The sequence below is a fragment of the Magallana gigas genome, chromosome 8, assembly GCF_963853765.1.
Source record: "Magallana gigas chromosome 8, xbMagGiga1.1, whole genome shotgun sequence".
Classification (NCBI taxonomy): domain Eukaryota; kingdom Metazoa; phylum Mollusca; class Bivalvia; order Ostreida; family Ostreidae; genus Magallana; species Magallana gigas.
The window spans coordinates 18,820,660-18,964,838 of record NC_088860.1 but is presented as its reverse complement, the minus strand read 5'-3'; the positions used below and the strand labels follow the sequence as shown (position 1 = coordinate 18,964,838).

The window sequence follows — 144,179 nt, the reverse complement described above, 5'->3', positions numbered from 1 at the left end:
TAGTAAATTTCGGCTTAAGTTTCTACATAGTTTGGCGGATTACTTGTCAATTAATCTCATTTCAAAAGTTTCTTTTGTCAAAAACTTTTGGGGGGTATTTGTTTTGGATATGCTAGCATTAGATACCTCAAACTCGGTTAAGTCTTCATTTGCTAAAAATAAATGTTACGACAGGTTGATCAAAGCTACACTATAACAACCAGCTCCCCACAAACGAACCGTCACCACCTGTTTAACAATAGGGATTCCATGCTTTAAGATCTTTACGAATCCACACTGTATTCTAAAATACATAGCTATCTGAATTGTGCGGACATGGGAAAATCAGAAAAGAAACGAAGAATCGGTGGGCGGCACCAAGTGTTAGAAGTCACACCCTAGCCTACCATATACAGAGCAGGCTCGTAATTGCTGGCCAATCAAAAGTCTGGGATGACGTCACTTAGTTATATATTCTTGGACCTATCTCTATATCGACAATTGTCTCACGAAACACAGATTCAGTGACCACGTGTACTCAAGAGCAGTTTTGCTTCATTCTTTAATATATAACCCGTACAGGAATTATATAGTTATATTTCAGTGCTTTGAAACTTTCTGTGGAACTAATTTTTTTGTTTTTTAAGAAATTCTAATTTGGTAAGTTTTGAAATAGTATTTATTTTAATTTGATGAGCATAACTGAAATTAATTTTGATCAAGTATTTTATTTTTATTCTCAAGATTGTTTTTTGAATGATTCTTAATTTTTTTCAGTGTCTAAGGAATGGGTTTTCTACTCAAACAAATCACAGTTTTCCTCGCCTTTCAATTGTCCATCTCTTTCTCTTGGGCTAGAGTATTGGTAAGTTTCCATTGTAATAAAATAAAAAATGTTTAACAATTTTTAAACTTTAAACAAAATAATAATAATAATTATATATATATACCAAAACATTTTGTGTTGAAACATTTTTGGTATTTTATTTTAATTTTGTTCCGGGAATCGAGTATCCGTGACACTCCCTCTTCAAAATTCAGCATGATGCAATCAAATAACCAAAAGCGTGTTATTGAAAGACCAAAGCATTCGATTATTGCTCCTCTGTGTAAAATTGTAAAACTCACGTGCATGTTTAACGATTTTTTTCTCTCTCTCCGAATGCTATTATTTGTACAGGCAGTGACCTGATTTTTCTTCTGGTATAGTGGCCTATTGGGCACGTTGCCAAATAGTACACGCACCTAGATGACACATTGAAAAATTCGGTGTGCGCATTTCAGGAAGATAATAACGCAGGTGATTTTCTTTTGTGAATTGCAGAGACTACCACCAACAGAGGAAAAGGACTTATTTTTCAGAGGAACTCTTCCAGATATCACCACAGCTAACAGACACGACAGTGTAGTATTGCACTGCAAGGTCGGAGGAAGAGAACCCACTATTCATTGGTTAAAAGACGGGGTCAGAATTCAACAGGTAAGAGATATAGAATTAATCTGGGCGCAACATTCAGGGTGGAAATTTAGTTTAAAAAGCAACTTTATATTTTAAAAAAAATTATTTTTTTATTTTAATTTTCTCTGTGTATTGTCAGTTTTGAAATAAATATATTTTAAAAAAATATCATTTTATCATTTTCAGGGTGAAAGCAGAGACTACAGAAATGACCAGGCGCAATATGAGGACACTGCGGCTGTGACGGGAAAGTCCTTTACGGCATCCAAGTTATATTTAGACTGCGTGGACGAGGCCTCGGAGGGTGTTTACACCTGTATCGGGGAAACGCCCACTGAAAGAATCACACAGTCCACAAATCTCGTCCTAAGTAAGTTTAAAATCGATTTAAATTATTCTGATTTCTATTTTTTTTTTATTAATTTCATACATGTGATAAATAAAACAAATAAATTATAAATTTTGTCTTTTCTTTTAGAACGTCCAAATGCTGACTTTTTAGATTTACCCGAAGCGGCAGCAGAGTTTTCTCACAGAACCTGTTTGGAGAAAAGATCAGTAGGAAGTAAGTATCAAAATAACCCTTTCTCATACCTCAATCACATGACAAAAAACGTTATGTTTGAACAAATTTTAAATTTTGATCTACCTCACTTTTAGACACCGCCGCCAGAATTTTCCTCTGGACCAGTCTGCGTTTGGAGCTGATGGGCGAAGCTGTCCAATTGTTCTGCCGATCTGAGGGATCCCCATCTCCCCAGGTCGAGTGGTTTGATAATAATAGAGAAAAAATCCTACCAACGTCGTCAGAATTCAGCGATTATGAGGTACTAAATTATGATCGATTGATGCGCGAAACCAACTCAATATTACAATGAATTAGTTTGTTACGTGGGCCAAACTTCAGAGATTTTAATCAACAGTTTCTTTCTTCTATGTAGATTTTAGAAAATGGAGATCTTCTGATCAAACGACTTCAGTGGAAACACATGGGGCAGTTCAAGTGTAGTGCATCCAACGGTGAGGGTTCCGATACCCAAGGCATCTTTATCTACCCAATGAACGTAAGTATTACAACCTTTAAGGTTTATTAAGACAAAAGTCACTAATTACCATTTTGTGTGCAACTTCACAACGTATAACTAATATTCTTCATTATTTTTTTTACTACAGAATCCTCAAAACTAGACTCAGCATTTTCCCAAGGAACCAAAAAAAAAAAGACCGGAATTTCTGTCTCGTTTTTTTCTTCTCCCTATTCCAATACTCGTTGTGGCTTCATATAGGAGTTGAGACTTTGACAGGGTATATGAATTTTTTTCCCTCCTGCATCGATGATGCAAAAAAAGGAAGATTTGTTCCATTTGCTTTACGACTACACGTATTTGGCTGGTAGGGACCATTTCGAGACGAGCCCGTTGTGTGATAAGGACGGTACTCATCGTTTGAATCCATATCACACGCAGGAAAGCTTTTTAACGTCTTTGTGTACAACGTTTTACTTGACTTTCCTTTTGAGCATGCCATATCATTTCTAAGGGAAAAATGGAAGTCGACGAGCCCACGAAGGCTCGTGTTTTAACTGCCAAGTGAATGCCCTATTTGTGAACAACAAAAAAACTTATTTATTATTTATTATTTTTTTTCTTTGTTTATTTTTGAAATACTTTGTGCAATTTCTTGTTGTTATTATTGTTATGTAATATTGTTATTTTCATCATTTCATAAAGTCCACATTGCATGAAGTTGGGTATGAAAGGATTTCAAATGCCAGGTGCTGATATGTTCTGAAGGCATTTAAGTGACGAATGCGGGTTTATGAGTGATTTTGAAAATCTCAATATTTGAAACTACAATACTGAATTTGACACAAAAAAATGTCAGTTTGTTATACAAATGTTGTATAAAGGACCAAAGATGAAATCATTCTGAACAAGAAATCACCAGAATGTATGCGTGTGTCATGGCGATTCTTAATTCATCTATTTATTATCATTCTCTCATCGATCATGTGCCAGTCTCACTTCATTATATGTAAGATATTATATTTTGTTTTATTTTATTGATTATTTATTTTTGCAGAAATGCAATTTGTGCTCAAATTGAAAAATGAAAAGTTTGTGGTTAATAAAGACACCATGATACTTAACATATGTGTTACATTTCATTGATTTAATTTAGACTTGGAGAAGAAATGGAGAGAAAAAAATACAATAGAATACATTATACCTAATCGAATCTCAAGGGAAAAAAATATTCATGCAAAATTTTGGAAACGTTATAAATTAAGCGGACTAAAAAGGTTAGCAACATTACATGAACTTTCAATAGCGTTATAATCTTATAGACAGAAATAATTTTTCTCCTCTTTAACGCATACCGTTTGCATAATTGGTAAAAGAACTGTAATGAAGGTTTATTTACACACTAACGCAGTCTTCGTCGCTATTATATATTCTATTTTCATCACTGCCCTAAAATTTGCACAACATATCAACCAACGGACACAAATGGCGCAAAATTTAATCTTTGCAATGGACTTGGAATTATCATCCACCCACCACTGCGGCGAAAAGCAGCAGAACTTGCTTGACAATAATCAACAAATTTGGCTTTAATACATATCTCCTTGTTACCAATTCAGAAGAGTACATATTGATTACTAGAAATAAAATGCTGACAATACTCGTGCCTTTTAACCCAACACGAAATTCGTCTAATCTCCACGGTACATAAGGAGAAAGCCCGTTAGCAAAATCCAGGCACGTACGTGTCCAAAAGCAGCTAAAGCGACGGAGCCGGGCGAAACCAAATATTGGAATTGTCAGTCAATTTATCAATGAGCAATACATTATATATAACTCGGTGTCTATTAAATCATCTACGCACAAATATCCGATTGATTAAACTAGTTGCTCTGCCAATCCCTAGCTCATAACTGATATCTTCTCTTATAAGCTTCACGCATCTCATGTCTGCCTTGTAAGGAGAGGACTTCGTTCATCCAAATATATCGTGCAACTTGGGATACAAAACAGTAAAAAGAAAACATCGTGAAAGGTCAACATCATTACTTGTCGTCCAGAAAAAAAATATCCAGTAAAAATGAATTTTCAATTTATGAAAATATGAAATTGTTTATTCACTGTTGGTGTACAGATAAATTATTTTAATATCATATTACTGAGAATCGGTATATTGTGTGTTAAGACTAGGAGAGGACAGAGGAGGCGCAATATAAGAATAAAAAAACCTGTTCAGTTATAATATTTGAATATGCTGTAATTAGTTTTTATTCAATTTTCTAGAAAACGTAAGTACATTTGAAGTTTATGGCTACGCAGTAAATAAACATTATAAATGAAATGAGGCAATATTGACTTCTCTAATATATTTTATTGGTGATTTCTGTCATTATAAAAAAAAAACAGCCGGAAAAATTGAAATTATTCGACTGAAAATTCGGAAAAGAACGGCTACCAATTCGAGTGGTAAAGGGGAGGTTAAAATATCATTTTCGGCAAAACGAGACTTTTCTTTATCTAAAGTGCATAAACATTCGTTTGAAGTATCAATAATACGCCACACAATATACCAATATCAATATTATTTGATAATTAATACAGTCGTGAGGTACAGATGTGGGTTTTTTGTCTTTATAGATATAACGCTCCGAAAAAAGGGACCAGTCGTTATTATGAAGGACTTTCTTTCATATTAAGATCAAAAGTCATACACTTTTTACCTCTAAAGGTGAAAAAAGTCAACAGGTATAAAAATTTTGATTATTAGTTTTTTATTCTGAGGTTCGAATATTTTTCATCGAAAGATATAGTTACGTTGATTTTTTACACCAGGAACTTCTCCCTCAAAACCGTAAATATAAAGATTTAAGGTGGTATGGAACATCTCCATTTTTTGAAGTACTACCTATCAAAATAAACAATAAAATCAATTATCATATGAATGATTAATTCCTAGCTCTCTGATTGGCTCATATCCAACAATCTCGAAAAAAACAGAACGTTTTATTCACCTGCACATGACCTAGGAGGTCAATATAACATTTGATTTTCTCTACATTGGGCTAAAAATAGATCGTCCAATGAAACATCGCGTTTTTCTATTTGTTCGGCTATGGCTTCAAACTAAAACGTTGCTTGATAATACTCAATTTAATATATATGTCTGTATCAATTCCTCGCTGAATCACATAATAAAATAATTATTGCTGTTTTTTCAATCAATACGATGATTTAGCTACCCTCGAAGTATAATATTCATTATTGTACTTCTCGGGTAGCTAAATCATCGTATTGATTGAAAACCCCCCAGCAATAATTGTGTGGTATAATTGCATGATTTTTTTCTTTTGCAAAATTGTTACCTTACAGCGTACGGCAAGGATTAAAGCGTTACTTGTAATTAGTAACCTGTAGGTTATGAGTTCGAATTCCGCTGGAGCTTTTATATATTTTACCTTTCAAACACAACTTTAAACATATCCTTTGGCTATAAATTATGAAAATTAAAAATTCTAAACCGGTGAAAGTATTTTGATTAATGTATAATGTACCTTTATCAATATTAATATGGATAGGTTTACCTTACCACCTTAATTTCATATGACTAGTTTAAAAAGTCTGGTTTTCGGACTCCAATAGTTTGGTTTCACGTGCTAATTTTTTGTCATTTCCTATACATGCATATACATTAAAGTTATTCGAAAACCATTTCGCTGTGAAATACATGATTGAGACATAGTTCTCCAGTATTCCGAGAAATTCATCGCACCCAATTTCTCATTTATCCCTATTGTGCTGCACTTTCAGATTCATGACCTCTAAAGATCATAACTTGATGAAGATCGACACAGAAACATTGCTATGAAAGTAGTTTATAAATGGGCAAAGCGGTAAAGAGCTCTTCCAAGAAGCTTCTAGATCTGTTTAGTCTTCTTTAACTGGTCTTCTCAACAGGGACTGATATTTTCAACAAGTTTCCTAAAGGGAAATTCATTTATTTTATTGGTATATCACGAAACCGACATTGTAACGGACAAATTTAATATTAAATTCCAACTACGGGGAGCGTCCAATATGTTTCTAATGCTGTATAATCACCACAATGCAAGACGGAGTGAGTTCGATAAGCGAGTGTTCGTTCAGATCCGATAGATATGTATTCGTCCAGATTATCAAGGGACCCTGTCTCCTCAACAAGTCAACGTAATTAGTGTATAAAGTGCGGAGGGCAATTATTGTTGATTACTGAGACTAAAACACAGTTTTCCACTCGACAAGGAGAGAGAGAGAGAGAGAGAGAGAGAGAGAGAGAGAGAGAGAGAGAGAGAGAGAGAGAGAGAGAGAGAGAGAGAGAGAGAGAGAGAGAGAGCAAAAAGCAATCTAAAGAGTTTTGATTTGAATTGAGCGAAACATACATGCATGCAACGAATGTTAAAAGAGAGTTTGGAGAATCTAGAACTCTTCTTTTAAATCTTTTTTAATATTTTAGGGATGAGACTTTGTCTTGGCCAATTTGATAAATGATACGTGGATGTGTTGTTTGCGTTAATGATACAAGCATCCTTGAATTGTACGATCATCCGAAAGACGGGGGACGCGCGTCTGTTGAACAAGATAGATACATGTAATGAAAGTCAGAGACTTTTCACAACAAGGTTCTGTCTAATTAAGACGACATAGAAAGAAATGGTAAAAGGTAACTTGAAGTTTAAGCGGTCAGAGTTATGTTAAAAGTGTCAAGTTTTAAATAAGAAATCGTGTCAGTGAAGAAGAAAACGAAGTTCAAGAGTCTTGAATGCCCGACCTTGAAATCAGGGAGAACGGATGTTCACGTACAAATGTCTTGTCTGGATTTGATGCTTGTATATTCACATGTAGCTGATAATCTAAAACACGAAAGATACTGATACCTAAGTGCATGCAAACGGCATCAGAAATTTAGATAATTTCAAAAGTATTTGCGGTATCATTTGCAAGGGAGACATTCTGGATATGCAAAAAAAAATAATTTCTATTCAGGCCGTTTTAAGCCCCATCGGCTTCGGACGTTTCAATCAGATCATTGAATAAACCCGGTTCCAATCTTTCTCATTAAATTGTATTCTTCTGTAAATTTATGTAAGCTGGATGCTCAACAAATTGTCCATCCTATCTACCTATTTTACTGTATGATTCAGTTAATGAAAATATCCGAATAGTTTAGGTTTAATGATGAAATTTGATATTTTCCTATGTATTCATACAAAACTCTCTGTATTGAAAAGATAAAAATAGTCAAAAAATGGCCAAGACTATCCAGCCCTCTTAATTAGAATATACGCTTCAGATCTAGAATCAAAGTACTGATATTATTGGATGCGTTTACAAAATATTTGTATGAGCTTTTAATTTGCTTAAAAATGAATGTTACATTGATCATTTGAAGGAAAGCGCAATTCATCAAAATCATATGAAGAAACCAAGATTCGTTTTTTTCTTTTCTTCTTCATTGGTTTATGTTTGTGTAAAATTGCGAATTGTGGACAATATACATGTAAAAATGGTGAATTGTAGACAATATACATTTAAAAATGGCACCAAGAATCTTTTCGTGCTATATATTCTATACTCGAGTCCATAATATCCATATTGTCTTTTACTAATTAACAATTTTTAATTGCCAATGAGTCCATGACTAATTATGATTAGTCATGGACTCAATGGCAATTAAAAATTGTTAATTAGTAAAAGACAATATTAACAAGTACTGGTCAATACAACCTGTATGCAACAGAGACTCGGAGTCAATGAAACTGTTGTCGTAAATATCAAGCGAAAAAATCCATTATCACAGATTTCAAGGAAACATAATCGTCTTAGGATTCAAAAAAATTGATCGGAAATACAAATTTAGTATGATATGTAGTTTCTGAAACGGTATCGGTGTTGGTAAATTTAAATTCATAAACCAGTAAAGTCAATAGTATCCGTAATAACAAATTTGAGATGATCGATGGCGAGAAAAACAATTCTTAATGAATGAATGAACATGGCAATAAACTGGTAGCAATAAATTTTTGACAATGAAACTGATAACAGAAGATTCAAGTTAATGGAACTCTCCAACGGAGTCAATAAAACACTATTTGATACACAGATATTGGCTTAATTTGATTGAAAAATTGAAGGAAAAAAATAATGCTTGAAGCAACAGCTTTGAGTCAGTAACATCGATAACGAATCACTACGCATTTTATTAATAAACCAGACTAAGCGTTTATAGATCTATCGGTCACTCAATCAAATGCATGCATAAAATGAAGATCCATTCCTTTATGGTACTTTGAAAGATAATATATGGGGTGACATTTCCCGCTGAATTGGTTCGATTTCTCTATATGAGCTTGGCGTGACATTTCATCATTATTAAGCGCGTGACGTATTGATATGAATAAACCAAAGTAAGCCGTAAAACTTCCCGTAATTCACAAAAAGGTTTCAACACAAATCTGTTGCCATAAAGAAGAACATTACAGCGTATTCGTGATTCATGTTTTAAACAAAATATCGTTTTTTATGAGTGAATTTTGATAGATTTTATATTATACTTCAGCTTGTGGTTGTCAGAAATCATAACCAACAAGTTTACAATGAAAATTAATGATTCAAGTTCGCCTAATATAACAATTCTTTAGCACTATTTTGCTGATTATCCTGACGTTTTTAACGACAAGGGACTTAAAACGGCAATCAATAACTTATCCACAGCGTATAGTCAGTTTGCACATTTTCTCGTAAATTTTGCCCATGCATTCTCTCGCAATCGCTATATATTGTATGTGCCATTTCCTATACATTATACAGTATATTATATCATTTTAAATAATAAAATATGATTCGACAGAAGGCAAAGCCGGGTTTTTTGTCCTCTATCCTCTATTCATTGCTTAGAAGGTGTCTTGCTATGGTGCTTGTCACAATTTATGACCAGACTGTGTCTTAATGCATCGAACACTTTAAGGACCATGCAAACGGTCACTGACCAGAAGTGTAAAATTGTAATGTGTCGATAAATTGTCGAAGAAATACCAAAACGTGATGAGGATATGTATAGGCAATGCCTACTATCCCATCCGTTTATGTGATATATTGCATTTAAAATATTGTTTAAATTAAATTAAAACGTGACGAAAATGTAGATGGCTTGAATCAATTTAACCTAAAACCTTCAAAATCGGATAGAAACCATAGTTAACGTAATTTTTAGTCCAGTCTAATTGAATTTCAGACCACTAGATAACCAATCAAAGTTGAAATGTTAGTTATTACTAAGTGTAAACTGCCCTAGGCCTGGTTATAAAAGTATTTCTATTTAACGATCTGTTGTCTAAAAATTGGCTATTTCTTGCTTATTTTTTTTAGCAAAAGTCCCAAAATTACTCACGTATCAATCTATACGTTACTTTAATTGTTCTTTATGTGCAGAAACCATAGATTTTTAATTGGGTTTTCCAAAGGAAAAATCCGGTTATTGAAATGGTCAAAATGGCGGGCGGGTGGTTGCTAAAGGGATAACCCTATTGTACAGATAACTCTTCCCACAGTTTTTCGAGTAAAAGGTGGTGTTTTGCAAATCAATTGTACATATATTAGAGATGTGCATATTACTTGGATTTTGATTTTTGACAATTTATGAAAAAAATACCAGCTGTTTAACTTTTCATGCAAATTTGTGCATATAGGGTATCTCATTTTCTTGATAGGTAGTGATTATTAGTCCCCTACCGGTTTTCACCGGAGGGGACTATAGCTTTCCTCTGCGTCCGTCAGTCCGTCCGTCCGTCCGTCTGTCCGTCCGTCCGTCTGTCTGTCCCACTTCAGTTTTCCACACTTTTTTTCTTTATGCGTTTGAGGAATAATATGAAATTTGCTGAACAGCTTCAAAATGTCAAACTACAGATCAAGTTTACACTTTTGTAGCGTCTGTTTGACATATTTTCGAGAAAATTAATTTTTTATATTCCAATTTTTTAATGTTCGGGTTCGATATTCTGCATAACAGTACATTGTTTTCACAATTTCCACAAACCGGTAGGGGACGTGTATTGCTTATGCAATACTCTCAGAATGCTTGTTAATTCAGGGTTGACAAATGGATTATTGATACTGTAAATGTTTATACTGTTAATAAAATGTTATAGCCCATATCAGAGTTGTCACAGATTTTTTTTCTCCATCGGATTTAAGCTACATATCATTGATCAGGAGGGCGATGTGACCCAGGGGTATGTTGTACTTTAACATTTTTGTTGTAATAGCTGCAAAGTTAATACGGTAAATGAAACGCTGGTCACTTGGATAAGGTTTGTTATCTCCTAAATGTAGGACGTTTACCACTGTTTCAGTATTCATCTACTAGGCACAATCCCAATCTATAATTGATTGTAAATGGTAACTTCTCTTTTCTTTTCTGATTTCTATTTTATCTTAAGATCAGTTAAATATACATCAAAGAACACAGACTATTGACCATATAAAAAAAGAATTTATTTTTATAAATCTTAATATTTGTTGTTTGATTGCCGTATTTGTCAGCGTATACAATTGTGGTTAACGAAACTTTAGATTTACTTCATGATTTAGTTCACTTGTTCTAAAAACTTAAATAAAGGTCAAAAAGAAGTCCTAAGTCGTGCGCAAGTACTATTCACCTCCAAAGATAACTTACTGCTAAGGGGATAAGAGGCTTTTCCCAAATAATAAAACGTGTAATGTATCGTGAGAGATTTTGAAATGCTCCGACGTATCAAGGATCAACTTACACAACGCTGATTTTAAAAGTGTCTCCTTGCTTATTTTACATGTTCATGTACTTATGTAGCATGTACTGTACAAGAAACATTTGAATTTTTGAACGTACATTACGTTTCAAACAACTTTGGTTTTAGGTTCTAATTTTAAGATATGTTTGAGAATGTATGAAAAATGAAGAAAAAATGCTTCAATTAAAAAGCTTAAATACATCGAATATTTTTTACAAATTAATATTTTGTAGAAAAAAAAATCTTATTTGGAATTTTAAGATACATTTTACGGTTAATTGGTTAACCACTCAGCAATTTTAAATGTCTTAAATGGTCATTCTTGAAGAATTAAAACACTTCGCTGGAATTTCAAAATTTCGGCAAGAGTACTAGCTGACGATTAGTACTAGCAATAGTGACATTAATATGGCAGGACATGTGAATAGAACAAATTGGTACCTGTCATGATCTCTGTTTTGCCGGGACCCTTCTCTCCACCCCCCCCCCCCACCAATTTGCTTTAAAAGAACCCACATAAACCCATATAAGCGTTAATTGAGTCGTATGTCAACTGTTTTAAATATGTATTGAAATTTAATTTGAACATAGATAAAAAAAGTTTAAGGCACCGTACTTTGTTACAATATTTCTTGTTTTTAAGGTTTACATCAAAGAATCTTATGCTAGCCAGCACTAAGTTTATTAATGCGCAATGATATCGTTTTTCACATCCGTTATCTTCCCCTCGGTTATCTGCCATTAGGATAGATATGTCCATCGAAGGCAGAAATACTACAAATGCAAACAAACAAATATTCGAGAATACAGAGAATGTAATAATTATATAATAGATGAATAATAGCACAATTATGTCATTTTTGTATAAGCTGTCAAAAGATAAATGTCTTTTTCGTTCGTGATCATTTTGATTTTTTATGAGTTAATTGAATATAATATACTGCATGGTAAATTCGATGATTAATTTTCAATTGTCCTCAAAGTAAAATAAATTGATTCCAAGAGAGATTAACTTCAAGGGTTGCATAATCATCTACTGAACAAAAAACCAATTCATATTGTCTTACTTTATGATTTTGTGACAAAGGAAATTCAGTCAACATCAGCAACGTTTGAAGTCTTGGGCGAACGCAGCGAGAAGTGCGACGAGTGATTTTGTTAAATGATAAGAATAACAATATATCAATGACTTGAAAATCCCCGATTTATTATGAGTCAATTGCAAAATAAATAAATTGTTTTATTTAGCTATATTCGAAGTACAAGTGCAAGTATACTAAAAGAACTCCCTCTTTGTATTACACAAATCAGACGTCATATCTCTTTCAACTGGCAGATGATTTGGAAGCACAGTCCGTTCAGCCGGATGAAAATTGACAAGAAGAAAAAAAAGTAGACACTGGGTTGAGTGACACAAAATTGGCCTCATTTACAACAATTCTTTGTTGTGAGAACGGAAAGACGTCAATATGTACGTGTACATTCTTTCTGTAGAGCTACAATTCTTTCTAGAATGTTTTCGCCCTTAGCACACATATTAAAATGATTAAACTCCACCTTTCGGAAAGTTCTACATATTTCTGGTATATTAAGTATTGATGTCAAGATCAATGCCTGAATATAAATCTTTCGGTCATCAGGAAGTGAAATACCAGTTATAATTCGAATCATAGTTCGTGATGGATCATTCGAATTTGATGTCATAAATTTAATTACAAACCATTTCAGTACTCTCAATACTTTGATCTTTAACTACAATTTTACACATTTTTGAAATTCTCTTCTTTTATTTAAGGAATACCGTAAAAAAATTTTTCTGTTTTAAGCAATTTCTTGCCGATATACTGATTGTTTGTTTGCATTACGTTTTTGTGTTTTTATTGCAAATCTTCTTAATTTGAGAACTGTGTAATTTGTGAATATACGAGTACCTCCATTTCCTTCCAAGAGAACAACGTTTTAGGTTATTAATCACAAGTCAACTTTTGAACAATTTAGTATATTTAGTTTGATTTCTTCATTTAGTCGTAAGTTCTGAGCTTTTCATTTGATATGCAAAGAGAATATGAATATAGTCCAGTTCAGTGGGACAAGAAAGAAGAAAACTAGGTCAACATCGCATGATCAAACCGAACATGGCGCGATGAACCGGATGGCACTCGATCGACAGATGTCTGTCGTATACTTTGATTGTAAAATAAAGCCACGTGAACGCGCGGGAATAACAGGGAATGACATTCATCGGCTTATTCGTACACGTATCAATATTCAATAACCAAAAGTATGTTTTCTCGCTTATTCAGTTTATGCCTCGGCGATTTGTATGCACGCTATTCTACGTGATTCTTCTGGCAACGACAAACGATGTTATTTATTCAATTATTATAACAGTGTCTCGTCAATGATAATAAACTAGTTGTAAAGAGACCCTCATAATCAAATGACAATCTCATGTCCTGCTTGTTGCAGGGACATATGGAAATAAACTACAATTAACATTTGGTCTTCATCGAGGGGAATAGACAAGGACAGTACAAAATCACTTGTTCTCGAATATTCTGTTTCTGTAGCATTTACGTCAGGCATTTGCATTGGTGTGGGCACCAATAGTCACCTTGGAAAAATACACAGTTAAAACGATTTATATTTTTTATTAATTTTAGGGGAAAATTAAGTAAATATTTAGGTATACATGATACATGTATATTGATTGGAATGGGTATTCTGCATGATCAAGTTTGAAAGACATTACATAGCCTCTAATAGCAGATGATTCATTAGACTCTATATCAATTTAATTGATTTCGGATTTCTTTATGAACGTTGTTTCTTTTCAATTATACATAATGTGAACGTGTTTCTGACGTTGAAATAATATGGAAGAGAGGCAACGAAGGGGAAAATAAAGGAAAAAAAATCAATGATTTTAAGAATCAGAAACTAGCCTAATTAATAAATAACAGCTGACTTACGAAAGGAGGAGCAGAGCAGTCGTCTGCAGCGCGCGGTCACTTAGCGGCAATAATGAAGCCGTCAGTAAGTGTAACTCTACAATATTTTCATACATCACGACCGCGGTGCAATATGTTTTTCTTTGCTGCGGGCAACTTACGGCTAAATACATCGATTTTAAGAAATACACCGAGCTCTTCAGATAAGATACATCAGTTATATAATTATTTGAAAGATAATTAAACTATTAGTAGGTGCTCTTTATGAATTACATGTAACAAATAATTGAGTTAATTCAACAGCATGCAAAGCAGTTGTGACGTTTATTGGCTTGATTAACTAATTTTCATTGTAGTAAATCAGCCTTGCCTTCTGCCGTCCCCTAATCTTTAATGAACAAATGTGTCCAAGGAAGACATTCTATACTGATTGCATTGTATATATCAAAAATAGTTGAATTCAGTTTTTAGGACGCTATTCGCTACTGAATCTCATTGACTGGATAGGATAAAAGTCTAGTAAACATGACGGATCTATTCAAATTGAGGTGTTGTCATCCAAATAGACTATATAGATATTTTAAGTATCCGTATATGTGCGGTACGACTCAAAATATTTCGAATTCGTGTAAGAAATGACAATTATATTTTATTCATGACTTAAGCCAAATATGTTGCGGACGTGAATCAATCAACCACCTGCAACATTACGAGGATTCTTATAAGTAAAAGAACTCACAACTCTATCATCCCCGGAACCCAAAATAAAAATGGTGGAAGGGTACACGATTGAAGCTTGTGATCACCGAGTGAATATTTAGAGAAATCTTTAAAAAAATTTATTAACAGTTGCCAGAAAAGCTCATTGAGCTCATTTTCGATGTTTAAAAAAAACAGCGCGAAACTTTCGCGATTAAACGCGTAACTTTCGCGATTTAAAGCGCGAATTAACAGTTTTATCAGATATCATTGTAAAATTAAAAGGGCGTAATTATTCAAAACGTTGTACACACGATATTGAGATAACGTGTTGTCATCTTCTAAATTTATCACAGATACGTAATATATGCCGCTTAAAATCAGTACCAAGGTTTTGAAGATGTCCTAGGCTTAAATTTGTAAAATTATTTAAGAAAAAGAGATGTTAAATGAATGCCTGTTCGAACACAGGGTCGGCGAAAAAAATTGATGGTCTACCTCATCATTGACTTTGAACAGTTTTACACTATAAAAATATTTATATGAAGTTTTATCATATTTAAAATAGATATTATATTTGATTAACTTATCCAAATTTATAAGTAAATCAACGTGAAACTGAAAATATTACATCTAGTTTTTTAAAAAACTAAAATGTATTCATTTTTACTTATTGTCCTTAATAAGGGTTTTTTGGGTTTTTTTTTTTTTTTTTATAAAATAACATTAATTTTCATTAAAGTTTTGCATTTATTCGCAAAAGTAAAGTGTATATTGGCAAAAGTTTAGCGTTTATTCGCGAGAGATTCGCGTTAACTTGCAAAATTTATGCGTTTATTCGCTAAAGTTTCGAGCTTTTTAGTTCGGGAGAAATTCGCAAAAGTTGGGCATTTATCAGCAAAATTTACGATTTCACTCTCGAAAAAAAGTATGCTCAATGGGCCTTAGTAAGTTGCGATCGTAGGAACTCGAAAGTCTGTTTGTCGCAGGTTCGGTCTTTCAAGAACATTCCAATTTTTTCTGGATGAATCCGTTTGCAAATGTGCAACTTTATGCAGAACTTAAAAGAAAATCCCCTCTCAGTAACAACAAATCCGAATAAAGGTTTCATTCCTTTACTTGCTTTTGTAGGGTCAAAAGCCATCAAAGAAATATCAGTATTTTTCTTTTTACTGTTTAATCACATTTCCTTTCGATCCTTGATATCATTAAAACATTACATATATATTTCTTTGTTTGGCAATGAAGAAGAGAAAGGTAATGATGAAGTTCCCCTTTAAGGAAGCTGGGTGGTCAACAATTTAACCGTCAGATCTTCCGAAACTTTTTAGATATGACGTTTTTAGCTGTAAACTTTACTTTTAAGAAGAAATCCATATTACAAATTTTATATTTTAGCTTTAAAATTTCAATTATATGTTATAATATAAATTACGCTTAGCTCTTCTTTCAAAGGAGACTTTTATAGTTTAAAAATGGCCACGACCATCCAGTTCTCTTAAATCATCATAAAATATACCAGTTATATAAAATTAAACCCAAGAACATCGTTAGTTCAGCTGGACCCCACAACTGATGAAAAAGCCTTGAACCCTATAATTAGAGTTCGTTGGTCGGTTTTGTTTACTCTCACTATGACTAAAATTCATCATTTAGTGATGTGTGTCTTTAGGGGAAATTATGATGTGCTTCATGTTTGAATAGGTCCCTGATTTCATTGATAATTTCTATCTGCGGTCATTACATTTTCAAGTAATTTACTAGTAATTTCATAATGATAATGACTGGCAATAATTCTCACAATAGATGGTAATTGTGTGTCCTTAGGCTCGCTTATTGCTTCATATTTATCACCGGTTCATTAATTAGTTTTGTTTATTAGTATTAAGACGGAAAAAATCAGACTTCATAGAGGGTGTGAAAAATGAAAAATAAATAAAATAAAAGACCAAAAAAACAAAAACAAAACCCCGACAGATTGTTTTTTTAAGTCATTAAATCCAGTGTTCATTTGGTGTGTGTGTGTGTGTGTGTATATATATATATATATATATATATATATATATATATATATATATATATATATATATATATATATATATATATATATATATATATATATATATAAGTAAGTAAGTAATTTATTTATTTATAGTGACATGTGTATACATTTCCAAGTGTTATATTAACAACAGTCAGCACAGATTAAACACCCGGCCCGTCGGGCCTATATGCCACTTTGAACACATAATACATGAAAAAAGAAAAGAAAATAACACAGCATCAAGCGGTAAACAAAGATATGATTGAAAATATACATGTATGAGTATAAAAATTTCTTCAGAATCTTGAGTTTGCATAGTTTATATAATACATTGTATGTTTATTTTCTGAACAATAAAGATTGTCTACGTGTAAAAGAATGATATAAGTATTTGGCAACCTGCCGAAGATAATTTGAAATAAGAACAATTAATGCATCTGTATCTGACAAATCTAGTAATTGATTAAACCCAGTATTTTCGAAAAGGATTCTTCTATAGTCGTTATATAAAGGACAATGTAATAAAAAGTGAACTTCGTTTTCTATACTATTTTTACAACAAAAAGTACAAATTCGCTCTTCAACAGGTTCACCGTGGTATCTACCGGTCTCAATTCTCAATGGTAAAATCCCACATCTAAACTATATATATGTGTGTGTGTAAGTGGGTGGGTGGGTCGGTGGGTGTGGGTGTGTGTGTGTGTGTTAGTATTTTTCATACATAATATGTGTAAATACACGTAAATATAACAATGTTCTTTAATTTACTGTTAACCTTTGAAAACCTTGACCAGAATTAAACGAACCCTCGTTTTAAAGGAGCAGGGCCGGACCCTGAAATTTTAAATTATCCTCAAATAACACTCTGTCACATTCTTTAGTAATTTTCCATTAATTCATTTAATTAATATCAAATGTAACCATGCCATGATAAAACACTTACGTAAATGTAATTAAAATGGAAAAGGGCAAAGGTCAACCAACACCCCCTCAATTATATTTTGTTGTTTTGAATCAAGGTCATTTCTACAACTCACAGGGACATAAAAAGACCTTCAGCTTTAAATTAAAATTAGATTACTTTCAGGCTGACGGCTCAAGGGTTTTATTAATGTATTTAATCTTAAGATAGCATGTACAGCTCACAGAATTTAAAATCACGAATTACTCAATATTTAACAATATTGTCAGGATTTATTTCAATATTGTAACTTTAAAAGCAACTAGACATGTATCAATTATCAGAAGGTAACAAGCTAAAGTAATGACTTGAAAACCTACTGATGGTGAAATAAAACGTCATTTCCCCTTATCATTAACCCCGTTTAAAATCTTTTTCTTCTTGATTAGTTTTGGAACCTATGCAATTCAATACAGAATGTGCTAGGTAAGAAAAACATCTTTCGTTTTCAATAAACTGAGATCATATGTGTTGTTTCCTTATACTTCCTTTCTTTTTTAGGAACTTCTAACAGAAATGATATAAGATATGCACTATATCAAAATAGTAAAGTATTTCATATTATATGTGAAACGAGTGATGTAACTTTACATGGCTTCTTAATGAATAAACAGGACATTGTCCTTGGTTATCAATGTCATGTTGGGTGTTAAACTAGAAGTTGGTTAATTGATTATGCAAGGTCAATGACAACAAGACCACTACTTCATAAAGAATTTGACAGTTGCAAACTTATTTTAATACTTAAAAGAGAAATCGGTCATATGTTAAACTCATTTAAATTTTATCAAAGACCCCAGACCGACCTTTCCTAGAAACATTTTGATAAATGTGGATGAACGTACATTAATCAGAGTGTAATGTTTAAATGGACAAAAAGTGTGCTAGTGTTGTATATTTACATATGCAAAGTAACTTAAGAAAACAGATTGGCATTCAAAATTGAACAAACCCGGATTGAACCAGTTTGCTTTACACAAATTCTAACTGCAGTTAGCTCGCAAATGAACAACAGACCGCGAAACACCATCACTGACGCAGTGACGGTCACAGTGGTTATATTTTTTAGGCCAGTCTGTGTTGAGGTCACAAACTCTTTAAATATTTTTCTTTACGTTTTTATCTTCGTTAACTTCTGATAGTTTCCGTAAATTCGACTGGTTTTCGCGCTCGGTATAAACAGTTTTACCGGAGAGTGTTTGATTAATGTGGCGTTCGTTACATAGCGTTACAGGTTGTTGAGTCGTTGGCTTTTCCCACCTGCCCAGCCCAAAACTTTTTTTTTATATTTATTAACGTTGAACTGTTTTGGGGTTTTTTTTGGTTTATTTGTAAGTTGACTAAATATGTAATGCCATTTTAAAAACCCACCAATCCTAAACTCTGATTTAATTTTTAATAAATAAGTCAAGAAAATATTTATTCTTGCAGGAGTGAAACGAGGGAGAAAATAAATGGATTCATATGTACTGCACACCGCAGCAGATAAATACACAATGAACAGCAAATGCAGGTTGTTATAGATTAGAAAGACTGAAAAGGTTTTAAACAAGCTGATATTCATGAAAAAAGAGGATTTGGGGGGATTTGCTAATCTCTCTCTCTCTCTGTGAGAATTTTAAAGCGTTTTGTTATACATTTAAGGGTCATTCTATCTATCAAAGGGATGAACAGCGCTCTTGGAGAATCCAATACAGTCTCCTCAGATATGGAATCCCTTGTTTATAACAAATGCATAATCATTTACCATAACAATAATATATACTTAATGATGGGGCAGGCACTTCATTGGATGCCTAGGCTAAAAGTAGAAAACAGAGGTGACATTGGTTGTATTTTTATCATGCATTGTTATATCCTGGTGCTGTAATTGTCTGTAGACACATACGATGAAACTAAGGCATCATGAACACTAAGTTTTCTTCTCTATTGACATGTTGTTCTGACGACCAAAAAAGATTTGGTTCTTCTCAAATCCAAATGAGACATTGTTTTATTGGGGTTTTTTTCTTCAAAATGCCAATTTTAATGTTAAAAAGGCTCGATGGCCATGACTATTTTTACCCTTTATATTGATCTCCTTTAAAAGTAGACGTCTCTATAAAAATATAAGAAAATATCCAGATTTAAAAGGTAAAATTTAAGGCTTTTTGTAATAAAAATCTTTTATAGCTAAACAGATCACTTAAAAAAAATAATTAGGCAGATCTAATGTTTAATTTGTTGACCATTCAGCCTCCATAAAGGCCCTTAACGATGCAGATACTAATAGCAATACAAGAAGCAAAAGAACAGATTGTAATGGTACTTTGAGAGGATACCAATATTTCTGTTCTTCTCTGCTACTTTCTGGACATGATAATTTACTAAAGCGGGACGTAAATAAAATCAGAAGGCAGGCTTTGGGTTATTTGAAGAACAAATATACATATCAATGTAGACATTTGTCATCTGATCTAGGTGCAACACCCTTATAAGTTGTAACATGACTTGGAAGCTCTCAGAAATTCGCAAATGCTGCAATAAGAATATCAAAAGCATCAACTTAATTCAATGAATACTATAATTTTGTTAGATATTTGCTTCTAACGAAAACATTTAGAAGTCTGACTTAAAAATCATAAGATGTCTCTATGGAGGTGTGTTAAATAAAGGATCAGGTGTTTGGCTCCAAAGTAAACGAATAGTCTGTAACTGTTCAAGTCTAAAGCATTCCACCTTCTGTATATGCAACTGTTACATGCTTATTCATAACATCGGTATTGGGTAAAAAGTAAGATGATGTATTCTTGCGAATTTGGACTGTATTTATTTATCATCGCAATCCATTACCAATATATACGATATTCTCCCATTAGTCGAATTCACAGTTCATTAAAGTATTGACCAATAAGAGTATACACAGTTTACTCAACAAACTGTATTTACATAGTTGACGCAACAATTGCCATTCGTCACGCTTTCGTTTGTTTTCATTGGTTAAAGAAGACGTCACGTGCAAGGTGTGAATATTCAAGATTTCGATAATTTATGTGTTCAAGCGGCCCCAACTGAAAGAGAGCTATGCGAACTTAAGCCCGCGGCTTGAACTATTACCAAGTATTATCAGCATTGGGTCTTACAGCATCTAGTCCTTGTACACGATCCAATACAGATGATAATCTATCACAACACAACATGCAACTTCTAGCACATTTCAATTTAAAACTCCCCGTAATCTCTCAACGATATTGGACTGATCGTGGGGCTGTGAGCGACTTTTTGTTGTTTTATGAGTCCTTCATGTAGATATTTCCACAGACATTGAAACAAGCCCTGCAGACTACAACTGACCTTCAGTTGAACCCGGCCACGGTGACATGAGACGAGTTGGTTTATTCCAGTCCAAAGTAGTACTCATGGGATACCGATCAGATTTGGATGCGCACATGATGGGAATGATAACAGTTGAAAAAGATGTCTGTAACGCGATGACAAATGCATAAAGCATGTTGGCTGGTTATGAAACAGTCATCTGCATATTGAAAAGTGTGCTTATTTATGAAGGCAAAAATCCAATATCTACAGGGCTGCCCATTTAAGAACCCTTTCTTCAGTGAAGGACAACCAGGAAGAAACTTGTTTGTATCCAGTCTACTCATACATTGCTAAACGAACGTCTGAATACGGAAGTACCTTGGTTTGTCCACTCTGTTCTCATTCCTAACACGCTTCTGACTGGTGTCTGATAATCGTTGTCTGATTGACATAAATGTCAGAATGATGTCTTTAGGAGAACAGTCGGTCTTTTATTGGACACCTCTGTGGATGATTGGTCTCTATAAACAGGCTTGTGGTCAAGATTACACTGCATCTTGTTCGTCAAATGAGCTATAATTATTATAGAATGACAAATGAGCAAATATATTTGTCATCGAAATATGAACATAACAGGTTGTGATGACATATAGTTGTAAAATTTCTGTAAAGCACGTGCAACGTGTAAAAATATACCCCTAAACACATGTAATAGTTTTGTGTTGGTCTATTTAAAAATACGTATGAATTTTCTTTTTGTCCTTTTGGTTTTTTTTTTATGTTTACCTACTATAATTAAAATCTTTTTTAGGAGATTGATAATACTTTCTGCTTTTTTCACCTGAATTATATACCAGTATAAATGCTTTAATTACTTTTTAATGGTGTACATTTTGTCCAGTAAACAAAGAAAGGTGTCCTTGGGGAAATCGGTCGTCCCTTATTGGATACCTCTACGCCAAATATGGAACCGTTAATCTTATACACAGGCCAGGATTACTCTAATTAATTGAATACCAACACCACAGTATTCCCAAAACATAAAAATATCGGTCAGAATGAGGATTTGTAAAATTGCCAATTGCGGTCTGGAATTTGTCGGCAAACTATACATGTACTGCTAATTGTGTATAGTTATATTTGTAGATTCTAGGCTGAGGTCTAAGAAGATAATAGATCTTAAGGAGGTCAGTAAGGTATTGGCGGCGATCTAGTGTTTACAAACATACCCTATTTCCCCGCTGCGTAACCGGGTCAAGTTTGTTTACATTCAGTTTAGTTCTTCCTTGATTTAAACTGGAAATCCCACTTAGTTTAAGATATTAAGAACAATGTATCGGTATTTCTACAAGCAAATAAAAAATGGATAAAAGTACGCTGTTCATGAATAACGATTGAGTAAAATATTTAACAATTTCATTACCAACCAAGATAATTTAGCTATAGCAGGATTGAGACGATGAACCCTTTGGTGCATATACATTTATCTGATTAGCAGCCATGGTTATCTCAAAGTATCCTGGGTTCCCACATGTCAACAATCACGTGACGTCTCCATTCACATCAAACCTCACGCGGAGGCTTATCACCAGTTCATACACTTCCAAATATAGAGAAGATACGAAGACTAGGGCCTTATCTGTCTTACCATTGATCAAATCCTGAGCTAAAAATATATAATTATATGGTATTCCTTTGTCAATGTGCCACGAGGGTGACCAGCTAGTTGGAAAATACGAATTCTTGATTTATGGCTATCAGTTGGAGCGAATATATATCTACTAGAGGTCTGCCTTTTGACCTTAATTAGGGAGGCTGTGTGATCAAGAAATATCCGATCTTCCTTAAATTTTTAGGCATGAATTTTTAAGATATAAACTTACTTCAATTTATTGAAACAACCCATATATTTTAGATTTGAAATTCTAGCATTTTTATATCAGTGCTCTTCTTTTTTAGAAGCTCAATATGCTTTTAAAAGGGACCGCGACCTCCAGCTCTCTTAAATTCGCCGTTTGTTGGAATATACAGAAGCATTTGTATATTCGGAATAAGTTCTCTTATCGTCTGCTTCTCAATAGTGTTTGTTTTATGGGATTATATCTAGATCACTAGGTCAGTCACAGGAGGAATTTTCTAAAGAATATACACGTGGTCCAAAACAGCGTGCATGAATACCTGAAAAAGGTGCATTTGTACTTTGATATATATATATATATATATATATATATATATATATATATATATATATATATATATATATATATGTGTGTGTGTGTGTGTGTGTGTGTGTGTGTGTGTGTGTGTGTGTGAGTGTGTCCCCTAGCCAATGTGCACATTGCTTGACAACCAATCAAACAAAACTTTAAACAAATTAAGGTTAGACTTTCATCTTCAATTATCGGGAACATAGTCAATGCCTAGCATTACCTTTTTTTATACTTAGCTCAATTTCTGGATTCTTTATAACTAGTTGTGCATTCTTGCGTAGCTAGAATTCCTTGATATTTTTATAATCTGAATGGCTTTTTAACTGTTGCAACTAAAATCTAACTAGATAAGAATTACTTCTAAGAAACAAAACGGCCATTGACGTCCCGACTTTGAATGCTTATATTAATATACTTTTTCTTTTTAAAACATTGTGCTTTTTGTTCGTTCATGTATTATGATAATGTTTTCCAAAACTTTAATTTTCAAAAACTTTTACGGTTTTATAGCAATGTATAATGTAAATGTGCATTCAATTATGTGAAGTCGTAATGAAGGATTCGTTTGAATTTTTGAATAAGACTACAATGCATCATTAGAAATTATATCCAAATTTTTCAATCCTTTTACTGATCTTTCGTGTGATACTTACTGCCCAATCAGAACCATGCATAAGTCACCTGTAATATCACGTGGCGTAACACTTGTATAACCGACCTGTATTCTTAGGGTGCAAAAAAAAAAAAACAGAGAGAATAAAATATACATGAAGAGATTGATCATTTTTTGTACTTGAGTCTTATTTTAGACAAACACAGATTTTCAGTTGTTTTATTTCATTGCAAATGAACTTGGGCTCATTGGAAGATTTTTGATTCAGTTACTTGTATTGGGTAAATGACTTGTAGCAACAAAGCTCAAAGTTGGGCAAAATTGATAAACTGTTCCTCTTGGAAATGCTTATGTATTATATTTATGGAAAAATTTGGTTGAGAAAAACACAGATTTTCAACAAGATGATGTACGTATACCCTATATACACATTGTATGCCGTTCTGTACGATGAAAAATGTAACGCAGCAATAAACACTGCAAAATACTCTAAATATGCGCAAGTGTTGATATTTAAGGATATCAAATTTGTCGGTTTAAGCACATTACAAGTAAAAAAAAAATGAGAATAGTCTATTGATTGGTATCAAAATAGCGCTTTCACATGAAAAAGCACTTTGACAAAGATTGGTTTGCATTTTTACACTAAATTTACTCGTCTACATACAGTAGTAGCTTAAAGCAAACAACTTTGAAATAAATTCAAATCAAAACCGAATCTGTTTAAAAAACACAAATTTAATTTTTTGTTCATAGTTTAGAAAACTCCATATCAATTATGGTTGATATATTTATGAATCAGAAAAAACTATTTGACATTTTTTTTTTTCAAATCTGAAGAAACTCAATAATTAATTGGTCAGCGTCCATTTCTTGATCATTTTAATGACAGGTACTGAATTTTAAACTCCACTTTTAGATTCTAATGTACAATGTCAGTAAATTATTCATCAGAAGGTAAAACAATGCATTTTAAATGGTCAGTTCAGACCGCACCTCTTTTGGAATGTTTGCAAACATCGCCAGGGTCCCATGTTATGACAACGTCACAAGGAACTTGCAATGCAAACATATGGCCAGAGATAAGAAAAGATAAATATGCGATTGTAGCCCATTACAATGCTACAAAAACTATGAGACGGTAGTAAATCAGTTGGGTACACGCACTCGAAACCCTGGTTTGCCTTGATCTCCGATAAACGGAACCTTTAAAAAAAAAATTGGTATTGCATCACCCCTATTCGAAGTTTGGTATTGCATCACCCCTATTAGAATTTTGCGACTGGAGAGTACTGGATGAACCCACCAAGAAATATACAATGTATGTTTTATTTTTAGCAAAATTAGGGTACAATTTTATAAAATGCCTGTCACTGAGGTCCATATTAAAAGAAATCTGTGTTGTTGGGTTTTGTTTTTTTTTGGGGGGGGGGGGGGGGTGGTGTTTTTTTGGTTGTTATTATTATCATTTTTTGTTGCTTTTTTTAAATTGTCACTAAATCACTTGTTGAAAATAAACCATTGTTTGAACTATACTTAAACCATAATTGTCTTAGCATTTTAGAGACCTTACAAATAAAGGAAAACGATTATATATCATATTTTTTCATACATAAATATATTTTATTAAATGGAATAACTTGAATGATTTTTTGTTAAATGGATATCCGCGTTTTCTTAGTTTCGCATTGACCGAGTTACATATTTGATGAAAGGTACAATGAGTATGAGCGACAAGCAGAACTGATAACTTCTTCTTTGCGAGATCGAATACTGATTGCAGAGGAGATATAAAAAGTCGACATCATGTGTCTCGCAGTGTTGGTGGTACGGTACAGAACCTTGTCTATGAAAGTCTTTGTCAATTGTGTCGCATTAGCTAGCACATCCGAAACTCAACAAGGAAGCCACGGCACCAGAGAAATGAAACGAATGTAAATTACCAAGCCACATATCAAAATTGTCAACGTTTCTTAATCCTCGTTCACAACTTAATGGCAAGACATGATTTTATTCCGCAGCGCTAAATTACTGGTACAAATCACTTTTTCAGTCACACTGTTGTAAATAATTTAGTTTCAATTAAACAACAATCCCACCTATATTGGAGAAAAAATCTTAAAATTACAGTTAAGTGAGCATCCTCTGATAAGTGACTTTATAAAAAACAATTTCAAATGAGCAGAAACACGGGCAAAGTCTCACTGTGACAAGATTGTCGTGGGATGACGACTGTTATAAAACAAAATCCCTAAATAGAACGAGAAATGAATAACCCTTGTCCTTTGTGGCTTATTAAACACCCTGGCACGAAATAGTTTTTATTACTGTTTGTCAGATGGCAAAGTTGATACTAAAGTCATATGTTGACTAATTTTTTTTAATAAACATATACTATGCAGACCATATCAAAGTACAAAACAACTTGACCTGCGATAGCAAAACGAACTTCTCAACACTCAATAAAATTGTTCTTACATGGAACCTGGGAGCAGTAAATTATCACTAGCCCGATTATTTCGACAATGAATATCGCAATGACTCTTCTATATTTGGCAATCAGACGAGGATGAATTCCCCATTGACCGAAATCATCATAAGTGTCTTAAAGATTCTAGGGAGGATGGATTATGAATGACAGGTTAATTAAGACTCGTCATCCCACGTCAGGGAGTCCATTAGCGGAGAGGTGTTCACCAACGCAAGCTCGTCATCAGATAGAAGTTGCAATAGGTCCACGGCTTGTAAATCTTTTAATGACGCCATACTAAGTACTTAATAGTCAATTACCACAGTGCCATCTACCGGTGTGAAGGTTTTAACGGTGCTAATGAAAGGCTCGTACAGCGATCTGGAACAAGTAAAATAGGTACTACTCTTTTTAGGAAGACCGGTGACGTCATTCGAGGTTATTGCATATGAAGGGTATTTCAAAAGATTTGTTCCTGAAGACCCGGTTTAACTTTAATTTGAATGTAGAATAATTATTATATCAATATCACAAAATATGTCAAATTATTATCTATTTATCATTTTATTCATCGATCTAATTTTGAATAAAAGAGAAAAAAACGTAACTTTGTGAAAAAAAGTTATTCTTTTCTTGGCCAACAAAAAAGTTAATCAAGATCTATAAACTCTGGTTTAAACTTTATATGTAGAAATAAACTCATGGAATCATGTTTTCCTATTTTGCTTATCAACACTTACTTTCATTGAACAACTAAAATGTATATGCCATTTCTACCACTCTGAAAAAAAAATCCCCTTTATTATTCTCCTCCCCTGTAAGTTTTAGGGAAGTTTGAAATTGAACTTGTTTTACGTATGTTGACTTGCTATAGGCAATGAATCATCGTTGTGAAAAACAACCCTTTGATATGCTTTCATTAGAAAATGTTAACCCCTCTTATAGTATAATTACTGGAGTTAAAATGATCAGAAAACATTTTTAACAATTTGGAAAGTAAATAAAACAGATCAGACAATTAAGCAGCACATTAATTCATCCCATATTCTGATTGAGCTACAAACAAAATCCCAGCCAATGGGCCATAACAGGAAACCAAACCGGAAGCGCGGTTATCACGTGGCTAAGATGTGGAAAAAATGATGCCATTTTTGTTGGTGCACCCTTTGCGAAATCATTACACTGTTCAATTTTTCAAGTCTTTTTAGCTAATATTTTTAGATAAAGGTGGGCCACATAGTAACTAAGGGACTGCTAGAGTACACACAATAATAGTCTGTGATTGTACTTAAGCATTGATAATGCCAACATAATAATTAGTTGCGCAATAACGGTGTTGGGGTCCCTTTCTAGTCTCGAGCCTTTCTAATAATTGTTTCACAAATTACTTAGGATCAGACTGAAATATTTTTGCTTGACAAAGGTTAATCCAATATTCTTCATTCTTTCTTTCTTTATTTCCTCCTCGCGGAGATTTCATACAAAGATTATTATCAAAGTCATCCAGGGTTATTGGGCAATATTGGCAGTGCATCGAAGTTAAAGAATTTATCGTTCAAATTTTGCTTTATGATCAAAGTATCATCGTATAAATAGTGATCGCATCAGTAAACAGACAGGTGCAATTAACAGACAGTAATAAACTTCAACTATATGAGTACTATATAATATTTAGCCTTTATGGATGTTATGATATTAAGAACAAATTGCATTCACTTCGGAATTATGACCTTCTGCGTAATATGCGTATCATTACAGTATAGACCAATGTATTAAGGTAAGCATGTGTGGTAATAGACCACTATTCCGATTATTTCTAATTATGCAAGAACCTCGTTAATGAGGCTGTCCATTGGAAAAAATAAACAGAATCTTGCTAATTATTTTCATGGAATCATAAAATAATATCATATACTAGTACTATCTAATATAAGTTACTTATATATATATATTGTTATTTTGTCTCTTTTCAATCTTTCATGAAATGTTATATACATATTTCATTGTTACAAAATACAAATCTTCACCAAAACATTTTCATAAAACAATATTCGTTCAATGAAATGGTTATTATAACAGCAATAGTTTGTAACAGTAATAGCGCGATTAAAGTGCCAATGTACTACAAGTATATTAACACAGTACGCAGTTGTACGATTTATGAAACTGAATCTGTCAGTTTATCTATATGGGCATTAAAATACTTTCTCTGCATACAATGTGCATGCATATTTGTTTACTCTCTCTCTCTCTCTCTCTCTCTCTCTCTCTCTCTCTCTCTCTCTCTCCATTTGAGGGGAAATATGAGGAAATTGTGGTCTTTATCAGTAAAAAAAATATTTCATAAAACAACCGGCATATGATATACGAATAAACGACAAAATCGCATGCTGTAAAACTTATATAAAAATTGTTAATAGTAGATCAAAAATTATCATTCGATAACAATGTCATCCCTTTAACAATCATCTCACCGTCGTTAGCTTGTTCCCCAGAACAACTGCTTGTCATGAGTATTGGAATATATATGTATAGCTACTAGAAATATCGTCTTTTTGATCGTATGAACAACTTTGCGACTTTGTAATCGCTTAGTAACGAATTTTAAAAGTCTTATACACATGTACAACTTTTTATTACATTAAAATTCTTAGCTATTAAGTCAACTATATATCTCGTAAATAAATATCGACTTTTATCTCGATTTTAGTACATGTTAAAGTAGTAAGATTGACTTTTTATCTTGAAATAATGACATTTTTCAAACACTTTCTTTAAAACCTCGACAGTCACATCGTAAGTAACATCCTAAATTTATGGAATTGATTTTTCTTTATTATTTTCAAATGTATAAGAGATGTAAGAAAATAAAAAGTTCATCGTTGACAAGTTAGTTGAAAATTGCTCCGTACGATTTGACCAGGGCCATTGGTCAATAACAGCCATAAATTTACACTTATCGATGACCGATAACGTACACAGAGTTTTGGCTGACTGGTCATTCCTCTCCACAAATCCTGCCCTTGTACTACAAAATATGCAAGGTCTGTTTTCAAACTTTAATATTATATCATTCCACCCACAGGACCCCACATTGTTATTGTAGAACAAAATTACCCCCTTAAGAATTATGACTCTTGATGCATGCACATAAAAATAGATGGTAGTGTTCATAATTACATGCTTGAGAAGAAATTACCCCCGAATGAGTTGAGAGTATCCAATCTAAATGCCATTGTTTTACAGGGCGCCGGAATCACAACTGTCATCAAGATTTTTAACCGCCATCTCAGAATTAACGAGAGATCTGGAGAGTATCTTCCAATTATTGTAAACAATTGCATTAACAATAGGTCGTGTCCCTCAAGAAACATAACTGCAGCTATACCCTTGACTTTTTGACTTTGAAGTTTTTTTGGCCCCTTAAAAACATTGTGGTGACAATTAAGTTACGACTAGTAAGCAACCCATCTTTTGATCAATCGGTGGTCTGATATATATATGTTATTGTTGTTCTTGTAATTGCTGCAATCTATATTTCATTGTCTTAAGGCTGACATGAAATTAAAAATCTCTTTATCTCCCACTACCGACAATTAATATCTGCTGTCCTACGCTGATCGCTAAACACTTGCTATAGATGGCTGAGAATTATATTAGACGCAAAATAACGATATTTTGAAAAAAAAAAAGATATGACAGCTTGTGCATTAGTGGAAATAGTAAGACACCAAACAAAACGACTGATAAATCATTAAAATAAAATGATTTCAGAGCGTTCGTTTATTAGCACTGGGTATATCTTTGCGCATGCGCAATACAAGTACATGAACATAGTAGGTCGGCGCAGTGACTGTAATACCATGCACGGACTTTAGAAAACGTAGTGTTCACTTGAAGAATGAAAAAATACCACTTGGATTTATTATCGTGTTTTAGTTATAATGGATTCCATGGCATGGTCTACTTTAAGTTGCAAAATGATAATGTTATGTTGTGCACGCGTTTGATGTGTTTGCGAAGTACGTTAACTGTACATGTCAGACAAAACAGACCCGATTAAAACTTACACTTAAAAGGCCGTAGTACGTTTATAATTCATTAGACTTTTCCAAAATAAATCCAGCCGCATTTTTCGTTAGCTGCAGGTCAGTGGTTCTCTGTCCATCAGAGAGTTTTTTTCTGGCTGGGAGATTCAGACATTTATAGCTAATTCTTTATATAAAGCCCTCTTTTGATTTTAAACATTGTAGCTAAAGAATATAAATAAACCCTCTTCCAAAAGCCTTTTTTACACACGTAACTATGTTTGATATTGGAAGTGCCTACTATATACATTGCTAAGCAACATCGATATTGGATCGCAAGACTTCGAAGCGGGAACCCAAATCGCAACCTATTGGTCCATGAGTTCGAAAAAAAAATACATGAATGTTTAAATTGTCATGATCAGACACAAACTATCGCCTACTATTAGATAGAGGGTTGTGGTAAAATGCAGAACGAAAAAACGAACGTAAAGAAGACCTAGAATATAATGACAAGCTACATGTATTTGATTGGTGTATAATAATAAAGGTCACCATATCAGACTTCTTATACAAGATACTTACCGAGGGATAGGTCCATTGAACTATGTCACTTGAATTTCTTTGCCTTCATTAATCTGTTGAAAAATATGGGTGGTGGAAAGGGTAAAAAAAAACTCGTCATCGCAAAACGAAGAACTGATCTTTTTTTTTCAAATGCTAAAATACGACACAGACCAGCTCAAAACAAAATCAACAGCCTCTTTTGCAAAATGAACAGACACTGGTGCTAACAACCAGCGTTGATACAAAACTAACATGATGCACTGAATTAACGCTAAATGTATCGAGAGAAATCGTACCCTGGAGAAAACGTAGCCCGGAGAAAACATACCAACAACAAATTAGGGAGCGTTTTCTCCGAGAGAAACGTACCTTGGAAAGAGTGTAATAGAAATTGAAATAGTATAAAAACTGTTATATTGCAATGAATTAATTTATTCAATAAACATTTGTATTATTTTTGCTTGGCACGTACATGTAACATCGTTTTAGGAGGGGGGGGGGCAGGATTATGTGTTTACATATACCTAATACTTCAACTCCACTGTTAATTTCATTGTTTTTGCTTTCAGTGATTACATGCTCCGAAAAAAGTTGGGGTGGGACTCCTTGAAGAATTGGTTTTTTATGTAAATTTAAGTAAAATATTTGCTGCGAGAACCCACCCCTCTCCAACGGAACCCCTCTTGCTACGTGCCTGCAATAATTGTGTTTACACTAAAAAAAAGCGTTGCCTTGGCACTTAAACTACACGGCAATAAATCAATCGATACACTATGACTGAAATCGTTAAAAAAAATAATAGTTTTGATTGCATTATAATTGAAGAATTAAAAGATTTAATACCAGAACTAATTTCTTAAAGTGACTAAAAATTGGACACGATTTGAGACAAAAAAGATTGAAATATTATTTTCCAAATTTATCTGTCAAGAATGGTAAGTTGAAGCTTTTTAATGCTTAATCAAATTTTGAAAGTCAAAAGTCAAGATATAAACGAAATAAAGAGGTTAAAGGTCTTTGCTATGAAGAAAAGCTTAAGTTCTACCCCCGCCCCTAAAATAATAAAATTTCTTAAATTTACATTGTAAAATACCGAAATTATGCCTCGGACCCCCCCCCCCCCCATCACCACCACCACAACCCACATTACCCCTTGCAAACCAAAATATATAATGGAAACCCCTCATCTCCCTTAAAAAAATCTGGAAACGTTCCCTATTAGTCAATGGTACGTTTTTTTCAGGTTACGATTTCTCCAGGGTACGCTTTTTCCTGATACCTCTTTGCTCGCCATGTAGCGTTAATTCAGTGCATGGCAGTTTGTTTGCGTCGATGATCGTTTGTTTTGCATTTGGGTTTTTTTAATTTTGCAGGAGAAGCTTTTGATAATGTTTTAAGCTGGTCTGTATTTAAGTATGTTTTTTAAATTTGAACTTTTTACCCTTTCCGCCGCCCATAGAAAAACATATATTAACATTTCCAAGTGTCTTTGTGATAACACTATAAAACGAATAATCAAATCTGATAAAACCCATGGGGTTTTATGATAGATTTTATCACGACCGACCGTATTTGATCATATCATAATATTTAAAAAAATTATTCCTTATTACTTATACGTGTATTTTCACCATTTTTAGTAATTTAAATATTAAAAATTAAAATTTTCATTGAAGAAATGTATTGGACTACACTTTACAAAATCGATTCATGGTTTTTATCAGACAAAATACTAAAATATCAAATAAATACAACTTGTTATAAGGAAGCTGTCACCTAAATTAACCATCAGATCCTGTATGTATGGTTAATGTGTAATTTTTGCCCTTCTTTAATTGTAAAATGTTTCTTTTCGTCTTGCATTCGCTCAGAAAAGTTGTATTTAAAGGTATATGATTTGAAATTTATCCAGTCTTCAATTCGCCCACTGACAACGAGGCGAAAGGGGCGAAAATAAGACGGGGGCGAATATTTCCCTGTATACAGTATTCCTTAAAGCTGAACACCGCTCGTAAATATGCACCGCCACACAGGTACCTGGTATATAAACCCTTCGATTTCGTAACACCCGATTGCACATATGAAACTCGTGGCCGACGTGTAGCGTTCCTTTTGTTGTCTTGGATTTTTCTGCAATTAATTCTTATTTTGTGTGAAAATTATGTTTGTAAATAACGCATTGACATTTAATGTTATTACTGGTTTTAAAAATTGCGTAAAACTTGATAATTTCATCGCTACCGACTAACACGGCGAGGCAAGATGTACGTCCACACAGGTGAAACCTCTACAGCGAAATACTTTGAACTGCTAAGAGGTCTGTGGCTTATATAGGGGTTGTAGGGAGAGCGGTGCTGAAAGAGAAATATGGCGGACAGTGCCTGTTTACGAGCGGGGTTCAGCTTTACCTGCTCAGATATGATTGGTTTAGCTATAAACTATTATTTAGTAAAGAAATAACCTACATACGTTGGCTTTTAAATCTAAACGTTTTTTCATATCTTTAACAGAACTCTTCTTCTTAAGGAGATTAGTAAAGTATAAAAAATGGCTTCGACCATCCAACCCTCATAAAACATAGTTCTCTTGTGAATTGTCTGAGGAACAGAACGAAAAAAATTTAATGTATGATAGGAATTAGTTTACTTGAGGTCTTTCTGATCTATACGAATGACTGATGTATGTTCCTGATAAACAGTATCTACTTTATACTCAGTAAACGTAAACGAATAAAAGTTGGATTGCAGTAAACTTCACTTTTTTATGAAAAAAAAAGTTATTCACAAGGTTTTTTTAGACACGACAGAGACTGGGTATTTTTTAGAACACTTATCAAAATCAAGGTACACAAAACATCCAAGATTTATAGTGATTTACCTAATTGTCTATTTGTGTTCACTTATTAGAGGCTTGATGTACACCACATCGTTTGTTAGGATCAACAATAAGAAGTCGTCAAGTACATTTCGATTTGTTATTTCATGAATTAATGTCCATGTACATTGTCAAGTCAACCTTTTTTTAATGAATAATGAATAACTCAGTATTAATAAATATATGACGAAATAATGACAAAATTTTATCAATAGCAAATTAGAGATATAGATTTATTAGTTATAGCAAAGTAGTACTGGAGAGGATATGATGATTTATACTTTAAAACAAGTTTAAAAAGGTTTTATCTGGAAATAATTTTTTAATAGTTTTATAACCTTAACATTCGTTAGTAGCATCATATCTAATTTAGATATCGATCGGAAACTAAAGTGTTAATGCACTCAAGGCCAAAATAGAAATTTATGACCATGACCTTTGGACTTCAAAATAAATAGGGGTCTTTGATACTTAAATTTATTGTAAAAGCTTAAACGCTTTTTGGGACATCTTTTAAAAAGCAAAAAATTACAGTCAGATTACAGACAGATCCAAACTAATATTCCCCACTTTTCGTACAATTGTGTAAAGAGACTACATCAATCGAGAACGGATCGGACTGGAAGGGAATCCATACATATCTGAAAATATTATCACCACATAAGAGCAAGAGTCTCACAGGCATTGACGGTCACCTGAGTACCGTAGCCTTTTTAATTTTTAAAAGTTAGGGTTTTTTTTGTACATCTGCACCGCCTATGAGTCCCCGGGGGTGGTAAAGCCATGAATTTTATTTCACAATTTGAGATGCTTTAAACCAAAAGTGGTTACAATTGACCTGTTAGTTTTCAAGAAGTTTAAAATTGTTAACGCACGACGACGGACGAAGGCCGACAGCAATAGGTTACCTGAGTGGACTCAGGTGACCTAAAATTGGAAGGGTAAAGGTGTCCATATCTCAGGTGCCTGATGTAACATTTAAGAATTGATTTGAAATCTCTTAATGCCATAAACACCAGGATTTTTCTCAGGACTGTATATGTTTTGTATCATGCTAAGTCGAGCTATAGTTCGGAATCTTGCAATCTTACATCATCGGGAATTTTCTAAATTACATGCACTTGGCGTAATCCTATCTGGTACAAAGAGGTAACAGCTATATAACTGAACAGATTAAAACAAGTGTCAAATGGGTATCGATTTCATTTGATAGCATATACATAATATTTTTTGAATGTGGACTCACATAAAAAGGTGAATGGAACTTATCTTTATTACACAAGAGACAAATTTAGTTGAATCTTTTAAAAAAGATTAAATAGTCAGGACTGAGAAAAACCCACGCTTTTTCTCCAGTATATTCCTCCTTTGGTAAAGGAATTTCTATAAACGTGCAATTTTACAGATTACTGTCATTTAATGATATAACTAATGAAATTTTTTCTCTTACTATATTTGCAATGGGATTAGGTTTATGCATTGTCTTCTATCTCGCAGCAATGTAGATCATTATTGTCATCTCCATCCTAAACAAATCTTTTGACGCAATTTACATTCCCTATACAAAAAAATGAATAATAAAATCAATATGATGGATAATATTCACCTACCCAATATATATACTGCCATTTACTAACTAAATAGTTGTTTTCTCTTCTGTAACAAAATGAACTGTAGTTATCACGGATTGAGTGCTTGATCTGCTATTTCAATTAATATTGGTTATCACATAAAAGTTACCTCCAGAAAGTTGTAATAAATATTTAGAGAAATCCACTACTTGCCCAAGCATGCATTTTGAGGTCAGGCAGGTCGGCTTATAAATGCCTTGCTGGATAAAAGCTTTCTCCTCCTTTATTCATGTTTCAAGCAAATTCTACTCAATTTCTGAAACAAAATTATTTCGGTTAACCTGTGCATTGTAATTCTGAAATTTGAGTATCAAATCGAATATAAAAAAAAGTTGGCGGACACATTAAAGTATTAGTATTTAGGCCTAAGCCTGATTACGTGTGAAAATCGTTTAGTGCACATATGTCATTGCAATATATTTTGAACTTGCTTAATTAGAATGCCGTTGAAATTGTAAAGCTATTGACTTATATATGTGACTTGAAATTTATCGTGTTAAAAATATGCACAAAAAGATTATTTTGGAGGATTATTTAACAAAAGCATTATGAAGTGTATGAATACGTTTACTATCAGTAATAGAACTAGAGACGAGCTCGTTGCAAGCAACGATTAGGTCTTCCGTCGTAGCTGCGTCATACTTGTGACGTAATATAAAAATTGATACCTGACCATGGTGCAATATTAGATGTATAAACACTGTGTAAAAGAAACAAAGTACATGTATATAAGCAAATACAGATCTTTAAAAGTTGTCTGAAGTTTGATTCGCCGCATGTTGTTTTTTTGCATGTGCATTTTATTTTGAGAAACTTATCGAATCATCATAATTGACTCAATATACACAAAATATGGACGACGATTATAATCACACAGTGGGTATGCCCGGTATGAACGTAAAAAGACTAAACATTTTACTCGCATTTTTTATCGAAAGCAAGGGCCAATGAATCTTTTAGAATGTATGCGGAGATCCTGGAAATTTTACAGGGGGTTCTGAAGAATAATTTTGTTTTTTGAGGGGAGGGGAGGGGGCATGCGCAGATAAGAAAAATTTTCCTGGGGTGGGGGTTGAGTGTCTGACGGTTATTTGAGTTTGCCTGGGGATGTCCGAGGCATATTTTTGTAATTTTATATTGTACATGTAATAGAAAGAAATTTTGCGGGGGTTGGGGTGGGATCTGGAACCCTCACCCTACTCTTCTTGATTCGCGCATGGGGAAGGCCGATGCCGGTAATTTGACGGTAATTTTAACCATTTTTATTTAATTAATCATTTTCAAAATTATCGGAATTCCAATATTACCTTTAAACGCAGTTAAAACTTAAAATACGAACCATTTAGTCTTGGTGAGTATTCGGCCAACATGCGTCCGCGTACGAAAGAAATGGCAATATTCAAGAAATTTGGATGGACGATCTGGGTCCTAGGTCGTCCATCCGATACTTTTTCAGACTAAGAGCTACAGAACTGCACTTAGAGAATATCAAACTGATTATGTTTATTTATTTTGTCTCAAAGAATCAGTTTTTTAAAATAAAGTTTTATCTTAAAAAAAAGAAATCGGGCACAATTTTCAATGTTAGCATTTTACAATTTAAAGGTCTAATCAAATTTTGAATGAAGTTTCAAGATACTACTCTTCGTTGTTTTATACGAAATATTGCGTGGAAAAAAGATTTACATCGCATATATATTATAGAACTAATTTCTTCTCTTTTTTATTTACATCAAAATAAATCCAAGAAAAAATCTAAATATTTTTTTTTCCTTTATATGTGTTAATGAAAACGTTGATCAGCAAGGGCCGGTTCTATGTCGTGCAAGCACCTACTTAATAGATTGTTACACGGATCTACCACGATGACAAGTATCGAAAAGGCAATATTGTGGGTGAAGGATGAAAGTGTAGTTTGTTTTTTAGGTTTATTTTTGATAATTTATTTATCTGGATCAATTTGGTCTGTTGGTTTGTTTTGTTTATTGAAAAGGGGAATAAAGAAAATGAGTAATTTCCGATATGAAGTCAAGCATATATTTTCATATTATCATTGACTTAAAACATGTTGGAAAAAAGAAATATTGCATCAAGCAGTTAGTTATTATGCGCAGATTATGCATTCCTCTATGGTTTTCACAATTGCATGTATCAGTTACTACACGTATTTGCTTACGGAGAAATAAATCTCCAAAGAGATGATATAGTTATCAGTTAAGTTCCAGATTGTCTTCTGCACATGCAAGCACGTGTGTAATCCTGATTTAAAAATAGGTATAATGTCCGGGGAGGGGGGGGGGTCATCGCAACAAAACTGTGTATAAGCGTACTAGAGTGTACATTGTTAATTAATAATTGATGTTGAATTGTTATTAACAAACAAAATCATAAATTTATAATAACAAACACTAAAATGCCAGGGAGTTCTGCTGGACGCGATTTCATTTGTCTTCAATTAATAGGGTGTAGGGATGCCCGCCTACTTAATACATATGCTCACGCGTCAACAGATTAAAAATGACTGTATTTTGGATTTATAAATCGCTCTAAAACATTCGATCTGATATATCGTTGTTAACAATTCAAAACTTTGAACGATTAAATTTGTTTTTATACCTAGTACCCCGACCCTCACGGAAAAATCCATTCAGATCAATGGAAATTTCATTTACAAGACTCCGCGCCAGAATCAGGATGTCTCATTCATTAATTTTTTCGTAGTTATAGTGGACGAGTCCAAAATAGGAATTTTGAGACACATCATACAATGTGAACATATGCCATGAATGCAGTTTACTTTGAGTCCTTTTTATCATGTTTATCATGGCTTGAAAATGACGGAAGGCCCTTGAATGTTGTTATCTTTATGCAGGCACGTAGCATCCTTTTTGAAAGTGTGGGGGGGGGGGGGGGGCAGACTCATCCAAAAAATCTTGACAAGCAAAAAAAAAAAAAAAACTCCCAATTTCAATCCTAATTTCCTTATTTTTATATAAATTTTTTACATCCTTGATAATTCAATTTTTTATAAGCAAATTTTAAAAAAATTAGTTGCTGTGAGAAAAAGTGGGGGGGGGGGGGACCCACAAGCTTGAATTAATAATTGCCTGAGGATGCATCTTTAATGTGTCAACATTTATATTCATAATTGATGAAAACGCTATATGGGATGTAATAAGCACAATGAGCAAGAGTGTTCAATTAAAAGGGCATTTCACATTGCACGTGTGTAATCCTGATCTAAAAATTGATTGCCATATTTGAAAGGTCAAAAAAAAAAAAAAAGAGGGAGGTGTCATCGCAAGATGATACACATTGTCTAAGTAGTACAATGTAAGTAATAGTTGGTGTTGGATTATCATCATTAACAAAGAATCATCAGTTTGGATTAATTAAAACAAATATAAATTCATATAATTGGAATATTTACTGGAGGGGCTACGTACAAGTAATTCGCCGAAGTGGGGTACGTGTGACCCGATTTTCGATCAATTGGGCGATTTCATTCATCTGGAAAAGGGTTTCACTCGCGTGTACAAATGTAAATGTACATCTAACAATTGCTAGTCAATTAAGTGTGTATGTTAATTCGATAGATTTCTTCTAAAACATTCAATCCAAAGTATAATATATGTAGTTATTAGTTGACACCCTCCCAGTGGATCTATGCCGATGGATCTATCTGAGATCTCAGCTGTTGCGTGAATGGTAAAGAAAGACTTCGCGCCATAATACGTCTCATTCATAATTTTGGCTCGCCGATTAGTGGGCGAGTCCAAGTTAGGCCAGAGCACATGATGTGTAGATGGTCTTACCCGCTCTATTTTCTTAACTGGTCATATAATAAATAGAGATATCATGGATCGTTCACTTTTGTCGGAGCATGTAATAAATGGAACCAAAAAATAAAGTAATTCTAATTGAATTAAATTGAAGTTAAAATGTAAATACCCCCTCCCACCTACGGATTAGGATTTTCAAAATTCCCCATTTTTTAAATTCCTTGTCAAGATTTTTTTTTGATGAAGCTGCCCACCTAACCCCCCACACACACTTTCAAATAACGATGCTACATGTACGTGTTTGAATATCCTTTCCTATATGGTTAGAAATAACAAAATGTCTTTGATTTTGCATCTAATATATAACAAATTCAATTTTCAATTTGGCTGTTTGAGATTATTCGATACATGTACATTCCTAAAATGATTTAAAATAATGAAATGATTTAATTTCCAGTGATATACAGGTACATGCACTCGATCGAAGAAAAAGATTGAAATTGCTTCTAAACTCTGCACGTTCAGTTTAATAATTTATGATCCGCAGCGAAAATTAAATTTCATTTCTTATAAGATAGTCTAATTGATACATGCATGCTTCCATTGAATAAATTTGGGTAGTCAGGCAAGCTTTTTGGAAAGCTATTGCTATGAAAAATTTCGGATGGTACTCAATTTTTCCAGAAGGAGAGCTACATATATGCAGCTAAGGTAACTAATAATGCTTCCGATGAAATACTTTGTTTAGTAATGCAAGGTTTTAAGAGAGCAATACTTATTTGTTTAAAAAATAACACCCTAATACTTCGCATTTCATTCGCTGTTTGTAGAACAAGCAGAACCAGTATCAGTTCGGTCCCTATCGTATGTACATTGTTCGAATTTAATAGCCCTTGCATTGGATTGCTTTGCATGTACAAAATATCTTTTAAAAATTCAACACTGAAAGTGTTTATCTATATGGCTATTAATCTATATGTACATGTACACATAGCGTACACATGTGATTCAAAATTCCCCAAACGGAAAAATTAACTTATTGAGTCTACATTTTATAGAATTTGCAAAAAATACATTGCGTGTCTGAATGTTTGTTAATGTGTCAATCTATCAATATACAGTTTGTTAATTATTTTCGATTGCTAAGGCTACATCGTTTTTGATGAACATTGAACAACATTTTTTCCATGCCATTATTTCCACGGAAGATAGCGAGTACAATTATAAAGCACAATTTATTGAATTATCTCTTTAATATTGTGTACTAGTATGTAATAAATTATTTATGAATTGCTGCCGAAGGTTGTTTGGTATTTTCGTTTGTAGATGCATTGCAAGTAAAAAACGTGAAACGCAGGGCAAGTCATAATTAATACATGTATCCCTAATAACCGTTACTTAAAAATAGCGGCTTTGGATTCAAATATTATCGTATACGAATATTAAGATCACTTTTTAAAATCATCTCCACGATGATAATATTATATCCATCGGAAATCAGTATTTTGTTTTGCTTTAAAAGAAATGTTCTATCGGGAGCAATCCCGCGTTCGTTTAAATTGCCAGCGTACATTTGTCATGTCAGTAATACACATTGTGCTTTATATGACGGCCGTGTATACGTACTGTAGAAAAGTTGAGTTTAATTACCATGCATTCGAACCATTTAATTAACACATCTCCCAGTACTGAAACAATTCAAAATGTCTCTGTTACAGTAACACAGTGGGGCGTTAAACGTGTACGTCCAGCTCTACAAGCATATGCACTGTCGTCAAGGCGACGGCCTGAATACAGCTAGCGACTCTTCTATCGATCGGTTACCTGAGTCTCGTAATGCATCTAAATATAGAAAGGGGCACAGTTATGAAACAAACAACAAAAATAAGGTCAAAGACGTTCATCTTTATGAAATGCATATGTACATATGAATAAAAACATTTGGGAATTTTATGTAGAATTATTTTTGCGCGCTGCATGTATCAGTTAGTGCATTACAAAAAGCCCTTTCATAATCTCCTAAACGTGCGCACCCCCACAAAAATGGACCGAACTGACAACAATTGTTTCTGCAAATACTGGCTATAAATTACGAAAACATTAAATTGAATACCACGGAAAGATTCAAAATTAATTTCTTTACAACTTTGCTTCAATAATGCATTAGAAATTTTTATTCCTTTACAAGTTATTGACAAGAAACTTTTGACGCATCTAACTCCTTAATTATAGGGGCCAGCCCCTTTTTCTGTATACCGAATGAAAGGTCTTGGTAAGACCAAGATATTTTAAAATACATGTTATAACAAATTTTTATCAGGTAGGAAACTAACACGGAAAATACGCGAATTTTTTTGAATTTTTTTCTTGCCTTTGTTTCAACATCTATACCACCCCTTTTATTTGCATTTAAATAATAAATAAAATATATCTCGCACAAATTCAATGTATTAGCTTCCAAACCAGCCCATCTTTGAGACTCTGCCAGCCATCGTTATAGCTAAACCCCCCTGGACAAAAGAAGTCGTTAAATTTTACTAAAAGGGGAATAACTCAAAACCGAATGGGGATTTTCCTCAACTAAAATATGCAACGACAACATCACGCGGCATGTTATCAGTCCTGAAAATTTCAAAACAATCGGTGAACAAACGAGCGAGATATTAAGGATCAAAGTTGGCGTCTAGAAGAAAAAAAAAAATAACTAGAGCAAAGCTCGTTGCAAAGCAACGAGTGGGTCTTCCGTTAATGTCGGAAGTAAAGCTGGAAGTTCCTGTAAGAAGCAGAGCTCTTAAACCAACAACAAGAGTGACGCAAATAAAAGGATGAAAAAATCGAATTATTCCTGGTACGACTTAACAAAATACGAATGATTTATAGTACGACTTAACAAAAAAATTTCCGATTTCAAGAACGACTTAACAAAAAAAATCCGAATGTGTTCAAGTACGACTTACCAATTATTTTTGGTACGAGTTAATTTTACTTTGAACATTACGCTATTTTTTAAACCAAGGAAGCGGAATCGAAATTTCCGGAAAAATCAATTTTTCAACCCCGATATCTCTGTAATGCATCGTCCGATTTTAAAACGGCTTTCAGTGTTAGACTCAGCTTAATAAGCTCTATAAAACACATATTCATTTTCGATTTGATCAGAAAATTCATTTTTTCGAAAAATTTGATACCCTTCCGGTTTCGACCGGAAGTGACAGATTTTCATTTCGAGCCTTATTACAGAGGTAAATCGATTAAATCATAACCATTGAAAATTTCAAGCCTCTATCTTAAAGCGTTTTTGAGAAACGCCGCGGACAAAATGACTTTTTGAAAATTTTAAAAATGACGTAACGTAAAAACGGAAGTGACGTTTTCAAAGAAACTTCACAAACTTTGAGGTATTATAGTTGCACACAACCTCTGAAAATTTCATTAAAATCGGTTGTAAACTTTTTGAGTTATAAAGCCGAAAAGGAGTCAGAAAAAAAAATAAAAAGAACTAGAGCAAAGCTCGTTGCAAAGCAACGAGTGGGTCTTCCGTTAATGTCGGAAGTAAAGCTGGAAGTTCCTGTAAGAAGCAGAGCTCTTAAACCAATAACAAGAGTACCTTAAATAAAAAGATGAAAAATCGAATTATTCCTGGTACGACTTAACAAAAACCGAATAATTTTACGTACGACTTAACAAAAACCTTTCCGATTTCAAGTACGACTTAACAAAAAAAATCCGAATGTGTTACAGTACGACTTAACAATTAATTTTTAGGTACAAGTTAATTTAACCAAGAACATGATACTAATTTCTTAACCAAAAACGCGGAATCAAAATTTCCGAAAAAATCATTTTTTGAACTCGTATATCTCTGTAATGCATCGTCCGATTTTAAAACGGCTTTCAGTGTTAGATTCAGCTTAATAAGCTCTATAAAACACATATTCATTTTTGATTTGATCTGAAAATTCATTTTTTCGAAAAATTTGTTTCACTTCCGGTTTCGACCGGAAGTGACAGATTTTCATTTCCAGCCTTATTACAGAAGTAAATCAACCAAATCATAACCATTGAAAATTTCAAGTCCCTATCTTAAAGCGTTTTTGAGAAAAGTCCGGGACAAAATGACTTTTTAAAATTTTTAAAAATAACGTCACGTCAATACGGAAATGACGTTCTCTTTAAAACTTTAACATTTTTGAGGGACGTCAACTTGCAAAAATGTCTGAAAATTTCATCAAAATCGGTTGAAAACCTTTTCAGTTATGAAGCAAAAAAGGAGTCAGAAGAAAAGAAAAAGAATAATAATAATAATAAAAAGAAACCGAAGAATAACAAGAGGGTCTTCCGTTGAAAACGGAAGACCCTAATAAGAAATTTGAAATTTTTTCAGAATAATAGTAAGGTCTTCCGTTGGAAACGGAAGACCTTAATGAAAGAAGATCCGACTTTCCCCTGTCTGACCCTAGGAGGGAAGGAAAGCGATCGTCAGCTGAGGCCAGACATAGATTGTGTAACAGTCTGTTATCAGAGTCCTCATACGTCACTCCTCACCATGTCACTGGTTTGTGGGGTTTGTTCCACCGATAATGCACCCAGGTGGAGTCAAATATCAAGGATGTCTAGATAAATATACAACATATGCAGATATACAGGAACTAACATTATTGGTGCTTTGTTACGCAGTAAGTTGATACCACCTACCCAGTTGCTGCGAACTATGCAAACATGGAATTGCATGATGTTATTTGATATGGTAACAATGAGCTATTGTAATATAAAATGATTTTCCTAAGAAGGCTTTACGTGCAAGTTTACAAACCTTTGAAAGATACGTCATTTTCTTCCCAGAAATTAGTTTTATATTACAGAAATCCCAGTAATGATAAAGTTCCTCGTTTGCTAATTGGTTCAAAACACGTCTATCAAGTTTAAATTAAATACGAGTTTGAATGCAGTCTAACCTGTTCTATTTTTGACTCTCTAAATATACCTCTAAGTGAAATGGTCAAACGTTGTCGGTCTGCAATGGTAACTCCGTAAGGGAGGGTTTTTTTCTGGTTTTCGACTTGTCAAACTTAGATTTGATTAATTGTTCGTTAAATCAAGAAAAAAGGAAATCAAAATACCATATTTTTCTTTCTTTTTTACCATCACATAACTTGGCATAAAAAAAATAATCAATGTTAGATTATTAGAGGAAATGCGAGATAAGCAATATCAATTTTAGTGCAAATATTCATTCCAATTAAGTAGTATAAGCTGATAGACATTCTGATATTCCATCATTTCATTGAAGAATAAAAACTTCATATCTTAATCAGATGTCTACATAACTGCAAATAACTACATTTATTTGTATCCTCCTTTAAGTTGAGGTAAAGGTAGTGACCTTACCTGACCTTTATTCAAAAACAAAGAGGTCAAATTTGATTAAACTGATGGAATCATTTGGTGATCTGATCTGATCTGATCTGTTTTACTGTGTCAAAACTAAAAATAAAATTCTTATTATAGATAGGATGTTTGATAACGAGGAGACTCATTCCTAAAGCTCAATACCATTTAAAAGGCTAGTTATTAAGTCTAACAGTTAATGTTGTTTAGGCTACTTCCTCTTCAATCTTTTAGGAAGATAACATGTTTAGAGTTTTGCTCATCAGATTTTATGTTTAAAAACCAATGTCAATATAGAAGTTACAGACAGAATAGAAAACAATGTCAGAGTTTTTCAACGTATTTAAATACACTGGTCTTTTTCAATGGGAATGTACGGTACAAATTAAACTGACACCGTAGGTCAAGAAGTAAATCCATCAAATTTGAATATTACTCTAGCTTTTCAAACCAAGTAAAAAGAATTATACAAATCCACTGATAGGGTCGTAGGTCTGACGATACTATTCTTGTAATTTGTACAGTTATAGAAGATCACAAACAAATATTGTGAGAAAGTCAAGATAAAATAGTGAAGTGTTAAAATTAGGTTTACGATGGTCCATATAAGGACAAATCAGGGATAGCAAATTACCCCGGTCATTTACTTACGTTTGAGGGTGGTGATCCATATCCTGATATGTTGGACATAAAATCACCCATAGATAATTCTGAATTAAAAACCTTTTTAAAGGGGCATGGTCACGATTTTAGTCAAATTTCATTTCTCGGCTTTTATCATTTACAATGCTTCAGGAATGCATTTCTAATGATCAAATAAAATTTGGGTGCCAGTCAATGAGTTTTAAGCAAGATACAGGGCTCACAATTCTTCGTCATGTAAACAAGGCTCGTACCCTGTTTTTGTTTACATAGGTTCAATATACCAGTAAAAATCTTTCTCAAGCTGATGTGTTTATCTTCTTATTCATTTTAAGCATAGATAAACAGTTCCTAACGATTTACACATTTATTTGAGGTCTTAAACTGGAATTTTCACTTCAACATTCAAAATGTAAACAAACGCTTTATTTACATAGCGAAGAATTGTAAGCTCTGTAACTCGCTTATAACTCAACAATGACACTCAATTTTGGTTGCCTATTAAAAATGCCTTACTGAACCATTGTAAACATTAAAATCGAAAAAAAAAAATGTTGACCAAAATCGTGACCATCCCCCTTTAAGTATGGTAACTAATTTAAACAAATTTGCCTCATGTTTTTATGAAATAACAAACCATCTTTGGATGCTACTTACAAAGGATAAAAGGTTTACTCGGATAACGACCAGATTAAAGAATTCGACAGGTTGTAAGTGTACGTCCGGAATAAGGCTTACATTGACTCCTATAAAGTCCCTGTAATACAGAATAAGTCATCGAAATAAACTATGGTCCTATGCGAGTTAATGCAAAAGGATTCGTCCAAGAGTCTCACATAATGTAGTATGAAGATACAGGAAACCAAGGTTTGTCAATTTCATTAATTGCAAACATTGAAATCAATGACATTAAGACATTTTTTGTTTTAGATGAAAGAGGGAAAAATCATGTACTGTTTGTCTTTTATTTCAAGAAAGCATTATTTTCTGCCCAGAGCACAATGCAACGAATATTTTTACGGTAACAAAACCATGATACCGTAGGCTATGTTCCTAGAATACTGACATGGATCTTTTTTATAGCGGTTGCCTTAAGGGGTTGTATGGTCAACTACCCACCAAGTCTACCTAAAAATTTTGAAATGATTTTGGCTGTAAAATTGTTATTTTTTAAAGAAAAAATTCCATATACTTTAGCTTTAAAATTTCAGTTTTGTTGTGTTTCTTTGTGTGATAAGCTTTCCTTATTAAGGACATTAAATTACCACAACCATCCTGCCCTGTAAATTTTGTAATCACTGATATTTCCTAAGAGCTTGGATGGTCATTTTTAGGCTGTATTAATATCCTAAACAAATGTTCGGTATAAAGTTATAGGAAAATATTACAATTTTCAGCTAAAATATTCGGAATTTTTTATACTTCATTTCTAAAAAGTCATATCAAAAATGTAACTGAAGGTAGATTTGATTGGTATTTTTGCTGACCAACCAGCCTCCTGAACTGTCACTGATGATTTAACTCACCATAAACGGCCTTTTTCGCACTTTATGCCCAATCATCATGTTATTCTTCCAATGGTAGTGTCTGACAAGGATCCCCAATGTTTCTTAAGAGAAATTCAACTTCGTCGAAATAATATAGCTTCATTTCTGGGTGGTAAATGAGAATAGCAAAATATTATAGATTGGTATCATTTTGCTAAAAAATCTAACAATAAAATTAGAAGTTAAAAGATGGCAGTTAATGACTAATAAGCTCTTTCTAAATTTATTTAAGATGAACATAATGAAAACAGACTAGCGAGTAAAATTCAATTTCTTCCTCCGGATTCAATATTTGCTTTCTAAAAAGAGAGTTCAAAATGTAAAACATTACGATTTTTATGCACTATGATTCTCATTGAATCAGTGAAGAAGTATCTTCTTTCCTTGTACATGTTTGACATTGTGATGTAAAGTCCCAGATAATATTTAAAGCGACTCCATCAATCTTCTTTTTCAAAGAAATCTATTTGAAACAAAAAAGGAAGAACATTGACACAAATTTAGATACATACCGACAAACCTGCTAAAAAAAATTGATGAAGATGTATGAGAAACGAAAATGGCCATAAATATAGATAGCATATTTTAAGCAGAAACAATAGATATATATATATGAAAAATTAAAATAACTCCTTTCAAAAATCCTTCAATTATTAAAACATAAAGGCGTACTAGTCGCGGTTATCTCATCGTATGTTTCACACTAGTCTTTTACTAATCACTTTTAATTTTAAAATTTACAATTAGTTAGCCGATCTCATCGTCCTTAATCAAAGTTTAATATTGATCAAATTAAACCAAATTTTAAGTAATACACGTAGCAACGTTTATGTAAAAATTATTTTTCTACAATACATTCTCTCTCTCTCTCTCTCTCTCTCTCTCTCTCTCTCTCTCTCTCTCTCTCTCTGTTTTCTTTAAGAAATGATCAGAATGGGCACTCTTTATTATGTTAATATATCTAATTGAAGTTGACATGTATCAACTAGTTCATCTCAGTATTTTTCTTTCATATTAGAACACCGATAAATCAAATAACTTTATACCTTAGAAGACACCACTGTCTTTATTAGTGAAATGATTAATTTGACAGATACCGCGTATACCAAAAAAATGACAAGGTTTTGTTTATATATGTTAATCAGTTTTAATTACAGGGTTTTGCTGTATGTTTCAGGGTCAGGTAATGAGTGTAATTATTCACACCTGGTGATGTCATACAGGATAATGGCTGCTACTTCACTGTCATCTAGAGAAGGCCGCCATTGTCTGTATTTTTCTTGAAACCTGTTCAACAGTGAGTCATATATAAAAACTTAGTTCAATTTCGAAATTAAAAACAAAAATCTTACCCAAAGCGCAGTTTTAGTCATTAAGACTTACAGGTGCCCATTTTAGTGTGATTGAGATTGCCTCCCATATGGATGTGTTTGCACTTTCAAGTAAACTGCTATATTCAACTGCAATATTCTAAGTTTAACATAGTGTCCTTTCTGATATGTTTCATTTTATCAAATAAAATATACAACATGACTACTAAAGTAGTCATGTTGTATATTTTATTTGATAAAATGAAATATATCAGAAAGGACAATAGTAAAACTGAACAGTCAGCAAATTTATTTAGATATCTATGAAATTAACGCTGCATTTGTCGTTCCATCATACATCAAATCCATATCACAAAGCATTTAATTTTTGATAAATATTTTTGGTGTTAAGTTGAATTTTAGTAAGAGATTGAAAATGCCTTAAGATTTAAAAAAAACAAATTTTAAGTACTTGACTTCGATGTTGATCTTGATTAATGTAACGATTTTTCTCTTTAAAATATTAGTATCTCATTTAGAGAACTAAACACTGCTTTGCAATTAATACAATATAAATTACAGTGGTCAGTACAATAATCATATGATTCTTCGAATGATTACGATTATTAATTTCAGTGCAGTGTATTCTTTAAAGAACTTTCACCGAATACGTCTCTCGGTTCATTTCACTAAAAACATGATGTGTCTTAACAAAATAATGTTATCACATAGGTCATATATCATTGTGGAGTACTTTTTAGATTTTTTGAGTCAAATGAGTCATTCAGGTGACTTACTGTATTTGGTCTTCATCCGTCGTCGTGAGTCGTCCGACGTGTGTCAGCAAATTTACATTTTTGACTTCTTCGGGAAAACTACAAAGACAATTGTTACTATTTTTGAGTAAAGTATCTCTATACTAAGGAAAATCTAAATTGTGAAATGCATTTCTTTAACACTCCCTGGCCTCATAGGTGAGGCCAAATATGTAAGCAGGGCAAATTTTCAAAAATCATCTTCTCTAATCCCTATAATAATGATGATAATAATGTGAGGAAAAAACTAAATGCATAATAATAATGTCCACAGAGTCTTCTACCTAAATTATGAAGTTCGTGGCCCCTAAGTAAATTTGCCATATCGTGAAATTGTATTAAATCTCAGAAAATCATTTTCTGTACCGGCTTATGTTTTAGAGAAAAATTAAATGCATTGTCATGATGTCCATGAAGTCAAATTGTGAAACTCACTGCTCATGCATTGGTGCAGAAGTTTGAGCATTTTTATTGGGGAAGGGGGATTGGTGCTTAATAACATGTGTTTTATTTAGTGTAATTGCTGTGTTTCATCTTATTACAAATAAAACTGTTGAAAAATACATGGTAAATTGTCTCTCGGCAATATTGAATTAAATATGTGTTCAATTTAAGGAAATTTCATGCCCTGTGCATTGAACTTGTAGATAGAAGCTGTATGCATTTTATGTGCATTATAAATGAAACAGTGAATATTATAAAATATGACCATTAGAGGTCTGTAGGTCTCTTATTTCCATAAGTTTACAATTATTGAGCCCTTAAGCTAATTTTTATACAATCCGATATTCCTCCAAGTCTTGACCCCCCACACCCCCCCCCCCCCCCCCCCCGTTTTTCAAACATGAACTATTAAAAACGGGGTACCAGTACTAGTCAGGGGAGTCTCAGGTTAGGGTTTAGACTTCAAAATAAAACTTAAAATGCAAGCATTAGACTGTGTGACATGTCAATCAAAGGGCTATGATACTCAGGTGACTGTCAAGGCCTTTTGGTCTCTTGTTTTAATCATTGCTTATAAACTAATGACAATATGAACTTTATAATTAATACTTTCAATCAATAAAGAGTACATTAACTCACTCACACAATGACATATTTATACGGCATTCTAGTTTAAAATATTTTGAAAAACCCATTAGAAGCAATTTATCAATCATTCATATATCACTTATTTATTGATAATGTTGTCCTGTTTTTATTAAATTATTTTGTATTGAGCTAACTGATCTAACCACAAACAAAGTAATTACCTCGTTCTTATTAAACAAATTGAAAGATAAATCAACCCACTTAATTTATCAAAACAAAGCCGTTATTTAATTTGATCGAGTTTTGTAATCATAAATTATTGATATCTTCAAACGTTAAAGTGCTTATCTAATTATATTTTTTATCAATGTATGCTTGTTGATTTGAATAAACTTTAGATTCTGTCCGGATTTTCGGAAAGAAGAATCCGGTTATTAAGGTTATTAAGGTGATGAAAATGGCAAACGGAAAATGCACGGACGGCTGCCAAAAGGTTACCCTATTGTACGGAAAACTTCTCATACAGTTTTTAAAATTGTAAGTTTTTGTTTTGCAGATCAATTGTCAAGTTTCTGGGCAAAGTGATTTCGAGAAGAAGATTTTTGGCTGAATGCTTTTTCAGACAATTTTAAATATCTTCTCATTATCCTCCGATGTAAAATATTGACGACCACCTCCACCCCCTTGCCTCAACGATCAAGATTTAAACAAACTTGAATCTACCCACCTGAGGATGCTTCCACATAGTTTCAGCTTTTCTGGTCTAATAATTTTTAGAAGAAGATTTTAAAAGATTTTTTTATATATTCCTTTGTAAAACTTTACTTCCACCCCCCATCGTAGCCCAACCCTATAACCGGGGACTGTGATTTGAACAAACTTGAATCTACACTACCTGAAGATGCTTCCACACAAGTTAAACATTTCTTGCCAAACAGTTTTTCATCAGAAGATTATAAAAGTTTATCTATATATATTCCTTTGTAAAACTTGCTCCCCGCTCCCCTTCCCTCTGAGTTTATAATATGAATTAATTTGAATGTACACTATCTAAGAACACAAATTCAAGCTTTCTGGTCAAAGTGTTTTCGAGAAGAAATATTTTTTAAAAATATCAACAAATTTTCAATAATTCTGAATTTCCCAGCATTTAAAGAGGGCCTGGTCTATCTTTGTACAAGCTTCAATCCCCTGTACCCAGTGATGTTTTGTGTCAAGTTTGGTTGAAATTTGCCCAGTGGTTCTGGAGAAGATGAAAATGTGAAAAGGTTACGACAACAACGCCGACAGACAATGGACAAAGCTCAGTTTTGCCTTTGGCTCAGGTGAGCTAAAAAACGTTTTGATAATGTAGGAAAATAAAATGGCGATACGGTTCAATTCTTGTGTGAAAAGAAGAAACTTTTATCTTGCGATTCATATTATTTAGATTTGAACGTTAAATTCATTTAAATGTTTTAATTGATTATAATTCCTTTCTACAAATGAATCATCTGGAAAATACAAAAAATCAACTAACATAATCGTAAAAAGATTTTAAAAAGTCTCAATGGCCTTTTGTCGACGAAGTGATAATTTTACCAAACAGTATAACCCATGATACATAGTGAGCTATGAATTTATAATATATACAGTAATCAATTTTAAGAAAGAAAGTCTGTCACAAAATGAAGGTGTCCAATACTACCTCAGTAATCGTGTATTGTAAGAAGGACAACTCGAGATTTTAATCATTTGGAAAATTGAAACACATCAATTTAATTTCATCGTTTATAGTATATGTGGTTTGTTGTGTCATGTGGGAAATAACACCCGAACTTGAAGAAAAATGACTCCTACTCTTTATTCTATTTTTGCACTGATGGCAGAATATGCAGTAAGTTAAAGGTTACGACTATAAAGATACAAGTTATAAATAAGGGCCCTGTCTTAAATTTGACAGAATGTTGTAAACATTCTCGTAGAAAGTAGTATGCAAAATGATCGTCAAATTTATATGACTTGTCAGATCTTGATGTCGACTTGTCAGATAATTATGTTTACTTGTCAGTTCTTTAAGTCGACTTGTCACTTATACACGTGTTTAAGAATTCAACACTTTAACCTTTCCACGCCCAATTTGTGCCATCCATTTGAAATAATATTTTCTGAGAAGTCGACATAAGGATCTGACAAGTCGACATAATCATCTTTTAAGTCGATACAATTATTTGACTTGTCGACATAATTTTTTGACAAGACGACATAACATCTGACAAGTCAACATCATTATCTGACAAGTCGACTTACAATATGAATGATAATTTTCTTTAAACTAGTGGCCATATTATTTTTTCTGTCAGATAATTATGTTAACTTGTCAGATCATGATGTCGACTTGACAGATAATTATGTAAACTTGTCAGATATTTATGTCGACTTATATGATATTATGATGACAAGTAAATGGCAGTTAGTGGCACTAACACACTTTGACAACAAAATATTGAGCTTCTAGTCACTATAGTTATTTTCTGACAAGTCAACATAAAGATCTGACAAGTTGACATAAATATCTGACAAGTCGACATTATCATATGAGAATTTAACATAATTATCTGACAAGTGGTGGCAGATCTATGCCACCATACATCTGAGCAACAATGTTCAATCCAAATTTTATACTTAGGTATATAAAGCAAAAACATTGGAAATATCCTTCTGTCTAGTTGGACTATTAAGCCATTGACCTCAAAAACAAAAGGGTCATCTACTCCTTAAAAATACCAGTGTACCAAATCTGATGTTTTTCACGTAGATTCTCAAGATATTAAGTGAAGAACAGTTAGACTACCGGTGGCCTTAATATCAGCAAGGTACATTCCCTCCTTCCAACAGAATATAAAGTTAAGTGTTCATCAAACAAATTGTTCCCAAAATACTGACTGGGCTACACAACGCCTTCCTATTGATGTCTGTGTTTTATGAACATTGGCCAAAAATAGCGTGCCTTAAAAAGGACTAGGGGTACCAGTGTTACCTGATTGATGTTTATACAAGAAAGGATTAAGATCTTGTCCGGACAACACTTGGTCTACCGACCCAGCTACCGATTGACATCTGCACGATTAACAATATGCTCTCTTTTAAAATGGAGGTTGAATTATCAACATAATTTGAATTGATTTTATACCATATATATATATATATATATATATATATATATATATATATATATATATATATATATATATATATATATATATATATAACCTTGCAAATTGTAACATACTAGCATGCGTCAACTGATATATGCATATGATATATTCTTTGTGACCAGTTTTATCATATTAAATCTTTCTTCGTGTCAGCCAAACTCATTGCAGTATTACAGTACTAACGCTTTCTTTATACAGGTTACTTACCATAGGAAGAGTCGTAGGAACTATGTCACTTCTTCTTTTGCTATCATTCAAATCTAAACCATTCCTTCGAAATCCGGAAACCTATTTTGAAGAAATTTACAATCAAAATACGAATGTTTATGTAGTTTTCATGAGATTTTGATTTTTCAACATTTTGCAAACTACATGTGATAATCTAACTATTAGAGAAAAAAATCTTGATTGATTTAAATTTTTTTAATTCCTTTTACACAACTTTGAAAACAGATAGAAATATAAGTCTGGTTTTGTGGGAGTTTTGTACAAGTGTAGTATAATGTTATCAAAAAATAAAATGAAGCTGACACATGGCTGATTTTTAATACAAGTTACTTACCGAGGGATAGGTCTAATGAACAGTAGTTACTTGAATTTCCATTGCCGCCATTCATCTGTTGCATGAAGTACACATGTATGTTCTCATTTTCCAGTGCCTTTGTGTTAACACTTCAGATCGATTTTGTTACGTATTGTTCAATACATTTCATTCATGATTTTTTAAAAATATTTAATAGTACAAGTGTCGAAAATTATAAAGTAAAAGTTGTAAAATGAATGAATCTTTAAACATAACGAGATGATCAAATACGGTCGGACTTCAAATCAAATCAAATTTATCATAAAGCCCTTAGGTCTTCAAAAGATTAAATCTCCACTACCGTATCTGATCACTTCCTGATTCTCAAAGAACGGTTCCTCATTTCTTAAGTAAAACATGTCAAAAACTCTATTATTTCTTTTTCCAATGTGAAACTTCATAGTCATAGTGTTTTGATACCAATATACTTGACATTTATCTGAAATTCGGATTTAGGACAGTGATAAACGACCTATAGCACAATATTTAAAGATACGACGCACAAAATATCCAATCACTAGTTTTAATAAAATTAAGCAGTTAAAATGTTATTTTTTCCAGTCAGTTGCAATAAAAAGAATTATTGTCAAGTAGATAAATACATTATACCATTCATTTCAGTTTAGATTTTTCAACTCTGCCAGCTCTTCTAAATCATGTTAATACCAAGCCATGTAGTTGTTTTATTTTTAATTTAAATAATATGAAGAGAAAGCAGTTAAAAAAACTTTAGGACACGGTATATACAAAAATTAAAAAAAAATAGAGTTCAACATATTAGGCATTGTATCATATCAGTTTGAAAATTGTTAATTTCCGTGCTTGCGCGGGATAATATCTAGTAAGTGTATATACATGTAATTGTAAGAAGGATTACTCGATGTTTCTTCTGACTGCAGGAAAGTTAAAATAACATCGCAGATAAAACATTTCCATTGTTATTTTATTTTTCTTTAGTGATACATTAACATAAAGATATCATTGAAGTGAAGCATTGAAGCAAACCAAATCTTCCTTTTTAGATGTTAAAAAATATGCAGAAAAAATATCTAAATGAATATCAAAATTGTTTAAATATGTGACCATTATTGTAGATGCATGTTGAAGATTTAATAGTGTGCATGGCAATTTAATTTCAATTTCGTAAAAAATTGCGACCTCATTAAAACTATAATGTTCAGTAACTAAAGGACCGTGACATGCAATAATCAAATTATTTAGCTAAAATATGTCAAAGTGTCCTTAATATTCTATGCTTTATCCATATTAGGCTAATCACTTTTAAATTTTACTTTTAGGGGTATTTACACTTCTTAATCAATACTACAGTACCAGATGTGTTGTGTTTCGGGCATATACATGTACTTTCTAAGTGATATTCAGCCCTCAGAACCCTAGTTTTTATTCGCCTTTGCCATGCCTTCTTTATTTAGTAACGGTCGTTTTGATATCCATACGAAAATTTCTCCAAATATTGCTTGTTAAAATTAACTTACCAAAATTCATCATGCTGTCTTTAAATCTCGACTACCGGGGGTTGAAATTTTTTATCTTTTCAATAAGAGTCTCTGATCATACTAAAATATAAAATAAAACATATATTTGTGCTATAAACAATGATTGGACTAGATTTTCCAAAGCCAGAAAATCACAATTTCTCCAAATATTACTTGTTAAAATTAACATACCAAAATTCATCATGCTGTCTTTAATTCTCGACAACCGGGGGTTGGATTTTTTTATCTTTTCAATAAGAGTCTCTGATCATACTAAAATATAAAACAAAACATATATTTGTGCTATAAATAATGATTGGACTAGATTTTCCAAAGCCGGAAAATCACAACTGTCCGTAACCCTTTAGTGAAATATTTTCAAGTTATTATAAGTTTTTAAATTTCCACTTTTTGAACTCTGAACTCATATATGGATGGTCATTATTCTCAGACTCCAAGGTGATTAGTACTGATGGACATTTTAGTAGCATGCTACAATTAGAGCATTAGTAATGTAACCGAAAAAAGCCTTATCTTGATGTTTTTTAATAGACAACGAGCGGGCAACCCCTCTGATAAATAAAAATGTTTCGGAATCTTGTCGAAAAAATGCTTTTTGCCATAGCATAGATATATGTAAGACATCGGGAAAAAAAACATGGCTGTCTCACTAAAATTTAATAATATTTTTACAATGTAAGTATAGTGATCGAATAAATACCAAGAGAACAAACACGTCAAAGTTTAGGGTAAAGCATTTTATATTCATATTTTTTCTTAGATTTAAATGTTGCACAATTTTAGACAATTGTTTAAGAATATAAACACCTCACTACATCCAAAGTACCCTTTAGCAAAAGATAAAAATTTCACAAATACAATTTAGTTAACTTTATATTTAGTATGACAGTCACTTGATTGACACTTTTTCTCCCTCCGATGTCTTATTTATGTTACGATCAAAAGTATGTTTAACAAGTATCCGAGATTTGATAATGTTTAATCCTTGATCTGAGGGATTGCTTGCAGAAAGTGAATATCTCCATGGATATTGGACAAACAATATTCTACCCTTCAAAACAGATTTAGATGCTATGCCACGTCTTGTTTAAAGTAAACTTACTTTTTGTAAAATTCAGGAGAAAAGCAAAATACCATTAGACTGGAAGCATAACAAAATCCTAACACTACATGTACCAAAAAGGGAAATCTATGTATTAGTGACGAGTATAGAAAAATAATTCTCCAAGAAGATGTCTTCATTAAACCCAGTTGTACAATGTGCCTGTTATGCATGGACAAAAATCATTTTAGCAGCGAAAGATGTCAAACTGATTGACATCAAAAGATGGGTGAAGACAAACTAGATCATGCAACAACGACACTATTAAATTCATAATAAAATAATCCAAAGAGCTTATTAGTCAGAAATATTTGTAGAATTTGTTGATTTTAAAATACCATATAAAAATCTGAGAGAAAAAAATGGCATTATGAAATTTATGTTGATTCATACTACAAAAATACTTTTTGCAGATGAAAGACATCTTTTATCGTGGCGAGATCTTTTATTATATATGTAAATATACATTCATAATGATCCAAGACACTACGTATACATAAAAGCGTGAATAAATCCATTTAACGTGCCAGGGTTTCGTCAGACATCAAATTACTATCGCACAACATTAAAAAAGACATCCAAGATTAGAAAACAGACTGAGAAAAGCAATGGTGCTTGTAATTAAAAGAATGCTGACTCCTAGCCTAAAGACATGAAAAACATGCATTAGGTTCCACATTGCAGATAAATAAACTCAGAATATGAATAAATCCCCATCGAATTGCATTTACATAAAGTGGAGAAGAGTCAGTAGGTTCATAAAATAAGTCCCAGACCAGATGGTCAAGGCAATTTTCAGATCATATGAATCGCCTTTAGAAAAAGTGCTTTGTGTATATATATATATATATATATATATATATATATATATATATATATATATATATATATATATATATATATATATATATATAAAATCTCCAAAATTTAAAACTAAAATAATAAGAAATTTTCTTTACTAACTGATAGATTATGGCTACACAAATCAAATATTTAAAAAATCTGATGGATAATTTGCTGACCAGCTTCCTTTATAAACGGGAAGGAAGGAACCAATCCTCGATAGAGGGGCAAATACAGGAAGAAATTGCAGTCTGGTTAAAACCCTATTTCTCCTTGTATGCGTCCTGGTGATTCTAAAGAAACCTGGATTGTAACCTTACTGACTAAAGAATGCTAGTAGAAGAGATGGTTATGAAAAGGCAACACAAAAAGGTGTCAGTAAAGGATCCCCGTCCTCCCGTCCTCCCGTCCTCGTAAAGGACCTGAAATATTGAAGCAATCTTTAAAGTCCCTCTTCTCTCACTTTAATTATCTAGCTATTAAAGTACATTATATATTTTGATGACTTTTAACCAATGTTTATATATTGATGGTCCTTATATCAACAATTTATATGTCAGGGTGGGCTCTAATAGTGAGAATGTATATATTCTTTTAAAATCACCTTTTTCATTACTAAAAGGCATCTCACAGTCAAAAAATACATGGTTATAATGAAGAATATCACCTCTGAATTTTGTTTACCCTTGTATGTGGTGGCTTTGATACCTGCCGTGTTGGGGGCTCTTAGTCATTTTAATAAATCATTTACATTTCTAAAATGTTTTCATTTATTGAGTTTTGATTTCAGTACGACGTTTTACAAGAAGGGCTTGGCATAAACACTACTCAAATACCCCTAATGGCTTACTTACCATCTCCCTTCCACTTCCTTTTTTAAAAATTACATATCAAACATCTTAAACTATTCTTCCCATCTCCCACATTAACCAATATTGACCAGACTGCTGACAGTGCGACCGGAGAGGTAGGGGGCACTATTATATCACCCTTTTCCCAAAATTTCCAAAATATAAAGTTTTCACATCTGCCAAATTAATCCAACTTATTCACTTCTTTTTATCTATGCATCATATTAAATAATGCATAGGACAATGTTCTTCTTATCAAATTCCATTCTTGTCAATCCTTAGCAAGACTTCATTATACTCGGATGACCTTTAAAGACTCATCACGTGCATGTGCCTCTTCCACATAGATTCAATTTTTACCAAAACTACAAATTATTTATTGACTTGCCTCTAAAATAGTTTCACAAATTATAGCTCAATTACAAGCTCTTTTCTCAATTACAAGCAAATTGTTTCCCCCATCTTTTCATCAAGTCCGATTACGAGTCATCCTTCTATCATAAGAATTCCATACATTGGCTTGCTTCCATGAAATGTTCATTGGTACAAGAACAAATGTGATTTTAAAAGATGAATTGCTGCTAACTTTTTTCTATCAATGACTCTGGTTGTTCTATCCTTTTTACTGGTCAAGTCTTGATGCCTTGTTCATCTTGTTTGGTCTGAAGGTTCACACAGTTGATCTCTTCGTCTGTTCGTTCCTCCTGTTGTTTTCTTCGTGTGCTGGTTCGACTTGATTTTTTCCCTGTCTGTTTGTTCGCCGTTTTTTAATATCTAACTATTATGGTCAATATGGTTGTTTCTAGTCTGTTGATGTTTTTTTTTCTCTGGCTATAGAGGCATCTATTTTTTTCTTTCCGTCATTTGGTTCATCCGATTGTTCTCGATGTCTACTAGTTGTTTTCTTGATCTAACAAGCAATCCGCGTGTTCTTTCAATATCTGCAGGCTATATGTTCTCATCATGTGCTGGGTCATTTTCTTTTTATCTTCGTCCATTGCTTTATCTGTTGTTACCTCTATCGGCTGCGGTAACTGTTTCTTCTCTTCATTTGTTTCAGTGTTTGTTCTTGTTTGATTTTTCACTTCCTCTATTTGCTCTCTCTGTATGCAGCGGCGTTACTTTGTTTTCATTTTCAAATACTTGGTTTTTGTTTGTTTGTTTCGTAAGCTAAATAGTCGATACAACGACTTTGTCAGCATATACAATATTCCACTGGGTCACATGCTGACCGACGTTTTTCATACTTATTGTTAGGTCATGATTAATCATATAATTGTCTACGGATTTTTCCGGTTTTCCCGATTACGACAAAGAGCACCTGGCGGGTGTGACCAGTCACCAGAAAATGCCCACTTCTTCATGGTTCTAATCTGTATTTGCTCTACTCCTGTTTTGTATTTTTCCTTTGGATTTGATTTTGAACATTGTTTGTTATCACCATGTCATGTTTTCCTGTTTGTTGGTTGACTTGGTTGCTTGCAATTTCTGCTGCGTAACTTTGTTCTCCACTTAACTTGCCTGGTCCTCTTGGTTGACATTCTCTCTGTCATTGAGGTCATCTGGTTGATTACAAAGTGTCCCCTAGTTGGCTTCTCAATTGGTATGCAATCCACTTTCGGGTGTGTTTTCTTATTTTCCTTTTCATATGCATTTTAATTTATTGATTTTTTGTTAGGTAGTTTTCTTCTACTTGTTCCCTCTGTATGCAGTGTTACCTTGTTTTTATTGTCATAATTATACTAGTACTTGGTTGTAATACTTTGATTGTTCCTTCTGTTGGTTCACCTGGCTGTTCTTTTTATCTGCTGCTGTATAGTTTTGTTCTTTACTTTATTTCTTCATTTGCTCCGTCTTTTTGGTTGACGTTCTTTTTGAATTTGAGGTCATCCGGTTCTTTGCAATGTCTGTTGGTTTCGTTTTCGATCTGGTATGCAATTTGTGTGTTCTTTCAATGTACGGAGGTTGTTCTCATCGTGTGCTCGACAACTTTCTTTTTCTCTTCGTTTACTAATTTATCTGCCTGTTGTTTCTGTTGACTGCGTTATTTTGTTCCTCATTTGCGTGGTTCTTATGGTTTACGATCTTTCTGTCTTCTGCATGGTTCATCTAGTTGTTCTCTATTCTGAGGCTGTCATCTGCTCTTGCAAGGTCGTCTTGTTCATTTGTTGGCATTGATGATTTCATCTTTCTGGTCATATCGTCACTGTTTACTCCAACTAGAATACCTTGCTGCTCAATGTATAAACATTTTTACTCAGATGAGAATAGACTGATTTACGAATTGACGATTTTGATCTCTCAATACATATATGTGTATTTTGGCACAAAGCATCCTTCAGTGTAAGCTTTTTATTAAGTTTGCAGATTTGCAGAACTCGGTTTCCACGGTGATAATTGTTAAAGTTAAATGAGAGTGCAACTCTTTTATAGAAGATAATTGATAAATGAGGGAAAATAGATCGAGACGGGAGTTGTCATTTGTTTGTTTCTTTGTTTCATGGGTTTTTTCTTTTAAATTTACGAACCAAAGGACCGTCGGTCAAAAGGGGGAGAGTGTGCTTTTTACAATTACAAACCGGGATGTTTCATATTCATATTTCCGAACTAATTTATATTCCAAGTGTGGCTCCTGGGAGGAGATAAGAAAGCTAACAAATACTTGAAGGCACCAGAGAGAGAGAGAGAGAGAGAGAGAGAGAGAGAGAGAGAGAGATTAAGTACATGTATGTGTTGTAATAAAAGAATTACAGTAACTGCCATCTCTCATACAGTGTCTAACATTGTCTAAGGACACAACTCACAACATCTATTAACCACGTGGGGTTCGAACCAGCAACCTATGAGTTACATGTATATATATATATATATATATATATATATATATATATATATATATATATATATATATATATATATATATATATATATATATATATATACACTAGCTGGCCTAACACCGACGACATGAGCTCTACCCATATGTGTGATGATTTAATTATAATATATAAGCTACCCTCGATATTAGTTTAATGATAAATAATTCCTTTTTAACGCAGAGGCATATTCTACAATTGCAGCGCAATTTCTGCTCGGCAATGTGCCATACAACCGTAAATGCGACGGCGCACTCTTTAATCGTGTAACGTGTTTTGCTGTCACACCAGGTTTCGGCGATTGATCTGTTCGGTTGTTGACCCCACGTTGTTTATTTTATTCTTTGTTACAGTGCTGCAAAAACGAGGTAAGAGGACTTTATTTATTAAATCTGAGATTTTAATTTTTTCTGCTAAATTGTAGCATTAGGCCTAGAGGTTTCTCATGATTTTCTTTTCGTGTCATTGTCCAGAATCTGTGTTGATGTTGATCTACTTGGTCGGCTATATTATTTTCTAAATTAAACGAAAGACTGGTGCAGTTAACCAAATATACATGTTATAGAACATTTTCTCTTCTTTTTCTTGTTTGTTGTGTATGCTTAAGCCTTTGTTTATAATGTTCAGTGTTTTCAATCGGTTCTGCACGGCTTCGATCCAGCCGGATCGAGTTTAGTGTGGATGATTTCCCCTCGCCGGTATAAATTATAAAAGTGCCTTGTAGTGCAACATAGATTCACTCGGCGTGTAACTATTAAAACGGATAGAAATTTAACCTTAATTCTTTTCGTCAACAGCGAGAGAAAAACTTGAGCGAGGTAAGAACCAAGATCTGGAATACAACCGGGATGTCAAAGTACTGTTATTTAGGGTCAAGGCGAAATCGTGGAAATTTTTTGATGTTGGAATTTTTTTATGTTAATTTTACTACAGGTCTTTGTATGATTTTGCATAAGTAGAGTAGACATGTGACTCAAAAATGAATTTGAGTGTTGTGATGCATTAACTCCTTGTAATGTCATAAGTTTTAAAGGAACAAATATAAGAATTTAAATGTCTTAAGATCTTATCACACCTCCATGTGCCCATTCTTACAACAGGTTTATGGTTCTATTGATCTTTTTTTGAACCACCTTACTGAAGTAATGTTTAGCATCTATATTCGACTTTGATAAGTGATAATGCTCTTTCAGGTATAACATATTCCTCTGTGTCTCAGATCAATGTACATGTACATTTGTACAGTAGTGATGTACAAATGTTCAGGGATTCGAACTCAGGCACACTGTATCTCTAGTCGGGGGGGCTTTGCTGGACAGGAATTAACAGTCAGTTCCAGGGGTTGGCCATAGTACCACCAAATGTATAGTTGTTGGAAAAAAAGGAATGAGGAAATATACTTCAAGGCCGGACCAGAAATTGAAGCAGGAATCACCGGGTTTCTAGTTATAATAAGGAGCTCCATCACTGATTTGAGTAATGAATAAACCTGCTATTACTCTGGCATGGAACCTACAAGTATAATTCCAACTGTACAAAAAAAATTTCTGAGACAGTGCTGAAATGAACTATTAAGTTACTTGTACTATATTTGAGATTTTGCCCATAGTCAGTTTGTAGTTATTTGTATTTGGTATTTGATAAGAAAACATCCAAGCATAGGAATGTTAAATAACACATGCACGGGTAGATTCATTAACCTTAGGTTTATCCATTGACCATTCTATATATTCTGTTGTTGGAAACAGCTTTTCTTACTCAGATTTATGTGCAAACATTAACTATGAACTGGTAATCAACTTACTTGAAGAAAAAATATAGATACTAGGGGATGATCTTTATAGCCAAAAGTCATAGATTTTGATGATTTATCATGTTTATCATGGTATATCACTATGGAGTCTTCACAAAATTGTATAATGTACTGAAATGTCTGGCCAGTCTGGTGATGTTAATAGACAAGTTAACTAAAGGATGATGGAACAATAAAGTCAACTGAAGGATCATGGAGCTTCACTTGTTAAAGAGATGACATCATTCCATCAAGGTTCTTGAACTGATTTAATAATACTTGAACATTTTAATACTAATACTTTTTTAAACATTTCAGATCAAATATGTTCAGTAAAGTACAGAGACAGGTGTGTCAGAAGCTGACCGGTCTACAGCAGCATGCCAGGAGTGTGGCCAACATCACCGCCAAGTCCCAGGCCGTGTTTGACCGGGAGTCCAAGTACGGCGCCCACAACTACCACCCTCTACCTGTGGCCATCTGCAAGGGAGAAGGTAGCATATTCCCCCCTTGAGTCCCCCCTCCCAACACACACATATTGACAAATCTATGCCATATTTAAAACACTTAAAAAAAAGTGTTAAAGCTGCTCACGCAGATCATCACAATCTGTTTGTTGAAGTGAAGTCTTCTGCAGTATTTTGCATTATTGATATGATTACTTTAGTGTAAGTGTTACATTTTGATGTATCAGCAATTTTCTCTTTTTAAACTTTCCAACAGCCTTCAGTTTTCAATGAAATTTTTCTGTGACATTGCAGGCGTGTTTATGTGGGATGTAGATGGCAACCGCTACTACGATTTCCTCAGTGCTTACAGTGCAGTGAACCAGGGTCATTCCCACCCCAAGATCATCAAAGCCCTGACTGATCAGGCCTCTACGCTGGCCTTGACCTCAAGAGCATTCTACAACAATGTTCTGGGAGAGTACGAGGAATATGTCACTAAACTTTTTGGATTTGATAAGGTCCTCCCCATGAACACAGGTAAACTTCCAGCATGTAATGATAAAGGGTCACATTTTAAAGGTAAAGAGATTCACTTCAAAAATATTTCCCAGTTCAGTGGGGTAGTAGCCCAATAGGTTATAAAAATGAAAAATAAAAATTTGAAGACAAAATTGAAAAATGAGACATGTACATGTACTTGGTACCTTTAAAATCTGTAGATCTTTACCTCTTTATACATATACATGTGTACAATTATGTGTGTTAAATATTTGAAAAGAGCAAACATGTGTTCTTTGTACCACAGTAAATACTGCTGAAGTCAGCAGAAAATGACTTACAACCTAAGATCTATATTCATGTTAATTATTTGATTTGATTATCTAATATATTACAGTCTTTATTTGTCCCTCTGTAAACATGCATGCACCAGGTATTTAAGGTGGGCTTGTTTTGAGTTTGATGATGTTTGCTGTCAAAAATATATAATTTCATTATACATGTAATAAGAGCTCAATAATCACACTGTGTTTGGTTTTCAGGTGTGGAAGGTGGAGAAACTGCCAACAAACTTGCCAGAAAATGGGCTTACAATGTCAAAAAAGTCCCAAAAAACAAAGCCAAGATTGTGTTTGCAGAAGGAAACTTCTGGGGTAGAACCCTAGCTGCTATCTCTAGCTCCACCGATCCTTCCAGCTATGAAGGCTTTGGCCCTTACATGCCTGGCTACTCTCTTGTTCCATACAATGATCTAGCAGCTTTGGAGGTGAGTGATTTTGAGGTCAAATATACCAGGAAGAAAACTGTGTCAGAAAAAATCTGATTGTGAAAAAAGGAAGTACTCAAAAACTATTGTTGACAAGAAAAATCAGGTATTAACATAAACAACTGTATATGGAAAACAATTGTTATGGTGCAGGACTAAAATAAACATTAATTCAGCAGTGATCATTTTACTTATGTATTAACTGGAGTTGTCTTTCTTTGTGCCTGTAGAAAGAGTTGCAGGATCCTAACTGCGCCGCATTCATGGTGGAGCCCATTCAGGGAGAGGCAGGTGTTGTGGTCCCCCAGGAAGGTTACCTGTGCAAAGTACGGGAACTGTGTACCAAGTACAATGTACTGTGGATAGCTGATGAGGTCCAGACGGGACTGTGTAGAACTGGAAGGCAAGTCCTAGCCTTGTTTTGAGGACAAATGCAGAATTTGTTCATGAAAACTAAAAATATTTAACCAAATTAACAGTAAAAATTTAAGAGGGCTAGCAATTTTTTTCTGATAATGAATCATAATGTCTCTCAATTATTTAAGCCCAACATCATTTAAGATACAGAAAAAGACAGTTTTATTGTGTTTAACATTGTCTGACCTGAAAACCTGAAAGAAATGCCATTGTCCAATAACTAACAAACCAACTGGTACTGAGTTAAGATTTATTCATGCCTACTAGTTGTTATCAATAATTCATGTATTAATCTTTCTATGGTAGAATGTTGGCTGTAGACCACGAGGATGTGAAACCAGACATCCTTATTCTGGGGAAAGCCCTGTCAGGAGGTATCTACCCTGTGAGTATTTAAAAAAAACTTTGTTATAACTATAAATGCTGTAAATTCCTAATTAAACGCAAAGAATTAATATCCGCGTAAAATCTCACAGATTTTAAAATCTCGCTTTGATTTTTCGGACAGATGTCAACTGTTAGGAAACACAATGAGAAATAGGTGTTTGAGATTTTGTATTCTCGCGAATTGATGCAAAACAATAGACTAGCGAATTAAGTACTCGTAAAATAAGGAATATACAGTAACTAATTGTTCATTAACCATCTTAATTTGACGCAAAAATTTGACACAAAGCAATGACTGATTGGCAGACAATAGAATTGACATATTTATAACTACACATCAAATTCTTTTGTGACATCAACTACTCAAAGACCATTGTTTTGTTCAAATAGAACATTTTAACAAGACCTTAGACTTTCAATAGGATGTAACTATCTTTTTCTTGTGTCAAAACAAGTGTAAAATGACGCTGGTTTCAAGTGAAATGTACACGGATTGTGTGGTCTTAGCTCTAAAGCCAGCCAAATCTTGTTGATTTCGAAGATCCATGGCTGAGTGGCCAGCAATGAAATAGACAGGCCTACATTTCATTGCTGTTGGACTGTAGATTCCTAATTAAACATGAGGAATTGATTTCCACGTAAAATCGCGAGAACCAACACTAGCTGATTTTAAAGTCTCGCTGTTATCTTTCAGACAGCTTTGATCTATAGGAAATTATTACAAAAAATTGGTGATCGCGATATTATATTCTAGTGATTTGATACAAAACAGCAGAATCGCAAAATTAAGTACTTGCGTAAATTAAGGAATTTACAGTACCAAAAGTCCAAGCTCCTGTTAAAATGGTTCTAATTCTATAATGCACATACCCGGTATATGTACTTCAAACAAATATAAGGCATTGTTTTGATAAATTTAAACCTTGTGTTCAGGTGTCTGCAATCCTGGCCAATGACGAGGTAATGCTGACCATTAAACCAGGTGAGCACGGATCTACTTACGGAGGTAACCCCTTGGGATGCAAGGTGGCCATCGCAGCACTGGAGGTATTCACTTCAAACACTTCTAGACTTTTATTTTCAGTCCTCTTCTGATAAAACCTGAGAGTGCTACAGGGTTGTCTCCTGCTGATTCTATCAGTCTGTCTTGTTTGTATACCATACTTGTTCCCATGCTTTTTTTCTCAGTAACTGATTGGAAACTTGCTAGGTACATGTATTTTATTGTCAATATGCAGCTGTAGACATTTGTCATGTTTTAACAAGGTATTAACATACATAATGTTAAATGTTATTACACATGTGTGTCTTTTTTTCATGTGCTCAAACTAAATCAATAGATACATGTATAAAAGAGTTCCATGCTGATATATTTACTGGTCATCTCATAGAATACTTGTTGTTATAAATAGAAAAATGAATGTTAAAACCAAGCTTAATTACTGGTTTCTTTTTTTTTCTGTGTAGGTGCTTTTGGAGGAGAAATTGGCAGACAATGCTGAAAGGTTAGGGCAAGTTCTGAGGAGCGAGTTATCAAAACTTCCAAAAGAAAAAGTCAAACTTGTCAGAGGAAAAGGATTATTGAACGCCATCGTCATCAATGATAGTAAGTACTCCTTTATATCTGTGGATTAATTTAAAATACAATATAATGATTTTAAAGTGGAAATGCATACATGTATATATCATATTGATCAGCATACATCCATTAAATATAAGTGTATAAGAGCTATCGAGGTAATCGATATGCGAAAATAAAGAACATTTTTAATTACAATATGGATTTTGTAACAAATTGAGATTTTGATGACAGAATTTTGTTTTTCAATGATCCCTATCCTTGGAGTGTTTGCATAAGAGCAGTTCAAAATGGCTAAAGAATAAAACTTTTTTCTCTAGATAAATGCTTCTTTGTATATGTGTTGCAAGATACATGTACAGTTGCTTGTATTGAAGTTGGATATCGGTACATGTATTTGTGAATTAAAAATGTCTGTCTTGATTTGTAGAATATGATGCTTGGGAGGTGTGTCTGAAGCTGAGAGACAATGGACTGCTGGCCAAGCCTACACACGGTGACATCATCAGATTTGCTCCGCCCCTTGTCATCTCAGAACCACAGTTAAACGAATGCATCAGCATCATCAAGAACACAATAGAGAAGCTTTGAATAAAAAGACACTTTAAGTGTAAATTTCATATTGTGCATAATTCAATTTATGTCAGTTAGAATAGGATGCATTGGATTATTGGTGCAACAGAAGAGAAAAAAAAATCCAAATTGCATTGGAAGCAATTTTTAATAATCCTTTCTAACTACATATACATGCATCTTATTTTCAAAAAATTTTTGTTGCTGCACTTTCATTGCTTGATGATATTTTTTTTAAGAAATGTAACACGATTCTAATTGCTTTTGAATTCCATAATGGTATTTTTATTTTGATAGATCTTATTGCTTTATTTTTGTGATAGATTGTCTGCCTCTTTACGTTGTTGTTACTTCTTTTTAGTGAAGTGACTTTACATATTTGTACCTAAAAAAAGAAGAGGTATATAGCAAAAATCTCACTTTCTGAATTCAAGTTGTTTAATCATTTTAAGTGCTACACTGTTTTGATATAGATCTGAAGTTGTTGGAGATTTATCAGCAAGATATACTTGCTTTTGATATTCATTGTGAAATCTCAAATAAATACCAATTTCACTTTTGAATTTTATCTTTTTTAATACAGAAGAATATATGTACCAGTATATTTGAAATAATTTATATTAGTCACAATACTAATGAAATTTTGATTTTCTTTATGAACTAAAATTGAAAATCATCCTACTCTGTTTTTTATTATGAACATGGGGAACCACCCACTTGACTGGCATTTGCTTTGAAGTGTAAACATGGGTTATTTGCATTGATGTGTGATTTACACTCTGACAGTAGCTCAATGGTCAAGTGTTGAGATGTGCTGTGACTAGTCACTACATGTATCAATTTTCTCCGCTGTAAACAATAATGTACTGTGTTACCTTTTGCCTTGATGTACCAATACTTTAATAATATTTTTTTTAAACAGCCTTTTTCATTTGGTGTATGTAGTATTACTTTAAAATGTAAAAACTGTTTTGCTCTACCCTACAATCAAAATTTACAAGCAAATGAATAGCAAGTTACAAAACAGTATATAGAAATATTAGTTCACATTGACCATAGGATCCTAAAATTTACATCTTTGATTTGAATAATCTGCCATATCGTTGTGCAGGATTCCTCGTTAAAGAGATTATAAAAAGATTAAAATAATTTTGAAAAATGTCTCCGACCATCCAGCCTTCAAACTAAGTGACGCAATAACGCAAAAAACATCCCACAAATGCGTCAATCTGAAGAGAAGGGAGTGGTATGTGGCAACGGCGACGTATACACTTACGTGTAATCGTGTAACACTTTGTCGCATGAAAATTCCGAGCACTTTGCACGATTTGAGATATCGAGAATATATTTGAGCCCATCACAATGTTCATCATCCACGTGTACCCCATAGGCTATACTAGTACGTGTCGGGCGGGGCGGATATCTGCAAAGAGAGAGGTGCAGAGATATACACATAGCTCAAAAAGTCCTGGGAGATGTAAGTTGCATGTGGAACTGGACTATCCTCATGTTTGTATACCTTGTAGAGGCTTCCTAATGATAAGACATGCATTAATAATAGTACTGTAATTGTACTGTAGCTTTCCACACACTTTACATGCAAAAATATGTGGAATGTAAATTTTAAGAAGTGTTGTCCTTTCCCATTTTTCTTCAACCGGAATAAATACTTTATTCTGCAGAGATCAGCTACTGATATTATACAATACTAGGATATATAACTTCGTGTTCATTAAAAACGTCTTTGCTTCCTATTCTAATTCATAGAAATCAAAGGAATAATTTTTAACTGACAACTTCCAGAGATAAACAATATTTAACACCAAAACTACTGGTCATTGGAAAATATCAATGTTGATACAAAACAGATTTGACTTAAAACAAAAAAGAGATGAAAAATAAAAATAAGATTTTCAGCCCAATAATCATTATCAAGGTTGTAATATTAAAGAATCGTTCGATCACCACTCTTTACATGCTTCTTGCACTGTGCTCGACTTGTGTTTGGCTCCACTTCACCTTATAAGGACGCTACGGGAGGACGAGTATCAGAGAATGAAGTGTTTGATAGTGAAGCTGATGACGACATCAAAGGCCTGTCAATACGGGAAAGTGGAGAGTACGCTCACGTCGATTTTGAATTTATTGGTTAATCATAAATGGTATAATAGCCTACCTGCCCATACCCCGCTCCTCCGAAACTATTTCTTCTTTTTTTTTGGGGGGGGGGGGATTAAGATCGCACGTTAACGACGATTTTGAATGAAACAGTTCCTTCACCCAAGCATTTTTTTTTTCAGAAATAAACAGATAAGACATTATGCCACGTTGGTTCAATCTCCCACTCCAATTTTAACAAATCTATGTCCTTTATAAATTACATGGAAAGAATGAATAGGTACACTCCTTTCTAATAACCTATAGTATATTAAATAAAAGTTACAACGTACTACAACAGTACTGCACAGTCATGTACTGTGAAGTCTGGCGTGCACTCCGTGTTTTCATGTTCACGCATCATAGAGTTTTGATCACATTCACTGAAAATCTTTTACATCCAATCGAGGTGCAAAAGTAAACGCTGTCTCTAAATGTACTAAATATTTAGGTATTTAAGAAATGCGCACAAATTGTTGACGGATCTAGAGTAGGAAAAATATTTAAAAAATGAAATTAATTAATGAAAATATTAATAAAAATCTTTCAAAATCTGCGCACATAAATATACATATTTTAATCATTTCTTTTTTTTTTTATTGGATCTAACATTGTCCATCATCCTTTAAAACAAAGTGAGACAAAACCATACAATAGACAAACAAATACATATAAAACCGATTGCTATCTGATGGCAGTGATGAAATCTTGCAACATCCCATTGAATCACGTGATCCGATGCTCGACATGTCACGAGAAGCCCGTGCAAGAAACTTTTGCTGTGATCCATTTGTAATTGGTCACAGACATGAAGTCTTAGAGTGCCATCTCATCATCTGAAACCCCTGAAAGTCTGCGAAAATCTCCGTGCCGCGACATCTAGGGAAGCCCTGTTAACCAAGAAATCTCCTCGTCCTCCAGATTTCCAAGGAGATATCAGTAAAATTGTTTGTAAGAAACGAGCTATATAGAAAAGTACAGCATTTTGTATCGTTACCGGTATATCATTCAATGGCAAGCGACTTTCGGTATTGTTTTGTCTGTCGTGAAGGCAATCTTCGAAGACGATTTTGTACGAAATTCGACTAAAGGTGGGTCACGGGTTAACCACTTAAAAATCTCACGGAAAAACATACCCTGAAAAATTGTCAAATCGTTCTTTTGGATTTACAGTCTATTATATAAAATTTTTTATCAAATTTGCCCTCGCTATTTTTATGGAATACCGCCTTGAATTTGGTACTGTTGACAGTGGTGTTTTGAGTGACAACTTTATAGAATTTTATTACAGCGAAATACAGATATCCGGTAGAGTTTTCGATAGCTCAATAGGGTATACAATTTTGATCAGCAAACGTCCTATTTCGTCTTATATTAAGATAAACTACAGTTTACAATCATGAATTCAGTGCAATATGCGTATTAAATATAGGCAACATTATATCCGATTTCCCACCATATTTCACCGACTTAACACTAATCAAGAAAAACAATCCGGGTTTTTTTTGACCGGATAATTGTATTTTTATAATTTTCTCTTTTTTTATATTGTTTCACTTAAATATTAAGGTAAAGTTAGTTTTAATTTATATAGAAATTCAATGTAATGATTTCTATTTTCTTACATATTATGAATAATTGTGTTGTAATTGTTTAGTTATATCACTGAGTGATTTACTTATATGACATGGCAGTCATTTATTTTATGTGTGCTTGTGATCAATGTAAAATATTTTCTATCAAAAGTTAAACAATTATGTAAAAGAGAAGTTTGATTTCGTCTCAAAATAAAGTGTATAGCAATTGATGCGGCTTCTGTTGCCTCCAACAGACTCCAAATTAAGTTAACAAAATGGGCGGTTACGGAGTATACATTTCATCTCCGCACGCTCCCCGCAACAAAAGCGAGGACTTTATTGAGAGTTTTGTATGACACCGCTCTCGGAATAATTATCTTCTCCATAAAACCTTTCTAACGACCGAATAAAATCGTATCGCGGAAGGTGTGCAATGTCTGGACGCGCTGTTATTCTGTGATTTTGACTGACCCAGGCACGCGCACTTTCCTGGTACGGGGCGGTACAAACATATCCTTAATGTTGTTCTTGTTTCTTCGACATTATTCTCCCTCTCCGTAGGTGTTCCATCAAATTTCGCCATTTTCAAAATTTTGATTAGCAGAGGTGAATGTTTCGAGTGCCAAATAATTACATCATTTGTTTAATTTGTCGAAGAAAAACAGTCAGATAATTTGACCTTCCGTCGGGTTTATTATCACGTGACGATAGCGGCGCATGTCAGCAAGGACGAGCAATTCTCAACAGTATCAAAATATCCGAAAACTTCCCTCTCCTTTCAGATGGAAGCAGACGACAACTGCATCAACTTCCGCTGGGAAACAAATTCGAAACTCTTCAAAACAAAACGAATACCCGCATTCATATTCGAGTACCTTATTGCATCTAAAAATAAAATGGTTGAACACTGGAGAACTCTTGGAAACTAGATTGAACAAAATAAGCGTTTGACCCTGATCCTTCACAACACTTCTAGCAATTTCTATGATCGTGGCACTACTGATAAGCTTCTCGAGCACAATGCATCAGAGAATCGCACAAAACATATCGTAAAACATACCTCTTTAGGTTCTTCCTTTTTCTTTATTTTTTCGGTCCAAAAACCGGAACGGACACCAGTAATCACACGCTTTGGGGCCAGTAATGACAGCCTGACACCCGTGCGCTCCCTCCCAGGGTCCAGTCTTTTCTGATTTTCCTCTGACCCCGGTTTCCGATGGTTTCCAGCGCACGAGGTGTCTCACCTTTCCTCCAGCCATGGTCAGTGTGAGCAGACGACACATTACCCTGACAGATTCCCGGTAGCCGCGAGCGTGCGCGTGTCCCGGTGCTTTTTACGATTTGTAGATAACAAAAAAAAACTTTTCCGTAATTACTGATATTTTCTTCCTAATGGCTGCTTTGTTCTGTCGTTTTCCGTTTTGAAAAATCTGTTTGATCCTTTTTGTGCTGGACTATAGAAAAAAAAAGTGTTTTTTAAATTTTATGAATTGATTCAAACAATGTTCATCATGTTCCCAAATGCATATATTAAATTGATGTTCAAGTATTAAAATTTAACAAATAAAATCAAGGGTAAAGATCAAGATGTACTTCTTGAGGTCTATTTCAAATTCTACAACGTGGTATATTCTCTAATGAATTTTTTTTCATCAAATATTTTTTTTTCACAAAACATGTATCTGGTACCAAAAGCAGTTTAATCGTAAAATACAAACAATAATGTTCAAGGACAGATATAATAAATCAAGGAATGGAATCAGCCATATTAAGAACAAAATAACATGTTTTCAAAAACACATAAATCTTTGATAAATCGGATGATTATAAATTACTCTATACTTTCTTTTTACATCTTGAAATAGAATTTACTGAATGGAGTCGGTGAATGGCCAATTTCAAAGTTCCTCGATCTCTACCGGACGTCACGTGTGCTCATCATCTTTACTCCTATCTTAAGCAGGCGCACGTGCGTCCCGCCGCACTCTTAAACCCTTAATTGGTATCACTATCATATGATAACTAATTGTAAAATGTTACCCGAGCCGAGACATATTGTTAGTAACTTTTTCATATACAGTCACATGTACAAAGCATCAGTTGTATACAATTTGCGCAAAATTCAGGAATTATATATTTCTGCAAAATGACGCTATTTAAGAATTATATTGTTCATTGATATACATAATTTTAAAAAAAAATTCGAAACAAGTTTGTCTATAAATACCCAAACAAGCTCAACATGGACGGCCTAAATTATCCAAACTACTTCGTTTCACAACACCGATTCTACATATACAGTATAAACTAGAATTTCCACAAATACAGTAAAAAATTAATTTTGTAGATTTTCCTAGCTCTCAATTACTTCACAGATTCAACTTTGGTTTTAAAACATTAAAAACTACCTTAAAATCTTCTTTTTACATTAATAAACCTTATTAAAAAGTTTGTGAAAAATATTCATAACAACTAAAAAAAAAAATCTTCATTTTTGTTGCGACTTCTCCTCCCTCGTATTTTCCGATCTTTTTTCATAGGACCAGGGAGTCTGTTATTGGTTGATAATAAATTAGCATAAAATAAAGGAAGTGTCAGTATTCCGGCTTATAAAAGCTACAGAGGACGGAGAGGGTCGCTTCTTACAACGTTTAGGACTATTTTTTTTTCTCAGAAGGTATGTTTTCATTTCATTTACACAAAATATACATAGTCTGATGTTTTTTCTCGATTGTCAAATTTGCAGAACGTTTTCAACCAATGTAGAATGTTAGAATTAAAATTTCCTACAATTATTTTATAAAAATGATAAACAAAAACTGGTGCAATTTGGTCAAGAAACTCGCAAAACCCATATAAATCCTGAAACGCTTTAAAAACAAACAATAAATGTTAAAAGGAACATTTTTAAAATATATCTAAAAATTATAACTTAGTAATATAACCTTTAGTCCAGTGATTCATACAGATATACTATTATATAATTGCTTAAATGTTTCGTTATATATTCCATAATTTTTTCGTATGAAAATCAGTATTGACCATTCCTTATGATTATATAATTCAACCGATTTCCCAAATAACAAAGCGTCAAATACATGTAATTTTGTCAAGTTTCCTGAATATCTTTTTTTCATCCATTTTTCTAAGTTATTATTTATTAATTTTATTTTTATATTCATTTACTTGCATTGAATGCGAGGATTGACCGAGTACCAATTGCAAACTGAAACAACAATGTATTTTTCTAAAAAAAAAAATCCTTTAGAATTTATATTTTTCCTGACCCTTTGTTGAATAAAACCAAACATGCAGTGCGCATCAATGCAATTCACCTTATTTTATTTTGAGAAAAGACCATTTTTAGTACTATACGCGTAAGTTGTATGTCAAGTGGCGGGAATGCAATGTAAATGTAAACAAGTTACATGTACGTCGTTGTCAATTGCAATCAATTAACCTATTATGGCATACAATTTATAAGTATTAGCATCATGCGTATACATTGTATATCCGTATTTTAGTTTTATAACTTTACAAATATAAAAATACAAACATATTAGTCGGCATATTTTTCAAACGCATAAAATTCACAATGCAATAGAACAGTTCTCTCTTACTCTTTACCTGGAAGTTGTACCACGCAGAGCAATCGTACCGTTCTATTTCGTCATTAATATTTTTACAGATCTGCTGACTTTTGAAATGCGTCATATTTGGTTCAAGAGACCAATAAAGTATTCATATTTATGAATCTAACAATTGATTGTTTCAAATTATCATTGGAAATAATTGTCATCCGTTATCATTTTAAAAATTTTTTAATTTGATTGGGCTTTTTTACTCTATGCAAGAATTTATCTTTATATTTTATTTTTTTACTTATTTTTTGTGAACGTAAAAAATAACGAATTGTTTATTTTTTCACAAAAATTTACGCCAGATCATGTACACAGAACTGGACAGTTACGCCCCCAATGGATCCACATACGATGATTTCTACTGCGGGTCAGAGGACAGACGGTCTGACCTCTCAAGGTCACCGCTTGGTGTCAATATCAACGCCTATCCTATGACCACCATCGAATTTGAACCGATTCCAAATGTCTTTTCGTTTCCGCCTTGTACACCTACAATCAAGTGAGTACAATATTTCACTCAAATTTCTTAAGTCAAATTTAATTCTCGTCATGGAATGCCATATTTCCCCGGTGCCTTCGGTTACTTTCATTTGAATAAATAACCCTTTTTGCGTTTTTATTCCTTCGTTAAAGGTTTTCATTCTTAAATTGAACCAACAATGTAGATATAATTTGGTTTTGAGGCAAAAAGAATCTTTTTTAAAGTGATTCTTTACCAACTAATGACGGATTCCCAAATTTTTCCATTTTTTTTTTAAATTCATTCATAAAAGGATCTTATAATTGGGTATATGTACTTTTGTATGCTTATACTTTCACCCGTTGAACTACTTCATTTTCACTGTTGATATATACAAATATGCAGACCTCTTTCGTGAACTCTATAGTCTAGTCCATGTTTATACAAAAGGTACGTATAGTCGGTGTCTAGGAAATCTCGCGAGAGTTGACTCAATTCTCATTAGTATCCTACCAGTAAATTACAAATATTGTTTGTTTTTCCAAAAGTTGTCATGTAATCCGAAATTCTAACGATCAGGGGGAGAATAAATATTGAAGACTGGGCAATATTGGATTAGATTTCGCCTCTGATCATACATAACCCTGCCCCTTAGAAAAACGGCAAACACTAAAGTGTCATTAATAACAAAAAGAAATAGACACTTGTGCGTCCGGTATACCCACAAGATGGACAGTCTGAAGTTTTGCAGGTGCTTGATTTGAGAGTTTAAAGGTTAATACATATCTCATTACCTTCTCACCTAAACATTGTAAAATCATTTCCAACGGAATCATTTTAAAGTGATAGTGGATTTTTCGTTGCGCGATTTCAAGGGTATGTATCTATAAAATTGTCAGAACAGTGATATTTTACTTAATCCAGACAAACGTATAAATTATTCAATAAAATATGGAGGAAAGAATTCGACAGAAACGAAACTTAAATATAAAAATATAGCAAGTCAAAAAAATGATACAGGCGTAAATACGCATTTTAAATGTTTTCTTAACCGTGTACGGTGTACAATTTATTAATTTCGGGTTGTTTTTTAGCAAGCTTAAAATTTTGAACAAAATTTCGATCGGAAACGCTAAACATTACACGTAGTAAAATAACGAAAGTACGTTTTTTGCTTCCATCCTTGTAATATTTGTTTGTTCTTAAATCATATCTTATACGTCCAATTTTTTAAACGAAACTGGTTCAATTTTCTATCAATTTCTAATTAATTACAGAATTCTGACACTACCAGTTAAAATTCTTTAATTATAGATGCATGATTGACTTTTTGCATGTTGTAGGGAAAAAACCCCGATAAATGTTAAAAATATCGACAGAATCAAAATATTCAAATTAAATTCTTATTAATTATAAATAATTGTTTTAATTGAACTATAAATTTACGTAGCAGTTTGCATTTCTTACTCTTAGTGAAAATTCGCTGAAAAAAAAATGTTTTTTAATAACAGAAAAAATTAATATGGGAAAGTGTTTATGACTATATATTGATTTTCGACATTTCAAAAATATACGTTGAAAAGAAATATGCATATGCATTGGTGAATTTAAGATAGGTAAAAAATTGCTTGAAATACACTTTGAAATACACTTTGATTTCAAATTAATATTCAAAATGTATTGTTACATGTATCATATTTGTTTCAGACAAACGAAAAAAATCTTAATTACTTTGTAAAAGCGTTTATATGGATATCAGTTTGAATAAATATTAATTTTCTGTACATGATAATATTTGACAAAAACTGGTGTAAGTCTACTTTCAAATTTATGTTCAATATGGGTTATCTTTTTGAAAAAAAAATGATTCCATTTGTTTTCACTTTCAGGGAATTTTCTGTTTTCAAAGACAAGTCCCAAGATATCGCAGATGCTCTCTTGTCCCTAAAAAATGCGGTGGTCCGGCCAGGCTACAGTGGTCAGTTATCACCGATATCCTCTACAATGCACCTCGGACACGGGGGTGGGGCCACTCCAAGCCAGCCCACAGTGACCTATCACAACAGTTCCTTTCATCCGGGGACCTACCCTCAACAAAACCCAAACCAGTTCACGGTACAACAGTACCCAGGAAACGACCCCCAGCAGAATAACGTGTTTCCATCTATGAGTGTTAATGTCAGCATGAGTATGAATGTCGGGGTCCCCCACAACATGGGCGGTAACCAGTATTCTGTTCAGCAATGGTCGAGTAACCCTCAACCTAGATCCGCCACCCCACCGCCTTCCTACCAATACAACCAGTACAGTTTCCCGCCAGTTTCACCGCAATACAACACGTCGTCTGTTCCGCAGTATCCAGCGTCCTACTCCATCACGCACGAAATGAGACCATTTTCGACTGCGGACAGCCGGAATTTTATCTACCGACCTACAGAAAACTACAAGGAGGCAGCTCGCCTCTGTGCCGTTTCACAGTGGAAACGAAGTAAATTTCTTGGGAACCGTCATAGCACCAGCATACAATGTGAATCCAATAAGGTTAATCTTTGCCGAATTTGTGGCAAGACATATGCTCGACCAAGTACTTTGAAAACCCATCTAAGAACACATTCCGGGGAGAAACCGTATAAATGTTCTACTTGTAGTAAATCATTCTCACAAGCGGCAAATCTCACGGCGCATACTCGGACACATAGTGGGGAAAAGCCCTTTCACTGTCCAATGTGTGACAGGAGATTCTCGCAAAGTTCTTCCGTGACAACGCACATGCGCACTCACAGCGGAGAACGTCCTTACAGATGCAGGCTTTGCAAAAAGGCTTTTTCCGACAGTTCCACTTTAACAAAGCATCTGAGAATCCATTCTGGAGAGAAACCTTATCAGTGTAAATTGTGTCTGCTTAGATTTTCACAGTCCGGAAACTTAAACCGGCACATGCGCGTTCACACAACCAGCGTGTAAAAATGGAAAACTTTTACCTGTATTTGAGTTCAATAAAGTATTAAAAATGTTGTAATTTATCATAACTAAATCAAAAAATAAAACACAAGAAGAAGACACCCATTCGTAATTATCGCTTTTATTTTAAATACATGTACTATAATATCTCATTCTATAACAGTTTCTGTTGTTGGTACCTGCTTTCGCAGGCATGGAACAAAAAAGAACAGAGTTGCACCTAGTAATGTCACCGATGCCATCAGTTGGTATGCCTGTACGTAAGAACCATACAAATCTCTTAATGCGCCTACAAAAAGACATTACATGTATTTGAAAATGAGCAGACACAATCAGTCATGTATATGATGCGATTCATTGATGCATTATGCAAAGTAAACCCATATTGTAAAGTAAACCCATATTGTAAAGTAAACCCATACCTACAGCTGGTCCAATGGCACCCAGAAGAATTCCTTGGAATGAAATTAAAATACCCATGACACGATGAAATCGCTCTATCCCTACAAAATCTATACAGACAGGGGAATACATAGAAATCAGTGGTCCGCTGAATAAACCGTACAAAACGCTGAAGATAGTAAAATGCCAAAAGGACTCCAGAAGAGGAATAAAAAATAGCATAGCACCGGTTCCGAAAAGGGAAACTTGCACAATGCGGTACCTCTCAACAATATTCATGTCAGCAACAAATCCCAAAACAATTCGAAAAATAAACTCCGACCCACTGACTAACGCGGTTGTTATTGCTATTTCATCTTTGGTGAGATTCTTGTCACGCGCTAATGGCGCCACAAATATCATTCCAAGACAGGTCCCAACCGAACCAAAGCAGAAAATGAAGGTGAAAAGGAGCACAAGCTTGTTCTTCAACATCCTGATATCCATTATTTTGAAAAACGCACTTGTGCACGATTTTTTACTGGATTCTTTCTCGTCGTCTGCTTGCTCCACTGTGGATGCAAAATGAATGTCAGCTATGGATGGCGACATCAAACTGTGGACACTACTAAACTGAGACGCAGTGGACGCACTGTCGCCGTGCTCTTTCGCTGCAGTTTTCCTGAGGTGAGACAAACGTGGTGTTGAGATTTCTTTTATGCATATCCTTTCAATTGAATTCAAAGAATTAGAAACAAACCCATTCCCTTCTTGGTTTACTTCTACGCCATTCGGAGTGTCTCCCAACAACAGAGATCCGTTTGAGAATTCTTCGTCGATTATTTCTGGTTTAACGTTTCCATTTAATTTTTTTCTATTGTTTTTCATTTTGTCGTAATTTGCAAACTTTGCAGTGAGTTCTGTTGGACGAAAAAAGGAGGCAGCAAGCACTATGTTGAGTAAGATGGCCGACTGCAGAAGGAGAGCACCTCGGATGGAATACTCTTCCATTAACTTGGTAAAGATTATAGGAGTGGCAAACCCGCCCAAGCTGCCGGCAGCTATCGCTATTCCATTCGCAAACCCTCTCCTCTTATCGAAATATCTTCCTAGAATTATGATACTTGGTGAATGAATGGCGGCAGAACCCATGGCTAAAAGATGAAATCAAGAACAATGACAAAATGCAACGTTAACAACCCCTAACGCAGGGGAGTCGACAAAAAGTAGGGGGGAGTCGATTTCAACGCATAGGGGAGTCGATTTTCTTCGCTTCGGAGACGGAAGGAATTTAGGTCACGCATTTTGTAGGCATTTATAAGAAGTATTTCCAAAAAATATATACCGCATGGAAGACAGCGATAGTCAAACTTTGTATCGGTCATTGGTCCGAGTTCTCTATGCGTCTAGTAGTCTCAAACACTTCGAAACTATTTGACAGATTTCAAATTCACGGTAATCGGGTGGTCAAAATATGCATTATTTGTAAAATATACGACTTGCTTTGGGTTACAGACAGTTGAAACAGTCGAACAAATGATCAACCTTTTAAGTGCAATTATCAAATCTTAACAAGTCGAAGAAAAAAATGAATAATCAAGACATTTTCTGTTCAGATGTAACGGTAACGTAGGGGGATTCGATTTTTGGAAAACAGAACGCACGGGGGAGTAGAAAAATAAAATTTATTTCACTGTATAGGAAATGTTCAGCTTATTTTTTCATAACGAATAGCATTCAAACGATGTCTATAAAAGTCGACTTAATCTAATAAATAGAATGGTTTGACTTATTCACAGATATTAAAGCAATAAAGACAAGTACATGTACTACTCATGTTTTCCATTTAATTTCGTTTTTTTTTTGTTTTTGTTTTTTTTTTTAGAAAAAAATTGAATTAAAAGAAAATACATTTATTAAAAGGCATTTTCTTCCTATTTCTGAGTCTAACATCATCATGATCATTTCGTGCAGTCTGTGATTTTTCCTAGCTTGATAAAGATTTCGACCTGTTGATAAACGAGGCATATAGACTTCAGTCTGAGCTATGAATTATACAATCAATTTCCGTAAGAAATAGAGGAAAGTATACTTGGTGGATGTAAATTTATAAGCGATAGAAAAGGAGGAATGACCAGATCTAGGCTCAAACCTGCGACCATTCAGTTAATTAACCAACGCTCCAACTAGCTAGTGCTAGTAGGAGCGTGGCTGAACTGAGCCTTTTATATATACACTATTACAAAATACACAGTAAAAATGCTTTCTTCAGTGATTCTTAGGGCTATGATAGTAGCAAGCATATCATGATATATACATACGTACACTGATAAGTCGGGTTATGTACTTTTCTTGAATGTTAGCTACCAAAAAATGTGACTGGTTTCATGGCATATCCGAGTTTTGTTTCAAAGAGGCATAGGTGGCTCTATACACCCACAGTTTATTCCAATTTTTAATAGAAGACCACAGAACATATACTTATCAAATATTAAAATGATGATAGGGATACTATAGGTATTTTTAAAGAATTTTTAAATGTTTTTTCGTGTTTTTGTAAAGTATTTTTTAAAAAGATAGCTATTAACAAATTGAGAGAATTGTTTTTGTCATTTGATGGATATTTCCTTCGGACACATAAAAAAATATATAACTTTTCGTAACATTCAAAAATGTTATTATTGCAATTTTTTTTAGTATTTCCCCAAAAAATAATTTTTCATACTTTCTAACTCTGTTGACAAATCATCTGAAAAAGTTGCTTGATGTTATAAGAAAATGTATTTTAATAAATGTGACATAAAAAATTGAATGAAAATCATTGCAGATTAACGCAAAACATATTTTAAATTTTATTTGGTATGAAAGTTCCTGAGGTAAGGGTTATCGTTCCTAAGTCCCAAGGCCGAAACATCTTGGGGACTTTGCATTTCTGAGTTGAAGAAAATTTCCTAAATATAATTTGGAATGATAAATACATACGTATTTCATTATAGGCCCGTACGCGTATAAGTGAATCTTTTCGCTTTTATGCAAAACTAAGTCCAATAAATAAAGGGGAAAATTGACTTGGCTAATAGGATTTATGTATCCCAACCTGAGAGAAATTCAAAGCAACCCTCTCATCCAATTATGGTGGTAAGGAACATCTGTCGATATTAATGTGCATTAAAGTATATAATAATTGAAATACTTTCACTGCTTTAGAATTTTCTTTCACAGTATTCAACAAAAAATACGTTTTAGAAAATTTTGGAAAGATAAAAAACTTATCGCTCTCAACGGGAATCGAACTCATGACCTTCAGGTTAGTAGTGAAACCACTAACCCATTGCGCTACGGTGTAACATATCAATGAAGGGAAAGAAACTATTTAAAAAATTATACTTGATTTTATTGTTTATTTTGATAAATAATATCACACAACGTGAAGGTGTCACATACTACATTACTTGTAAGTAATGAATTTTCCAATTATCAAATTTAATCTATTCATTTAACAAATTTTTCAAAAGAGCGGTCCCCATGCAGTTCGCCTCAGTTTAAATCAGCCAGGACCGGAAGTGCATGCTTCCAGATTTACTTTTTTGCGTACTGCGTCATCAAAAAGTGGTGTATAGAGCCACCTTTGTTTATACCGTTCGATTGGGTTGTATATCGTCGTTGCTCAGTGGTTAATGTAGTGGGCTTCTGAACCGCAAATGAGTTCGAATCCGCCTAGAGTTTTTGTTCATGTTAACTGAATTAAATTTTTTGAAACGTAATTTTTTCTCCAAAATTGCACATTTTCTTCCTATATGACTTAAATACTTCTTATCCATTATGATATCTATCATATTCAAGTAATTTTCTGCTGATTTGAGAAAATATTTCAAGGTGTAGTGAGTCACCTTAAAAAACAGTGTTTTAAATCTTCGCAAACTTCATCGCTTGTCATTGTAATATTTTACACGTGTGCTGATTTTTTTCAACGTTACCGACTTTGCTCAAATTATAAACATGAATTGTAAACATCTGCTGCTAAACGAGGGATTTTAAAACAAAGTAACGCATCAATGGAAAAAGTTAATGTATTTTTTTTGTAAAATATGTCGTTTTCAAAAATATATGTACATATTGTTAGACATCGTTATAAGCAAGCCGTGCAATAATGTATGAACCAGCGATGTACGGACAAGTTTGTTCCAAGCGCCACGGTTTTTGGGAGTTGATTTTACTCAGACAAACCGAAAGTGAAACAGTGTTTGGACCTCAGCACCAACCATCGCTGCTGACAAGACTTAATTCTTGAAAATAATTGATATATTCGATGTAATGTATGATAAAGCATTGTTTTTCAAGGAAACTTATTTATAAATACCTTGAGAATAGATAGATTTTAAAGGGTACGAACAATTTAGATATTTTTTGTAGTCGTATGTTTTCCTACGCCAGAGTTCAATATAGTCTAACTCGACGCTCGGCTGACTCCGTAAATCTCCGACAAGCAGAGAGTCTCTCTTGCTTGTCGGAGATTTACGGTGTCAGCCGAGCTTTTGGATGAACGAGACTAGAGTTCAATATTGCTTGGATCCATACAATTTTCGAGAAATATTTATTACTGATACATAGTTTGATTGAATTAATTTTATCTTAAAAATTATTCAACATGATTCATAGGGGGGTTTATCGACATTCTTGTCGAAAAAGTCCAAAAATTCATATTATAAAAATGTGCGTAATTCAAATACAAATTAGAAACTACATGTACTTGTCATGCAAAATAACATATCATTATCTTAAAATAAATAAACATCGACAAAATCAACTCCCGTCAATTCTTCGGTACTTTGATTATGGATGCTATTTCATGATTTTAAAGAGCAAAGTAACTCAATTTAAACGTTTTTGAAGAGACAGAATTAGATTTATTAATTATGCTCCGAAGAATTACATGTATATTTAAAACACGCTAGCAAATAGAAATTAAATTGTTCTATGTTAACATCAATATACATAAAGTGATCAAACCTAACTGTATGCGCGGGTCTAGAAGCAGAGGGGGTATTAAATATCTACAAAGTACAATCATTTTTTGAAATTCATTTTACTTTAAAAATTAAACGCGCACTCTACTAAAAAATTATTCGATTTATCACACATCGATGTATCAAGAACAGAGAAACTCAAACTCTCTCTCTCTCGTGAATTCAAAACATACGACATACATGTACACTGTCACAATGAATGCGGCATCTTTTTCAAAATAAAACTGGACCTCTTCCCCATTAAAACTTTTCAGCGAGAACAAGTTTACAACCTCGTCATAAAGAGTTACGACTGCATATAAAGAAGTAACCACTCAATATAATGAAATGATCACATGATGTAAAGAACTGACCACATCATATAATGGCTCAACAACGGCATATAATAAAATTGTCACATCATATAAAGGATTTACCATTGCATGTAAAGCTTTCACCGCAATACATAAATGTTTTACCACCATACATAAAGGTTTTAATACACCATAACATGATGTTAGTACTGCATATCACGAAGTCAAGAAGTTGCACTACATAAAAGGATATTGCAACTGCACATGAGGAGAGTACCACATAACATAACGATGGAACAATAGTTCATTAGGAGTTCATATCTGTATGAAATGAGTTTATCATATCATGTAAAGATTTATTCATAGCATATAATGAATGAACCACTGTACATAATGATCTTACGACATAACGTAATGATGTTACCACTTCATATAAAGACTTTACCCCTGAATATAATTGTGAAATTACAGTATATAATGATGTTAGCATTGCATATAATGATGTTACCACTGCATATAATGATATTACTATTGCATATAAATGAAACACCCAATTCATATAATATGAAATTGACCTTAAGGCAGCTATGGCGTTCCATACGTATATCTTACAAATAATGCATATTTTGACCACCCGATTACCGTGAATTTGAAATCTGTCAACTAGTTTCGAAGTGTTTGAGACTACTAGACGCATAGAGAACTCGGACCAATGACCGATACAAAGTTTGACTATCGCCGTCTTCCTTCCGTCTCCGAAGCGAAGAAAATCGACTCCCCCATGCGTTGAAATCGACTCCCCCCTACTTTTTGTTCACTCCCCCGCGTTAGGGGTTGTTTACGGTGAAATATAATTAGCATGCATGTATTACCGTTAATGAACGTTTGATCTTTTAAAATAATATTCAACCTCTCTCATGAAAAAAATCATTTTCAAGTAAATGTTTGCGTTACCTCCTATAACTCCTTGAGCCAGCATCACAACTCCAATACCAGTGGCGAGGCTGCTCAAAAGATAGCCCAGAAACAGGGCAAACCCTCCAAACATTACAAGGGGGCGGCATCCAAACTTGTCCGTACCAAAGGCAGTCAAAGGCAAAGCTGGAAAATGTTACTAGTATGCCGAAATAACACGTAAAAGACAAAAGACATTTATCGCTCTACCGTTTTGAATGTGGAGAATTTCGTAGATATTGTACCCAAGTTCTTTATATGTTCATTAGAATAACAAAGGAATCAGTGAAACATAATTAAGAGTTGTTAGGCCTATACTAGCATACTTTGACATATGTAATTTCGCAGTATTGTATTTTATAGAGTAAAGAGGTGTTCGAAGTGGCTCTGATTTTTTATGGGCGTTTTACTCATTGTTACCTAGTTCCTAACCTGTGAAGCAAAAAGTGACGGAAAAAATTCCGGAAATGAGGGAAGCCACTGTCACCGAGGTGTTGAATTCCTCTAAGTAAGCGTTGATGTAGATTCCGAAGGATTTGTAAACCCCCATCTCCAAGAAACACGTGGCCATTGTTGCTATAAATAGACAAAAAACACAAACAAAGCTTATGAAAATAAAATAATAAAATCGTAGTAGTAATAATGATAATAGACACATAAATACAAAAAACGGGGTAACGAGTACAGGTATCATAAGTTTTTAACAGGTCCAGAAGAAAATAGCAAAATGTGCGTTATTAGCGATATCCTTGGGGAATCGACCGAGCACAATTACAAGAAGACATATATCTAATAAATGTCATGTGCATCCGATTATTAAGCGATATGAGCTGTATTTTTTAGAATTTTATTTTGCTCCAAAAACCTGCTAGTATCATAAGGCTGCATGTAACTTAAACTTTTATTATAATAAGATTTGGAAAAATCATTAATTTTTGTCAGAAGAAAGATTTTTCTCTTCTAAGGAATATAAAGTAGATCAATTTTTGTACTGGACGACCATAATTCAATTTTACTTCAATCTAGGCTTCTAAACGGCTTTTTCCACAAAAATATGGCTTGTAGAAATTTAAGAACCATGGTACTTTTGTCATTTTAGAAGAAAATATCATTTTCGTAATAAAAAATTTCAGCATGAAAATTGTAGCTCATATTGCTTTAAGTAGATGTTTCTTGAACTTTATCTTAGTAATTTTAATCACTAAGCTAAGTAATCAATAGCACTATTAGTAAAAGCTGCTTCCCCAGCTGTTGACTAGTTATAATAAATCTTTCAGATGTATTGTCTTTACTCATATTGACTTTATGATTCTGCTCCCTGTGGATACATAAAGGAGATGAATTCAGTATTGATAGTTTATTTTCACATAGAGAACATTTAGTTTACATTTCCATTATATTTGAGCTCGTCTTAAAGCTGCTCCTGTAGCATGTTTACTGCGTGTACCCTGTTAAACTGAAGATTGGGGTCATGGGTTAGGTAAATGATGAAAAAAATTGATATGACAGTGACCCGTTTGTTAATGCATTCATATTGTGCCAACCGATTGCAGCAAACTGGTATTAAATACTACATGGTACCGTCTAGAAAACCACCAATCTTCTCTAATTCTGTGAAATGTTTTCAAAAACTATATCCTTCGTTTCAGCCTTTCTAAAATGGTTTAACAAATAACTATAACGTCTTCATGACATGCACAGATATGAGAGAGAATGGAGTCAGAGAAGTTCGCCTCTCCCCTTTTAAAAGAGGCTTTGGAGTTGGACCCCCCCCCCCCTCCTCAGACAACACCTCCCTCGGACCACCACCCCCTCCCCCCAGGAAATTACCCGAATCCAAGCCTCTATGCCAGTTTTATAGACCATTTTGTTCTATATTCGCCGTGTGTGTGTATGTGTGTGTGTGTGTGTGTGTGTATATATATATATATATATATATATATATATATATATATATATATATATATATATATATATATATATATATATATGCCACAATATGATTCTGGATAAGCTAGGAACTCAAAATGAGTAGTTTATGAATCATATGAATTTTGAACCGTTTATATATATATCAATTAACACATTGGACTTTGGACTGTCCATCTAAGTGAACAACATAAATATAAGAAGTAGTTTAGCCGCAATCTCACATTTATTTATTCATTTTTTATTTTCTATTTTTTTTTTTTTTGCTTCATCCGCAGACTTTAACATTTTGTCTTTATTTATTCTTTCATTTATTTATTTATTTATTTGTTTATCTATTTATTTGACACGTCATATAGTCCTTTCATTTATTTATTTATTTGTTTATCTATTTATTTGACACGTCATATAGTCCTGGTTTGAACAAACGTACTCATTCCCCTTCCCTGTTAATTCCATAAATTGAAACTCTAGCTTTGATCTACATTAGAGGAATTGGGACAGATTGTCCCCGTTAGATTTACATGTACCTCTTCTTTGTCCCCTTGATTGTGACTACCATCAGAAATCCGGAGTCATGACTCTACATAATCAGAATTTAATCAAAGCTTGTTTTTATGTAAACTACCCCCTTTGTTCCTTATTGACCAAAGGAGCCATATGTGGTTCATGCATGTATGTACACAGTACGTACGTATAGGTTAAGGGCGGGGGATTCTACACTTTTACAATCATAAACTTTTGGACATGTCAAATGATCAAACGATATACAGAGGGAAACTATATCGAAATAAGCTAGAACTGATTACATGTACACATTTGACTTTATTAATTCAATTGTGGCACTTTTCTAGCCCTTAGGGTAAATAGGGTTTTTTTAAACCATTAAATTTCTCTAAAATAAAATGCTTTCTCTATACCTCAATTTTCTTGTAACCCGAGTGTTTATTATAGATGACATTTTCCCATTTATTTTTAACGTTACATATTTCCAAATGTAACATTGAACTTCATGCGCCTCTCTGACCATGAGTTACTTGAAACTTTATGTTCGGTTGAGCTAAAATTATTCTATCATGTGAAAAAAATTCCTTATCAACTTTCTTTATCAATAGGGCAGTCTAGATCTGCTGTAATTGGTTCATATATGATGTAAGTTTAGGTCAGGACAGATAATGTCTTATTTAACGGTACAAATCATCAAAATTTGACATTGTTTTTCAAGATTCAGCCAAATTAACCCAGTAACGTCCCTTGTACTTTGCACAAATCCAGGCCACTCTCACGACCATGCAGTCAAGTCGCATGTATGATATCATAGAAATATGTCATCGAACGGCATAATTTTGGATATAACCATGATCGTTATCAAATATAATAGTGCACAAGATTCAACAATGCACCCTGTTTACACTCCAATACCACATAATGTTTGCTAGTTATAGAGAACAGTTTCAAAGAGTGTGGCTTTCATCAGCCACGCACGTCAAATCTCAAATACATTTTTTTTATATTATCAGATTTTTAAAGTTTCGCTATTCTACTACCAAAACTCGTTATTTTAAAACGTTTAAAACGTGATTGATTGACTTAATCAATTACCTAATAGAGAATGTCCCTGATTATTGACCATATTTTTAAATCTCCGGTTGTTAATTATCCATACGATAGTAAAGTAGTTTAATCATTTGAGCTTCATGTAAACAATTGAAACACTCCGCCCCCCCCCCTAAAAAAATAAAATAAAAACAAAAACAAAAACAAAACAAAAAAATTGTATATAAATATAAGTAATATGGTTAAAAATTACAGTCAACATTGATCATGTGTACATCTCGTGTTTATGACAATGAGTCCAAACATTTTAGTTATGCACGTTGCATTTGTACTGCTGTACAAGCTAAATAAAGGTTTTTGTCTCGACGCAAGATAGAGGTCGTTAAAAATAGGCCTCGATGTATACAAACATTCAACGAAAATAAAGAAGTTGTGGTATTTCTACCACAACGAAACGACCATTAATCTCTACCGTTACACATTCATGATGCAATCACCACATGTACAAGTATGATCGTTTTATCATATCTTCTGCTTTCTTTCGATTTGGAGAGCGGGGTGGGGGGTCAAACGGGAATCAAATTTCAAAAAATATATAAACGAATTGCATACTAGTTGCTTTTTTTTTACTTACCCACTAGTACGACCCAAGACCACCCCCTGTCTCTCGGCCAGTCCACCTCTGTCCCCATTCTCCTCGTCTTACCTACTAACTACTGAGATTGTACTATGTCATGGTTGGCTTATTATAGTATTCGTCAAGTTCACGCGTACAAAGTCTTGATTGTCAATATTCTGCTCCTTGAACCTCATCTAAAAATCTGGTCACTATTCAACATCCGCGTCTTGTACTTTTCTGTATTCCAATGTTCATTTCTCGCTCCTAGCTGATGATTGTTTTCATTTTCTTGCTATTAATAGGCTGCTTTGTATACACGATAAGGGGTCGCGTTTCCTATCGATTTAAGCAAGAATATCCATAAACAGAGCGTATATTTCTTGCTCCACACGTGTTTAATGCGTGTAATTTGTTTGTTTGTATACTTGTTAATTTATTATATAACGGATGGTTCTCGATGAGAAATAAATGATTAAATATAAATGAAGAACTCCACATGCGTTCAGAAATTAGCATGCAAATTGTTTAAGCCAGTCATTTGTAATTCATAGATGCATGTTGAGTTCTTTATTTACCTAAGTCGTTTCTTCTTCAACATTGTTATGTAACCTGCTTTCCCCAATTCCTAAAGATTATTAGAAATCGATGCATTGCATTCGCAGATACAATCTAACATTACACTGTCTGAATTTCCATGTGCTAAATTTGAATTTTCCAGTTGGATCCGGACCCCCTGACGATGGAAGTGCTCCGTACGTTGCGTTTGTTCCTTGCCGTTGATATCCACCAACATTGAAGTATAACTGACTTTTGCAAGTAAATTATTCTATATCAGTACTCGTTTTGTTGCGACTTCTAAGTTTCAACACCCATTTCTAGATTAAAAGGTTCTTATCAATTGAAGCCTGTGTTATTCAAAGTTATGGAAAGTTAATCTCTAACTTACAATTTGTGTCATCGTTGATACTGACGGACACAAGGTTAGGTTGAGAGTATGCAGTAAAGCTTAAAATAATTCAAGACAAAAACACAGACTGGACATGAGCTGACGTTCAATCAACTGTCTGTCATTTGCATATATTTAGCTTGTTAAGAGAAGACATTCAAATACGGTGTTTTATATGTACATTCTTTATCACATTCGATATAATTTTCTATGAATTCTTGCAAAAATAAAATAGACAACTTTTTAGCGCTTAAATAAAAAATAACAACATATTACATTCGGCTTTATTATTACATGAAAATGTGTACATAATTTAAACACACGTCAAGTTTGGAACTGTACTTTAATGAAATGTATTAGTCCTTTGACTTTTGTTTACTTCATTTTGAATTCATTAATTTCCAATTACTTAAAATAAAGTAAATCAATTAAAAAATTAAAAATTTGGATGGTGTTGCTTGGCAACAGTTTAAATTCTTTTTAATTCTGCTCCGTCTTCTGAAAACTTGAGCAGAAATCTGTGAACTTCCCCATCACGTGTGTCCTCATTACACAACATTTGGCTGATTGCCCTGTTGCTGAGCAGCGACATCTGGTGGCGATGATGGACTTAATGAAGTAAAAAAAAACAAGAGAAGATAACTTCAATCCAATAACCCAGAGGTCATTGAAGAAAAGATTAAATATCACAAATAAAGAATGAATTAAAACAAGATATTGTACCATGTATTTTAAAGTGAAACTACAGTGGCTGTTACTTAGAGAGACTTACAATGTATCTGCTCTGAGTTTTCTGGGTTTCATTTATAATTCAAAAAATAAAATTTTATCAATAAGGTTTCATATGCTAAATAAAGTTTCATACATGTACTTACGTTGTTTTGGGTTTAGGCATTTTCTCTAGAATCCCTGATATTTCTTTCTTTTCATCATAATTTTTCCACAATTCATACAATGCTAAAATCTGTCTGGATATTTCCAAGATCTGCAATCATATTTTTCAAGATAAAGACAGTTCATATCAATTAGTACATGTTTGACTTTCATAAAATAAAAAAATTCTTATTTGAATATGATAAAAATATAAATTTCTGTTTAAAAAAATTCTTTTAAACAAGAAGCATAAATTTTTTCCTTAACAAGAATTTCCATGTAACAATGAAGTTCTATCAAATCAGTATTGTTTAATAAAGGAATAGAGGATGTCATGGGTGTCAAGAAATCCACGCCCTCCTTCTTTTTTTGACCTAAGCTAGCTAAGGGTTTGTGAGGAGCAAGCAGATCAGAAACCCTTGACTTGCGAAGATGTCTGTTTCTGAAAACTCTGACTTGCATCAAATTAACTCTGAAATGTTACCAAAAATAAGCCTTGGAACCAACAAATAAAATCCTCCTAACGGACCCCCCCCCCCCCCCTCCCCGGGAAATTTTCTGGATCAACACCTCCCAGTAATACCTGTATATACATTTTACCTTGTCCATATCTACACTGCACTCAGCCAGCCATTGTTTCAGATCCTTCTGCTGTATTACACTGGCAATATGGAGACAGGCTAGAGAAGAGATAATAATTTGTTCATTTTAATTCATTTCATGAGGCTTGAAATCAAAAAATCATTATTCTATCGTTTGGATAATTAATTTTATTAAAACAAATTATGACTTTGTAATGAACAATACTGAAATTTTCATTTACATTTTGGTAAATATAGAAAAATAAGGAATCAGAATATCCTGGTAATATGCATATCTACATTTTGTGTCCTAAATACCTATAACATTTCACAAAATTCTGTTCAGCCGTTTAAGAGGAGTTATGCTTAAAAAAAACAAACTGACGGACTAGCAGACCAGTCAAAAACATGATACTCCTCGCAACTTTGTTGTGTTGGAAGTTGCCTGGGGTATAATAACTATAAGATGGTAAGAAAAGGGTTGTAATGAATTACCTAAAGCGATGAGATAGGGTGGATACAGGAGACAAACATCTGTTCTCAAGCTGTCGTTTATTATCCTCCTAGGAATAAATCAACACATACATGTAGAATGATCACAGTGAAATTTTAACCTCGCATCAAAAATAAGATATGTCTGAAATATAATTTTGGATAACTATTTTTTATTTGCCACATGCTTTATAACATAATGCATGCTTTATAACAAAGTGCCAGGGACGGACAATTTTTCTTCGTTTTAAGTATAATTCTTAATATTCGTCAAGTTTACAACATGTAACAAAGTTACGGGGAATCATTTCGCTGTAAGTTTCAATTTATCATAAGGGTGTTCGCTATAACCATGTTTTACTGTACTGGTATTCATGAGGCTTGCAAAGCAAATACATTGTATAAACATCATTTCAACTCGTTAGATGAAGCAAATATAAAATCACACAATTTTGATATCCTCTTTATCTATACCTGGTATATATACCTACGCTATAAATACACTATTATCTACTTTGGCCTGAGTGAATAAGCTTACCAAGCAAGAGGATACAGTGAGTCCTCATGAGCCAGCTCTTTGAAGTATTCCGTCAAAGGCCTGTATGGATGATAGAGAACAAGGCAGCAGTCCTGAAAATGCATTCAATTTTTATGTATAAATCGTAAAATATTCCTTGTAAAACTAGAGATTAAAAGTTTCAGAAATTCAATCATATTCTTCAATTCAAGATTCTTATCATGAATGTGATGAGTTATAGAATTCAAAAAATTTCTAACATATTTTGTGATTGCAATTTGTTTTCCATTTTTCTTAAAAGAAATTATAGTCCTCCCAGTCTACAGTATGCTTTATAAAAAAAACTCTCAAAGAGCAATGATGAGCAGATTAGTAATTTGATAATTAAGTACTACTAGAAACTTTTGTTAACCACAAAAATACTTGAGTAACATGACATAGGTCATAGAAAGATATACTTCATATAAAATTTAAATTTGAAATTCTTTCAAAAAACCAATGAGCTGTTGTTATGCAAGTGAGGGTTTTCTGAATTTACAGACACAATTTGAGAAAAAAACGAACAAAAAAACAGACAACATAAAACTACATGTATCTTTACCATCATTTCAAGTAAAAAGAATTCACACTCCAAAACACTATTGATTCTGTAAGGGTATTCCTGAGGATATGCATGAGAAAACTTGTTCTTCACTGAAAATAAACACCAAATTTTCTTCAAACAAGCTAACAGAAAATACTATGAAATCTTCAAATACAACACCCATCTTCAAATTAGCCTGCATGAGTTTGCATTTACAATAAATGAATGTTTTAAACGCTATACTCCTTGATACACAAATTGATTTTTATGTAATAATTGCATTGAATATGGTACACAGAATTAGTGTTGACAGCTGAAAATATATCATAATAATATTTTCGTTGTGACATGTATGTCAGAATATCTGAATATTTACCAACTGTTTGGCAAGTTGTCATTAATCGACTGTTTGAAATGACGCCAAATTCCTAGAATATAAAATAAGATCAAATTGAACAAAATAAATGTTGAATTAATCTATCAATTACAGATACACTTATTTTGAAATCATAAAATGTAACATAAAAATCCATTAAACCTCTTGCGGTGAAAAATAGGGAGATTTGATAGACCTCAAAGGAGGCAAATTTTTGCATGAAGCATATTCTTCACCATTGTTGCAAACCTGGCCATTGTTGCATGAGACAAGAATATCTCATCATTCATATAAAGTATTGACCAATGAAAGTAAAGCATAGTCGGAGATTGATCTTTGATGCGATCTATTATCATCTAATCGCAGTTTACATAAAACATGTTGTTTACTGCTGAGCAGACTGTGTCTCGAGAGTCAGACAACAATTCTTCACAAAAAAATGTTTCATACCATATGCACAAGATTTGAGCAGAACATAAAATTCTTCTAGTTGATATTGCAATTTCAACATATCAGATTTAACAGGTAAAGATCATGGTTTGTAAATGTTTTTAACTTTTTTTTATTTATTTGGGTGTTTTTACTCTTTTTAGGGGGGGGTGTAGAATAAAAGAAAAAAATGGTGGTTTTTTCATCTTTAATTACCTCTACTTTTGAAGCAAGGAAGACACAAGTTGGTGCCATTAACCATGGATCTATGCATTTCAGAGAATTCCTAAAAAACAGAAATGAATTCTATACAGTATATCATTTTCAACAAAATAAGCAAAATTGAAACTAAATTGTATGTGAGATACTTGATCATCATCTGTGATAATTCAGCTAGCCTAGTTAATAGTTATCCATCTATTTATTTCTTTTGTGCTACCAAACAAAGCTTTATTTTAATCAAGGAATTTGATGAATGAAACTTTCTTGGCCAAAACAGCATCAACAGTAATTCCTACCTTGCATAGAACCTCTTGAAGTAAACTGTGGCAGTGGCTATGACTTGTTGTCGTAGTTTTAATTGTTCCCCTAAGGACTGTATAACTGTAACATCATGAAAGCAATATTGAATAGGCCTATATGATAAAAGATATTAAATGATCACCATTCTCTCATTGATGACAAAGAACCTAATTATTTAGAGATTTTTTCTTATGTAATTTATCATGAAAGCCTGTTTTCTCTACATTTATTCTCGTTTTATTTTTTACTTTTATAAAGTAACAATTTTCAGTGCATGTGATTGTCTATATGATACAATGACAGTGATTTTTTTTACTTTGCTATAATTATTGTTATTTTATCCTGTAATAAATTGAATATTTTTCAGAGTTATGGCAAAAATAAATAAATAAATGACATACAGTTTGCAAAAAATATAAGAATTTTGTGGTAATCCTCTTCAGAGTTTAGAATTTTTAAATCTGGCTGCCTTTCTCTCATCAAATCCTGTTTATCAAATAACCACTGCTGACTGTGGAAAAAAAAATATAAGGTGTCTATTTCATATATGATACTATATGGTAATTGTTTCAAGATTATCAAAAGTTCAAAATAAACTTTAAAAAAAACAAAGGGAATAAGACTACCGTTCAGTACCAAAGACATAAATAACGTTATTTATGTCCCTTTCAGTACTATAGCTAGCCAATGCAATATATTCAGATCAAATAATTTACCACATGTTTACTGCTTAAAATCGTACTACTTACTACTGAGAGCTTTGCCAGAAATTCCCTGCCATATTTGTATTATTTCATAAACCTATGTCAGCAAATATTTCCATTCCTATAAGTGTATTTTAGAAAAATAAAGCTTAACGCCATTGGTAATTTTTTGTTCATTTATTGAAAATCCAAATTTCAACACCGGAAATGCTTGCAGAAATGGAAAACGTAAAGTATAAACGGATAGTATAAATCCGGAATTTATTTTAAAACAAATTTTCGAGGGGGAGTGTGTGTGTGTCGGGGGGGGGGGGGGGGGGGGCTCCAAGGGACAAGTCTGTTTGCAAAGGAAGGGGGTGGGTCTGAGGTGTATTTATGATAATTTTACCATGTGAATTTAATATTCTGGGAGGGGATCCGGACCCTCTGCGCATGGCTATGTACAATCATGTTGGGAAAATGAAAATATTGAAATTATGACAAATAAAATGTTATGTTTTCAAGTAGCAATGATTGGTTACATATTTGATTGCCAACGGAAGCAAGTTCAGGGAAGTAACCAGGGATTTAAGAAGGAAATCCCACATTCTAATCTAAAACAATGTCATCTTTTAGTAAAGAAAATATTTTAGTCGTAAACTTTGTAATGTAAAAAACTAATAATGTTTAACTTATTGATTCATGAATTTCAAAGTCATAATTTTATATCAAGAAATCACACGCTTTAGGACGTTTGTGACAATCCTTAAATTGTGTGAGTCGGCCTTTAGCATGTTTACTAGTATTGACATTTGCGTAGCTCCAGGTTTTGTTAGCGTGCACAAAAATTTGGATCGATGAACTACTGAAAATTTGAAAAATTATTAAGGAAAATTTATATTCATGTTCATGATCGTACAAGTCCATTCATATAGAATGCAATGTCGAATGTTGTGAATTGGTAAAAACGTCGCGTCGAGACCAGAAAATTTGATTTAAAAAAAACGGGGGGCCCGGGGGGGGGGGGGGGGTCCTATAATTAAGAATACCTTAAAGAAAGAAATATGGAAAGATAACAGAAGATCAACATATCCATTGTTATGCACCTAGTTCATATGTACTTTTTCTTTTAAAATTTAGATAGTTTTATATACCATATTAATAATATAATAACTTAATAGAGTAGGGATTTTGATTTATTAGTTTTAAATCGTCGGGTGCTTATGCTCATAGCACATTATTGACTGGACTATAATTTCAAATCAAATAAACACAATATACACCCTCCCCCCCCCCCCCTAAATAACTTTTAATTAATAAGATCTTATTCTCATAGCACATTATTGACTGGACTATAATAAACACAATATACACCCCCCCCCCCCCGTAAATAACATTTAATTAATAAGATATTTATAAAAATTAATGCAAATTCTTACACCCACACCTGTTTTCAATTCATGTATAATTCAAAACCACAAATATTTCAATATAAACTTAAAATCAATAAATAGTAGACACACACTGACAGTATACATTTGGCGGTATTCCCAACTCTTATTTTCAAGTTTCAATTATTCAGCAGAATTCTACCAACAACAACATTTATTCTTCCGAAAACTTCGCAATTGAGGCCTATAATATAAAACAAGGCTTTAGAATTTTATGACCATGCCTGAAAATAATGGAAATGCGCATTAGAATTGAGACATGTCTCCTATAAAATAGGAAATTCTTGGTTTTCCTTTTTCGTTCTTCAAAAAGAAGTTATTCAATATTTACTTATTTTTTATATCATCAGTTATATAACAGGTCAACGTATGCACACATGATCAACCATTTAACCGACGCAAAAGAAAAAAAATTCAAAAATGTAGAAGAAAAATATTTCAAAACTGTAAAAACAAAAATTGGGACATCGTTTTGTCAGGATGTTTACAGAAATGTGGCAATCACATCGTTATAGCAACAAATAAATACCAGGTAAATAGCATCTACAAGTATTACGTTCATTTATTTTCTCGGTGGGTTCGGGTAAGATTTAAATAGCCGCGATCGTACGACCCTGACTAAGTATCGCGTGTTCCTGCCTCGTACGTGCGCTGTTCACACCGCTTCAGTCGTGTATGGGCGTGAGGAGAGATCAGAGCGGAGAGATAAAAGTGAAACGGGGGCACGCAAGGACAGGATGGGTGTGGTGAATTCAGTCAAAAGTTTCCTGTACTTCTGGTACCTCCAGTACACCCTTAACACTAGTATTTATATGCTGGAACCGCTGGAACAATTTTTGTTTAGTATCCTTTTTACAAAAGTAAACCGTCAACTGACGTAAGGTAATGTATGTGCAACCTATACTCTGCAATGAATTTTTGTTAGTAATTTTTCAATGGCTTATCGGTACTCTTTTATAAAATGCATGGAATAATGGACTAAGTCATATTGTAATGTAAAGGTCGTATCTGATTTAATTATTTAAAGCCCATGCACAACATGTGTAGTACTATATATTTACTCTACGATGTCGCCTTAACTTTCCTCTAGATGTATTTTTAGTTGGGTTTTTATCCATCTCTGCGTACACTTTCTATGTGTTTGTGCCAGCGCATGTTGTCCAGATTTATGAGCTAATTTTTGGACTTCGACAAGTACCTGCTGCGACATAAAGTGAAGCAACCACACTACGAAATAAACTACAAGTCCGAGCTAATTGTCTTGCCAGTTTGTCGTATGAGAGACCCACACCAGGAAATGGCGATATGCAGGACATCTTGTACCTCCGGGTGTCAATTACATTGTTTTAATGGAATTTACCTTCACGAGAAATTTCCTGGAAAAAAAATTAGTCGTCACTTTGTAATGTTCAGTGAATGTTGTTGACATGTTTTATTTTGACAAATAACAGAGATATGTCACTTGTTGATTGATGATCTTGTTTTGAAATAAATTGCAACATTTATTTATTAATCATATTTTTGTAGAATGTTACTCGAAATTTCCACTGGTATTTTAGGAAATAGGAAGACAGCATGCTACTGTTCAATAATTTATTTCACATCAAGGTTCCGGCATATCCACTCTCTTAATATGCTGATCAGAATCAATACCACGCTGGTCAAAAACCCCAAATTGGTCTCGAACCAAGGAAAAATACTGGTAAATTATCATCTGAATATATGTTTGATCAGACAGGTAGCGTCAGGATTTAGGATTTCCATGGTTTGGAAAAGTTGTCATTTGTTCCTTTTTTTTCCTTGTCAAGATTTTTTAGATGCGGCTGCAACCCCACCCCCCCCCCCCCCCCAACTTTCAAAAACATAAACTAGAACTAAAACATATACATCGTTGACTGGCTCTTGAATAAAAAAAATTAAATCGTTTGATACAACATCTTCCAACTACAAATTTGGCAGCAAAATGAAACCTAAGCAAACTCCTTTCCGTGACGATACGCTAACAGATTAAATAAACGTATAAATTTTTTTACGTATAAAATGTTTGCTGCCAATTATGTCTATTTGAATTATTTAGTGTGTGCAGTGTTCTAATTACCAGTCCCTCCAGCACCAATATTTTCATATTTTTAAAGGGAAAATGCATAAAAATGTGATCAAAACTCGACTTGAGGCTGGGTAATGACTTACATTTTAAGGAAAGATGGTGATGATTGGGCCTTGGCAATATACATGTATTTTGTGCATTTCAGATAATAATCAATAATACGAATGCACTTTTATATTTTGAAATTTTATATGTTTTACAGTATATTAAGAGTTTTTTCCCCCAAATATTCCTTCCATTGCTTGCTGTAATCTAATCGAGATATTGTCAAAAGAGAACCTCGCGCTTTTGCGGAATTTTGATTGGCGAATTCCAATTTACTATTTCAACAAAGACCGCAATAAACGTCAAGTACCTATTGTTGGGATTTTAAAAGAGTTTACGTATATTTATTTTTACAAGTATATACACGTGAATCGCTAGCTATTAATGTGAAAGTCAAACCAGCAGGCGGTCGAACAAAAACCTGGTTAATCCCGTCATTCAACAAAAGAAGTACATATTCACGTTACCCTTACCCAAGTACATGTGCACTCCTTTACATAATATCACCTGCATTTACATCTATCGAGAACATCCCTCCTTAAATTGTGTTCATACTGCATGCCCAAATCTTATCTAGATCCACCCTTTCCATTTATCTGGATATGTGAAGGGGACTGAATCTAGATCTAACCAGTTTTACCAAACAATAACATGCTTTCTATGGTTTAGGAAGCATTGTAGAACAAAATACAAAACTGTAACGGGATGAGCGGAGGCTACTCCAAACAACAACAAGACACCTCAAATTTAACAAAATTTATTAACAAAAAAAATAAGAGAAAGAAAGAAAAGATAGAAATATAAACACTAAACCACACAAACACTCACACATCTTTCACTCAACAAGAAAAAATATGATGTTTATACAAATGACCAAAAATATATTAGAAGAGTGTCCGAATCTCCGGGGCTGTAGTCCTGGACCAACTACGGACAACCACAACTAGAGTAGTTTCGTCACCACAATCATCATCATCATCACCATCGTCATCATCATAATCATCGACACTATCGTCAACATCATCGCCTACAACACCATAATCATAATAGACATCATCGTCATCACCATAATCATCTACTTCATCATCATCACCGACGTCACCATGAACATCATCGTCGTCATCAACATCACCATCAAATCATCATCGACCATGAACGACATCATCTACACCATCATCATCGACATGACCATCATCATCATAGTAGTCGTCGACATCACCATCGCATCATCATCGTCCTCAACATCAACAATATGACACACGGTCAGCTATCCGTGTCCGCGTCAAATGCTGAACTTGAGAGACTAAAACATGCCACACAGGCTTCTAACACGATACCCCCTTCACACACTAAGCACGTCTTTATCGCTGGACAGCTCGGCCGGGTAGAACTTAGCGCCTATTGTTAGGGTCGGCCAAGCACGTTGCAAAGAATTATGGGTAAAACAAAATTGGGTGTGTTCGATATGAACAGCGATTGTCACACACCTCCCCCCTTAAAAAATTGTCCCACAATTTCAAATAAACAATCACTGAATTTTGAAAATTCTCACATATTTACAATAAAACCTATATACATACCTGTACTGTCTACTGTACATCTCACTGACGACTCAGGTAATCTGCTCCCACATTGTCGCTTCCTTTGATCGCAATGATCCTAAAGCGGTATGGCTGAAGCTGCAAAGCCCAACGCATCAGTCTGGAGTTCTCTGTCTTTGCTTTGTTGAGGTAGGTCAGGGGTTGGTGATCAGTTTCAAGTAGAAACTCGCGTCCATAAAGGTACTGGTTGAACTTCTGTATTCCCCACACTACCGCCAAACACTCCTTCTCGATAACAGCGTATGCCTTTTCTCTTGGTTGAAGTTTCCTACTGGCGTACGCTACGGGTAGTTTCTCGTCATCCTCCATCTGTAACAGCACAGCACCTATCCCATCATCTGCAGCGTCCGTGCGTAAAATGAAGGTTTCATTAAACTCTGGCAACTTCAATATTGGCCTTTCTGATAACATGTGTTTCAATGTATCAAAAGCTCGTTGCTGACTTTCAGTCCAAATAACTTTATTTGGTTGGCCCTTCTTCGTAAGATCAGAAAGTGGAATGGCTATCGCAGAGAAATGGGTAAAACAAAATTGGGTGTGTTCGATATGAATAGTGATTGTCACAAAAACAAGCACCAGAACTTTAATTCAAGCTCATTACCCTTACATACAGGCATTCTGAGCCATCTTAAAACGATACGAAATATTGTAATTGGGCTAAATCTGGATTTTAAGTAGATCTGCTATGACCTTCACAGTTGGATCAAGGTCAAGGTTTGTGTGGTGTGCTGACCTTGACCTAGAAATGTCATTAAAGGTCACTGCACACCCTTTGACCCTCTCTAAGTAATGTACAATATGACCTAAGAAAGGGTATAGAATATATGGACAATTTTTTCATATGTTTGCTTTGACCTAGAAACTTGGTTCAATGTCACTCTTTACCCAAAGACATGTGAGTGAATTATAAGTATTATTGGACCAAGGAGAGAGAATATATGGTCAGGACAAGGATTTTTCATATAATTCTGCAATAACCTTTAACTCATAATTAGATCTAGATACCTGGATTGAGGTCACTGCACAACCTTTACCCAAAGGCTCTGTGTAATTGAAGTACATTGTATGAGCCAGATTGGGCCAAGGAGACAAAATATATACCCCTGACATGTGATCTTCAATGGACAGAAAGATGAAAGGGCAAATGGATTGCCAGACTGGTCACTACAGGCCACCTGCAGAGCAGGGTCCTAATAATAGAGTCAGGATATGAATTGGCAAATAGCTTACATTGGACTAAAATTCATTCTGTTTCTTTCCAATGCAAATTACATTTTATTGTTTTACCTGCATTTAGTATTTTTGAAATAAAAACTCCAATATACATCATGAATAACAATTTATTTTTAAACATCACAAGTTTATTCTTAACAGTTCAAAAAGATGTAATGTACAAAATATGAACACATCTAGTATCCACTGTCTATCTGCTTTCGTCATGTTTCTAATCTGTGATTGGTCAGTTTTGTCCACGGCACAGATCTGTTATCAGTATGCTGCTATTTAAAGCAAGACTTGTTAAAACACAAAATGCCACATGAAATTCATTCTTTCTCTCTCACTGTAATTATCTCATTCATCCTCACTTTGTCCATCTGTCTGTCAATCACTATCTTCTGTCTTTATTTTCTTGTGCTTCTTTTTCTTTTTCTTCTTCTTTTCCGGAGACTCCTAATTGAAAATACAGATACATTAAACCTACTAAATGTTACATTTTTTCATACACATTATTTTCTTTCACATTGATTTTTCTGAATTACAATAATTTCTATAATAACCACTTTTTGCAATTTTCTAAATATCATAAAATTGTATAGAAGAGAACAGAGAGAGCTGTCATTAGTTTGACCTTGCTACATTTGACCTTTACCTCAGGAGCATCTCCAGCCTCGTCCGCTTCCTGGTCCTTGTCTTTCTTCTTCTTTTTCTTCTTCTTTTTCTCCGTCTCATCATTTTCTACAGGTTTGGGAGATGGTGGCTCACTCTCATCAGAACTACTAGCTTCCTTCTTTCTCTGTAAAGTTAATCCACATTAAAGCCTTTACATTTATAGACTTTACATTTCATGAATATACATAGTAAAAAATCAGAGCCCAGAACAGCCTCAAAGGCGTCAAGCTGACATTTTCTTGGATAGAGATACTATTGAATTTATGTATGAATGGTCATATATCAAATAATATCAGAATAAAAAAGTAAATGAACAATGCTTTGTGGAAATTAAATTGCCCCTCAGAAGATATAATTCGAACATTTTCTTATTTTCCTATACTGTGGAATCATTAGAATTTGTGATGGCTCAATTTTCATGGTATTCGTTGGTAGCCCTCTCCCAAGAATTTACATCCTCGATGAAAACAAACTCTAAAAGGGTTAGCTTTCTTATACTCAAAATGGAAGCATCCACAAAAATACATCCCCACAAATAAACAAAAAACTTACAATCCATGAAAATTGACCCCCATGTATTTTAGCTATTCTACAGTAATTACCTTGTGAGAGTTCTCCTTTACTGGGGTATCCTCTGTAGGTTCCTTTTTAATGCTAAAGTGGAAAAAAAGTCCTCAAATTTAAGACCACAGATTTAAACCAATTATTAAAATCACATCAGTGTGCTGTTAAATTAAATACTAGCAATTACTCCATCAACTGCTCTTAAATAAATCCAGCCATATAAATGAAATAATATAGGTTTAAAGTTTATAAGTGTAATAATTATAAGACATACTTAAAGTCCTCATAGCCTTTCTTCCAGTTAGACGGTGTCTTTTCGTTTGGCTTGCCATATTTATCTAGTGTTCCCTCCTGGATCATTTTCTTTTTCTTCATTGCCACAGGGCCCAGCCCCCACTTCCTTGGATATGTGTCTCTCTCCATTACAACCCTTTTGATTTTGGCTACAATTCCATGATCACAAGTGGCCATCACTGCTGTGGTCATCTGAGCTATGGCTGGAAAAGAATGGATAAATTACAGAATATTAAAATAATATTCTGAACATTATACAGTTCAAGATGATATAAAGTATGGTAAAAATTAATCTGAATGCTTAATGCATCATACATACCAGGCTTGGGGCAAATTACATTGTAAAGTAATGCATTGCATTACCATTACTTCATGAATTTGGGCATTAAATTACCATTACCATTACTTTATTTTCTTGAAGTAATGCATTACATTAGCATTACTTGAGTAAAGTAATGCATTACCATTACCATTACTTTGTGAAAAGTCAAAAATATGTCTTAGAAAAGTAAAGCTAAATAGTTTTTGTAAATGTTTCAAATATAAAACACTCTTTAACATCTCTACAGGTTCATGTTGGGTATCAGGTTCAAATTTCATGACTTAAACATTGTACAAGATACATTCTTTATTTGCTCAATATATAATCATAATTATGGTATAACGTTGTGGTTATTAAAAGCTAAATAGAGATGTTTCCCCAGATTATACAAATGTTGACATTTAATTGTATTAATTTTAATATGAACAGAGGGGTTTTTACAGTAATATTTCCTTATATATTTTAACCGGATTTCTTAATACTGAGGACACTTTAAGACAAAAGATTGCTCTTGCACTTTATGATCATCAAAGTTTCAAAGGGTCCATCTTTCAAATGCATCCTGTAAGGTTTGAAAAAATTCCCAGCTAAACTTGATAAACGTTCCGCAGAAACAGTTGAAGCTGGGACTGAAAGATTGTTTGGCAATCTTTATCTTATCATATATTAAGTGGACTAATAGAAAAAATACATTAATCTTGTATTTTCTATCAGTCCAAACTAATATTCTTAACATACAACAGAGAGAGAGAGAGAGAGAGAGAGAGAGAGAGAGAGAGAGAGAGAGAGAGAGAGAGAATTTTCAAATAGGTTATAATATTGGAAGTGATTTTGATTTCATCATGGATGGACAGTGCATTCATGTTGTTTTTAAAGGTGCATGTCTGTCCACTATTCTATTGGAACATAACATGGCCAAGGGACGGGGATTGGGGTGTTTAGCACTTCTTAAAACAATAGATTTTTTCTAAGAGGTAGTGTATCCTAGTAGGTAGTGTAATCCTGGGGGCATAGTGTGTTGTTGACACATTCTTTTTTGAAGTGCAAACTAATGGAGTAAATTTTTAAAATGGTTTCTTAGTCTTTATAACAACACTCTTAAAAAGGTTATTAAATTGTGTTGTTATATCTATTAATATTAACAATTTAAAAATTAATTTTTAAATCTTTTTTTTAATACATGTTCAACTAAAACATTTTTTCTCTCAAGAATCATTTTTCTCTTCTTTAAAATAATTTTAATTAAATACAATTTCAGTTATTCATCTATTCATCACATTTTTTTTAAAGTGAACATGCATAAATAAGCATAGTAATGCAAAGTAATGCCACGTAATGCCAGCATTACACTAGATTTTGGAAAGTAATGCATTACATTACCATTACTTGTAATGCTAAATTTGTGGCACTACACATTACTAGCATTACTTTGAAAACATGTAATGCATTGCAATGCATTACCATTACATTTAGCATTACCCCAAGCCTGATACATACCAAGAGCAACAGCCTCTCCTTTTGTTGTTACAATCACTATTTCATCATTCACTTCAATTCCATCTTCGTATCTTAAGACACCGGGCAACATAATTTTAGCTCCATAACACACAGCGTTAACCTGTACAAAACAAAAAATGAGAGGTATTAACATATTGCGTGAAGGCTTAGTAATTTAAAAATTTCAAAAGATGTCTTCACTTGTTTTCATGTGAATATGAATCTGCACTGTTTAAGGTTAAAATTTTATTGCATTCATGCAAAATATATTTTCCTTCTTCCTCTTAGTAAATAACATATACAGATATCTTTAAAACTTCATCAATGTCTGGTAATGATACCAGAATATAAAACACTTAATGTGTAATCTTACAGCGGTATCTTTCATGATGATTCTTTTATGAGAGGTTAACAGAGCTTCCAGTGGGTTGACGACTCGCCGTAGATAAGATTCATCCTTGTGATGGTCGTACGTCCATTGTGCATCCATTACGTCGTGCATGGTGTACAACTGAGACTGCAAAACACATGATGAATTCATAAAATACATGATCATCTTCATTTTGAGTTACTGACCACTAAATGTTAAGCACTAAAGTTGTAGGACAATCTTATTCTTCATTGAGGACCCACCTTTTCAGACATGATGCCAGATCTGACGCGCCTGAGTTCCTGCATCTGACCCCCGACCCCCAGGAAGAGGCCCAGATGTACACACATGGTCCTAATGTATGTGCCAGCCTCGCAGCTCACCCAGAAAATACCTGAGTAAGGTGTGAACGCACCATTAATGTAAGCAATACTAAATGCTGTTTAACACCTAAATAAAGCTTCCTCAGAAGAATAAGTAGAACAGTATTTTAAGGTTACTGTAAACGTATTATATTTGGCGGAAAATAGTTTTTGAACACGTTGGCTTGGATTTGAATTGGCGTATTCTAGAATGTGCCTATTCTTTTACATGTATGTACGTATGTCATTTAGCGATGTACTTGATTTAGCGGAAGACGTATTCCGCCAAAAACGCTAAAGAGAATACAGAGCCAAATGTAATATGTTTACAGTAATTTAACAGTCTCAGATTTTAGTGAGTTCAAATAAAGTTTACAGGTATATCATACAGACTGTATATTAAATATTTTTTTACCCATTGCATCCTCTTTATTGTACTCCCACATCTTGCACTCATAGATTGTTCGAATTCTTAACTGTCTTTTCACAGCTGAAATTAAGGGAGGTCTCTGAAACAGTGCCCCAGTCATCATCTCGATTTTCTGTGAAAGTAATCAAAGAAAGGTTAGATCAATGTTTGAAAAAATTCTAGTTCTATTCTTATTAAATCTTAAAAAGAATATTTCTTTAACAATTTTCTTTCTGCAAGGAGTTTTCAGTACAAACAAATTATGCTTGGTTTAGATATACAGTTGAACTTCGATATCTGGAACACTGATATCTCGAATACAATGGATATGTCGCAGTGATTTGTAGGTCCGAACCCCTTACTTTTTAAGTATTTTACCCTCGATATCTCGAATACTCGGATATCTGTAAGTTTTTAATCAGTCCCATCTAGTTCGAGATAACGAAGTTTGACTGTATATAAAGAATGAACAGATATAGATATAGTATCTACATATTAGAGCCGGTAAATCAAGCATAGATCATTCTCAATAATCAGCATTTTAATTTATGTAGTTCAAACAAAACAATTCTCATACAAAAATGAATATTCTTCAAGATGACACTAAAAGTGCACAAAACTAGTGTACCTGTGCGACCAGTTTTTCATCTTCTACAGCACTATGAAGTTTGAAGATACAAACATACTCCTTGCCCGCCCCTTGTTGTGATTTGACCAATCGTGTGGCTCGTTCTATGCAGACAATCAGACAACCTGTTACTTTAGGATCAAGTGTTCCACTGTGCCCAGTTTTCTGTACACGCAAAATTCTCTTCACCCATGATACAACCTCATGTGATGAAGGGTTTGCTGGTTTGTCAAGATTGATAAAACCACTCCTACAAAACACATAGTTTACCAATGAATTATGGTGAATATTTCAACATCACTAACCTGCGTTAAAAAATCTTTTGACAAAATCTACATATCTAGTTTAAAAATAATTGTTTCAGTAAAAGTTATCTGATGATGTTCAATTGGTGTGAAGACCTACTTGAGATATTCTTGAATTGGTCTTTTCAGTGGGGAGTATCCAGCAGGAATGGGTGTGTAGTGTGCAGTTCTGACATTCAGTTTGTCAAAATTCTGCAAACAATAAGAAAATGATCAAATGCCTTTAACATGAGCATCATATGATCTCAAAGAATAATTCATTTTTAAAAATCTTGCACACTATAATCTATAAATTTATACCTTTAGCAATAGGGGCCATTGGGATGTATCCAGCTGTTCGACAACACTTGAAGGCTTCAGAAGAAAATTTTCGGAGTGCTGGACTTCCTGTAGAGACATTCATTACTTCATAAAAAATCTCAAATACCTAATGCAATTTAAAAATACAAACAATGATAATTACATCACAACAACACATTTGTAAAATTGAAAGATAAATGGTATGCATTCTTTTCATGAACATACAGCAATATCCATGGATTCACTCTTCCTCTTCTTTTTCTTCTGTTCTGTAATATTTAAACATATATTTAAGTTATCATATTGTTCATTCTCCAATTCTTTAAAATATTTTCCTAAAGGGATACAAAAAATAAAACCAAAATAGTTTCAGCATCTATAAATCTATTTCCCCATTAATATGCATTGATGCAGCAACATCTTCCAAACGACTTATAATGTATACATCAAGAGACTCAGATTGTACCGTATCTGAGCAAAAAAATACATGAACAATCAACAATATTTCCATACAGCAAATTTTATCCAAATTGCTCTATCAACGAATTACAAAAAAATGATAATCATAACGAACAACAATTGAACTAAATGGACACAGTTACTAAAATTCTTAGTTTTCAACATAACCCTACACCACGTGTTTATAAAAACAACATTAATCTAGCTGTAACATAATTGACAGTTCATTGGCATGCTAATGATACGCGAGCACAATATTGTGATGTTAAAAATAACAAATATTTTAAGTACTGCTATGCAATTGCTTATTAGTGATCATGGTTTTGGGCTTTTTAAAAATCCATGCACTTACCATTCGCCGCCATTGTTATTTTGCAAAACACGTGTTCCTGAAATAAAGAAGAGTTCCGAAAAAATTGGCGTCTCGTAAACGCTTACTGGCAACACGTTTTCTGCAGGTATTCGGGTAACACAGATGAAGTAAAATGAAAGTAAATTCTGAAAGTAATACGATCAACAGTTTTCATTTCAAACCATTGTGATTGATCCGCAATTTGTCATTTGGTGTTTATGACATAAGACTCTAAATATGGGAGTCCACGGGTTGTGGCATCTACTTCAGCCAACAGGGCGACCCGTTTCCTTACAATCACTTGAGGGGAAAGTCTTAGCTGTTGGTATCCTTAAACATGTAAATTGTGTAAACATGGTATTATACTTTATTTTTCAAGTTTGCTGAACTTAAAGAAAATAGTTATACAGAAATATTTTTTTAGTGATTGTGATTCAAATATGATGATGACACTGAAACAACTGAAACGACTTTCGGTAAGGTATTGTAATCGCGTCTTCAAACAAAACTTGAAATGTACCATCCCACATGCATTATAAATGTAATCTCAGCAGGGACTCTGCTTGGCTTAATAAATGGACTGACACCTTCACTGATGATTGATGGGTCCTGTACATCATACAATTCATGTATATCATATGACTGACAATAAGCTGTGCTTGATGACAAAGATTTGATGAAAGCATCAGTCCAAGCATCAAGTCAAGTCAAATATATACAGAGAATAAGCACTGAACAAGCTATCATCACAGGGATAGTACTGAGCCCACTCATGGCCCTAGGACCACACGTTGACGCCAAACTCGATTCTGACATTATACAATACCAGAAAAGTCCACACATCTTCCTCACTCATGTAACGTTTACAATATGTATACAATACCAGAAAAGTCCACGCATCCTTTTCGGTTATATTGGAAGTATCTGTAATAGGGGTATAGATAAGATCCAAACATTGTATCTGTAGCCAATGTGAAGATCTGAACAGTGATGGGTTGGTAAGCTTTTTGGGAATTTTTATTGTGTTAGATTCTTAACTATTTGCAACCAGATGTGAGTATTTGGCTGCATCAGGCAGTTAAAGGAATGAGAAACAAGGATGGGAGCCCAATATCCAATGCCCATTTGCATGTACTGTTCACCAGAGTATGCAAACTTCTCTACTACAAGATTAAACCAGTGTTTGTTTTTGATGGCAGAGTACCAGAGCTCAAGAAGCAGACAATGGTAAGATGAGAAATGCTTCTAATATGGAGAAAAAGTTATACTCATAATTAATTTACTTGCTATAATTAATACTCTCAAAAGGTGCAATATGTATGAAAAATATTTTGATGCTCTTCTACATGCCACTGCATTGTCAGACTTTAGGATTCTGAAAGATAATACGTACCGTACATTTACCCACTAAGAGTTAAGAGAGTTTAACTTCTATGTGGTTTGTTATTTTAAAAAAAAACCTCATTTCTTTAATATAACTTTGTTGTGATTTATGTTAATATATAATGTTTTTAAGAATATCCAGTACATCAGACAACAAATTTATACATTAAGAAAGATTGGATAGAATGACTATATTAAAGGTTTGATAAGGAAAAGAATTTCCAAGAATATTTAATTATTTCGCTATCTCGCAGGCCTCAAGGAGAGAGAAGAAGATGATAGCTGAGGTGGAAGGAGACAAAGCATCAAAGAAGATACTGGACAATCTATTAAAGAGCCACGCTCTGAAGGAGGTTATGAAGAAAGGCCATGCTTCAACAGACAGCAGTTCAAGCGTGTCGCAGCCATCCACATCCAGCCAATCACAACAGAGCGCACAGAAACCAGATCTGTTCCAGTTACCTCCCCTGCCAGAGGAGTTTGCAAGGTACTGTTGGCATATAACTGGTACATTCGGGTGCATATTTTATTTAGTATTTTTTGCCGAAACCCCAGATCCACTTAATTAAGGTTCATCACTAAAGGCCATGCATGTATTTTTGTCATTGAACATTGATAGTTAGACTGTAGTTTGTTGAAAAAACAATTTCCGCCGGATATTATACATGCCAAATATAATGTGTTTACAGTAATTCAGTACTAAAATGTCACAATATACAGTGCATGTTGTTTACATTTGATAGAACATTTATCGGTACTCTCTAACAGTATATTAATGTTGAGTGGGGTTGAGAGCAATTTTGAATATGTGAGCCCCAGAGGGACACAATATTGCCCAAAATGATTCAAACCTATAATGAATTTTATTTGCTATTTAAATATTTTATATATATTATAAGTTAATTTCAATTTCAGAGCCCAAGAAATTCAGCCATGGGAAGAGCCCACTACAAATGCAACCATTTTTGAGGTAAACCTTATGTGATTTTTTCATGATACAGAATAGTAATGGATTCAGTATGTTTTTATTTCTCTACTTACTAAATACTTACACACAGAAACTTTCACTATTATAGTCTTTATTTGTTGTGTGAATTGTTAACATCCATAGAAGGCTCAGCCTTACCTTCTATGGATATTAATAACCCGATAAAATCCGTAGATCTTCAGTAACAAGCTTTATAAGTTAAATTGCCAAGTCTGGCTGGCCCTGACTGAGTCCCTAAAACATTCTTAACTACAGGATGAGTATCAAAATTTGGATGACGTCGATATTGACTCGGCTGAGTTTAAAAGTTTACCAGCAGAGGTTCAGCATGAGATTTTGAGTGAACTCAAAGAGAGAAGGAAAAGACTCACTAGGTACTCGAACCTAAAGCTGCCCAAGGTATATATACTGTTTCCTCAGAATAGATATTTTTAAGGAATCAAATACATGTATGTAAATTTATTTAGTTATTGCTAAACGGTTGCAGGGAGGGGGGGGGGGTAATAGAATTGAAGTAAGTGATTATATTGTGGTGTTTTTTTTTAACCTATATCAATTTTCTATGCTGTTTATGTGTTGTTCTTCACTAAATTTTGGTTATTTCCATATTACCGGTAACAGTATGAACATGTTTAAAATACATAAAAAATAGCAGTTAACTGTATGAAAAATTGACAACAAAAGTGTTGTTCTTTAATTACTAGGATTCCAATGATTTCTCCAGTTTCCAGATGGCAAAATTACTAAAACAAAATGACCTCTCAAATAAATTAGAGGAAGTGAGAATGAAAATGACTAAACAGATCTCAGGTGAGATAACTCAGGACCTTGGTGAGCATGCAGTGGGAACCGAGATACAGGCTCAGAGGATTCTGTCAGATGACTCTTCACACTTTATCCTCATTAAGGGATTAAGTAACAAACGAAAGTTGGAGGAGCTAGACAAAATTAAGGAGGAAGCAGAGAGGGAAGAGGAATCCGAAAAGGAAGATCTCAAAAATGGAGAGAGAATTGTGGAAGATGATAAAGTTATGATTGATCTTGGAGAAAGTGACTCTGAATCAGAAACTTGTGATAGTTATAAAAAAAATGAGCATTCTAAAGATATGAGCAATAATGTGGAATCTCAGATTTCAAGATTTACTGTTGATGAGCCTAAGGAGAAATCTATAAGTTGCTCTTCTAAATCTCATAAACCATTTGGTGATTCATATCAGGAAAAGGAGGATGTTGTTTTTGAAGGCAGCGGTAATTTCAACAGAGGTCAAGAGAGCACTGGTGAACATGTAAAGCATGACAAAGACATTGAAATCATTGGAACTAGTTCTGATGTTTCTAAATGCAAAAATGAAAATTCTAAAGAGAATGATAAAACAAAGACTATCAAATCTTTACCAAGGGAGGCAAATCTTAGTGACGACAATAGCAAAGCATATGAAATTCATGAGAAAAATGATAAAGGTTCTGTGAATCCATTGGCACAGAATGTTGATAGAAAATCCTCAAATCATGATCGCAGTGAATCCAGTGACTCTGAAGGTGTGTATTGTACAAATTGTACACAAGTTGTACACAAATTGTACACAAGTTGTACACAGAATAAGCTTCAAGTCCAGAAGAATTTTTCTACATTTTCATGAAAATTTATAGTTGCCTTATAGACTGTTTTAACATTATAATTTGGCTAACTTTGTCATCTGATACTCAGTAAGATCAAAAGAAAAATAATTTTTCCAAAAATAGAGTATAGAAGATGATTATGACTTCCAAATCACATCAACATATCCATGGTATTTAAGAGAATTGAAGTTTCCACCATAAATTGACTCCATAGAAAGTTAATTGTAAAACTGAAAATGTTTTTTTGAATGATTTTTCAATCTCCTTAGTATTATTCATACATATGGAAATTTAAGTTGTAGTGAAGTGGTTGAGAATATATTGTTTTTTGGCTCCTTTTATTTATAAGTAGATGAGGGATTTATAGAAGTTTCCATCGACCCAGCAAAAATAGGTCCGGATGAGTTGTTTCCAGCAGACATATTTACCACAGCCTCCAAAGAAGAAGAAGAAATCCCCATTGTTTCAGCAAAGAAAGAGGAGCAGCTTGTAGATGAGCCATGTGGTTCAGCTGAACGAGAACTCTCACCTGAACCCGAGTACACTCACCTGGTTGAACCAGAACCTATCCCGGCAGAGATAAGTTCAGAATCGCCCAATGATCTCGTCAGGCAGTTCACAGAATTAGTAGAGGTATGAAGTGAGAGTGTACTGTAAACCTTTTATATTTGGCGTGTACGATATTTGGCGGAATTTTGTTTGTGAACAAGTTGGATTTGAATTAGCGTATTCCTGAATGTGACTATTCTTATACATATGTGCATTGCATTTAGCGATGTACTTGATTTAGCGGAAGCCGCATTCTGTCAAAAGCGCTGAATAGAATACACAGCTAAATGTAGTATGTTAACAGTATGTACCAATTAATGTTAGAAGATGTTTGGTTCAGGTTCATTAAAGGGATCTGTGTTTGTTTTTTAAACAAATTAATTCACATAATCACTATCAAATATCTGTCTGCTTTGGAATCGAACACTTTTTTTAATATCATGAAAATCTCTTGTATAGAATGCATTCAAGTTTTAAGTTCCATATATATTAAGGGATTGAAATTTTTCTTGAAAATTAACTACAGATAGTCCGGGGGCTATTGAACAATAAAATTCCTTAACCCATGCTAAAAAAAGCAAAGAAATTGATATGTATATCATCTTTTATCAATGTTATTGTAAACTTAAATATGTTTGCCCTGATAAAAACAATAGAAGTGTAAAAAAAAAAAAAAAAAATCAATCAAATGAGAATTTACAGTATACTTTGGTGACATATATTATCTTCTGATCTGTATGTCTAATGGACCATTATCACATTTTGATAAACTAGTGGGAATCTTAAAACAAGAAGTACTATTTATGTGTCGAGCAATAATATATTTTAATCCCTCCAGTACTACCATATATCTATCTCTTTATTTTCATAATTATCCAATTTTTAAATATTTTTGTGATCCCTGTTACATAAATTTAAAAAAATTACTAAATTAAAAAGTTGCTTATTAACCCCATTTATGCAAATTATGTGACACATGAAATCTAATGTTTACTTCTTCCCCAGAATGATGTAGACAGGGTTTATGAGGATCTGGAATTGGAGACTCGGGCTCTACAACAAGAGAGGGGCAGGCAGGAGAGACTGGCTACATCTCTCTCGGACCAGATGTACCTGGAGGCTCAGGTGAGTCCTCAGATTGTCACCTCACCTGTGTAAAGAACAGCATATCTTCAGTTTAATTTTAAGCAATGCCCAAACACAATTTTATCAATGCCTCAGTGAAAACTGGTTGAGATCAATTATAAAAAATTGTTCAGTCTGATGCAGAATTTTAGTACAATTCATTTAGATTACTTTTTGAATGTATATCTAAATTAGGATTAAACAAGATTTAAGATATTGGAACCAGACTAAACAAGCAACATTGTAGATAACTCAGTAGGTCCTTTATTTGTCCCCTTAAGTAATTCATGTTAACCCACAGTCTTACGATATGGTTTGACTACTATATATCTAATCACAGGATTTGCTGAAGTTGTTTGGGGTGCCTTTTGTGCTCAGTCCGACGGAAGCAGAGGCTCAGTGTGCCTGGCTCGACTCGGCCAATCTCACAAACGGCACAATCACTGACGACAGCGACATCTGGCTGTTTGGAGGGAGACGTGTGTACAAAAACTTCTTCAACCAAGATCGTACAGTGGAGTTGTTTATGAATGACAGTATACAGAGCCAGCTTGGTAAGAAACATAATCAGGAATCCTGCATGTATGATGATGAAGTCATTGTAATAATTGTAATTTGATTTTGTAATCATTGTAATTTTTAAATCATTGTGATAATTGTAAAAGTTTACCTGATAATAGGGAAAAGTTACTTCTAGGTGGAAGTTCCTTTATTATGGCTGAACAGAGTCATACTATATATACCTTATTTTACACAATTGTCTGTACTTAATTCTCCAAATCCAATGTTTTGTACCTGATCACATCAGCTAAGATTTCAAGGACCTAACTTTTGGTATTTGATTTCATATTCACCACTGTCGAAATATCAAAAATCTGTAAGAGATGCTTATCACAATATAATGTGCATATTTATTCTTCCCATTTGATTAGGAGTCTGCAATTTAAGTTTATAGATGTCGAAAATATTGTTCAGTAACCATTATACTTGTCCATACATTGTACTAGGAATCAGATTTTAATGGTTTGAGCATGGGCATCATACATCGGATCATTTGTCCAATGAACCTTCGTTGAATCTTACCCTATCAATACCTTTGAATATACATGTATATTATAGATTCTTTATTTTACGCGAGTACTTAATTCTGTGATTCAACCGTTTTTCATCAAGCCATGAGAATATAAAATCGCAAATGTTAAATTTTTATTAAGTTTCATGTAATTTACATCTGTCCGAAAAATAAAATTGAGAATTTAAAATTCGCGAGATGTGCCTCTCGCAGTTTTACGCGGATATTAATTCCTTGCGTTTAATTAGAAATGTACAGGATAGATATCGGAGATGATTCTATGACTCGAGTATTTTTTGTCAGGCTTGAACCGTGAGATCTTCATCAACATGGCATTACTGTGTGGGAGTGACTATACGGACGGGATTCCAGGGGTGGGACCTGTAACAGCCATGGAGATTCTGAGTGAATTCCCAGCTGCAGACTTCTCTGCACTCCAAGCCTTCAAGTAAGTTAACTAAGCTCTAAAACATAAGAGAAATGTGAAAAAAAAAACTTAAAGAATTCAAGTAAGTATATGTAAGCTTCAGGCTATCATGAAAGTCTGGATAAACAGCAGTGCCAGCACCGAGGCTTTTATGAAAATCTAGGTAAGGTTCAAACCTTAAAGTAAATCTTGGTAAGCTTCAAACCACTAACTAAAGCCATAATGTTAAGCTTCAACCTTTAAATTAAGTTGGATGAGCTACAAGCCCATTAAGAAATTGAGTATGTCTTGGTGAAAGAAAAAAAAAATTATATATATATATACAATTTACAGATTTTATATTTAAAGATATTTCATTTAGAATGCTACAAGAAACCTATAGTAAATAGAATTTATTGATTTGTTTTAAAAAATGGCTTTTTTTAAAAAATTTTATTAGTAAAATTTCTAACAATTTATAAAATAAGATATTTGGGGCAACAACTTTCTGAACCCGGCGCCATTACATTTTAGAGTGTACGGTATTTCTGTTTTATTTTGTCCCTGTTTGGATTTTAAAAAATATCACCTGATTTATTAATAGCATGCATGTAAACTTAAAGAATTTAAGAGTTTATCTCTTATATCTAGATCTTGGTGGGAAGAAACTCAGAAACACAAAAGGAATCCCAAAATAAGTAAAATTCGGTCAAAATTAAGACAACTAGAAGTTTCTGAAGGTAAACATTTTTAATATTTGTTTTACAGTATAGTATCAGATTTCGAGAAAAAAATATTTATTTAGAGGAGTACTATATATAACAAAATGGATAAACAGTTTGATAGATTGGTTTTGTACTGTGCAGGATTTCCAGATCATAGAATTGTGGATGCCTACCTCAAACCCACAGTGGATGATTCCAAAGAAGCTTTTTCCTGGGCTCTGCCTGACCTTGACTTACTAAGAGAGTATCCTTGACATGATATGATAAAACTTACCATATATATAAAGAAGAACTACAGTCACAACTGCTTTCAAATGTCTGTAGCTCACTAAAATATTGACTATGCAAGTTGATTTGGTTTTACCTTCTAACCTTTGGTTGTTAAACCAGTTGAAGTTTATGCGTGCTTTGTTATTTGATTTATAATGCACAAATAATAAATGTTTCAGTCTGCAAATGACAACACATATTACAATTATGAACTCTGATAGCTATCACAGATAGGCGAAAACTAATTGTAACTGCTGACTAGGGACCATAGCTTCAGACAATGAGAAAAAACATTAGAGTACAGTTGAATTTTAGTATATCAAACACTGATATCTCGAATACAATGCATATGTCAGTGATTTGTAAGTCCCAACTACTTGTACTTTAAGCAATTTACCATTGATATCTCGAATACTCTGATATCTCGAAATTTTTAGCCAGTCCCATCTAGATAACAAGGTTTGACTGTAGTATGTTTCTGCAGATTGCCACAAGAAAACATCAAAGAATCTGTAAGATTTCCTTATTTTATAAAGATACGCAAAAGAAAAGCTGGGGTGGGCACAAGTCAAAACAGATGAAGTGCTTCTTCCTGTCCTACAGAAACTCAAAGAAACTCAGGTATGATATGAAATGAAAAAATATAAGATAAATTGTTTCAAGCATAGACTATAGATTTAAATGCTTTTAATATTTTTCAACTTTGTAGGTACAGACTCGAATCAATTCTTACTTTCAACCAGAAAACTTCATGGAGCCTAAAAAGTTGAAAAGTGTCCGGCTAAAAAGAGCACTCAAAAAGTTCCATGATTCTCCGGAGAAAAAACAAACAGGCAGCCAAGAAGATAGTGAATCTAAAAGTAAAGAAACAGAGAGAGTTGATGAAAAAACAAAAAGAGCAAGGGTTGTGAAAAATCTAGCAGCAAAACAGTACACAGAGAGCAACAAAAGCAATTCAAGACCTCGAGGTAAAGGGTCCAGAGCCCCCAGAGGAAGAGGCAAGGGCAAAGCACCTGCTAAGAAAGTGGAGACCATGAGGAAACCTGTGTATAAAGAAGAAGTCAATTTGTCAGAGAGCAGTTCTGATGATCAAGGTGATGGTGTAGCCAATGATGACGATGATGACATGCTAGCCAATTTGGACTATGAAAGCTGGCAAAAGTGAGAAATTGACTCCTAAAGTGTACATTCATCCTGTGGGATTTTTTTTTTCAAATTGATCTAGAGATATACATTATATGCCCATTTGTATAAAAAAAACTATTTATTTACATGTATTTATGTAACATTGAAGATCATGTTGAATTCTATACAATCATGAGAATGGACAAATCTTCAAAATATTTAATTTACAATTTAGTTGTATATTGAGTACACATCTAGTTGATTAGTTTACATGTATCTCCAGTTGTCTTTCATGATCAAATTACAACTTACATTTATTTAATAAATTATTTGATAATAAACTGAATTGTATGAATTTATTGTCGTTCTTGACACTGAAGAAGTGACCATGGCACAGTGAATTTCATAAAATCGGCATGTTTTCTGTTTTATTGGGTTCTTGCTTTTATGCTGACTAACTTGGATTCCTGCTTGCTTTAAAAAATGGTTGCTTTTACTGATTTTGGTGGATTTATGGCAGTTATTCAGTACTATGTGTTCATATTTTGTGTTCTCTTCTTTATTACAACTGAAGCCTGAATGAAATATTGCTTCAGTTTTGTGTACTTTTTCTGTTTATCTGGATTTAGCTAACCTGTGCTGTGAGCACTTCGTATGATGGCTCCATTCAATTCTTTACACATAGGTTAATCAATGATAGACACACCATATAATTGGAAATTAAATTCAGTTTTTGTGTAATGAAGTCCCTTAGAGACTTAACATTATAATCTGAAAAGTATAATGAGATGATGTGCATAATGGTCATTTACATTTGATGCTGGCATTTTGTAAAATGATAAACCATTATTGGTCAAGACACTTGATGCCAAGTATTGCCGCTCGTTTGTCAAAATGGCTTTCCAACAATCTACTATAGGCTTTAGCAGCAAGTTCTTGTAGAGATGCACACACTGGCATCTTGCAGGTTTGGGGAAAAAACAAGTATGCATATAGAAAATTTCAAGAATACCGCTAGTTTGACATCAGAATGTGCAAATTTTTAAACTACATATATTTAATACTGTGTTTATCTTAGGAAGACAAGACTAAATAAATGACTACTGTTGGAGTTTGTTGGGTAACTATAAAAAAGGTAATAAATTTAAACAGTCATCAGTAACTTTTGATTGATACTTTTATAGAAAACCTCCATCTGAGCAATTGTATTGTTTTGTTTGTTATTGTTTATATTTACATTTTCCAGTGTCTTTGCATGTGATAACACTACCTATCGATTTTGTACTATATAACCCATAACTTCAAATGACGCCAAATTGAGGCGCCAGCAGGGTTTGCTTATTTAATCGTATAATGGTTTAAAATTTTATAAATATAAGTAATAAGGAATCATTCTTTGAATATTATGGGGTTATAATTTCGGTCGAGGCGTGATCAAATCTATCATAAAGCCCTTCGGGCTTTATTGGATTTGATCACGCCCCGACCAAAATTATCACCTCATAATAGTCAAAGAATGATTCCTTATTTCTTAATTATTATTGGGGGGGGGGGGTTCCTGCGATTTTTTTAAATTAATTCAAGACAGATTTATTCAGGTGAGCGATGTGACTCGGGAGGCCTACGGACGGATTTTCATATTTTTATATAATGATAAAGACAACAAGCAAATCGTCTGCGAAGAGGTTGCTAGACTCATTAATCGAGAAGACTTACGTAAAACTTTGTTTAGCTTTATGGCGTTTGGTCGTCGGGGGCGCCTATTTTTTACACGTGCAAATTGCGGTTGTGTAATTTATACATACAAACAACTTGGCATTTAAACACCTGTGCATCAGCATCTATTTAATTACACTGCTTGTTTTATTGTTTGTTAATAGAAAAAGGGTTAATTGTTATACATGTTATGTAATTCACTGAAGTACGTCAATTGTTATTATATTAAACTGATTTATAAACAATCTGTGTGACTTGATCCTTTCAAATACTTTTTTTTGGTAGTAAAATCTAAGATACTTCTGCACAGCAAAATTGTTTCGAGAGAATTTAAGCAATCGGTTTATTCCGTATATGACAAACTTGTTTAAAATACATATTTTTAAAATATCTTTTCAAGAAGTTTGCCTCAGAGGTATCTTTTTATATATTTTTCAAGAGATGGACATATCATAAATGCCGATTATTAGGAACGCATGTTTAATATTTCATCGATGTTAGGGTTTCTTAAAGGATTGGGGGTGACCGAGAGGGGTAATTTAGGGGGAGGGGGCTTCTAGGCAACTGTGGTTGTTTTTCAGTATGAATTTTATCAGTCTGAATGTTTCCCTTTTGCCGATATCCTCTGTTGTAAATAAAGATCCAAATTATGTTTTCAAGAGAGAAGCCAACGCGGTTATAAAGTTTCGGCGTGAAATTAAGTTATTTGAATTAAATGAAGCTTCGAGATCCTTAAAAAGATATCCTTGAAAACGAGATTACATATATTTTAATAAGTCAGTGTAGCGGTTGTCCCTCACCGTGGGTCCGTAATTTTTGATAATGTTACCAGGTATTGGTCTCTGATGCATTCTTATATAAAAGGTCCGGTCAATTTAATGTCAGTATATTAATATCTTTTCATGTATATCAATTAATACCTAATTCTTAGGCCTTTTGTGTAGATGTTTTTATAAATCGCGCTAAGACTTTAAAGTCTCGATCAGAGAGAGTTTATACTCAAGATCTTAGACCTTTGATAAACTTTATTCACATTTGGTTTGGAGTTATGAGCTGGTCAAACTAAATGCAAAGGTATGTTAGTTTTATTTTTAAAAATGCTGAGGTTTGGGGGGGGGGGTGTTTTTGTTTGTTTGTTTGTTTGTTTGTTTTTTGCATTGCCCGATGTTTTACATAGTTTTTTGTCGATGAAAACAAAATTCGTCAACTTTTGTTATGGTATATATTCAGATATTATTTATTATGTATTATATAGCATTTTCTTAATTATTTAGGCGATTATGAAACAACCATTTTTTATTTACGTAATTCAAGTAAGACAGAAAAGGAATAACTTCCTACACCTCACTTCCACGTGTAGAATATTTTGAATTGTTTTAAATCAAGTCTTATTTACGAAATTGAATGTCTCAAAATGTTTTAGGGATCTCTCTCTCTCTCTCTCTCTCTCTCTCTCTCTCTCTCTCTCTCTCTCTCTCTCTCTCTCTCTCTCTCTCTCTCTCTGTGTTATATCACAAATCTTTTTTATACCAATTTAATCACCACTTATCCATTCTTATTTACGATCCTTTCCTTAGTTTGGTCCAGTAATAAGATTGGGAAAAACATTAGTAAAATATTGAAAGATTAAACAAGCCAGCATAATATGGTCTGACTTAATACCACGAACATTAACACGACTTTGTTTTCCATTTTACAATCGTTATCTTTATTTTCCAACAAAACTCAGAATTTGATGAACTAAATAGATCCACATTTGACTTGGATTTTATTGCTTATTTTTTACATCATGTAGTTGAGATTGATTCTCCGATTTTGGCGTCAAAACAGATGAACATATACGTAGGTCTGCAATATTACTAACTGCGTTTGTTTTCGAGGAGTGTCATGTCATTTTATAGTTTCACAAAAAAAACTATTCCAGATATGCGTTTGTTTTCGAGGAGTGTCATGTCATTTTATAGTTTCACAAAAAAAACTCTTCCAGATATAATGCGCAAACTATTCAGTGATACTTAAGCGATTAATTAATGACGAAACATGATACTTGGTTTGATTTTGCTTAGCTGTGTCTGAGTTTTTTAAATAAATTTTTATCAATACGTTACTTTCATTAAATATCTATATAAAACATTAATGGATAGTATTATTGAAAAATCTTAAAGAGAGCGATTTAATGTTTTCCACATGGATTATTTAATACCGTTATCCATTTTGGTAAAGACAAACGTGATATGCCCTCGGAAAAGTTCACTCTGATAATATATATTAAGCTAATGAATAAAGAATTAACGACGAACTGTTAACTCAGAGAGAGAGAGAGAGAGAGAGAGACTTTACGCACGGATTTGACCTAATTAGATTGATGATCAGGCCTTGTCTTTGATCATTACTCGTTATTGTTGTGTCCTCATTTCAAAGAATAGATTACGAAAACATATACTAGTTTATCAGTTCGATTCTCAAAGTAGTAATCAAAGATCCAGCTTTTAAATATCATCACTTTGAAATCAAATAAAGATATACATCTTTTCTTACAATATTATATGACCTTATATTTGTCATTTAAAACCCATCAATGTTGCCTTATTCTACCGATGTTGTAAAATGATCACCAGTAACCCCGATCCCATCATTTTTCCACCTCATTTTGCCCCGGTCATGTCATTGAAAATGGTAAGTTGATGTTTTGTTATAATTTCTTGTTGACTTAAAAGTTTCTTCTATCTGTTATTTCGAGGACTATCCTTAGGACGACTCCATGAAAAGGTTACCCAATGTGTTTATTTTTGATCACAGAAGATCAAAATTAAAGTTTAAAGTAAAGTAATTGTTCGTTTAACGAAAATGGATCGTCCAACATTTGATTACAGGTACATAGACACACTTTTTAAATTGTGGTGGACGTCTTTTTAAATGTTTGTGAGAATTCCCTATTGTTATTCTACAGATTACAATTCGTCAGGACTTTTTAATCTCATGCGACACATATACGAGTACACACAAACGAATTTGTAAATTGCAAGTTACCTTAAGAGTTAAAGGCACATGAAGAAGAGGGAATGGCAACATTGTTATAGGGCATATCGTATGACGGGGCCATCATGGAACTTGATCCAACAGGAAAAGAGGTACCATATTTTGTTATTTTTTTTATAACAACTTTTACAACAAAACTAGGTAAAAATAAGAAAATGAAAAAAAACTTTTTGCTCGCTGTTTCGAAAATTTGATTTTGATGTTACGTACTTCAAAACGTAATATACACTTTTATACTTATCAAGGAAGAAAAACTATTTTATGGACATAATTACCGCCAGTTATGCAATTGATATTCGTTTGTGATAGCCTTTATTAACTGTGAAAACGTTTTTGCGTGTATACGATGATTACATATTGATGTTATACAAAGGTTCGAATGAAATTGCATATATTGGTAATTAACTTCTATGAGATACAAAAATTACAATTCATATCGCTTGGATTTCATTAAACATTACACGTCTTTCAACTAGTAAAAAAGGAGAGAGAGAGAGAGAGAGAGAGAGAGAGAGAGGGGGGTTGGGGCTACTTTACAATCCACTAAAAATGTGTTTTTGATACAATTCATCGTTTTTTATTGTTTCTGAAGAGGCAAACAGAAAATTCGCACGTCTATGTATTTCTGTAATATAAACCTTGAAGTTATATAGGCACCAATAAAGTCTTTAACGAACATTCATGAAACATACTTAATATTGAAATTATTTCCATATAATCCAACCACTGCGGAAATGTAGCATGATGATCAAAGATAGAAAATTTATAAAACACTGTATTAATGATTGCCACATTGCCTACATATTTGTTTAAACTTATCCTCACTTTCCCAAGTATTTGAATTCAAAAGCAGATTAAATTTAATTGTGTGATCAAAAGCCAGATTAGAGCTGATTTGAAGTTTATTTTACCTTTCAACAGCTTACTTATAAATACGAATAGCCATCGACATATAGATTATCTAATTAAGAAAATTTATACGATATATATTTGTACAGTTCGATATCCCTTGTATACTTCATCTCTTTATTATAACTCATCTTTTATCATTTTACATGACGTGTTCAGATTGCTTTCGTGTATACATATGTCATGTGAATTCATATAAAGTAATTGAAAGTTGATATCGATCTCTTATGAATGAAATTATATTTCAAGGAAGATATTTTAACAATACATAAAATAATGTTTTTGTGTTTAAAGCCAGTTTAGAGGGACCTGTACACGATTTGAGCACAGAATTTTCAAATTTTGTTTTTCCATTTCTAATATCTTGAATGGTTAATATGGGCATTCGTTATGCTTTGTCAAAATTTAGAAGTCAAATATCAAGTTACAAGAAAGATACATAGTTTATAATTCTTTGTTATGTAAACAAAGGTCGAGTCTTGTCAGTGTTTACATATGTGTTATATTGGTATGAGTTTCAATCAGATGTTGCTTATTTTATTGATAATATTACCTATGAACACATTAAATTGGTTTAGTTTGTTTTCCACGAGCCATTTTGTTAAAGAAATGGTAATTTGTCTACTTTACATATTTGTAAACAAATATATGACGCAAACTTTGTTTATATAACAATTGACTCTGTATTCTGCTTACAAGTATTTTGACTTCTAATGTTCAAATTTTAGTCAATCATTCTAAATGCATTAGTAAGCCTTTTTATACATAAAAAATAAAAATATAATTTTAATCCCAAATCGTGCCTTGGTCCTTTTAAGCATTTTCTAGATTTTTACATTATGTAAACGAACTCAAATACATGTAAATATAATGTAAACACATTCCATTTTGACACGTTCGAGTTAAAAATTCATCCTGTAAACATGTTTATTTTTATATATATCGTTTGAGTTTGACACATCATGTAAACATGCTCATTTTGGTGCATGGTGTAAACACGCTCTTGGACTCGTTTGGTGCATGGTATACACAAGCTCTTGGACTAGTTTGATGCTTGATGTAATCACGCCCTTGGACTAGGTTGATGCTTGATGTAATCACGCTCTTGGACTAGTTTGGAGCTTGATGTAATCACGCTCTTGAACTAGTTTGATGCTTGATGTAATCACGCTCTTGGACTAGTTTGATGCTTGATGTAATCACGCCCTTGGGCTAGTTTGGTGCTTAATGTAATCACGCCCTTGGACTCGTTTGATGCTTGATGTAATCACGCCCTTGGACCCGTTTGATGCTTGATGTAATCAGGCTCTTGGACTAGTTTGATGCTTGATGTAATCACGCTCTTGAAATAGTTTGATGCTTGATGTAATCACGCCCTTGGACTCGTTTGTTGCTTGATGTAAACACGCTCTTGGACTCGTTTGTTGCTTGATGTAATCACGCCCTTGGACCCGTTTGATGCTTGATGTAATCAGGCTCTTGGACTAGTTTGATGCTTGATGTAATCACGCTCTTGAAATAGTTTGATGCTTGATGTAATCACGCCCTTGGACTAGTTTGATGCTTGATGTAAACACGCTCTTGGACTCGTTTGTTGCTTGATGTAATCACGCCCTTGAACCCGTTTGATGCTTGATGTAATCACGTCTTTGGACTAGTTTGATGCTTGATGTAATCACGCTCTTGGACTAGTTTGATGCTTGATGTAATCACGCCCTTGGACTCGTTTGATGCTTGATGTAATCACGCCCTTGGACTCGTTTGTTGCTTGATGTAATCACGCCCTTGGACTCGTTTGATGCTTGATGTAATCACGCCCTTGGACTCGTTTGTTGCTTGATGTAATCACGCCCTTGGACTAGTTTGGTGCTTGATGTAATCACGCCCATGGAGTAGTTTGGTGCATGGTGTAAACACGCCCTTGGACTCGTTTGTTGCTTGATGTAAAAACGCTATTGGACTAGTTTGGTGTATGGTGTAAACACGCTCTTGAATTAGTTTGGTGCTTGGTGTAAACACGCTCTTAGACTAGCTTGGTGCATGGTTTAAATACGCTCTTGAATTAGTTTTGTGCATGTTGTAACCACGCCTTTGGACTTTGGAGTACATGTTTGATACATGATGTTTGATACATCATATCGAGAATTTCCAGTTCGATAAGCTGCAGTGGAAGCATTATTTAAAATGCTTATGTTAACACAATCCAGTTTGATCCATTGCGATAACATGCTTTTGTTAGATACGTTCTTTAGAAGTGATGAAACTGTTCTATTCATTCTAAGATTATTTGAAATATAAAGAACAAGTGTAGCTTGTTATTGTTTTATTTTTTAGAGGCTGGACAGAATAAATCGCCTTGTCTTTGACAGGACAAATTTGAAGAAACTCCGGGACGCCATCTGTAATTTGTTTGATATTTTCCACGAAGTACTCGAAAAGGACTTCGAGTATGGCTGTTATTTTATATGTGATGACATCATATCCAGACTTCACGAAGTGGTGAGTTTTAAAATTACGCGTTGTCACATTGTACAATTCGTAGTCATAAGCCGTGAACATCGTTTCTTTTTTTTTTGGTGTAAAAACGATTAGTTGAATGAAAAATTAATTAAGATTTCTCACAAAAGTGTTGAAAATTTGCCCAATGACTTAAATTTAAAATACATGTATCCTTATTCTCTCTCTCTCTTTCCCCTCTCTCTCTCTCTCTCTCTCTCTCTCTCTTTCCTCTCTCTCTCTCTCTCTCATTGCCTCTACTCTTTATTACATAGAACCAGAATAGATGGGATGAAATTCGAGAAAATTTCATAGAAGACAGTTACCATTCATATGACACGGGGAACTTCATGGGCGATGAAATGCGAGACCCAGGCAAACTGATACTGGATCTCATACAGCAAATCGTCAAATGCAAAGAGGGCCTATTCCAGAAACTGGAGGTAAAGAACAAGAGACACAACAAGAATTGACGACATTACATTGACAGTATAACATCCGCCATTCTTCTTAAAGAATGCAGTTAACTCAACAAATGACATCGCTAATTTGTCGACTACGTTTACAACTAAACACTGAGAAAATGGAAGTAACTGCCAATCCAATACTAGCAAGTGTTTCATGTTAAAGAGTAATCAAACTATCAATTTCAAATTACAACTGTGCAATCTGTGGAAGCTTAAGTATTTAAAAATATACACAGCTCAGTTATGGTCAACGCCCACCTAAATAGAAATTAGGTGCGTTTGTTCTCAAATAGTCTGTACTCCGAAAGACGGAAATGAATTCTTAGTCAAGATCAAAAGTACCTCTTTTCCTTTTAAGTCTACGCTCAAACGCACCCTTGGGGTCAGTAATATCATATTTAATATAACTTTCATCGAGAGCGGATAAGGCATATAACGCGATCTTCAAGCTATGTCAATCTAATGCATGCACTTCAAAGACGTTAATTAATTAATATATCAATAAATGTATTTGATGTACTGGAAAAGGATGTTTTATGTATCTTTAAGCTAGGAAACATTTTGAGCTTGTTGCCAGATCGTCTCCATTACTTATTACAGAGAACGAACAGTAAAAGCATACCAATGGCTCACAGTACAAATAAACCTGCACAAACACACATTATACTCGCGAGAATAAAAAAAAATCTTAAAAATTGAAATCTAAATTTTGTTTTGCAGCAAAAACATGAGGAGGTCGTGGAAGCCGAAAAGAAAGCAGAAAGTTACCGGGGTCAGTTGTTTTAACAAAGAGTCATATTTGAACTTAAAATGTATCTCTAATAGTTTGTAGTGCTCATCATTGACTCCTTTCAAAAGATTCAATTAGGTATTATCACAAAACACATTATAATGCTGTAACGAGTTATTTGATCTGAGACTTTAAATCCCTTCCGCTTTAGATATATATTTAAAATGGCAAAATTCCTTTTTCGAACTCGGTCTTATGGACGTTCTATTATACGGCTCAATACACCCAGGAATATGTAATTTGTTTCACAAATCAAATGCTTACATTGCGAGCGCGAGAGATCTTTTGCTATTTTTTTATTTATTTTTAAATATATATATTTGGTAGAGCACATATTTATTTTATCCAAATTTTATTTGAAATTATATCTAGAGTAAAGAAATTTCTTGTTCAACCTCTTCAGATCTAACAAATAATAAATAAAAAACCAACATCTTCAACGTTATTGCTATGAACCGTCGCGTAAAAAAGTCATACCGGACAGTGTATATTACTGTCAACCCTCGCCACACTGCACTTACATGCATTTTTGACACAAATACAGGATTTAATCTTTAATTAGAAGAAACTGTTGTTTTTTTTATTTGAGTAATCAAAAAATGTCAGTTTTATCGTACAAGAAACTAAAACTGTTAAAGAATGAATAATATTGCCTTTATCGGTTTTGCTTATGACGACGACGACGAAGATGATGATGATGATGATGATGATGATGATGATGATGATGATGATGATGATGATGATGATGATGATGATGATGATGATAAAAATGATGATGATGATGATAATGATGATGATGATGATGTGATGATAAAAATTAGGACGGCTATGAAAATGATGATGCCTTAATTATTCGAGGATGACAACCATAGCGATGATGGTGTCATAACTGAAAATGATGATAGTTTTTAATATGCTATTTTATTTAATTACCAGTGAAGTCCATGGAAGCGTACGAGAAGTTGATGGCGGAGAGACAAGAAATCCAAGATAAACTACTGGAAGCGGCTCGAACCAAAACCAAATCACTGGTGCTAGAAAAACTGTGCGAGGAAAAGACGGAAAAACTCCAAGAGTAATTATTTCGTTTTACGCATTAATTGCTCGAAATATTATTCATGATTGCTTCATTTTATGTGTTGTTTACCATCAATTAGCTGATCGAGAAAGATTTATTGTTAATCTTTAAACCTCTTATAGAAAGTTGTTATTTGTATTATTATGATGGCGTACTTTAAGGGAGATGTCGTATGACAAGGAATTTACCGAACAGTTTTTTTTGTCTTGTAGGCTACAGAGAGTTAGGACCGTGTCCATGTGGGAGAAGGAAAGAGAGAAAGTTGTAAAAGACTACCAGCAAAAGTAAGTAAAAAATAAAGCTGTTTTTTTTCTACTTATTTTGATAATGAGAATTTTTTGGATTTGGTTACTCTAAGTAATAAGGTAGGTTCACATATGCCTCTTATCTTTCCACGTGATTTTCAAATGATGTTTATAACTTAGGAGGCTGGTTGGTCAACAAACTACCTACTAGTATCAGATCTGCCTTAAACTTTGACATATGATATTTTTGGCCATAAAATAACGTTTAGTAAAAATTAATTTCCAATACCGGTATTTAGCTTTGAATTTGATAATTTTTCTACATTTTTATACAGAGTTCTTCTTCTAAAGGAGATTTGTTTAGTCTTAAAATAGCCACGACCACCTGGCCCTTTTATCCCCTTAATGTATTTTTGGCTTCTTTCGGACATTTATGTTGACTTTTGAGAAATTTTGTACAGCAGATCTTTAAAACTAGCGATTAGACGTGCACGTAAATTGATGCACGTACATTCTAGTAAGTTATGCAACATGTACTTTCAGGATAGACGATCTGGAAGACGAATTAGCCTTTCTAAAGCATAACACAAAGGCTATTACCAGGAGGATGTCGGTAACTGCAATATATCTTTCATTGCACATATTCTGAAAACATAAACTGTAATATTATGCATTCACTATGGATATGTATGCAATTTTATCTTTTATTGTTTTTATGAGAGAGAGAGAGAGAGAGAGAGAGAGAGAGAGAGAGAGAAGAGTAGGAATTCTGTTTCAATGTTTCCAACGAGTGTCAAAGTACTCATTATCACAATTTTTAGGGAGAACAAAATCTGAAACAGATGACGTTTTAAAACAAAATACACATGTCTATTGTATCGCTTTTTGAGATTATTTTGAACTTTTAACACGGAAAGATGTTGTATACGTCTTGTTTCAGAATATTGATGACCAGAATAAAATGTTTAAACTGAAGAGAGAGAGAGAGAGAGAGAGAGAGAGAGAGAGAGAGAGAGAGAGAGAGAGAGAGAAGAGTAGGAATTCTGTTTCAATGTTTCCAACGAGTGTCAAAGTACTCATTATCACAATTTTTAGGGAGAACAAAATCTGAAACAGATGACGTTTTAAAACAAAATACACATGTCTATTGTAGCGCTTTTTGAGATTATTTTGAACTTTTAACACGGAAAGATGTTGTATACGTCTTGTTTCAGAATATTGATGACCAGAATAAAATGTTTAAACTGAAGCAAGAGAGATCCAAATCATTCCAAGGTAAATTCAAACACCAAAATTTGAATGAATCTTTTTTTTTACAATCAACAATGTACTCCGGTAAATTAGATATAAGGGATGTCTTTGGATATCTTAAAGTGATACTATAGTAGTTTGCACAAACATAAGGTTACTGTTAAACGTAAGGTTTGATGACCGCAAAACTCTGAACTATTAACTTCATTCTTTTTTCTGACATTCGATTTGAAAAAAAATACCCATTTTTATTACGGTAGTATAAATGTTATCCGGTTTTTGTTTTTATATATATAACATTTTTTAATTTGCGTCAGTTCTTTTTGCGATTTTAAAGATGTATAATAAAAATGAAACATGATATTCTTTCTGGGAATTAATAATTTGCGGTTTGAAAGATATCGCGAAAAAAGCGAATTAATTTTGATCATCGCGAAAATTACCGGATATACGGTAAACGATGTTCTTTTTTGGGGAATCCGGGTGGTTTTTTTAAAAAAAAGGGTTGATATATATTTCTGTATAAAAATTTGATATGCATTTAGTTTTTACAGAAATGAATATGTCTGCAGATCATAATAGCTAAGCTTAGAAAGGAATTGATAGAAGATTAAGCAAAGAAAAACAGAATTTGCGACAAGACTGTGATGTGACTTTGTTTCTCCTTTTAGCCGAGTCTACCCCGGACCTTGAGTCCTTAAAGCGCGATATCTACGTCAGAGATAGGGTAAGAACATGTGTGATATCGCCCTAAAGGATGGAATATTTCTGTGATATCTATTTCAGAAATTGGGTAAGAATATTCATGCTATCTACGTCGGAGATGGGTAAGAACATGTGAGATATCGTCGTTAAGGAAGGGATATTTATGCGATATCTAATTCAGAGACAGGGTAAGAATATGTTTGATATCTACGTCGAAGATAGGGTAAGAACATGTCAGATGTCGTCATAAAGGAAGGAATTTCTGTGATATCTTCTTAAGGGACAGGGTACGAATATGTGTGATATCTACGTTAGAGATAGAAAAAGAACGTATGAAATATTTTTGTAAAGGAAGGGATACTTTTGTGATATCTATTTCAGAGACACGATAAGAAAATGTGAGATATCTACGTCGGAGATAGGGTTAGAATATGTGAGGCATCATAAAAGGGAAAGGATATTTTTGTGATTTTTTTTGTCAAAAATATGGTAGGAATATGTAAGACATTTCATCCTCACAATGTCTGGGGTCCAGAGTCCACTCGTGGGCTCAGGACCCCTACCATTGTGAGGATGAAGACTTCAATGGCAAAGATAGTTTAAGATTATGTGTGATGTCTTTATAAGGAAAGGGCTGTTTCTGTGATGTATAGATATGAGACAGGGTATTGTCTGTGCAGTATCTTCACAAGAAAGGGTTAAAACTATGTGATCTTTTCATTAGAGAAAGGGTAAGAATATGTAAAGTACATACGTCGGGTTGGGGGGGGGGGGGGGGGGTTGTAATTCATATGTCTATGATATCACAGTAATAATATGTTTGATATATAAGGAAGAGAGGGAATATAGTTCTTTTATCAATGTCTGTGATAAGATAAGAATATTTGTAATACTTTAGAAAGGGAATGGTTAGGAATCTGTATGACCTTAAAACAAATACTATAATATGGGACATCAAGAGTGATCTCCTTGTAAGAAGCAAATTAAGAATTTGCATGGAGACGGTGCAAGAACCTAACGATATTGCCCCAGTCACACATTCACGGATCAACTCCACGGTTCTACTACGGAATATTTTCCACGGTTGACACGCGAGAATCAAATAATCGTTAATGCCCCAGTCACACATTCACGGATCAACTCCTAGGTTCTACTACGGAATATTTTCCACGGTTGACACCGGAAAATCTAATGATACGGAGTTAGTACGGATGCACTACGGAATGGATACAAATTAAGTTAAAACGGACTTCTACGTTCTAAAACGGTTTAGTAAGTTTTTCTAAGGAGGTACTACGGTGGTTTTATCCGTAGTGGAATTTTGAACATGTTCAAAAATTGTCGCAGCTATACAAGTATTGCTACGTTTGGGTACGATAACAGACGGAAAAGCCACGGGTCAATACATATCGCCACGAATGATTCCGTTTCGCTTCCGTAGCTAATCCGGCATTTAATCCGTGAATGTGTAAATGGGGCATTAGTAACACCTGGTTTAAATATAGGGTAATTACAAAAAAAGTTAGATATATAACATTTTAAATTGTCTAAGCTCTTTTTAAGTGAATGTAATTATAGAGACACTGTACACAATTATGAGGTCTGTATGTCTTGATAAATTAAGATTTTATGCGATCTCAGTGATTGAAATTAAGTCGGGATACGTGCTTGAACTGTTTATCAGAGATTCCAAGGTCGAATAACTGTGTGGTTTCTATGACAGAGATGACACACTGTGTGGTTATTATGTTAGAGACGACATACTGTGTGGTTATTATGTTAGAGACGACATACTGTGTGGTAATTATGATAGAGATGACATACTGTGTGGTTATTATAATAGAGATGACATACTGTGTGGTTTCTATGATAGAGATGACATACTGTGTGCTTTCTATGTTAGATATGACATACTGTGTGCTTTCTATGTTGGAGATGACATACTGTGTGCTTTCTATGTTAGAGATAACATACTGTGTGGTTTCTATGATAGAGATAACATACTGTGTGGTTTCTATGATAGAGATGACATTCTGTGTGCTTTCTATGTAAGAGATGACATAATGTGTGGTTTCTATGTTAGAGATGACATACTGTGTGGTTATTATGATAGAGATGACATACTGTGTGGTTATTATGATAGAGCTAACATATTGTGTGGTTATTATGATAGAGATGACATAGTGTGTGGTTTCTATGATAGAGATGACACACTGTGTGCTTTCTATGTTAGAGATGACATACTGTTTGGTTTCTATGTTCGAGATGACATTCTGTGTGCTTTCTATGTTAGATATGACATACTGTGTGCTTTCTATGTTGGAGATGACATACTGTGTGCTTTCTATGTTAGAGATAACATACTGTGTGGTTTCTATGATAGAGATAACATACTGTGTGGTTTCTATGATAGAGATGACATTCTGTGTGCTTTCTATGTAAGAGATGACATAATGTGTGGTTTCTATGTTAGAGATGACATACTGTGTGGTTATTATGATAGAGATGACATACTGTGTGGTTATTATGATAGAGCTAACATATTGTGTGGTTATTATGATAGAGATGACATAGTGTGTGGTTTCTATGATAGAGATGACACACTGTGTGCTTTCTATGTTAGAGATGACATACTGTTTGGTTTCTATGTTCGAGATGACATTCTGTGTGCTTTCTATGTTAGATATGACATACTGTGTGCTTTCTATGTTGGAGATGACATACTGTGTGCTTTCTATGTTAGAGATAACATACTGTGTGGTTTCTATGATAGAGATAACATACTGTGTGGTTTCTATGATAGAGATGACATTCTGTGTGCTTTCTATGTAAGAGATGACATAATGTGTGGTTTCTATGTTAGAGATGACATACTGTGTGGTTATTATGATAGAGATGACATACTGTGTGGTTATTATGATAGAGATGACATAGTGTGTGCTTTCTATGATAGAGATGACACACTGTGTGCTTTCTATGTTAGAGATGACATACTTTGTGCTTTCTATGTTAGAGATGACATACTGTGTGGTTTCTATGTTCGAGATGACATTCTGTGTGCTTTCTATGTTAGAGATGACATACTGTGTGCTTTCTATGTAAGAGATGACATTCTGTGTGCTTTCTATTTTAGAGATGACATTCTGTGTGCTTTCTATGTTAGATATGACATACTGTGTGGTTTCTATGATAGAGACGACAAATTGTGTGTGAAATTAAGTAATATTGCCTTTATAAACTGTAGGGTAAGGGCAAGAAATTGTGAGATTTCTTTACGTCACGGTCGTTTGAATTGTGTTGTATTATTTTTTTTTTGTTGATTTATACCTAAGGGAGTTTAAGTATCTCATTTCGTCATTTGTTTGGAAAGGTAATAATCTACGCTTTATTCTGTTGTATGGGTCGGGGTTTTATTGTGTTGCAAATAAGATACCTATAAAAAACAAGTGTAGCGACCACTGACTATTTAATTCACGACATTGATTTTCTTTTCTTCTCAAATTTGTTGTTTGTAAGTATTTTAATATTAGATATACACCTGCTAGAAAGTACAACACATAATCGTATTACGTCGAAGGGTTTTCTTTTTGGATATACCAACATCAATTTCAGTTTTATCTACCATTTGTCAAACATTCAGGGTATTAGCTCAGACGAATTTGTTGTTGCATGCTATTAGTACTTTGGTTATTATAAGGTTTGGATTTTAATCACAATAATATTCTAAGAGGCAATTCGGAGCTTTGAAGTAAGGAGCGCCAGTTGAAAAATATATCTTTGTTATTATTGTTTAATAATTATAGTGAAAAGTATTTCTCTAAAGACTAAGATTTTATAGTCTCATATAAACTCACATTCAGGTTTTAAAACCCTTTAGATGATGATTTAACTTTTTCAAATTCAAGAATGAAAAAAACTAAGTATATTCCTAGTAATAAATAAAATAAATTTTTAAAAAAATGTATAAATAAAATGAATAAGGAGGATGGGGGTGGTCATAAAAACCTGCCAATAAAATTTTATTTCATCCACTTAAAATTATGAAATTGATGTGCTTGGTTTGGGTATATAATGGCCTAATAAAATGACTCTGTTAATAATTGAAATAAACATGTTTAAAAGGGAATAAAGTATCTGTTGTTTATCAAATTTTACTGAGAAAATCATTTCTTTTTAGGATATATCTCACTTAGAAGGGGAACTATACGAGCAACAGAAGTTATTCATGGGAGTGATCGCCGGTCTAAGAACAGACATCAGGTAGGCAGAGGACACCTGTGTGGTACACAATACACCTACAATCATTCAAATTGCATTGGTGGCCACATTGCATTTTTTTTTAATATATCAATAGTCTCTGCCACAGCAATTTCTTATTGCCTTTTATTAGCCTCACGCCCTCTGCCAAACCACAAAAAAGAAATTTCAAATAACAATTAAACAGCAACAACCCACCAAGAAATAACGGTAATAAATCGATAAGTCTAGAAATAACAAGTCTTTGCTGTCAGCTTAAAAAATCGCTAGATTTGTGAATAATTTCATCTTCAATGCCCACTCATCATACACTGTACGTAACAAATCCCAAAAAAATGCGTGTGACATTTTAATATTAATATTATTTATTTTTTACAGGGAAGCCCTTTATGAACTGATTACCAACACGTCATATCCCGAAATATTAATATAACATAACTGTTAGTGGCAAATCGTGAATGCCGTATTAATAAAGCGTCATTGACCGGTATTACAATATTCAGTAGAATTTAATAAAACTCTCCATGTATGGGCACTAGAGCATGTATGATTCGATTTTAATTCAGTGCGCACCAAATTCGAAAGTAATATATCCTATACTGAATATAGCAATGACAAACTCTTTTTTTCTTTTTCTTCTTTTTAAATTGCACGCCTCTGGGTCAGGCTTTATACGGGTCAATGTCCGAATTGTAGTAAGGTACGAAATCCAAATTTGCTCACAAATATTTATGAAACTTTATGGTTAATGTAAAATGGTTAGAACCATTTTAACAAGAGCTTGGACTTAAGGTTGTTGTGTCAAACAGCAATATGACGTAGACCTGTCTATTTCATTGTTGGCTACTCAGCCATCGCTCACTGTTTAAATCAACAAGATTTGCATGGCTTTTGAGCCAAGACTACGCAATCGGTGCACATTTCAATTGAATCCAGCTTCATTTTTAACTTGTGTTGACGCAAGAAATAGATAGCAACGTCCAACCGAAAATTCAAGGTCTTGTTAAAATGATTCAAATATGAATTTCTTAAATGGAAAAAAAACTAGAAGACATCTACGTCAATTTAAAGCGTTTACTTGTGTGCAAGTGGGACTAACTGTTCTATCAAAAGATGACAAACTTAATCGAAGGGAAAATTATTTAATGATTGGAAAAAAACCCAATATATCGTCGATAAACAAGTAAAAGGAACAGTTAATGTGAAAATATTTATTATCTATATGTAATCAAAATGGTACTATACGATCAATTTTGATAAAAAATATTTATACAATTAAATGAAACGTAAGTGAAGAAAAAGACAGGAAAAATTATAATTTGATTGAACACAAGAACAGCTAGATAGGACCATTTTAACAATGCCATTGACTTTCAGTAGGACATAACTATCTATTTCATGCAGCAAAACAAGCTAGCAATGACGCTGGTTTCAAACGAAATTTGGTCAATTTCAAAGAGCCATGGCTGAATGTCCAGCAATGAAATAGACAGGTGTACGTCACATTGCTGTTTGACACAACTACCAAAAGTCCAAGCTAAAATGGTTCTAATGTGTTCTATGTCAGTGTTTCATCTTTCCTATTAGGCCAGGTTTGAAAAAATCAAAAGACCACGTTCCTTCTACCAGCAAAGAAGTTCTTGATACTGAAAAACCAATAACCTGCCAAGATATAATAAATCGATTTCAATAAATCCTTGCTAACTGTTCAATAAATCGTCAGTGTTTGTGAATAATTTCATCTTTAATGTTCATTCTTGTTACCTATTTAAAAGAGTGTTCATGGCATGTTTATTAACGTTGTATTTTTACGTAGGACTACCTTTTATCAACTAATCATGACTGCACAATGTTCTAAAAATATAATTATGTTATACAATTAAACAATACACTGTATAAGTAATTATTTACGCTGGTGGTTAAGTGTAAGTATTCGTTTTCTATGTTCATACATTACGTGAAAGTATTTCAAAATACTTTTAAGTTTTGAGGGGTAGCTTACCGCGTAACTAGTAAATATTCCCCACGTGTAATTACTAGTAAGCACTTGTAGATCGTGAGTACTGTTCTTGCAACATGATCCTGTTTTTATATATTTTGCAAACTACTCCATGTGTGTGTGCTAGGCGTTCTTCGTCTAAATTGGATAATATTGTGTGCATGGTTTTTTTTTCCAACATAAAAATGATAGTTTTTTTGGATCAAACTTCACTGTTAATGTGCGTATTACGGTTGACGCTGGGTCAAATGTCGAATTTTGTCATGATTAGATGGATGTTATATAGTACGATGACATATAGTCAGTAAGATTAGTTGTGATTAGAAAGATAAAGTTTTACAGCGGCATAAACACATATACATGTATCAGAAATAATAAGTTGTTGGAAATAATGTAGCCCAAAATATCTGACGTTTTCTTGGCCTTTTATAACGATTTTGATATTTTACTTGTCAGAAAATGGTACTGGCAAGTGAAATATCAAAATTGAGAAATAAAACCAAAGAAAAGATAAGATATCTTGAACTAAAAATAGTATTGCTAGAGAATTTTCATCCAAATAAAAGTCGACAAAAATACAAAAAGTCATAATAATACGGTATGATTTTCTTATTAACAGTAAGCTAAGCCAACGCTTCTATGATGCCGAGACTTCGGAGAGAGACCCTGAATTTGTGAAGCTCCTGAATAACTCTAACAAAATATACACAGCACTTTCCGAGGGAACTTTGCAACAAACCAAACAGCTCATGCCTCCCCATTACACATTCCACGACAAAGTGAGTACATTCCAAATAACAACGGGAGATCATCTGATTAATGTCTGTTTCCTAGCTGTTTCGCCGTGTTGAATCTACCTAGTAATTTTGGAAGTACTGTAAAAGTAAAACAAAGATATATGTTAAAGGATGTATGGGAAGTCATTCCAGTCCCACGGCCAAAAAAATTAATATTATATATATATATATATATATATATATATATATATATATATATATATATATATATTTATATATAAGGAATGAAGTCAATATTTATTTGTTTTATACGATATAAAATGGTTTTGGGCAGTTTACGCTTTATAAACCGCGAAGCGATTTATAAAAAAGTGTAAACTGTTTCAAACCATTTTATATCGAATAAAACAAATAAATATTGATTTCTTTGCTTATAATTTAATATTTATACTCTTCATTGTAGATAAAAACGACCATTTGACCTTTAAAATGACGTAAAATTGTACAAAATTCAAACATAACGTCAGGCTTGTTGATACGTTTTTTACGTTAGTCTTACTATCACGTACATGTAGGCAATATATATATATATATATATATATATATATATATATATATATATATATATATATATATATATATATATAAATCAAGAAATAATATCATTTTTTAAAATTAATAATGAATCTTTCATAATGATATTTACCACGATATACAAATGTATATATAAAAAATTAACATAAAAACACACACATAAACTGATTCTGTTTGGTATTAAAAAGAAAACAAAATTCCATGCTTTTCGTAGATGGTTAAAACGTAATTTTATTTTTTATAAAGGATGTGAAGATCAAAAGGATACGAAGGCTATCAAAAGCCAACACTTTGCCGAAACTCAGGTAAGTTTCCAATATATACAGGTATGTGGTCTGCAGACTGCGACCAAAGGTTCAACTTCTGACGTCATTGTCTACGTACACAAGTAACTGTTTTAATCTCATCGATTACAATGTAATTCCAATGACGTAAAAAATCTGCTGGGTTGTTGTTTTTTTACATGTTTTCCTTATTTTACATCAATGGTCTGTACAGGTGTCTTTTTGAACCTTTTAAAAATATTTTACAAACGGGTTTTTAATATCTTTATTTAAAAGTATTTGATGGATTTCAGGACACATGCATCCAATTTGTTACAAACATCTCTTTTGAAATAAAATAAAATAATAAAATTAACCCTAATCTTATGTATTTTGTCTTTCACTCTAAAGCAGAGTATGTTTTTTGTTTTAAAAAACATAAGCTTATAAAATGTCAAGCTGTACAACGTTTACATTTGCAACAATTTTTATCATAAAATTAAATTTTGTATATTTTGAAAAGCATGTAAAATGATAACATAATTGATTTTTCTTTACAGCTGAAATGTGTACGTTTCTCAATGTAAACTCCTTTCTGTCTCATTCTAATTTAATTAAAGGAAAGCTAGCATATGCGAAAAATAATTTTTTTTTAAACTTAATATGCACAGTGTATATATCTTAATGGAAAGTAATTGATATATTAGATGTAAAGTGTGATGTATCATCCTTAGATGCAAACAATGACATCTTGTATTGATATTCTAATCAAATGCTAATGCTCATCTCTTTCAGCCTGTCGGGTTTACCTTCAGATCCTCTTCCCAACATCAGCAATAACGGGAATAGTTCAGGGACGGAGCAAAAGCCCCTCTCCACACTAGGTACATACAGTCTTGAAAAACCTTCATCCAGATGGCTTCTTATAAAGAACATACATGTATTCAATAATTACCTTCCAGATAATAACTTATTTCTGACTGTAATCTGGATTACGATTTTTTTTAAAAGGTATACGAATTAAATCAAGATCTTGAAATCGAAGTACACCTCTTCTGATGCGATTTTAATTATTTTTAAAAAAAATATCATTCGATTACTAATGAAATTTGCTTCATTTTTACTGACCAGTGGAGAACCCAGTCATCGTAGACCCCAAAACCAATAAAATGAATGGAATTGTATACCTAAGACATTTTGCTCACATGTCGCAAAAGTTCGTAAGTGAAATGAAATATATGTACAGTAAATGATTTTGTTTTCAGTGCCACTGAATCAGAATTTCTCTTGTACTTTCCATGAAACTATTAAAGTGGCCAAAAATAAAAATATATATGTCATGAAATACATTTAACTGCTTTATGAAAACACTGGATTTAACAGATTTTGAAATGATATAATTCGTGTCTGCTGCGCATTTCTTCAAAAGTTATGAACAAAATACCAATAAAACGCCTATCCATTTCTTGTTTTAAAGATTTTAGATCATTGGGAAAAATTTAAAAACTTCGACTGCAATGGCGATCAGATGCTGGACGTAGAAGAAGTAAGTCATTTTTTTTAACTCTGCGTTTACTCTGTTTACCACTTACAAACCACACATGAATTGACCAGAAAATTTAGGCAAACATCTGAAAACCCATATCGTGAATTAAAATTTCACTTAATGATTGTAAAAGAAACAGTATTATACAAAGTTAATTTCGCACTTCTAAACTTGCAAGCAGTTTAGCTCTCCGTCTTGAATTTGCCCAGACACGGATGTATTACAAAAGAGATAATTTTGAGACGTTTGAAATCGCCAGCTTTAAGGTGGCAGGAGGCACCTGTCGATATCAATGTGGATAAAACTACATCATCAAAATACTTTCACCTGTTTAGAATTTTCAAATCTTATGATATTTGACAAAAAATATGTTTTAAAATATTTTGTAAAGTAAAAAAATTATGAAATCTCCAGCAAGATTTGAACTTATGACCTCCAGGTTTGAAAATTACGCTCTGAACAACCGTTGCGCTACGCACTTTGGAAATAAATCATTTATAAAATCTTTGTTGATTTAATTGTTCACACACGTTTTTTCGAGCTCTGCCGGAAAGACCAAAAAAGTGTACATGTGTTTCGATACGAATTACGTCAAAATATGATGGTGCCCCATACGTCCTTAAATTCTCACACTGACGAGCGCGAGAGGTGCGGAATTAAAACGCGAACAAATATTTTTTGTATTCAGTTATTATTAACCAGATTGAAGTTAGAGAAGCTTTTATTACCATTTGTAGTTTTAAAAACTTGCTTTACGAAAAAGTATTTATATTTTGTATCAATAAACTATTTCAGACCTCTTCACTCTTACAAGGATTGGGTCTTCAATTTTCCATTCACCAAATTGAGGTACAATGTTGTTTCAATTAGTCTTCTACATATTTATATTTCAGTGGATTTTTAACTGCTTTCATCTCTTTACTGATTATTTGTGATTTATTTCGTGCTTTTTATTCTATGGCCAGTTTGTACATGTTTTCATTAATTCATTTTTTTCTTGAAAATAGAATTCAAAATTACGCATTTTTGTATTGAAAAGTTATTAACATATAGTGACTGCATGTACTCGTGTTTAGGTTGTCGGGTGGTTAAACTCTTTGTACTTTGTCAAGAGTTTGCCTGAACATTGGAAAATAAAAGGTTTTGTAAAAAAAATATGAATATATACTTCAACCAAATATCACAGAATATTTACATTGTATGTTTAATGAATTTTTTAATTCATTTTGATCAATCATTTTTAAATGATTTTAAATGATGTTTGAGACGTGTAGTTGAAAACAAATTCGGTAAATAAATAAATAATCAACATTTTATTCTAATTACCAAACATATCATACCTGGATCAAAAGTAAAAGTGTTTGAAAAATGATAGATTCTTTAAAATCAACAAGTCTTTGGTGTTGCTTTGGTTGTCAGAGATTTTGTTTTAATAGATAAATGACAAAAGCGTAATGCTTAGATTAGCTGCAGGTCTGTAGCTCCCGGTCCAGTTCGACCATTCGAATTTTTCAGACCGGGTGCTGCAGACAAACAGCTATGCTAAGATGTGAGAAAAGTTTCTTTTTTATTTAATTTCCAAAAAGTAAAATTATTTTTTATATAAAACATGGAAAAATAAAAATCAGATGACCCTTAAGGTAAAAATAAACGGGGGCCAATATCAATGTTATTCATTAAGGTTAATAGATTTACCATTCTTACATTCTTTCTTGAGTCTTTAACAAAAATACTTACATCTTGGTATATTCAGGAAGCTATGGATGAAGTTGACATCGACAAATCTCATACACTGGATTTTTATGAATACTTGTTAGTGGTAGATAAAATCACCAAGAAATCAGGTATGTTCCAAGTCCACTTCCAGTATTTTAAAATACATATTGTAGAAGCAGAAATATTCGTTGAGGATTTAATTTCGTTATTTCCGTTAGCAGTATAAATCAACAAAATTAAATCTATGCAAATTTTTAACCCAAGTATCAATAAATACAGAGTTAATATGCAATTAATATAAGGAATTACGGTTTGACGAAATTAAATGCCAACGAAATTGTATTTTGTTAAAAAACAACGAAATTTCAATCCAACGAAAATACGTGCTTCTACAGTATTCACTAAAAATAAAGGTACCTGAGCATTCTCTTTTTCTTTTTACGTTATAATCTACCCCTATATGCAATGTATTATCTCAGATCATGCCGACATTTACCTTAATTCAGTCAACATGCGACATATCTAGATGAACAGGCAATCTAATTAATTAGAATACATGGTTAACTGTTATAAATATAAGAATCGAAATACTTTTATGGATTATGATGACATTCAACTTACATCTCATAGCTTATACAAGGTTAATGAAAAAATACGAAGACTTTTACCACAGCTCGAAAATATATATTTTTACATTATTTATATATGCTGTTGACATGCAAATGTCGTTTTATTTATCTATTCATTCATGTATTTCTGCAAAAGCCTTATTGTTTTTATCTGATCACATTTTCTTACTTTTACAAGTTATGTTAAATTTTGAGAGAAAAACTATTAGTTGGATGTTGAAAAAATATCCAAAATGTCGACATATCTTATAAAGTATTGGTTAATAACCTTAACATAGAAACAGAAATTCCAAATAAGGGGACAAAGTCTGGAGTATATGTGAATTATCGCTGTGTCTCCTTAAGGCTCATTAGCAATTTCAAACTGGTTCTGATAAAGTATTCCTCTCGAATGAATTAACACTCGATCTGTTTTGCATTACAGGAAAGGCTGCTTTATTTAAACAAGGAATTTCTAAATCTATTGAGGGTACCAAGGTGTGTGTGATACAATGATACCCCAATTTAATACTAGTGCCACTCGCAAGACTCAACTTTTCGACAGACTCCGACTGTTATATATACATACACTTCCCGAATCAGTGCAGCAGGTGCTTATAAGTAAATTGATGTAGGTTGCGTTAGTCATACTGATTATAACCTATAATTGTCATTATCTCTCTCTCTGATGTCATGACGTTGAATGTATATTGATTAAGAATTTTTTTTGACTGATTAGATGTTATTGCTTTTCTCTGAATACCAGACACGGTAAGTTGTATGTACTTGTCATGGTATAAATCGGCTGTATTTATATTTATTTGTAATTAATTGTTTATATATTGACATGTTTACATAATAAATCGCTGTGAAAAGAAGCTTGTGACAAATTTATTCTCATTGAAGGAAGATGGTTTGCAATTTAAGTATTTATATCATCTTCTGGTGATTTTAGTTCATCTGAGCTGAAAGCTCAAGTGAGCTTTTTTCTGATCACTTATTGTCCGGCGTCCGTCTGTCCGTCCGTCCGTCCGTCGGTCTGTATGTCTGTCTGTAAACGTTTTACATTTTCAACTTCTTCTCCAGAACCACTGGGCCAATTTCAACTAATCTTGGCACAAAGTATCATTGGGTTTCAAGTTTGTTAAAATGAAGGGCCACTCTCTCTTTCAAGGGGAGATAATTAGGATTTATTGAAAATTTGTTGAATTTTTTTCAAAAATCTTCTCAAAAACCATTTGGTCAGAAGAGATTAAACTTGTGTGGAAGCATCCTCAGATGGTGTAGATTCAAGTTTGTTCAAATCATTGCCCCCGGGGGTAAAGTGGGGCCTCAATGGGGGGGCCAAAGTTTAACATAGAATGTATAGAGTAAATCTTTAAAAATCTTCTTCTCAGAAACCAAACAGCAAGAAGAGCTGAAACTTGTGTGGAAGCTTCCTCGTGTAGTGTAGATTTAAAGTTGTAAAAATCATGAGCCCCAGGGGTAGGATGGGCCACAATGGGGGGGGGGGGTCGTAGTTTTACATATGAATATAAAGTGTAAATATTTAAAATTTTCTTCTCAAAAACCATTTGGTCAGAAAAGATGAAACTTGTGTGGAAGCATCCTCAGAGGGTGTAGATTTAAATTTGTACAAATCACTGTTCCCGGGGATAAGGTGGGGCCACAATGGGGGTCAAAGTTTTACATTAGAATATATAGAGTAAAAATTTTAAAATCTTTTTTCTAAAAACCATTTGCCTATAAAAGCTGTACATTTACTGTTAGCAACCTCAGATAATGTAGATTTAATTCTTTTTAAATCAAAAGCTTGAGAAGTAGGGTGGGGCCACACTGGGATTCTAATTTTACAAAGGAAAATATTTTAATCATTCACAATAAATGAAATGTTATGATGTATGGTTTTACTTATATGCAAGCATTTTGACATGTTGCTGATTCTTTCAAATTGTTTAGACTTTGGCCCCTGGACGATTTTATGGCCTCACAAGGGGTTCAGAGTTTGATGTAGGTTTATATCCTTTATATAAACAATTGTTTAGGATCTTTTAGAAAACTGCCATGCTCAACAGGTGATATGACTATAAAATCATCCTTTTAGAAAAGGGACTTGATTAAAAACAAAAGAATATCCAAGGTAAAAAAAAAAATGGACTCTTACATATACAGGATCCACATGTATTATACTACATTGCCAAGATAGTTTGAATTATGACTCTGTTAAACTGATTTTATCATACCTATTGTTGCTCAGGTGAGCGATGTGGCCCATGGGCGTCTTGTATTTTTTTATTTTTTTTGGTCTGATTTACCATTTTAGTCTTTAAAGTCTAAATAAGGTAATAACATTTGACCAGTACAGGAAGACAATCAAAAATTAAAAATCATAACCATTCCTTACAAGCAGTCTCAACCTGTTGGATTTTTC

At 33.5% G+C, this 144,179-nt stretch overlaps 8 protein-coding genes and 1 long non-coding RNA gene across 11 annotated transcripts; 6 read left to right on the top strand and 3 right to left on the bottom strand.

Annotated features, from left to right (window-relative positions):
* The first annotated feature begins 478 nt into the window (after window positions 1-478).
* Window positions 479-3,587, top strand: LOC105332908 (zwei Ig domain protein zig-5). The gene is made up of 8 exons (XM_011435649.4): window positions 479-639; window positions 757-844; window positions 1,304-1,459; window positions 1,625-1,808; window positions 1,917-2,003; window positions 2,099-2,265; window positions 2,380-2,502; window positions 2,612-3,587. Exons 2-8 carry the CDS (start codon window positions 767-769, stop codon window positions 2,624-2,626), a joined length of 810 nt encoding a protein of 269 aa, XP_011433951.3. The 5' UTR covers window positions 479-639; window positions 757-766; the 3' UTR covers window positions 2,627-3,587.
* A 57,733-nt stretch (window positions 3,588-61,320) lies between these two features.
* Window positions 61,321-68,118, top strand: LOC105328238 (ornithine aminotransferase, mitochondrial). Of its 2 annotated transcripts, none has more exons than XM_066069001.1 (9): window positions 61,321-61,462; window positions 63,205-63,380; window positions 63,648-63,872; window positions 64,376-64,599; window positions 64,830-65,002; window positions 65,323-65,401; window positions 66,337-66,450; window positions 66,871-67,009; window positions 67,413-68,118. In XM_066069001.1, the coding sequence occupies exons 2-9, from the start codon at window positions 63,212-63,214 to the stop codon at window positions 67,571-67,573; spliced, it is 1,284 nt and encodes a 427-aa protein (XP_065925073.1). In that variant the 5' UTR covers window positions 61,321-61,462; window positions 63,205-63,211; the 3' UTR covers window positions 67,574-68,118. The 2 variants fall into 2 exon arrangements, with proteins under 2 accessions (XP_065925073.1, XP_065925074.1); XM_066069002.1 differs by lacking the exon at window positions 61,321-61,462 and adding an exon at window positions 61,792-61,912.
* Window positions 68,119-73,918: 5,800 nt separating this feature from the next.
* LOC117689864 (protein glass) lies at window positions 73,919-79,182 on the top strand. Its single transcript, XM_034472160.2, has 3 exons — window positions 73,919-73,966; window positions 75,233-75,429; window positions 77,280-79,182. Exons 2-3 carry the CDS (start codon window positions 75,236-75,238, stop codon window positions 78,352-78,354), a joined length of 1,269 nt encoding a protein of 422 aa, XP_034328051.2. The 5' UTR covers window positions 73,919-73,966; window positions 75,233-75,235; the 3' UTR covers window positions 78,355-79,182.
* Window positions 78,457-89,448, bottom strand: LOC105328247 (monocarboxylate transporter 5). 2 transcript variants are annotated; one of them, XM_011429030.4, is made up of 5 exons: window positions 89,127-89,448; window positions 85,439-85,582; window positions 85,007-85,153; window positions 78,774-79,886; window positions 78,457-78,640 (listed from the first exon to the last, which is right to left on the bottom strand). In XM_011429030.4, the coding sequence occupies exons 1-5, from the start codon at window positions 89,182-89,184 to the stop codon at window positions 78,501-78,503; spliced, it is 1,602 nt and encodes a 533-aa protein (XP_011427332.3). In that variant the 5' UTR covers window positions 89,185-89,448; the 3' UTR covers window positions 78,457-78,500. The 2 variants fall into 2 exon arrangements, with proteins under 2 accessions (XP_011427332.3, XP_065924607.1); XM_066068535.1 differs by lacking the exon at window positions 89,127-89,448 and having other exon boundaries at window positions 85,427-85,567.
* An 879-nt stretch (window positions 89,449-90,327) lies between these two features.
* LOC105334269 (cyclin-C) lies at window positions 90,328-95,345 on the bottom strand. Its single transcript, XM_034472161.2, has 11 exons — window positions 95,180-95,345; window positions 94,832-94,941; window positions 94,427-94,511; window positions 94,125-94,194; window positions 93,480-93,531; window positions 93,122-93,213; window positions 92,542-92,633; window positions 92,007-92,074; window positions 91,531-91,610; window positions 90,933-91,042; window positions 90,328-90,666 (listed from the first exon to the last, which is right to left on the bottom strand). Exons 1-11 carry the CDS (start codon window positions 95,209-95,211, stop codon window positions 90,606-90,608), a joined length of 852 nt encoding a protein of 283 aa, XP_034328052.1. The 5' UTR covers window positions 95,212-95,345; the 3' UTR covers window positions 90,328-90,605.
* Window positions 95,346-96,677: 1,332 nt separating this feature from the next.
* On the top strand, window positions 96,678-98,077 carry LOC105334253 (uncharacterized). Its single transcript, XR_901087.4, has 2 exons — window positions 96,678-97,407; window positions 97,655-98,077. It is a non-coding gene; the product is annotated as an uncharacterized lncRNA (long non-coding RNA).
* Window positions 98,078-101,639: 3,562 nt separating this feature from the next.
* Window positions 101,640-108,178, bottom strand: LOC105334252 (H/ACA ribonucleoprotein complex subunit DKC1). Its single transcript, XM_011437627.4, has 13 exons — window positions 108,070-108,178; window positions 107,484-107,527; window positions 107,259-107,345; window positions 107,059-107,150; window positions 106,654-106,903; window positions 106,032-106,158; window positions 105,518-105,648; window positions 105,258-105,401; window positions 104,885-105,005; window positions 103,046-103,268; window positions 102,810-102,861; window positions 102,188-102,331; window positions 101,640-101,988 (listed from the first exon to the last, which is right to left on the bottom strand). The coding sequence occupies exons 1-13, from the start codon at window positions 108,080-108,082 to the stop codon at window positions 101,920-101,922; spliced, it is 1,497 nt and encodes a 498-aa protein (XP_011435929.1). The 5' UTR covers window positions 108,083-108,178; the 3' UTR covers window positions 101,640-101,919.
* Window positions 107,655-117,678, top strand: LOC105334251 (DNA excision repair protein ERCC-5). Its single transcript, XM_011437626.4, has 14 exons — window positions 107,655-108,394; window positions 109,121-109,296; window positions 109,707-109,939; window positions 110,368-110,422; window positions 110,696-110,839; window positions 111,145-111,979; window positions 112,413-112,693; window positions 113,615-113,734; window positions 114,075-114,288; window positions 115,110-115,254; window positions 115,864-115,952; window positions 116,079-116,181; window positions 116,744-116,828; window positions 116,917-117,678. The coding sequence occupies exons 1-14, from the start codon at window positions 108,307-108,309 to the stop codon at window positions 117,370-117,372; spliced, it is 3,024 nt and encodes a 1,007-aa protein (XP_011435928.3). The 5' UTR covers window positions 107,655-108,306; the 3' UTR covers window positions 117,373-117,678.
* Window positions 117,679-119,967: 2,289 nt separating this feature from the next.
* Window positions 119,968-142,599, top strand: LOC105334250 (uncharacterized). The gene is made up of 19 exons (XM_011437624.4): window positions 119,968-120,122; window positions 121,999-122,179; window positions 125,331-125,495; window positions 125,768-125,935; window positions 126,680-126,731; window positions 127,686-127,824; window positions 128,040-128,111; window positions 128,616-128,685; window positions 129,287-129,347; window positions 129,995-130,050; window positions 134,206-134,288; window positions 136,904-137,063; window positions 137,862-137,920; window positions 138,674-138,762; window positions 139,010-139,098; window positions 139,356-139,424; window positions 140,220-140,273; window positions 141,178-141,268; window positions 142,194-142,599. The coding sequence occupies exons 2-19, from the start codon at window positions 122,153-122,155 to the stop codon at window positions 142,262-142,264; spliced, it is 1,575 nt and encodes a 524-aa protein (XP_011435926.3). The 5' UTR covers window positions 119,968-120,122; window positions 121,999-122,152; the 3' UTR covers window positions 142,265-142,599.
* Window positions 142,600-144,179: the final 1,580 nt, after the last annotated feature.

What these genes read in the sequence shown, in the direction of transcription:
- LOC105332908 (XM_011435649.4), top strand. Translation starts at nt 767, where the DNA reads ATGGGTTTTCTACTCAAACAAATCACAGTTTTCCTCGCCTTTCAATTG. An exon ending in GGAGAAAAGATCAGTAGGAA is followed by an intron (nt 2,004 to 2,098) that starts GTAAGTATCAAA and finishes CCTCACTTTTAG; the next exon opens with ACACCGCCGCCAGAATTTTC. An exon ending in CAGAATTCAGCGATTATGAG is followed by an intron (nt 2,266 to 2,379) that starts GTACTAAATTAT and finishes TCTTCTATGTAG; the next exon opens with ATTTTAGAAAATGGAGATCT.
- LOC105328238 (XM_066069001.1), top strand. Translation starts at nt 63,212, where the DNA reads ATGTTCAGTAAAGTACAGAGACAGGTGTGTCAGAAGCTGACCGGTCTA. An exon ending in GGTCCTCCCCATGAACACAG is followed by an intron (nt 63,873 to 64,375) that starts GTAAACTTCCAG and finishes TTTGGTTTTCAG; the next exon opens with GTGTGGAAGGTGGAGAAACT. An exon ending in TGGCCATCGCAGCACTGGAG is followed by an intron (nt 66,451 to 66,870) that starts GTATTCACTTCA and finishes TTTTCTGTGTAG; the next exon opens with GTGCTTTTGGAGGAGAAATT.
- LOC117689864 (XM_034472160.2), top strand. Translation starts at nt 75,236, where the DNA reads ATGTACACAGAACTGGACAGTTACGCCCCCAATGGATCCACATACGAT. An exon ending in CCTTGTACACCTACAATCAA is followed by an intron (nt 75,430 to 77,279) that starts GTGAGTACAATA and finishes TTTCACTTTCAG; the next exon opens with GGAATTTTCTGTTTTCAAAG.
- LOC105328247 (XM_011429030.4), bottom strand. Translation starts at nt 89,184, where the DNA reads ATGGGGACAGAGGTGGACTGGCCGAGAGACAGGGGGTGGTCTTGGGTC. An exon ending in GTCTTGGGTCGTACTAGTGG is followed by an intron (nt 85,583 to 89,126) that starts GTAAGTAAAAAA and finishes GTCTATTTATAG; the next exon opens with CAACAATGGCCACGTGTTTC. An exon ending in CGTCACTTTTTGCTTCACAG is followed by an intron (nt 85,154 to 85,438) that starts GTTAGGAACTAG and finishes AACATTTTCCAG; the next exon opens with CTTTGCCTTTGACTGCCTTT.
- LOC105334269 (XM_034472161.2), bottom strand. Translation starts at nt 95,211, where the DNA reads ATGGCAGGGAATTTCTGGCAAAGCTCTCAGTA. An exon ending in GACAACTTGCCAAACAGTTG is followed by an intron (nt 93,214 to 93,479) that starts GTAAATATTCAG and finishes GTTTATTTTCAG; the next exon opens with TGAAGAACAAGTTTTCTCAT. An exon ending in ATGCCTAAACCCAAAACAAC is followed by an intron (nt 90,667 to 90,932) that starts GTAAGTACATGT and finishes TACTTCATTAAG; the next exon opens with TCCATCATCGCCACCAGATG.
- LOC105334252 (XM_011437627.4), bottom strand. An exon ending in AATGGCCCCTATTGCTAAAG is followed by an intron (nt 107,151 to 107,258) that starts GTATAAATTTAT and finishes TATTGTTTGCAG; the next exon opens with AATTTTGACAAACTGAATGT. An exon ending in AAAGGCTATGAGGACTTTAA is followed by an intron (nt 102,862 to 103,045) that starts GTATGTCTTATA and finishes TTTCCACTTTAG; the next exon opens with CATTAAAAAGGAACCTACAG.
- LOC105334251 (XM_011437626.4), top strand. Translation starts at nt 108,307, where the DNA reads ATGGGAGTCCACGGGTTGTGGCATCTACTTCAGCCAACAGGGCGACCC. An exon ending in CGAACCTAAAGCTGCCCAAG is followed by an intron (nt 110,840 to 111,144) that starts GTATATATACTG and finishes TTTAATTACTAG; the next exon opens with GATTCCAATGATTTCTCCAG. An exon ending in AGTTCACAGAATTAGTAGAG is followed by an intron (nt 112,694 to 113,614) that starts GTATGAAGTGAG and finishes CTTCTTCCCCAG; the next exon opens with AATGATGTAGACAGGGTTTA.
- LOC105334250 (XM_011437624.4), top strand. Translation starts at nt 122,153, where the DNA reads ATGGAACTTGATCCAACAGGAAAAGAG. An exon ending in TATCCAGACTTCACGAAGTG is followed by an intron (nt 125,496 to 125,767) that starts GTGAGTTTTAAA and finishes TTTATTACATAG; the next exon opens with AACCAGAATAGATGGGATGA. An exon ending in AACACTTTGCCGAAACTCAG is followed by an intron (nt 137,921 to 138,673) that starts GTAAGTTTCCAA and finishes CATCTCTTTCAG; the next exon opens with CCTGTCGGGTTTACCTTCAG.